Source organism: Schistocerca serialis, chromosome 8 (assembly GCF_023864345.2).
Source record: "Schistocerca serialis cubense isolate TAMUIC-IGC-003099 chromosome 8, iqSchSeri2.2, whole genome shotgun sequence".
Classification (NCBI taxonomy): domain Eukaryota; kingdom Metazoa; phylum Arthropoda; class Insecta; order Orthoptera; family Acrididae; genus Schistocerca; species Schistocerca serialis.
The window spans coordinates 299,895,977-300,040,155 of NC_064645.1; the positions used below are offsets into that span (position 1 = coordinate 299,895,977).

The window sequence follows — 144,179 nt, forward strand, 5'->3', positions numbered from 1 at the left end:
GCTATTAACGTCACAACACCTCTCGTCAGTAACAATAAAACTTTAATAGTGCTATCCTCTCAGAAAACCGTTCGTGACAAAATAAATCTCTTTTGTGACTACCTTCCAATAAAGTATGCACAAACAGAACCTCCATGTATGTAGTGTAGATGGTTGCTTCTCTTAAAGAATGTACCATGTCTTACTCCAAAACGAGCTGAAAAAAACGCTTCCTCATTAAGTGTGTGTGTTCAATGGTGAAATGGGTATCCAATCAGTTTCAAGGTGAAAGTGTAAGGGTGTAGATTGATTAAGTATTCACGTCAACCAGTTGTTAGTAGTCGAAGACTGATGGTGTATATAGTGAATCTCGTAGACTGAAAATACATCTCATTCACATCTGTACAAAAGTTAATATCAAATTTTAAGTGGGTGCTTTTGCTTTTGCTGTACTTACAGCACCCACTTAAAATTTGATATTAACTTTTGTACAGATGTGAATGAGATGTATTTTCAGTATACGAGATTCACTATATACACCATCAGTCTTCGACTACTAACAACTGGTTGACGTGAATACTTAATCAATCTACACCCTTACACTTTCACCTTGAAACTGATTGGATACCCATTTCACCATTGAACACACACACTTACTAGTAGCTAAGGCGATGCTTACACTGCACCCTTACACTCGTGTCGCGAGTATTTTTTATGATTGATGTTAGTTCATTGCTTTTGTTATTTGCTTATTTGTAGTTGTGTGGTTGGTCTTATTGCTGGTGTGGCATGTCGTGTCTAATCCACCTCTATTTCAGGTGACATCATTTTCGAAAGCAAAATATACATCTTAACTTGTAATGACTGTAAATACTGCAAATATTGTAAAGTTAAGTAAAGTTATACGAAAAATATTTCTGTGTGACCAACCATACTTGTGTGAAGACAAAAGATATATGTTTCTATGTTTATGTAAAGCCAATATATAACATGTTTTCATGTATTCGTACCTATGTAAAAAACCTAAATGTAACATGTTCCTATTTATGTAGCTGTACTCAGGTAAAGCTAAATGTGCTCACTTGTATATGTTATCTGTACTTGTTACGTTTGCCCACATGGGAAAAGGTATGAGACTTGCATAACCAGAAACTATTTGTGGACGTTTACTGTATGCTACGTATATATATGTGATGAACTATTTATGTTCGAAATTTGTTTACAAACTGTTAATGTAGAATTGTTTGCGTAAAGACTTGACGACGGACATTTGCTCTGTGTCATAACTACTTGTCAACGGATATCTTTATAGCGTTTGACAAACTGAGTACGTGAAAAAAAATGTCGGAGTGAAGTGCACCGACACTTTTGAGTGCATCGCAAATCGACATTTACTGCACTGCATCTCTGTAAATCTGCATCTCTGTTAAGTCTGAATAGCAAGAATTGGTTCCCTACTGCACCTACGGTCGCTTTGTTCCAAGAGGAGGAAGACCACTCGACGGGTGGACGAATGTTGGACGGGTCCTCAGGGAGCAATACGTTCTTGGATATGACGGACACTCTCACTCGATCTAACCGAGGATCGAAGTCAGCATCGTGCCGTCCGTGGTCCTGCTTCCATGTCTTCACGAGATTAAGCTGTGGAATAGGAATCCGCCAGTCTTCTATCAGGCGATGTACGACCTACGACAAAAACAGTGACATCACTCTACATAGTTTAACCAGTGCAAAAAATATAAACTGTGCAACGAGTGACCCCGCACACGTATCTTTGTGAAAACTGCGATTACGTCATCTAACTACCATAAAAAATGCTCACCTTTATAAAGCTATCGTTTTCGGTTCATGGAACTGTGATCGACGACACGTTGTGTAAAGACTTTATATCTGAAATAAAGACAATATGTGCGAAAGAGACTATCAGCAATAAGAATTTGTGATTTAATGTTAACGAGCGTTGTAACTTTAGGATTTTGTACCTCTTTTAAATGTTAATCCACATTTGCAAAATCTATTATGGTAAACCTTGTCTCTGCGACGTCTTGTGCACATGAACACTCGGACTGAGTGTAAACTATGTGTCGTGTGATGAACTCGTTTCGCAACGGCCGCGCTAGTATTGAACCTTACGCTACTGCGCATGCTCGGGTGGGCTCAACCAAAATAAAACTGTTATGGGTGCACACGCCACATTCAAACAAATTTCTTTTTGTATCCCGTGCATAACATTTATAGTAAATAATAAGAATCATTACTGGTTCTTGAACTTATCGAATAACATTTTATATTTTTCCCCAAGATTAATCAAGTGTCAACCAGGTTTCCTTTTAACTGTGAAGAATGATTATTTGTCAGTGTACGTTTGGTAAGATTTTAATATAAGTGTGTTTTATGATTTGTCTGTATCCGACATGTGTAAATGTATTCTTTGAATGCAGCTGTCTGCAAGGCTGTAGGCACACTTTATTAGGAATCTATGCTGTTCATTGCGTGCCAACGTCATTGTCACTCAAAATATTTGTAAAATGAACGACAAAGATCCCGATTTTGTATCTCTATCTGTCTCACAGGTTTTATCTGCCAGTGAGTTTCTTAACGGCGCACACTTCGTTGCAGAATGAAAATTCCGTAACACTGAGGTCACACTTTGAATTTACGCGAAGCTATGCACATGGGAACACCACAATTAGCTGCTTACATCTTACAACATGATAGTTGATTTGGGTAAATTCATGGAAACCCCTGGATTATGGTTTAGGAGCACAATGCTGAGAGGGCCGTTGCCATATGGACAGTCCTTGAGATACCCAAAGTATCGAAAAATTATTGAAATATCTGGTGGGATCCCAGAAGCTAACCCTCCACTGTTTCTGCCATTTATACAAATAGTACATCATCGTAAATGGTATGTGCTCCCACTACCGGTATTTGAAAGTGCCGTTGTCACCTGTGGCCTCAGGTAGCTGTTGATACCTGGTAAGATAGTTTGTCAACCTCCGTGATACCACCTGAACCTCAGAATATTACATGATAATTTTTGAAAGAAATAATCTTAGTAGCTTCTCATGACATATTTACACGTATGTACTGATACATAGTTACCGAAATATCGTTTTATAAAATAGGGTCCCCTTTTCTGGATAAAGTTTGTTACAAAGTCGATCATCTCTCTCAGACTTGATAATCGTTTTAAAAATTGTGAAAGTTGTCAATAGTGTTTGTATTTCACATGTTCGTAACTGATGATCCAACCACAAAATGCCGGACAGATAGGAGTTAGGGTAAGATAAAATGAACACTGCTCACAATTGATTACAGAAAAGTATTGTATCACATACATAAAAGAGTGAGTAAAATTCACAGTTATAAGTGATATGACATGGATCCTTGGAAACAATAGTCCTTACCCATCACATTACACATAGCTCATGACAGCCTCACAGATTCACATTAACAGCAACCCTATTTAAACTCACCACCATTCCTATTTACATCAACACCAACCACCCATATCCTATAATTCGTTCGGTGCCTCATCTTCCTGCAGTGATCGTCAGTGGGTACAATATAACTGTGGTGCATAACTTGCAGATAATCTCATATTCTGTAATATTTGCTATACATTCATGCCTGTGGAATCTGCACTTGTACCTGCTCTACTGCGTCTACTCTCATATACCTCCTATGCCCATTTCCACCTTTCACTGTATGCTAGTCATTCTTAAAGTGACTTTAATTAACAACGATGGCACGATTTTAATTATATTCTTATGGTCTCTCCATGGAATCTGAAATGTAATCAATTTGAAAATGCAGCGGTTAATGCTAACTATACCTCCAATAAATACATTCAAATCTTTGTGTGGTAATGGTTTGCTTTATCATGGATGTAGTTAACCTGCTGTTTCCTTCTGCTCTTATACGGATTTAATTTTTTTCCTGTACTTCTTTACTTCATATTTCAAATAATTCCTTCCAATGTGGTTCAACACAATCTGTATTGCTAAGGAAAAGGAATGGTTATCTGGTTATATGAATCTCTTTCTCAGTATTATCAACATTTATTGTTCTAAAACTCTATTGTCAATATGATATACATATATTCACACACACACACACACACACACAGACACACACACACACACACACACACACACACACACACACACACACACACACATATATATATATATATATATATATATATATATATATATTGTGGGTGTAGCAATCATGTTTTAGTTAATGACATGCCATAACAAGAAATGTAATATTCAAACATGAGCAAATGAACCTGTAAAAACTACAGGAAAGGAGGAGTGTACCTGGTTGGTATACTGACTTACTGGAACAGCTTGCGCTGCTGGAAAGTGAGCAATACGGAAATTGCTGAATGGCTTTCTATAACTGCTTTGGACTGCATATTGACGAATACATAAATTATATATAATCAGAACTCCACGGCAGCTGGTACCGTTTCAGTCAACAAGCTTGTCGGTTGGTTCAACAAATGATATCCGCCTCGAAATTTGAAATTTGATACAAATTAGTGAATTTAGAACTGATGAGCTATTATTCCACATGTAGGGATTGAAATAAACGGCTAACACGGACAGGAGGTAACGCAGACACAAAGGCAGGAGCACATGAGTTCCATTAACATTCAAAAATGCAACTAACCGAAAATTACCAAATAATTACCTAAAATTTGACTGAGGGCCATCAAAACCCTTATATCATAGTGTAAAACATCAAACAACATTTGAATTATTCTCTGTTTAGGCACCACATGAACTACTGCAACACACATGACCAGACGTCTATCACAAAGAATAAATTAAAAACGGATAGAATTAATCACAAACGATGTATCAAATTTCTTAGAATCACTTCTGGCAAACATTAAAGCACTCTAATTCACTTTTATATCGCATGTGGAATCAGGAAAGATTGCAGACACCAATGTGGCAAGCTGTGTAGTTCTAGTACAAAGAAACTGCCCAAATATATAAAATAAATGAATGAAAACACTCGGACCCAGCTGCTATTTTCTTTAGCATACCTTTCAGATAATTAACCCCGCAAAACTTCGAATTTCTAAATGTTAATCTTCGAATATATCCTCAAGACCATGTTACAAAGAAACTTGTCTAACACTCAACTTTATCCCACAAACCTTTGGTAATTACACAACAGGTCGACACGTTCTCTCAAGTAAACAAATTTTACCCACAATTATTCAACAGGTTGCAGAGCTGGCGGTCAACACTCATCACCAACGGTCACGACCACAATTCACCAGTCACTGTCTTGTCATACTCCCCTGACTATATCTAAACAAAAGTCGTATGCGGTAAGTGGGGAAAGGAAAGAAAAAGGAAAAGATTACTGGCGTCAGCTGCTTTGGGGCATTACATATAATGTACCACCATCATTATATATTTTACAGTCAAAACTCATTTTAGTTAGAACGCGTTCTTACTAGTTAAAACTAGTTTTTACTGAGCCACTTCGACAAAACGCGTTTTGCATAGTTAAAACTAGTTTTAACTGACTTTCACTTTTGACCAGCTGTAAATTCTAGTTGTAACTAAGGCTATCAGTATCAACTAGTTTGAACTGCTAAGAACGCGTTCTAACTAAACTAAACAGAACTAGTTTTCACTAAATTTATATAGGGGCAAATATTAAAATTAAGAGCAATTACGTATTGATTGAATTTTTGTATTGTGCAATGCAATATTTATTGAGAATATTGATCATACATCTAAGTCATTAATATTAACCACAGTAATACAAAAATAACCATACACTGGAGAAACATTTTAAGGAACATTACAGAGCCATACTAACAGTATTAGTTACGAAAGTGGAAACAAAATAATCAAGTATATTAATTACTCATCCATCTGACAAAAGTTGCTACAGTCTTAATTTAACAATTAAGTTTTGATCATTTGTTATTGCAAGGCGAACTGTCATGACATTTTAATTCAAAAACGTTTCCTTTTTTCCTAAAAAAGCACCTTTTTGAAATAAATGCCTTCTTACACACAGCAAACAAATCCTTGTCCTGATCCTAAGGCTGCCATCTAGGCAGCAGTTCTTAATGATACCTTTGTTTCTGGCACGTCTTCCAGCAGCAAGAATTTCTCTTTGGACACGTCGAATTCGGATCAGGAAGAAGACTTTTAATTACCTTGTTTGAAAGGCGATTGGGTAATTAATACATATTATAAAATATAATACAATGTTATAAGGATTAAAACTTAAAATATTATTTAATTATTTGGATAATTAGCAACATTTTCAGAGCATTAAATCAATGAAGCAATGAATATGTCTGACATTTTTCCTTAATTATTTAAATCAATTCAGAAATACATACCTGCAATGAAATTTGTCGAGTATCCCATATTTCATTCCAGTCTCGTGCAAGCCCTGTTTATCTTTCTGAAGAACAGCTCCAATAATATTGGGGAGATCTGCTTTTGCTCTTTTGATAACAGGAATCGGTATAATTATATTGTCACTGATTTCTGCAGTGGTGTCTATTTAATCTGGATCTATCTTCATTCATTTGACCTGTTTCGTCAGTTTTTCGTGAGCATGATCGGACTTATAGAAATTCTCTTTTACCTCCATGGCAATAGTTCTATCTCATCAGCATTCTACCTGAAAGTGACTGTCTGGTTATCAAACAATCTGTAGTTCACTATCATTACTAACCTGTAACTCTTCTCCATGTTTCAAAATAACGATCGTAAACATAATGAACACCTCCTTGGGCAATGTTCTTAAAGAAAAAGCAGTAAACCATAATATACTACTCAGTGGCCCAACAGTTATAATCTAACACATAAATCAAATAGAATGGTGCATGCAAGCATCCGTGACGATAGGCAAATTACATAAATTACAAATACAATAGCTCTATAATAACTAGTACTATTCCCCCATCATCGTCATTAACTCATTCTGCTTCTGCATTATTTGAATACATGGTGTCTGTTCCACACATGCATTGATATTATTGATTTACCTCTATGGGGAAAGATTCCACCACCTTCAGTGCCGAAGCACAATTACGTTCGACATCCTGCTGGAATCTCAGAACAGCGAGAATGGAGGACTGGACAGAGACTGCAGATAGGTAGTGCTAGGTCAAAATGTGGGTCAGCCAGGAGGAGTACTGAGGCAATCTGTGCAATTGCGATAAACACAGTGTCCCGGTTGTACAGTGGTTAAACGAAACTAGTTTGCGTGCAGGAGATCCCAGGTTGGTCCAATACACATTTTCGCTCGTCGCCGAGGATTCCACATAAAGTCCCGACACAGCTGACATCAACAGTTCCTTCCCTTTATTTTGCTTTCTACCCATCTACCTTCACCTTACGTTCTGCTTGTAATACATCACTCCATAGGCAACTCATTGGTGTTCAGTTCTAGCGCATTAGATCACATCCTTTTCAAGTACCTTAATCACTTCTCCCCTTTTACTTTCACCTTTTCCATTTCCCTATGGATTCCCATAGTTCTTTGTATAAACTTAGAATAGGCATGGCAGACACAGTATTAATAAAATTCAAATTGTTACAAGTAATCATAAACCTACCTGTCTTTTTAAAAAAAAATGCTTCATGCAACAGCGAAAAAGATCACCTACTTCATTCTTTCAGCTACTGAGGGAAAGTAATCGAGTCTTTACGACCGTCAAAACACACATAAATCTGAAGAAAACGGTCTGCTCTCAAAAAATTTACACACTTTTAATCTTCCTACACGTTCCTCATTCCGCTACAGTAATGTGGTATCACGAACTCTACTCACAAGTTCCACTGTCGTTCTATCAAACTCACGGTAGAAAATGGACAACTCGGAATTTACAAAAAATTGGAGACATGGTTTATGTGTCACATATAAGCTATTAGCATTTTCCTTGCTTCCTGTCCGTAATACCACTTGCCTGCATACTCCTCCGTATCAACCCAAAATTACACAACTCATGGGCTTGGTTCTATTTCATTTTAGGTACTGAAAAAATCATTCATTAATTCTCATCATAATAGAGTGGAAGAGCATTTGTAGAATGGGAAGGTGCACATGGAAACATTACATCATTTTAAGGATTCCTGCAAAAAGCGCGTTTCGTAAATTTGGCGAGAGTTTACTTCATTATTGCGTGGGTTTTTATATATCGAACAGTATGCATTGCACCTCTGGAGCAGATAATACGGCATCGTATTAGCTTTCACGGGAGGATAGGAAAAACAGGGTGAACTACACTCCAGTGTCACGTACCACGACTGTACACACTTAAGAACGGGAGATAGCGCTTAGCTAGGCATCCATTTTATCTCTCTCTCCCTTCCGGCAACTGCTGACGGCAATTTATGCATGTGAGACACGATGGCTTGGTATCGAAAGTGACTTAAAAAGCAGTAATTTAAAATTTTCGCGAAACGTGTACAGCTGATGTAATGCATGCAGCACAGAGATAGAGGGAGGTAAAAACACGTTTATTCGATTTCTTGATTATACATGTCTGTTTTCTGTTACTTTTGAATGTAGAGTTAGAATCACGTTTCAGATCTACGTGGGCTATTCAGAAACTAGGGAACGTTCTGGCATTAAAAAATACTAAGAACAAGAAATACATTTTATTATATACATCTGAAGGAGTGACTGACATATTACTTTTCCACGTGTTCACCAAACACATATAGGCACATATCATAGCGGCGGACAAGCTTTGAAAGACCGTCATCGTAAAACTCTGCCACCTGATACTTCAGCCAGTGAGTCATGCCTGCCTGGAGTTCAGCCTCGTCATCAAAGCGCTGCGTTGCAAGCCAGTTCTTCATCTTGGGATACAAATGGAAGTGGCTTGGTGCAAGATCAGAGCTGTAGGGCGGATGAGGGATAATTTCCCATTTGAATGAATTATGGAGTATTTAGTGCGGTTTGTCATGCGATGTGGGTGGTGTCGTGCATAAACAAAATTTTTGACGTCAGCTTTCCTCGACGTTTGTTTTGAACTGCTCTTCTAAGGCTGTGCAAAATTTGACAGTAACAGGCACAATTCATGGTTGCTCCACGTTCGAGAAAATCAATAAGAAGCACACCTTACCTATCCCAAAACACTGTCACCATTAACTTCTTTGCTTACAAGGTTTGCAAACATTTTCTTGGTTTTTTGGTGGACCTTGCGTGCCCCCTCTCCATGGACTGTAATTTTGTCTCGCAAATGACGTGTTTCATCCAAGCTTCGTCACCAGTTACGATTCGATCCAGTAATGAATCACCATGTTTGTGGTAGGCCTCCAGAAATGTCAACGTCGTCCCCATTCGCTTTTCTTTATTGTTCTCTGTAAGCATTTTGGGCACCCATCGTGCACAAAATTTGTGGTAGCATAGCTTCTGAGTGACAATTTCAAACAACAAAGTCCATGTACCTTGTGGAAAAGAAAGCGAAAGCTCTGTCATTGTGAAGCGACGGTTTTCATGAATCGTTTCATCAACTTCAGTGACAAGATTGTCGGTCACAAGACTCGGCCGTCCACTCTTCATCATGAACGTTGGTTCGGCCATTTTTAAATCGAATGGACCACTTCAGGACAGAACATTCACTCATTACGTTGTTTCCGTGCACGTCGCACAGTTCACGCCATATTTCTATAGGTTTTATAATTTTTACCGACAAAAACCGTATCACCGGCCGAACCTCACTACTAGCGGGATTTTCGATTGCAGCACACATTTCGTATTCAAATACCGAAAAAAAACATATGCGAAGAAACGTTCTTGTAGTCACGAATGGCTGCCGACTGAGCTGCCGAGCACGCACATAACAAAATACCGGGTGATCAAAACGTCAGTATAAATTTTAAAACTTAATAAACCACGGAATAATGTAGATAGAGAGGTAAAAATTGACACACATGCTTGGAATCACATGGGATCTTATTAGAACAAAAAAAAAAAAAAAAACAAAGTATTGGTAGATGGGTGAAAGATTTCTTGTACACGTCATTTGGCGATGATTGTGTCCTCAGCCACCACTTTTGTCATGCTTGGCCTCCTAGGTCCCCAGACCTCAGTCCATGCGATTACTGGCTTTGGGGTTACCTGAAGTCACAAGTGTATCGTGATCGACCGACATCTCTAGCGATGCTGAAAGACAACATCCGACGCCAGTTCCTCACCATAACTCCGGACATGCTTTACAGTGCTGTTCACGACATTATTCCTCGACTACAGCTATTCTTGAGGAATGATGGTGGACATATAGAGCATTTCCTGTAAAGAACATCATCATTGCTTTGACTTACTTTGTTAAGCTAATTATTACTATTCTGATCAGATGAAGCTCCATCTGTCAGACATTTTTTGAACGTTTGTATTTTTTTTTTGTTCTAATAAAACCCCATGTCATTCTAAGCATGTGTGTCAATTTATACCTCTCTATCTACATTATTCCGTGATTTATTCAGTTTTCAAATTTATACTGACTTTTTGATCACCCGGTATACGCGGTCGGTGCCTATATAAGAATGTTCGGTCCTATAAATAAAATATCACACAGTGGAATTATAAGACATATAAATAATTGCTTTCTAAAAGAAGACTGTTGCAGTTTCATGGTTCAAATGGCTCTGAGCACTTTGGCACTCAACTTCAGAGGTCATCAGTCCCCTAGAACTTACAACTACTTAAACCTAACTAACCTAAGGACATCACACATATCCATGCCCGTGGCAGGATTCGAGCCTGCGACCGTAGCGGTCGCGCGATTCCAGACTGTGGCGCCTAGAACCACTCGGCCACACCGTCCAGCTGCAATTTCATGTTTAAATTGCAAGAATGTTTAATTACCGCATACAAAGACATTATTTAGGGTTCAGATGTACACACTTAATTAGTAATAAATATGAAATTAACACATTTGCTTAAAATGGAGCACTTCAGGATTCTGTACACTTTGTTGCTTTAAATGTGTTTGTGTGTGAATGTATGTATCACATTAAACTGTTTCTGTTCCATATAACAAACTATTTGATTGTTACATTAAGGCTACATTACTCATATTGTAAACAGATTTTCCACAAAATGCAATGCAATGTCTTTTCGATGTTGTTAGGCGGAGACAGCTGGCAAAGCTTGGTGAGTAGCTAAACATGTGTCAAACATTTACTCAAACTGTAACAACCTGCTGTTTACAATACATGATACTGTAGAAAATGTTGAACGTAATGATTAATCTCATATTTTCCCATTGTGCGTAATAGCATAATATGACCAAGGGTCTGTGTTGCAAGTCAAAGTTAAATCTGATTTACTGTACGAAATGAAATCAGTTATTATAACAAAGTTTGTGTCTATAGTACTTTTGTTATCGGTGATGTTGTGTGCTCACATGTAAAATAAAATTTCGTAATGAGATAGTATCGTATTCACAGTGTTGGAACTTTTGCAGAGAGCGAGCGCGTGTGTTTGTGGGTTTGTGTATGTGTGTGTGTGTGTGTGTGTGAGTTCAATAAAAAGGAAATATAGCTTTCACTTTTTTTTGGATTCATCAGCCGTCTAACTGATTTGATGCGGCCCAACACGAATTCCACACCTGTGACAACCTTTTCATCACAGAGTAACGATTGCAACCTACAGTTTTTGCCGTTTGCAGTAACCAGTAGTGCAATAGAAGTTATTCCCTGATGTCTTAACAGACGTTCTGTCATCCTGTTCCTTCATCTTGTCAGTGTTTTCCATATGTTAATTGCCTCGCCGATTCTGCGGGTAACTTATTCATTTCTTACCTTATCAGTCCACCTAGTTTTCAACATTCTTCTGTTCCACCACGTCTCAAGTGCTTCGATTCTCTTCAGTTTCGTTTTTCCCTCAGTCCATTTTTCCCTACCATGCTATTCTGTTCTCCAAACGTGCAATCCGAGATATTAATTTCTGAAATTAAGGCCTGTGATTGATACTGTTAGACTTCTTCGTCAATCATAGGTATTTTGCTGCATAGGTAGCAGAATTTCCCAACTTCGTGTGCTTTGTAATCCCTAATTCTAATGTTCAGCTTCTCTCTGTTCTCAATTCTGCAACTTTCATTATCTTCGTTTTTCTGCGATCTTCTCGCAACCCTTATACTGTACTCGTAAGACTGTTCACTTCTTTCGGCAGATCCTGTAATTCTGGTTCAGTTTCACTAGGATAACATCGTCATGGGCGGCCGTGGTGACCGTGCGGTTCTAGGCGCTATAGTCTGGAACCGCAGGACCGCAGTATCTACAGCCTTAGAGAACTTCAAGCGTATCTGTTCATTCGTTAGTAATTCCTATCTCATTTCTTTGCCCATTATCCTTCCTGACTGCTCTCTTGAACATCAGTCTACTTTTCATAATTACTAAATTGAAATCTGGGTCTATATCTGCTCCCTGTTTCAGTATCTGACTTCAGAATCTCCGCGTGTCCAAGATGTAAAGTAACTGAACTCTCCCCTCCTCTTCCAAGCATATGTCCTCCTCTTGTGATTCTTGAATACTGTAGTCGCTATTACTAACAGATATTTATTGCAGAACTGAATTAGTCTTTCTCCATTCTCGTTCCTACTACCAAGAATGTATTCTTTCATAACATTTTCTTCTACTGCTTACCCTACGTCCGCTTTCTAATCCCCCATGACTATTAGATTTTCATCCCACTTTACGTACAGAACTACCCGGTCAATGTACACAAATGCTTTCTTTGTCTCTTCTCCCTCTGTTTACGAAGTCGGGTGTAAGCCTAAACGATTGTTGTTGCTGTTATTTTGCTGTCTATTCGGACGAGAAAACGCTATCACTTAACTGTTCACAGTAACTCACTTTCTGCCCTTCGTTCTTATTCATAACCAATACTAGTCCAGTTATAACATTTTTTGCTTCTGCTGGTATTACTTTATACGCGTCTGACCAGAAGCTATCGTTTTTTTTCCATTTCACTTCATTGACCCCCAATGCATCGAGATTAAGTACCTGAATTTCCCTTTCCAGATTTTCTAGCTTCCCTATACCTTTAAAACTTCTGACATTCCATGCCCGAGTCATAGAACATTACCTTTTCGTTGGTTATACAGTCTTTTTCTGATATTCACCTACCCCTTGACAATCTTCTGCAAATTCAGATAGGGGACTACTGCGGAATCTTTGCCAATGGAGAGACCATGATGACACATTCCTTCATTTACAGGCCACATGTCCCGAGGACACACAATACGTGTCTTAAATGATTTCCGCTGCCTTGTGCATCCTGTAGCCACTGATCATTGCTGATTCTTCCGTATTTTAGGGGCGGTTTATCACCCTAGGGGCTTTAGAGTGCCTCAAATTTTGTCCGTTCCTCCTCCATTTTTGACGAGACCGTTGTCGGAAGTCACTGACGACTACTGCAGATTATGTTTCTTGAAAATTTTAACAGTGGTGATGTTTGAATCCAGGTCTGAGGACGTTTCGAATGCTAGTAAAAGATGCTATCTCCTGACAACGAATACAAGTATATCTCTGGACCATGGGTGGAAAGATTGCATAAGACACATCAGAATACTCTGTAAGAGAGAGATAGATGACATGTGTAAGGAGTATAGTATCTGACAGATGACAGCTGAAAACAGAGAGAAATACAGATGTAAGCGTGTGCATGTGTACACTCCTGGAAATGGAAAAAAGAACACATTGACACCGGTGTGTCAGACCCACCATACTTGCTCCGGACACTGCGAGAGGGCTGTACAAGCAATGATCACACGCACGGCACAGCGGACTCACCAGGAACCGCGGTGTTGGCCGTCGAATGGCGCTAGCTGCGCAGCATTTGTGCACCGCCGCCGTCAGTGTCAGCCAGTTTGCCGTGGCATACGGAGCTCCATCGCAGTTACTGGTAGCATGCCGCGACAGCGTGGACGTGAACCGTATGTGCAGTTGACGGACTTTGAGCGAGGGCGTATAGTGGGCATGCGGGAGGCCGGGTGGACGTACCGCCGAATTGCTCAACACGTGGGGCGTGAGGTCTCCACAGTACATCGATGTTGTCGCCAGTGGTCGGCGGAAGGTGCACGTGCCCGTCGACCTGGGACCGGACCGCAGCGACGCACGGATGCACGCCAAGACCGTAGGATCCTACGCAGTGCCGTAGGGGACCTCACCGCCACTTCCCAGTAAATTAGGGACACTGTTGCTCCTGGGGTATCGGCGAGGACCATTCGCAACCGTCTCCATGAAGCTGGGCTACGGTCCCGCACACCGTTAGGCCGTCTTCCGCTCACGCCCCAACATCGTGCAGCCCGCCTCCAGTGGTGTCGCGACAGGCGTGAATGGAGGGACGAATGGAGACGTGTCGTCTTCAGCGATGAGAGTCGCTTCTGCCTTGGTGCCAATGATGGTCGTATGCGTGTTTGGCGCCGTGCAGGTGAGCGCCACAATCAGGACTGCATACGACCGAGGCACACAGGGCCAACACCCGGCATCGTGGTGTGGGGAGCCATCTCCTACACTGGCCGTACACCACTGGTGATCGTCGAGGGGACACTGAATAGTGCACGGTACATCCAAACCGTCATCGAACCCATCGTTCTACCATCCCTAGGCCGGCAAGGGAACTTGCTGTTCCAACAGGACAATGCACGTCCGCATGTATCCCGTGCCACCCAACGTGCTCTAGAAGGTGTAAGGCAACTACCCTGGCCAGCAAGATCTCCGGATCTGTCCCCCATTGAGTATGTTTGGGACTGGATGAAGCGTCGTCTCACGCGGTTTGCACGTCCAGCACGAACGCTGGTCCAACTGAGGCGCCAGGTGGAAATGGCATGGCAAGCCGTTCCACAGGACTACATCCAGCATCTCTACGATCGTCTCCATGGGAGAATAGCAGCCTGCATTGCTGCGAAAGGTGAATATACACTGTACTAGTGCCGACATTGTGCATGCTCTGTTGCCTGTGTCTATGTGCCTGTGGTTCTGTCAGTGTGATCATGTGATGTATCTGACCCCAGGAATGTGTCAATAAAGTTTCCCCTTCCTGGGACAATGAATTCACGGTGTTCTTATTTCAATTTCCAGGAGTGTATATGTATGTGTGTGTGTGTGTGTGTGTGTGTGTGTGTGAGAGAGAGAGAGAGAGAGAGAGAGAGAGAGAGGAAAATGGCCCACTTTACACAGTTCTGAGAAACACATCTCTGAAAATAAATCCAAGTCAGGTGAAGGCTACATTTTCTTCCGTCACTAATAAATTGTATATATTTGAACACGACATCATTTTGCACAACTGAGTTGCAAAATTCAAATGAAGCTTACTTAGTAACACAGCTAAGTGTAACTGGCTGCCTCATTTTTATACTGTGCAGAGATTGGTTGGAGTTTTCGATGGGGTTGGCATCAGTGGGAGGCAAGAGGGGAGAGGGAGGGGTTATAAAGCAAAACTGAACCAGTTTTGATATCTTACAGGGTTCAATATCCCACTATCGCCATCTCGAATTTTTGAATTTACTGCCATTAATTTCACAGCATTGGCATATTGGATTATTTTGGCGACTGAAGTGCCGACGGGTGTTGGAAAGTTGAACTCTGGATCAGAACACCAGAAGATATGCTACTTATCACGCTTTTTAAAAATGTCTAAGCAAGACATTCTGGGACTGACAGCACATATATTTAAGTTTCTTGAACTTTTAGAATATTCTGGAAAAGTTATCTGTTAGTCGAGTTCTCATAATAATGATTCCCTAAGTCGTTAATGCAATGAAATGAAATGCAATAAGCTAATTAGTTAATAATGGTGAGATCTGTTTGGACGGGGAGAGATAATATACAGACTTGACGTGTGAAAGGCGCCCGTCAGCAGCTACAAGCACAGGAACTTCGTCGCAAACCTCATACTAATTTTGACATCTAACAGCTAACGTCAGTGGCTTCTGTACACACGTCTCGAGATCTGATAACGTTGAACCATTCGATTTTTCAGCGTTATGTCAAATCAGAAAGCAGTTGCGTAAACAATCAGCGAAACTGATTAGCGTCAACTTTAAAGGCTTGCACGAGACTGGTGTAGGGACAACGCTTTTTGCAGGCATCCTGCTTCGGCTGAAAATCGAGACTGTGTATCGACAGTTCATCAATATGAATTCTTAAACTGCAGGCTGAAAGTAATTTACGGTTGTGACACAGTATGACTGTACGAAAAATATGTTTAACTATATTGATAGCAAGGTGTGAACTTAAACTAATGGGTTGCATTTGAATCTCCTTTTTAAATTCGACTAAGTAATAGATTTCGGGGAGGGAACAAATATCAGAGTAATGCTCTCGCTGACAACGGAGTCTCAAATAAAAAATTTACTGTACTTGTCTCCAAAGAACAACGGATAAAAAAGGGTAGAAACAGTTTTTAAAAATTTATTTGTTTGTTAATTATGGGGCAGAGAACTAAGAGAGTTTTTTTATGAATGCAGCAGAGCAATGGCGTGACTCTGGATTTTTCGGAGACCTCCATGAATGTGACAATAACAGTTACGTGAGCAACGATTGTGAGCCGACTTGGTTAAAAAATAATTAAATCACGAAGAGAATTCAAGCACTCTCACGCAGTGGAACTTTTAAATGGCTGTGCGCGACAAGGCACGAAGACGTGACTCAGTTGCAGCTGCGGCGGAATCTTCGATACAGATTGTACTCCGGAGCAAACGACGGTGGTAAGAATGTTACGCTTTTTAACATTTTGTATTGTATTTGCATTATTTGTAATTAAGAATGCCGGTCCAGGTGTCATAAATATGTTTTGTGAATATCAACGCAGAACATATGTTCCCTTTCTAATAGTTAGTGACTGCATTTTGCTCCAGTCAGCCCAGCCTGTAGGGTGGAATCATGAAGAAAATCTGCTTAATCTAAAATTTCAAGAATCTTCATCTCAGCATAACTACTACGAAAGACTCTGATTTAAATCTCTTGCTGTGATCACGTTTTGGTATCACTGTATAATCTTCACCATTCTTTCTACTTCCATGCTATTCCATGTATTCGATCTTTAAGGCGAGGTTCTCATTCGAAATGGTGGATAATTCGATTTTCGCTATCACATTTCTTGAAATGAAAATGTGTCTAGAACGTTGGGATGAAAAATCTTTTCAATTCGTGCGTTGCAAAAGTTTCCACAGCCCGTTGTTCGAAGCAGTGTCACAGCAGCCGTGAGACGCTCCCTTCTGGAGACACGCTGTTGTCTTGCGGTGACGCACGTTAACATCGTAATTTATAGTGCAGTGTGTATAGAAATATATTCGCAGAAAAAAACTGATGAACAATTTGTGCAGGCTGCAGAACGCAGCATATCCAGCTCAGTCAGGGCTTTCCTGACTAAGAAGGACAAGGAAATTGCTCTCCAGGAACAGTTCGAGTTAGACGTATGGCTAATATACGGTCCTGCAATTTCAGACTAAACGTAAGTAACGAAAACACTATTTTTGGTCAAATTTTGGTAGTAATTAGTTAAAACATAATTTCTGGTCCACCATATTGGGTTACCCATTTTGAATTTTCAAAATCTCACATTGGATTTGTCATCAGCAGCAGCAAAATATATAATAACATTTCTTTTTTACGCAAATTGACTAATAATTCACATAAAAGTTTTCCATAAACCTTAAACAGGTGCAGCTGTGTGCAGCATAAAGTAAAAATGATTTAAGTTATTAAGTTCTACCTTTGACCCCCAAAAATTAAAAATTTTTCTTGGGAACTTATTCCTATAATATATGAAATCTGTATCAACTATTTTTGTGAAGGCATAAGGAGTGAAGGAATCTCAAAAATAGAACGCAAATTTCGAGTAACCACAATACGGTTAAATTAAGGTTTTTTCATTGTGGTTGAGTATAAGCTCACAGAAATGTAATATTGTTATCCAATTTGTATTTCAGGTAATTCCTGAGGGGCTGCCCTGCACGATGTCTGCATACTTCAAAGTCGCGGGTCGTTGATCAAAAGATAATAATAGACGCCATTTTGTTTTTGTATTGAAAATCTAAAATAAAGCTCATGGTATGATTAATTATAATCCCAAAAAGATGCTTTGTATGTCTTTTCATATTGTCAAAAAAAAACCAATAGCGTTTCTTGTGCTAATTTGAATGACAACCTGGCCTTATGAATGTGACTTTCTCAAAATTGATTTTCACGTTATTGCTTGTCTGAAATTTAGACACTCACTACTCCTGCTATCATCAGTTGTGTTGCTGCCAAAATCTTAAAACCGATCTAAAACTTTGTGTCGCTACTCCTGCTGATCTAATTCCCTGGTCGTAGTCTGACTGAATCTTAAAACCGATCTACAACTTTGTCCCTCCACTCCTAATACTCTAATTCCCTCAGCATGGTCTGATGAAATCCGACAATACTCCATCACAAAATAGTTCTGTAACCCCTTTTTTAGGGCATGATCCGTTCCAATGAACTCGTATTCTAAGTTTCTTTCCGTATCAGATAGAATTGCATTGTCATTGGCATACCTCAAAGTCTTTACCTTCTTATCAATCAACAGTTAATTAACTTTCACAATGTAACGTAGGCCCTTTACCACTTGATCGATGTACAAATTCAATATCGTGGGATATAGGCTACAGGCAAACTTATCTCATTCCCTTCTGAACCACTGTTACTCTTTCTTTTCCTTCGACTCCCCTTATTGCACTCTGTTTCCTGTACAAGTAGTAGATCATGTTATGTTTTCTGTATTTTGTCACTGCTACCTGCACAGTATCAACAAGTGTATTCCTGTAGAATTTTTTTAAAATTTCGTCTAATTTAACAGACGGAATAAATGCAAGTTAGTCTCTCTTCAAGCAGTTTTCTAATATGGGTCGTAAAGTGAGTACTTCTTCGTGTGTTCCTCCATTTCCTCAGCACCCTATAAGACCTTCTCCGATACATATTGCAGCAATGAGATACTTAAATAGATGGTTCTGTAACATTCATACCTTTCAAAGAGCTACCATTGTAATTATAATTATTACTTTTTCCCGACGTATCAGTGTATTAAGTCTATATAAATATATTTTGTATAAGAAGTGGATAAATTTTGATTAGTGATGGTCTCCCAAGAATCTTAACAATTTTGAGGAAAGATTTTCTAATGGACGTGCCTTGTTTCAACATAAGTGTGTCAGAGCTCTATTATATTGTCCTTTTGTTTCCAATTACTTCCTATACTATTTCTATTATATTAGCTTCAGGTTGGTTTCCTTCGTGTTGCCCTTCTAAATATTTCTACTATCTTTCAGCATTCGCTTGTATCAACAACAACAAAATATTCATATTGCATCAGCATTATTGGGAACTCTATAATATTAGTCAAATGTATTTCCTTGGAAGCTTGATAAGAGTCATAAAGGAAATAATACAGTTACGTGCATATTTTCTGTGTGATAATGACGCAACACAGAGCCGCATGTGTGTTACTATGTATGCTTTAGGAAGGCATTTTCTGTAATAAGAGAGTTTCTACAACAAACCATGGAGGGTGTAAAATAATACCAAGTTTTATTTCTATCTGTATATCAGAAATATTTACTACCTGTTATTTCCTTGACTCTAAATTTATACTTCATTGATCACTGTGCGAGAACAGTCCCTCCTACCCATTTGCGGGTGGTATACAGGTTGGAAGATTCTTAGTACCTCACTGCACACCTTCGTACATCCATATTTCTTTTAATTATTTACTCAATCTCTTCTGTTTGTTCTGATAATCAAAATATTAACGCCTCGAAAATGGCAAAATTTGCTCATGGCTGTAGGAAATCTATGGCGACACTTCTCCACTTAAAGCCTGCTGCTCCTAAGACACGCACCTCAGTGTTTCTTAAATAGTAGTTCACCTTGGCTGATTGAAAGTAACGAAACTCTTTCTACTGTATTATTGCACTCGTTACCTACCTATGCCTCACCTAAGTTTCCCTTAAATATACGAAAGACGCTGCTTGTTCTCATTAATCACGTACATATTTTTAACTTAGGAAGTACACGACATTGCACATCTATATTCGCATGCAAGAAAATCCAGAAATTACAAAAGTAAAAAAAGAATAAAGAACATAATTGAAGTAAAATAAAAATCCCATCTACCAACCCTAAACTTTAATTATTGGCAGTCTGGCGATACACGTAACTCCAAAAAACATTGGCTCCGAAAACCAACACTCCTTTTCCAGGATTAGGAAGTGTGGCTTTCACATTATTATATTACTGGGCACAGCGCTATCGCTTCGTACATGTTACCTACTCTCTCTCGTTGCCCCGTTGGATCTGCAGAAGATCCCATTTGCGTAATGCTCTCATCCCCTTATGTCTGTCCCAGGATAATCACACAGTATCTTGGCAATAGTCACTCTTTGCTGGATTATCGATTTGCTTGTGTTGTTTGTTAATATGTGTTATCTGAAGTTACTTACTTCCCACGCACGCTGTCACACCACTGTTCAATATGCGAGTTCATTTGACCCTACTACAAGGTGTTGCATTACTTATCGCACAAAATAATCTGCACTAGTCTGTATCAGGTACAAAAGATACCAGCTCGAAAGGCTGTCATATTGGATTCCTAACAGTGAAGCGGCACCTGAATTGCCGTTATCTCATGATAGTTCTGGCCTCAGGCAAATTAAAGTATTATTTACCAGTTACTCAAACTCATGTTTATTCCTTCAAAATCTCTTCTCTCCACTGTAATACGTTTATACTGCAAGAGGGTCGAGCAGAGACACCCCCGTGTAAGGTCAGGATGGCTTCGACGCTAGTGAAACGTTACTTAAATTAATTTATTCACCGTGTTTAAAGTTCGTTGCTATCCCACACCACCCTCGGCTGATGCTTCGTTCATCTGTGTGTTCGGTCTTCTGGCTGACGTCTTTTTGGTCAAGTCAGCACACCCAGCACACCCAGGAGATGGTGTTAGCGTCCGGCACCGTAGCGGGTTGCCAGGCAGCGGCAGTGCCCTGAGCCGAAGGCTGGCCTCGCACTGGCTGTTGGTGTCCTCTGTCCTACTCAGTAACAATGTTCAATCAAGTAACTAAATTAGACGGGTAACACCGTCCTGCAAACGGTTTAAGTCAGAAGGAATAAATCAACATACAGCCAAGTTTACTTATACGTCCATCGGTGCCACCGCCCTTGTACTAAACATAAAACTGAATACGAGTTTTGCCACTCCTGTGGCAAACATGACTTGTCCCAAGACCCTTCTCTCAATATATTTCTGAGTCAGAAGGTTTTGCAGGCTGGCTTACCTATTATCTCCAACTGTTAAATCTAGAAATGATCCAATAGCCGACTGCCAAATCCTCAACTATTTCCAGCCCTCTCTCCTTCGCATTGAAATTATTACTTACATTAATGCTCACCTGGGACCTACGTTTCCCATAATTATGCTTCTGAATTTACTTTTTTTTTCTTTTCCTTTATCAAATTAAATTCTCATCGTGCTTATTACTCGTTATATTAAGAACTCGCGATTTTTCCCACCACGAGCTGTTACACGACTACGTGTGTTTGTTTGAAAAAATCTCCTGTCGAGGGTGACAGGTTGAACGAATGTCTCGCCGGTGCCGCATCGGACTTTTAACGACAGACATCGTGAGACTGCTCCCGTTTGACGCCCTGATGACTTTTTCCCACCCTCTCGGAGCCATGGTCGTTTGCTGCTGACAAGGCACAATCATATCTGCTATCTAGTTAGCTTACAGTCTGCTTTCCCAGAAAATTTAGCAGCACAAAATACGTGTGACATATGCTTTGTTATTTAATTAGGGTGTTTCATGTAAACAGAACACAATGTACTTTGTATCACTGTTAATGGAGAGGAGTCTTCGGGTGTAAAAGTAACTGTGGACTCACCCCGAGAAATGGTCAGAACTGTCCGCAATTTTTGTCATTGACCTAATAGATAACATCGGAATGTCCATTAGGGTGTTTGCGGATGATGCTGTTGTGTATTATGAAATAACAGTGCAATTAAATTGTAGCTAAATGACGGAAGACATGCCAAGCGTCGACACTTGGAGCTGCGAATGGATTTTCAACCTAAACAAAAGTGAATGCTATGTGCTACGCATAAATAAGTGGATAGACCCATTATGTATGATCACATCGACGCCGAACTGTCTCTGGAAGCAGTCATATTCATTAAATATCTGGAACAGCCGATTGATTTGTAGTGGAACAACCACAAAGAAATAGACATAAGAAAAACAGATGGCACGCTGTCAATTATTGGAATAATAATGAGGTAGTGTATTCCAGTGAGAAAGCAGGATGCCTTTGAGTAGTAATTCAATATTGTTCGTTAGTCGAGAACTTTTACTAGAGAGGAGTGACAGATGAATCATAGAAGGTCCAAAGAACAAGAGTGCGTTTCGTCTCTGGAGATGAACACCTAGCTGCAGCGAGAGACGCTACAAGAAAGGAATTGTGCATAAGAATTTGGTTTACTCTTGAAATTTCGAGTGTGTACGTTTCTAGAATTGTCAAGCAATATGCTGCTTTCTTCCATGAGAACTTCAAGTGTACAGTTCTCGCCTGGAACTGGAGAGGAGGGAGGAATGACATCATAATGGGCCTGCGGGGTGTATATGTAGATGCAGTTAAAGATCAGACATGGTAACAGGAACCTGCCTATGAAAATTTTGGGTCCTACTTTCGGATTGTTAATTACAATTGCCTCCAAATCTTGAAGAGTATATATATAAACCACATTCTTTTACTGGAATGACACTGTTATAAATAATGTCAGCTGTTTCATATTGTAGGATGTGGAAAAATGATAACTTCTAGCACATTTAAGTACTTTATCTCATTATCTTTCCCAGAGAGTAGAACGAAAATAAAGTTCTCGAGTTTCCAGCTGTTTACTTGGGAAGTATACTCCAACGATGAAGGAGATGGCTAACGAGATCCTTATTCGACTAGTACCACGATTCAGAACTGTTCGTCAGGCGCAGACTCTTACCAATTAGGTACAAAAGACGAAATACTGAAGATGCAAAGTAGAGCAGCTCTTTGCAGCTAAATATATAGTCGATTCAGTGTAAAGAGATCCCTGACAGCTAACAGGACTGTTGGCTGTTTAACTGCAGGCGAAAACAATAGTCATCTATATTGATGTGACAAACCTGAGGATTGCCATAGAGATGTTTTCATAATCGCGTTCAGTGCTTGGTTGAAGAAGGTGAGCGAAGCTGCGGCGCGTAGCTCACTGCAGCTGTCATGCCTCTACTTAGGCCCACGCTTAGTCGCCCAAATTAAGCGCGAAACAATCACAGAAATGCTTACCCAACTTCAGTGTCAGGCGCGAAAGAAAGACATTGTGCATCATGCTGAGGTTTACTCTTACAATTTCGAGTGCGTACGTTTCTAGAAGAGTCAACCGATATACTGTTCCTCTCATGTATATTTTGTGAAAAGGCAATGAAAGCAAAAACGGAAAGATTGGAGTACGCACAGAGGTTGGCCAGCAAGCGTTCTTCGAGGGCTCTAGTTACGCCAGCAAAAGAAATGGGTGGAGGGAGGGTCGATAACTTCTTTGGGTGACTTGCGGTGTGTAGAAGAAGATTTAGGTGTAGGTTCTCCTCAAGTTCGCATTTGGCAGTAAGAGGCAGGTTATGAATGTTGTGATTCCCACTTTCAGAATGTCCTTTGCAATTGTCTCTATAGCTTGAAAAATCGGTATGGAAATCATTTCCTTTTACTGCAACGCCGTTGCTGTAAATAACGTCAGCTGATTCGCATTGGAGGACGCAGAAATAATGAAATTATATATATATATATATATATATATATATATATATATATATATATATATATATATATATATAATACGATCTCATCATCTTTACAATACTATTTGGAAGGTGTCTGATCATTGGAAACTTTTATTTTTACCTGCTATATTTTGCTTTTAGTATATTCCGAGACCTACCTTTGAAATACTTCGCGCATTTCTATTATATTCAGCTTCGAAGGATCGAAATAAGTTCTTTAGCAACTTTGTTGGCAGCGCACTGAGACTATTTCAGTTCAGTGGGGGAACGAGCTGCCTATGAGCCTATGGGATGTGTTCGTGATTTGGAAGCTACTAGATCTCCTAGCTTGAACAGGATTTCGTCATTCTGTTCTTTTCTCTTCCTACTTCCTGCTGACATCGGTCCGGCAACATTCTACGTTTTGCGTTCGCTTTGGGAGGAAGATTGGCTTTGGTGTCGACCTGACCATGTTTGGTGGTTCTGCAATAGTGAAAGCACTTAGTAAGATCATTTCAGTTACTTGTCGTAATGAGTTTGAGGCAAACTGGTTAGCTTACTTCAGAAATGCCTGATACATTGCTACATAATTTGCTGGCGATTACTTCTCGTTCGTTCTTGCCGCCAGTACTTCCTGACATAATAGAAATTTAGAGAGTGCTTGATTTTGATCAATGGAAGTTGATTATAGCGAAGAAATTTACCTTTTCAATACGTCGTGCTATGGATTCAAAGTCATCATCCTCTTCTGAACTATAAAAGAGTTGCCGTCTTTATTGTAATTCTCTAACGAGAACGTAATGTAGCGACTGCTCAGTATGAAATTCATACATGGGTGTATTGCTTTCGCTACCGGTGTGGGCTTGTAAGTAAACCACGTCCTTCCGGTAACAATTTATCTGTGTATTATTTCTGTCTATACAAAGGCATTTCTTTCCTGCTTGTACATGATACGGTGCCATTCTGACACACAGTCATATTTCTGCAATTGTTTGGCTGTGATCGCGGCCCACGAATTTTATGATGCATCGGTGGCGTCTCACTGCATTAAACTTACAGCAGTGAATTAGAACTAATGTAATTAGAACCAGTTTTCTCTCCTAACAAAAGTTATTTTTCAAATGCAGGAAGATAAGTTGACGACAGCAGTTTCTGCGATCGCTGCTTACTAAACGTGCTGCGGAGTGATCTGGTACCTTACGAATATATTAGATGGAAATTTATTCATAAATCATATCTTTATTTTTAATTGTTCAACATTTCTTTCATACCGGAAATCAGTGACTATGTGCTTAATGGGACATGATCATGAGGACTGCTGCATGCTGTAAGCAGAATGTAACCACTTCTTTCATTACTGGTCGGCTTCTTGATGCATCCATTACCTCCTGCTCAACTTCGAACGATCGATGTTGTTACGTCGGTGCCTTATGTTACTTTATATACACTCCTGGAAATGGAAAAAAGAACACATTGACACCGGTGTGTCAGACCCACCATACTTGCTCCGGACACTGCGAGAGGGCTGTACAAGCAATGATCACACGCACGGCACAGCAGACACACCAGGAACCGCGGTGTTGGCCGTCGAATGGCGCTAGCTGCGCAGCATTTGTGCACCGCCGCCGTCAGTGTCAGCCAGTTTGCCGTGGCATACAGAGCTCCATCGCAGTCTTTAACACTGGTAGCATGCCGCGACAGTGTGGACGTGACCCGTATGTGCAGTTGACGGACTTCGAGCAAGGGCGTATAGTGGGCATGCGGGAGGCCGGGTGGACGTACCGCCGAATTGCTCAACACGTGGGGCGTGAGGTCTCCACAGTACATCGATGTTGTCGCCAGTGGTCGGCGGAAGGTGCACGTGCCCGTCGACCTGGGACCGGACCGCAGCGGCGCACGGATGCATGCCAAGACCGTAGGATCCTACGCAGTGCCGTAGGGGACCGCACCGCCACTTCCCAGCAAATTAGGGACACTGTTGCTCCTGGGGTATCGGAGAGGACCATTCGCAACCGTCTCCATGAAGCTGGGCTACGGTCCCGCACACCGTTAGGCCGTCTTCCGCTCACGCCCCAACATCGTGCAGCCCGCCTCCAGTGGTGTCGCGACAGGCGTGAATGGAGGGACGAATGGAGACGTGTCGTCTTCAGCGATGAGAGTCACTTCTGCCTTGGTGCCAATGATGGTCGTATGCGTGTTTGGCGCCGTGCAGGTGAGCGCCACAATCAGGACTGCATACGACCGAGGCACACAGGGCCAACACCCGGCATCATGGTGTGGGGAGCGATCTCCTACACTGGCCGTACACCACTGGTGATCGTCGAGGGGACACTGAATAGTGCACGGTACATCCAAACCGTCATCGAACCCAACGTTCTACCATTCCTAGACCGGCAAGGGAACTTGCTGTTCCAACAGGACAATGCACGTCCGCATGTATCCCGTGCCACCCAACGTGCTCTAGAAGGTGTAAGTCAACTACCCTGGCCAGCAAGATCTCCGGATCTGTCCCCCATTGAGCATGTTTGGGACTGGATGAAGCGTCGTCTCACGCGGTCTGCACGTCCAGCACGAACGCTGGTCCAGCTGAGGCGCCAGGTGGAAATGGCATGGCAAGCCGTTCCACAGGACTACAACCAGCATCTCTACGATCGTCTCCATGGGAGAATAGCAGCCTGCATTGCTGCGAAAGGTGGATATACACTGTACTAGTGCCGACATTGTGCATGCTCTGTTGCCTGTGTCTATGTGCCTGTGGTTCTGTCAGTGTGATCATGTGATGTATCTGACCCCAGGAATGTGTCAATAAAGTTTCCCCTTCCTGGGACAATGAATTCACGGTGTTCTTATTTCAATTTCCAGGAGTGTACAAGAGAAATTACACATATATTTTACATATTTTTATTTTTAATTTATCAGCATGAATTTTTCTTTTGTTAGTGCATGATTCTTTCTCTCAGGGATATTGTCTTTTCTTGTCACTTTTACTTACGTGCATAAGTAAATATGAGACGGGTTCTTGAAGGGCTGCTGTTATTCATGTACCAACTTTAGATTTTGAACGTGTGGTGACTAAAATATAGTTGCCGTTAACTGAATTGAATGTAATTTTGTTAATTTCTATTTATTGACTGCAAAGCAAGGCTCGAGAGAATTTCGATTGTTGCCGTGGAGCGGCCAAGATAAAACTTCTTGAACTCATGGAATCTGTATAATTTAAAAAATGAACTATAACGTAAATTGATTATCTGTTGCAATTTAAAAAAGTTCTTACAACGAAATCTCTCGCATTTACAGTTACTGTTAACACTGAAAAATAAATTAATACTTCGGCGCGTAATGGCCGACCAGAGGCTGCATCGGAAGATGAGCTTCCCGCAGGGAAAATTACTGAAAAAATGATTATTAAAAATAATTAGCCAGTGCGAGCATTTGAGGTGACAACTATTACAAGGAAATTCATTTTGTGTTAACAATAACAAGATTATTTTAGTATAATACAGAATAACTTATATAAAATATATGTAGCCGCTCAATGGCTGCCTTCCGTATCGCGAAACAAAACAGTGTGTGACCCATAAAATACGTCCTTCCTCCTCGGCCGTACTATCGCGTCTCTTTCGATCCTTTTTTATTTTCATAGACATTAAATAAAGATGCCACTTTTAAATTATCACTGTACATCAGTTGTTTCAAGAACATTAAGTGTATCTTTCATACTAAGTATGTTCATAAAATATGTAAACTACGGTTTACAACCGATAAAAAATGCTCAACTTTGGACGATGGATATACAGAGGACAGTTTCAGAAGTGATCAAATTATTCTTATTTTAGTCTTAGGTTTATCACTACGGATCACAATGCGATCCCAATTACTTTATTGAGCTTCAAGGTACACAATTAATTAAGAGCTTAAAGGTTCAGGTTTTTCTATTCACTGCTCATGAGAGTACCTATCTTTTTTATAACACACACGCACACTTTACAAGATGACGTTATTCAAAGTTCTCGAGTTTACAGCTGAAAGGGTTCGTCAAAACGTCACTCCTTTTCGAACAACACAGCCAGCTAAATCAAGAGAACTTTGTGAAACGGTACCTTCAGACACAATTCATTTTGCACAGGGGAAAACATTGACGTCGTGATGTTGTTGGCTTCATTGCGGCGGCCTCTAGCTGCAGCTGCAGAAGATGTCAGCGACCTGGACTACGTTCTGAAGATTCTGCACTGGTCGGGCACGATGCGCAACCCGCACGCTGGTCCCTGGGCCAGTCGAGTCTACTACCTGATCAACGCGTTGTCGATGGTGGCGCTGCTGCTGTTCAACTGCTCCCAGGCTGTCCTGCTTTGGCGCGACGGAGCGACAGACCTCGAGAGGTTCACCCTTACGCTGTCCGTCTTCAACACGACAGCCTTCTTCACGATCCGCCTCGGGCACATTGCGCTACGGGAGCCCAAGTTCCACAGGCTTGCTCTGCAGGTTAGTAAAGAGGCGTAGTTTTCATTAGTCAGCCGCTCCCCAGTGTTGCTGATGCACGGAAACATATGGAGACGACTACACTATGTACAGTACTGGCCATTGAAATTGCTACACCACGAAGATGACGTGCTACAGATGGGAAATTTAACTGACAGGAAGAAGATGCTGTGATATGCAAATGATAATCTTTTCAAAGCATTCACAAGAGGTTGGCGCCGGTGGCGACACCTACAACGTGCTGACATGAGCAAAGTTTCCAACCCATTTCTCATACACAAACAGCAGTTGAACGGCGTTGCCTGGTGAAACGTTGCTGTGATGCCTCGTGTAAGAAGGAGAAATGAGTACCATCAGGTTTCCGACTTTGATAAAGGACGAATTGTAGCCTATCGCGATTGCGGTTTATCGCGACATTTCTGCTCGCGTTGGTCGATATCCAATGACTGTTAGCAGAATATGGAATCGGTGGGTTCAGGAGGGTAATACGGAACGCCGTGCTGGATCCCAACGGCTTCGTATCACTAGCAGTCGAGATGACAGGCATCTTATCCACATGGCTGTAACGGATCGTGCAGCCACGTCTCGATCCCTGAGTCAACAGATGGGGACGTTTGCAAGACAACAACCATCTGCACGAAAAGTTCGACGACGTTTGCAGCAGCATGGACTATCAACTCGGAGACCATGGCTGCGGTTACCCTTGACGCTGCATCACAGACAGGAGCACCTGCGTTGGTGTACTCAACGACGAACCTGGGTGCACGAATCGCAAAACGTAATTTTTTTTGGATGAATCCAGGTTCTGTTTACAGCATCATGATGGTCGCATCCGTGTTTGGCGACATCGGAGTGAACGCACGTTGGAAGCGTATATTCGTCATCACCATACTGACGTATCGCCCAGCGTGATGGCATGGGGTGCCATTGGTTACACGCTTCGGCCACCTTTTGTTCGCATTGACGGCACTTTGAACAGTGGACGTTACATTTCAGATTTGTTAGGACCCGTGGCTCTATCCTTCATACGATCCCTGCGTAGCCCTACATTGTAGCAGGATATTGCAGGACTGCATGTTGCAGGTCCTGTACGGGCCTTTCTGGATGCAGAAAATGTTCGACTGCTGCCCTGGCTACCACATTCTCCAGATCTCTCACCAATTGAAAGAAAACGTGTGGTCAATTGTGGCCTAGCAACTGGCTCGTCACAATACGCCAGTCACTACTCTTGATGAACTGTGGTATCATGTTGAAGCTGCATGGGCAGCTGTACCTGTACACGCCATCCAAGCTCTGTTTGACTCAATGCCCAGGTGTATCATGACCGTTATTACGGCTAGAGGTGTTTGTTCTGGGTACTGATTTCTCAGAATCTATGCATCCGAATTGCGTGAAAATGTAATCACATGTCATTTCTAGTATAATATATTTGGCCAGTAGTGTATCATTCCTGTGCTGTTATCGGCGCGACATTCCTCGAACACCTGTACCACCTTCTTTCAGGTCGCTACCAAACATTCGACAGCACACGAGGCCTACGAAAGACGATGTAGGCCTCAGAACGCCAAAATTATATAAATTACCGTGTGCGTACAGTCAGTTTTATGTCGAACAGACTGGGCGTACTATTGAACAGCGCTATGTAGAACAAGAGATGGTTTCGCCTTCACTAGCGGCGCTTGCTCTAGGAAATGGACAACGTATTGCATTCGAAGAGACATTTGTTATTACAGAGGCTAGTAGTTTCTGGGATAGCTCAATTAAAGAAGCTGCTAAGAAACGAATTTGTGACAACATCATAAATAAATTAGACGGCCTGCATCTAAGCAATGGCCAATGGCCACCCGGCCGGTGGATTTTGAACCACTTGACGTGGCTGGAAGCTCGATAGAATTTAATCACTAAACGAACGTAAGTTGTTCCATCCTTCTCACCCTTTGCAGCAGAGCCCAGCAAAACCATTGCGCAAGATGACTCAAGGAAGAGATTTCGGTCTTGCAACACGGCACAAAGCGTTTAGGAAAACATTGAAATTGTTCCCAGAATGAGATTTTCACTGTGCAGTGGAGTGTGCGCTGATATGAAACTTCCTGGCAGATTAAATTTGTGTGCAGGGCCGAGACTCGAAGTCGGTAACATTACCTTTCGCGGGCAAATGTTCTACCATCTGAGCTACCCAAGCACAGCTTCATTTCTGCCAGTACCTCGTCTCCTAACATCCAAACTTTACAGAAGCTCTCCAGTGAACCTCGCAGAACTAGCACTCCTGAAAGAAAGGATAAGGCGGAGACATGGCTCCTTTCTTTCCGGAGTGCTACTTCTCAAAGGTTCGCAGGAGAGCTTAGAGCTTCTGTAAAGTTTGGAAGGTAAGAGACGAGGTACCGGCAGAAGTGAAGCTATGAGGACGGGGCGTGAGTCATGCTTGGGTAGCTCAGATGTTAGAGCACTTTCCCGCGAAAGGCAAAGGTCCCGATTTCGAGTCTTGGTCTGGCACACAGTTTTAATCTGCCAGGAAGTTTCATTGAAACGGTTCCAACATAAAGTGACAGCAGTGAATGAACTGAAAGAAGTTGTTATTCTAGTGGTCTTGTCCGAGGATTGGTTTGATGCAGCTCTTAATACTACTCTATCCTACACAAGCCTCTTCTTTTCCGAAGAACTACTGCAACCTGCATGATTTTAAAACTGCAGTTGTATTTATCTCTTCATCTCCCCGCACTTCCCTCTAATACGAACTCGTGAAGCCTCTATGAATCAGAACGTGTCCTATCAACCGATCACTTCTATTAATCAAGACGTACCACAAATTTCTTTTCTCCCGAATTCTGTTCGGTACCTTCTCATTAGCTACATGCTCTACCACAGTAATATTCAGCATTCTTCTGTATCTCCACATTCCAAGACTTCTGTTCTCTTCTCTCTGAACTGCTTATCGTCCATGTTTCGCATTCGCACAGGGCTATAATCCAAAAAAATGCCTTGAAAACATAATTTATAACGCTTAAATTTACAACAGATGCTAACAAACTTCTTCTACATCTACATTTACATGCTTACTTTTCAATTTACACTTAAGTGCGTGGCAGAGGTATCATCGAACCATTTTCATATTTCTTCTCTGTCATTCCACTCTCGAATGGCGCGTGGGGAAAAGGAACACCTAAATCTTTCCGTTCAAGTCCTGATTTCTCTTATTTTATTATGATGATCATTTCTCCCTACGTAGGTGTGTGTCAACAAAATATTTTTGCATTCGGAAGAGAAAGTTGGTGATTTAAATTTCGTATATATATCTCGCCGCAAAGAAGACCATGAGTGACACTCTCACCCCTACTGCGCGATAACACGAAACGGGCTGCCCATCTTTGCCTTTTTCGATGTCCTCCGTCCATCCTACCTGATAAGGATCCAACACCGCGCAGTAATATTCCAGCAGAGGACGGACAAGTGTAATGTAGGCTGTCTCTTTAGTGGGTTTATCGCATCTTCTAAGTGTCCTGCCAACAAAGCGCAGTCTTTGTTTCGCCTTCCCCGGAATGTTATCTATGTGGTCTTTCCAATTTGAGTTGCTCGTAATTTTAATTGCTAGATATTTAGTCGAATTGACAGCCCTAAGATGTATGCGATTTATCGTATACCCAAAATTTATCAGATTTCCTTTAGTACCCATGTGGATGACATCGCATGACGGTAAATTACAACGTCATCTGCATACAATCTAAGGGGGCTGTTCAGATTATCACCTAGATCATTTATGTAAATTAGGAAGAGCAGAGGGCCTATGACACTACCTTCCGGAAAGCCAGGTATCGCTTCTGTTCTACTCTATGTATACGAAGATGGTATCTGTCCTTTCGTACAGGCGTGGCAGAGATAAGTCCTTGCAGTAGCACTATCCTCTGTGTCCTCGGTGGCTCAGATGGAGAGAACGCAAGCAGGAGATCCCGTGTTTGAGTCCTGGTCGGGGCACATATTATCAACTGTCCCCGTTGGCTTATATCAACGCTTGTATGCAGCTAAGGGTATTCATTTCATTGTAATGTCTGTTATACTCGATGATTTACCGTCTATCATATTCTGAGAGGAAATCACCAATGCAGTCACACAACTGAAACGATACCCCACATACACGCAATTTGATTAATAGTCGCTTGTGATGAACGGTATCAGAAGCCTCCTGGAAACAGAGGAATATGGAATCGACCTGAGATCCCTTGTCGACATCACTTCATGGGAATGAAGAGTTAGCTGCGTTGCACAAGAACGATATTTTTTTAATCCGTGTAGGTTATGTACCAATAAGTCATTTTCTTCAAGGTGATTCATAATGTTCGAGTACAGTATATGCTCCAAAATCCTACGGCAAATTGAGGTCAGTGATATGGGCTTGTAATTCAATGGGTTACTCCTATTTCCTTTCTTGAATGTTGGTGTGACCTGTGCTACTTTCCAGTCTTTAGGAAAAGATCTTTCGTCAATTGAGCGGTAGTATATGGGTGTTGAGTTTTCTAAGATTTTTTGAGACAATTTTTCACTGTGGAAACACTTTTCTTGCCATTATCAGTCTACATTTTATATTCTCTCCACTTTGGCAAGCATAAGTTATTTTACTGCATAAATAACCAAAGCCATCAACTACATAATTGTCTCGTTCCCTAATCTAGTTCCCTCAGAGTCACCAGTCCATTCCGTTCAACTACACTTCGATGCCCTTTGCTGTCTCTGAGAATTACAAAAACATCGTCAATCTTCGAAGTTTATATTTCTTCTCCATAAGCTTCCTGCGTCAAATATTTCTTTGGTTTCCATTGTTGCCTGCTCGCCATAGGGACGGGTATAATGAAACCTGAATCAGTTACTGCAAATGGTTTACAATTTTTATTGAGAAGAATACCATTCACACACTTTATGTCACCTTCCATGCAAACTAGACCTGGTGCCATATCTCATATCATGTCAACACACAAAACACGAGATTATGGTCAACGAAGAATCTTCGTTCGGTGCTGGAAACACCATGGCTTGACCACAAAATTGGAGTATGGGTACCAATGTCCATACGGCGCAGTAATGGACATTTATTTTTTGAAGAAATCTTGAACAGAAAACTCCATTTTTTAATGACTCACGATTTCATTGGCCAGCTAAACGAATGTGAAATCAACTATTCGTGGTTTCAACGAGATGGCGTTAATATGCATCCAGGTAACAACTTTTGTTTTCTGCGAGAGAATGTGTCATCTTAAAAACCAGTTGTCCCCTCACTCGCTAGACCTTACTCCGTAAGAACTTTTCTTTGAAGAGCAGCGAAAATTCTGGTGTATCGCAATCACCCACACACGCTTTATGACTTAAAAAGTGAAATAACTGTGTTTGTGACAAACATTTGTCAATCACTTTTGCAGAAAGTGTCACCCAATAAAATTAAGTCTGTTCAGATTTGTGTAGCATCCAAAGGACGTCATGTGAATATATGTGGCACTTTACGTTCATTAAGTACTCAATTAAACTTAGATTTTCCCATTGATATTATTTTCTTATCACGCACACAATGAAACTTGAGTTAATAAGCATGGAGAAAGAAAAATTTTTTCTGTTAAATTCCAAATTATAGTATTGCTATAATTCCAACATTATCACCAGAGATGTGAATTATGTGCAATAAATGTATTGGAAATGCAAACACATTCTGCAAAACACTTATATTTTTACTTTGCATCTGAAATACTTTTATCGGAAAGCATTTTATATTTTATTTGGTATACTTAAAATGTAGATATTATATATTTGTAAAATGAAAAATGCTTTCTCGGATTTATTTTTCATTCTCTCACAGTTTTCATTCATTTAGCCATCCATTTGCTTAAATAAAAATAGTTCAACGATAGATACAGATACCGCAAGTACTGATCTCATAAAGAAGTGAAGGAAGGAGGGAGCGAGGACAATGTTACTTTTATTTTTTATAATGAGTTTAGTCACAGGGAACACTAACAGAGTTTACTCAGTGTCACACTGGCAGTTATACGTTTGTGGACTGTCTGCATCTATGGAGTAGTGTACACGAAAAACTGCTCTTCCTTTTCATCGGTTAGATTGTAATCGATAGTTCTTCCGCCCATCGATAATTTCCAGTATTGTTGTAATAACGATGTTTATAGAAGCACTATGCTGCAAGCGTAGATAACGATTTGATTGTGGTGATTGTTTCTTTCCTAAGTGATACCATGTCACTTGTATCAGTTGCAGATGATGAACTCCTTAAGACTCTTACTAAAGGTAAGCAACTGTTATCTGTCCCACCAAAAATTATATGCTGGAAAAAATGTGATAAGAAATTGCTGTACAATACACAGAATACGTAGAGAATGCTAAAAGAGCGTCAAAAACGATCGATTTGAATGCACCACTGCTGATATGCAATTATCGTCCAATATACACTATCGAGGTATAAAGGCTCACGAGACTGATTGTAAAACATTTGAATGTAAAAGTTTAGCTCTGGCTTGCAGGAAGTTTAATGGAACACGCAGGTACGATAAAGTAGCTGAGCTGATTGTAACACTTATTTTGAATTTGATTGTAGGCAGGCAAAAATCGTGAAAACTATTACATAATGTGAAAACAATATGGTGAAATATTTTAAAATATGACGAAAAATTAAGATACAGAAACAAATGAGGGACGTTCAGCTCATATTTAATATATTGAAGTTGTACATGATAATTTTGTTTTTGTTCATGATGATAATGATAATGATTCTGTGTTAAGACTGGGGCTTTTGGAGACATCTGAAGATTCTGAAGACTGCCTAATTAGGAGACGTGCGCCACACGCATTACATTTAACATCATATATAGACATGGATAAGGCCAGATCTCACAGTAATTCACATAAAAATCTTTGACACAGCCATGTCACAGTGTCAGCCATTTTGGAATCTGCGTTGAATGTCCCCTAAAGCCCATAAAGCCCATTTAGAATCAACTGATCCATGTCCAACTGGATAGAATCTATACTGTACTTCTGTTAAAGACCTGCTTACAGTCAAATGAAATTGTAAGGAATCTCAGATTAACATCTTTTTAAAGAAGTAGATATACAATGTATTAATGAATACGTAATCTCTTTCTAACTTACTTCTGATGTCGTTAGAGGTTTAAATGGGGACAAAGATACCTAAACCTACCGTGAATGTCTTCTGCCAGAACTAATGAGAATGCAAACAGTAGTAAGCACCTTGCAAAAAATGGATAACCCTATGGACTGCATTCTGCTGACAGAAGTTATTAAGGAAGTCTTAATAAGCGTTTTTGCAGTCTATAAATTGCAGAAATCTCTATCAAATAATGGCGTATTAGCATCCATATCTTATCCGCTATTAAAAATAAAATGAGTAGCGAAGGCTATCGGAGAATATCCAACTACAAAATACTTGTTTACCGTATTCTGCTCCTGTCGAACGAATATTTTCCTTTTGTTGAATGATAGTGAGGCACATACGTGGAAATTGAAATATGAGAGATCTGAACAATTATTGGTGTTAAAACAATGAAATAAATGGCATGTAAAACGTTTAATAACTGGTGTCATTTTATTTGAATAAAGGTATTTTGAAACTACGTATTTCACATTTTGTACTTAAAAATTTTTATTTAAAACAATTTTGCATTTACATCTGAAATAGAAAAGAAAGCCATGTACTAGCTTTTTTAATTTAAATACTTACAACTATTTTACAGATCTTTGATTATCACAGCAAACACTTAACTGGCACATACAAAGAATAATTTCTCATGTTCCCATATGTATGCTGTAACTACATAGCAAACAATCTCTTTTTCGTTTCATCACGCGCAATAATACTGTAGTGAAAGATATATTAAGTTACCCATGTCTAAGAAACAAAAATAGAGATTTTCAATGACCAGAAGATTATCAACGTATACCACTCTTTCCTTTCATCAGAGCTACAGAAAATAAAATGGGCATCTTGTGGGCAGACATAATATTCAAATAATTTTTGGACCACCCAAGAGAATTAAAGATCAGTTGGGTCCAGTAAAAGACAGCCCTAATCCTGGGATTTGCAAAATTCTCTGCGATTTTGATAGCAGTTATACCCATTACTCAATACGAACCATATCAGAACGCTCCTCAGAACACTGACTGTGCATTAAATATATCGATTGAGACACACTTAGTACTGCCAAATACAGCCTCTTTAACAAACATACGATAATTTGGGATTTGTAAAATTCTCTGCGATTTTGGTAGTAGTTATACCCATTACACAACACGAACCGTTTCAGAACGCTCCTCAGAACACTGACTGTGCACTAAATATCACGATTTAGACACACTCACTATTGCCAAATACAGTCTCTTTAACAAACATACGATTACGGTTGATGAGACGTAAATATCTCATGCATCAACCTACGAAGATTCTATCATCAGAGAAGGCGTTAAAATCAAAACGTGTAAAATACTGGGATTCTATCATCAGACTAGGTGGTGATATGAAAATGTGCAACAGCTAATTCGACTAGGTCAGTGGCTATACACTGTGGTAAATGGAAACCGTGCGCTTGATGTTGAAAGCCAACAAGGGATGAGTTTAGCCATTTACAATGTAATGAAATCAACATGGCTACCAATGTTACTTCATCACAGACATCGACATAGCTTCTGGTAGGACATGGAAATTCCATGATTTCGTGAAGTCTCATTGACACAGTTCGCCCCGCTAAATAATGCAAAAGCCTGTAGATTGCTCATGACAATGACGACGGAAGAAGTCTCTGAAAGCTTAAGTCTGAATAAAACTCTGACGCGAAAAGAACACCATGAAGCATTTATTCAACATACCTACATTCTAAAACCGAACAATGTAAGGTCTATTTCTTCACTAGAGGGATCAGTAGAATAGGTTGTAGGAACAGTAGTACCTGGAGGGTAGTCCACCTAGGAACACATGACGTTTCCAAGTTGGTGTTTCAATGCAGTGACAGATTTTAGCATTATAAGAAGAAAAGTGCGCTAGTGACTATCATAAGCTGTATCCGGCATTGTTAGTTACTTTTGTTATTGGAGATATTGGTTCTTGCTCTACAGGGAACGGTACCAATGCATTCCAAAGAGCCACGCGCGAAAATGCGATTATTTTCGAGGTCATATATCGACTATTATCATAGAGATTAGGGATCAAGTGACTTCGATATCCCTTGGGCTATCGATCTTTTACATACCTCTAGAACTAACGGGCTTACCTAAGCTATCCCACAGTACAGGGCCAAAATTCAAACATTATACACTTCCTCCAGCCTAGGAAATTTTAGCAAATTGGTTGGTTCTTTTTATAGTATCTCTTCTCCGGTCCTGAGTTAATCATTAAGAATATTAAATAACGGAAATGATGAGAGCAGCAATGTGATAAGGCAAGACGAGACGTTCTAACAACGAAAATACAGTGAACATAAATTTTACATTTTAATATCGGCGTAGCTGGTTTTCGTGGTCATACTTTAAAAGGGTGATCCTAGACCGTATAACGGTAATAAAGATTTGAATCGCCTATGCTGGAAAGCAAAAATTACGTACAACAAACTGTAATCGGACTTGGTAAACCATGAAAAGACAATGAAAGCAGAGTCTGTGATCGATCACTGCATAAGACTTCCACATGGCCTCCTCTCAAACGGATACTGAAGCAGATAAATACAGGTTAGGACAAAGTAGATACAACGACTTATTTTAAATAAGAACATTCCAGAGAGTAACTGATGTGCAGACATCATGTCAAAGCGCGCGTCTACATAGGAAGCTAAGACAGAACAGAGTGAGGGAGACGAGATCCCTCGCTAAAGAAACTAAAATCATTTACTTCAACATATTAGTTCACATTTCAGGAGGTACAGATTACGTTTTCATAACTATACGTCGCATCGTTCTATCTTGTGGAGCGAAAGGATGCCCAATAAATTTAGAAAAGGAAGTATTACATTTTGCATTGATCGAGGGCGGACTTAGGTGGCTTATAAAAGCCATTATTTGATGGGCTGTTCCCGAGAAAACCCAGAAAAACCATGGTTTTGGGTACGAAACGTACCAGTTGAAGGACAGCCGCTTCTATAATTTATATTCATGGCAGATCGTGGAAATTTTTCCCGTTTATTTCTGAGATGATATTCTCTAGGAACTTCGAGACTTTGTTCAAGATCACCATCCTTTAGCAGGATCCAGAGATTCAACGTTGCCGAAATATTGCGCGTAAAATATACAAGTAAAATCCCGTTTGAAGCGTAGATATGGTTTCCACTGTAGTACTTAACAAATGGCAACGATTCTAGGATACTCGCAAGGGTTTTGAGGTTACCAAATAATGTTTTTAGTCAGCATTTTTTAACCAGTAAAGCTTTACGACGCATTGTCTCTGTATAACGGACTTCACACCTACAAAATGAGCCCAAAGTGGTACTGCAGTTACAAAAAGTGGGCTAAGAGGCTCTTAACATGCCTGAAAAGAACATAAGAGACGAAAAAAAGTTATGTAAAACTGTGAAGGCTGAAATTCAGTGAAATATATCTAATAACGTTTTTACTCTTTTACACAAATAATACGCCGGGCATTTTCGATGAATTGTGAACGATGATCTGAGTATCCCAAAAATATATAAAGCAAACGATTTCGTGTTAAACTTACACTATGTGTACTTACTTTCTGTTTATAGTGTCAATATACATAAATGTGTCGAAGTATATAAATAAATGGCAAAACATTCACTGACTTATAGAAATCTTTTATACTGGTGAACATCAATAAAACCGACAACCTGCAGGGGCAGTTTCCTGACTGGAAATGGAGGAAAAAAGGTCCTATGACATCTGTCCGGAAATGACTCGTAGCCACGGTAGATGGCTCTGACGATCGAAAGTTCCTCTGATCACGTACGGTATCTGTAACCCACAGGATCACTATTACGCAGATTGATGATTCCAGTTCTGGCTAAGCTTGCTTCGTCGGTGAAAAGGACTCATGACAGATACTCCATAATCGAGATCGTATGGTGCAAAACCCATCGACAAAATCCATCCCGTATGTGGAAGGACTTTGCTGATCATCCGTAGTCTTGTTCGTAGATTCACATAATCGTACTTTGGCTTACATCACATCAGCAGCGCACTAGCCTGGAGCTTGTACTAGGGTTCGTCTAAATATCCTGTCTTGATATCCTCCAAATCTGGTGTAATCACAGGCCGCCTTGTCCCTGCACCTTCGTTTGTCTGAAAGGAACGATGATCACTCAAACGCCCAATAAGGGCTTCAAATATTGTGTCATGTGTTTGGTGTCTATAAGGGTAACTGTTTTGTTAAAACTGTGCTGCCCCTCGACAAGTTTCAATCTGCTTGGCCGTACACAAACACCATCTCGGCATGAATACCGGATCATTCTGCTGTTTCCAGTACGCTCCGTCAGTCACGCAGTCTGCCACACAAATAGAACACGCAGCACGAGGTCAGAGGAACTGTCGTTTGTCAGCGCGATCTGTATTAGCAACGATGCATTTCCAGATAAATTTTCACAACACTTTTTTTCCTCTATTTCCAGTCAAGGTTTCGTCCCTGCAGTTTGCGGTTTTATTAATGTTAACCCTATATAAGCAACAGACCCTGCTGTAGCAGAAAAAGGAAGGGAAACAGTGGGAAGGTGAATACGTTTCTCCTTTAAAAAATTGACTTGAAAGGAGGGAAACGGCTACCTGAATTCTCATTTCACCGTCTTCACCAAATATTTTGGCATGGAAATACATTGTCGATTTTATGTACTGAAAGAGAGTAGAAGAGAGACATTGACGGTGGAAGTGAGGGAGGAGATGGAAGAGAGGGAGGAGACAGTGTCAGTGGAAGAGAAAGAGAGAGGAGAGAGCGACGGTGGGATAGAGAAAGCGGCAGTGAAAGAGAAATAGATTGATGTGGAGAATAGCCAAGGGGGCTAAAGAGAGAGGAAATACTAATGATCACTGAGACAGTGGCAGTAAAACAGAAAGAGAGAAGGATGGAGATAGAAACAGCGGGAACAAAAGACAGAGGAGACAGTGGAAATGAAAAATAGAGTGGAGGCCTGGCTTGAGAGGTCTGGATACTCTCAAATCGGCTAACTTCAAGTTCCTTCGGTATAGTCTTGTTAAGCATGTTAAAAAAATATTCACACTCGTCACACCGCATACAATGGAGTCTATTAGATTACAAAAACCGTATTCCTGCTCTCAGTGACGAACTATAATTAAGTTGCCTGGCCTCGCTCCATCTGCGCAAAAAGGGAGGCAAGACAATGCACAGAGAGTAATGAAAATTTTTGCCCTACTTTTTATAAGTGGCAAATCTGTTTAATATTCATATGTCGATATGCCATGTTGCTTCGTTGCAGGCAGAATAGAAGAACAGAAACGCAACAATCTTACTCTCAATTTGTAGTATGTTTTCCGATATTGTTTATCTGTATTGTAACATCTTCGATGAAGATAGCGAAAGTCTGGTGATGGACTTTTAAGCAAAAGCCAGATAACGAAATAAATTAATACCGTGGAACATCCTCAAGTTTGTGCCTTAAAACTTTTATTACGAAGTTGTTCTTTAAAGAAGCGAGAGAAGAAACAAAAACATGCATTCTAATGTCTCTGGGCACTATACGACTTAACTTCTGAGGTCATCAGTCGCCAAGAACTTAGAACTAATTGAACCTAACTAACCTAATGACATGAGACATATCCATGCCCGAGGCAGGATTCGAACCTGCGACCGTAGCGGTCGTTCGGTTCCAGACTGTATCGCCTAGAACCGCACGGCCACTCCGGCTGGCGACAGAAGAAACAATTACAATACCATGACAAGAACCTATTTCAGTTAAACGTTCAAATGTTATGTGTTAGTACAATCATAATAGTTAAAAATGTTATGTAAATTGGCCACTTTCGGCAGCATCATTATTTTTCTGTGTTATTTGCTCTTGTTAGCTCCTAATACGCCACATTTTCTTAGTTCAGTGGACAAAATGTGTACGTAACGGTGCGTTAGTTGTAAGCATGTCGGGAAACGGTGACTAACCACTGACAGTTCTTTTTTTCTTTCTTTCACTGGTGCCATGTCCCGCACTGACGCAGGGTCGGCATTGTTAGGAACGGATTTGGCAAGGTTACTGGAAAGGGGTGGCTGGATGCCCTTCCTGCCGCCACCTCGTACCCCCCGGGACTGAATTAGTGTACCCCTACTGTCTGCGTCGAATGTAAGTAATGGAATAGCGCTAGCGTGTTCAGATGTCTGCGAGTCCTGTAACTGAGGCGGAACGTGGGCACCAGTCCGGTATTTACCTAGCGGGCTGTAGAAAACCGCCTATAAACCACATCCAGGCTGGCCGGCTCACCGGCACTTGTCGTTAATCCGCCGGGCGGATTCGATCCGGGGCCGGCGCGCCTACCCGAGTCCAGAAAGCAGCGCGTTAGCGCTCTCGGCTACCCTGGCTGGATACTGTAACCACTGACAGTATTTACATTTAGATTCCTGTCATCTATGCGATCAGATACTTCAACATAACTTTGAACAATCGACTAACACACTTTTTAATCCTTCTTCTGTTACTAGACAGTGGCACAGGTTACCAAAAACTGGTACGTACAGCACATCCATGCCTCATTACTTGACATAAATCGATCTTTTGTTGATTGCTTAACCCTCCTTTCCGAGTGGAAATAAATGAAATATTCTGTGATTGTTTACGGTAACTTGTAGTTTCAAAGGAAATAGTATTTGGTTTTATAACTTGCTGTTTCAACATTCTGAGAAATACCGTGTACGTGTGGTGACGGCGCCTGACTGTTCCAAGGTGCGGCGCGACTTTGACCAGTTCCTGAGCGCGGACGACTTGCGGCTGCTTCGCCTCAGGAACCGCTCCATGCGCCGCGTGCTGTCGGCTTACCAGTGGTCGCTGGTGGTCACCGCCTTCGTGTACTCCACAGTCCCCGTCAACGCCAACGGTCTGCCGTTCGTCATGGCGCTGCCGTACGACGTCACACAGCCGCTCGCCTTCGCTGCCACTTGGCTGTTCGGCGTCTACATCGTCTTCTGCGTGCACATAGGGACCATGGCTGCCGACTCCTTCAGCGTCACCCTAATCCTTCAGCTGCACAACCAGCTGGATGTGCTAGGCAGAAACCTTCGCAGCCTAAACGTCAGCCTCTCACAGTCGAAATTTTCTTCGTCTCAGACTTATTCTATGAAAAATAAGCAGCATTTAGAACATGTAAACCACGACATTCACTGTCGACTCCAACAGAGCGTCCTTCGTCATCAAGCTATCATAAGGTATGAATTGATAAATATGTACTACAAGTAGCAACCCAAAACAAATAAAAGCATTTAGAACATGTAAACCACGACATTCACTGTCGACTCCAACAGAGCGTCCTTCGTCATCAAGCTATCATAAGGTATGAATTGATAAATATGTACTACAAGTAGCAACCCAAAACAAATAAATTTAGTTTTGGACAAACAGAATTTGTGCATTTTCTGCTTATGGCGGTGGAAGTTTTATTCTACTGTTAAAATTTCGGCACTACGTCAATGTCAAGAGCAAATATTCCATGCACTGTCAAGACGCAGATATAACTTAGAAGAAATGATACTGTTATTGGGTTGTGTCCAACACTATAGCTGGACTGGCTCAAATTTAGACATTTTTTTACTTGTGTTTGTGACAGAGTTCTTTGTTTCCATTGAATAGTAGTACCTTCAGTCAAAAGAATGTTATGCGGCTAAAACAGAAATTAATGAATTTCTTGGCTGCTTACATGTCTTCGGAGTTTGATTTATTGCATCTAAGCTCCAGCTATATCCAGATCTCCATATACTAAACATAATTATGAACTACTAATCAGCATCCTGTTTCTTTAGGCAAATATCGAGGAGTTGTCTCATACGTTAATCAAAGTGACAAGTTCAAATACTTGCTTAGATCAACAACATGTAGTCTGGGGTTGTGATTTTCTAACAGCATAAATCTCATTTACAACAGTGTATAGAGCCTCACAGATCAGTTTAAAATATTTCTAGAAGAAAATTAAGCCATCAGCCTAGAAGATAAATGAAAGAAATTAGTAGGTTGATGGAGATTTTGATATAAATTTTGCGAAATACTGAGATAAAAGAAACATTTTGGTAATCGTACCTATAACCAGATTTCTGTCGTTTATTTTCCCACAGGAATACAAAAGTTAAATGGATCTGAGCGCTATGGGACTTAACATCTGAGGTCATCGAACCCCTAGAACTTAGAACTTCTTAAACCTAAATAACCTAATCACATCACACACATCCATGCCCGAGGCAGGATTCCAACCTGCAACCGTAGCGGTCGAGCGGTTCCAGACTGAAGCGCCTAGAACCGCTCGGCCACAACGGCCGCCAATCGCACAGGAAAACTGAAGACTAATACACAATGTATGTGTATATACATACTTAATCAAGAGTTTAAATGTTTACCCAGTCGTGAAAGGCCTCTCTGATTATGATTCACAACTACCCATCTGTAGTAACATGTTAACCACAATGAAGTAGTATAATCGGAAATAGAGGTGTTAACTAACAGTCAACCGAAAGTTTCAAGTAAGCCCTCAGTAAACTGTAATGTGGTAGGTGTCAACGCCAAACTATTGTATTTCCAGACGTATTTATATCAACGTTTAGAAACTCCTCTCCCACAAGAAAAAAGTTGTGGTCGTGGACAGCAAAACGAATAAACATATTATGTGCAAGGACGAGAAAAGTGTGTGAAACAGATGAGACAGGCAGAGAGGTAGGTTTTATTTCAAACTGCGTGGATTATTTTGATGTCTTAAGAAAGTCAAGTGTACGAAACCTGTTCTTAAATAATTCAGTTAACAATACTTGACTCTATATGGGCAATATTAAACAGAAAACAAGAACTAGAAGTTTAGTCAAGCAATATGAGTAGATAGTTGTTAACGAGAAAAACCAAATTGTAAGAAATGGCAGCCAGGAGCTGCTGTGGACAGTCCGAGACCTAAACTAACAGGACACGCGAAGGATTAAGAGCCAATGTTTCATACCTACACTAAATAAAACTACTGCATTTTCGGTTTTCAAATAACACAATGTATTGAGTCATAAAAACTGTGTGTCACTGACATAGGATTTATTTCCAGACAAGATGAAATACAGTTTCCTCAGATATATTTACAAGAAAAGTAGTTAGGCAAACACTAATAGTTACTAGACTTCACTCTTACCTCCTCCACGAAGATACAGGGAAAAATTATGTACAGAACAACAGTAACACTCTTGCCAGAAAATAAAACTCTCAGTCAGTCTTAATTTTGAATTAGAAAGGGTATCGCCATAGAAGGTCCGGTTTTTCATATCAAAATCACATTATAGAAAAAAGAAACATAAAATATTGACGATTAGTATTTTTTGTGACTTGTCAAAAGCATTTGATTGCGAAGTTACCATTATTCTCCTAGAAAATTTCAAATATTGTTGTATCAGACATTTTGCTGGTTACTAGTTCCGCATCATAACAAGTGATCCTCGATACCACCCATGAAATAGGTTAATGCATTGACGAAAAATGATCGCAGAAGGAGCTGTGCACCGTAAAAGAAAGTTTATAAGCGTATTTGTATATCTGAATTCAAATTTCGCACCAGTCGCGTAAGAGAGGCGCCAATGGCACGACTATAGGGATGAAAACCATGTTCGCTTTGAATTCACGCCGTAACGATCGTGAAATTCAATACTGGACATAGTCACTAGATGTTAGCCAAGAATGCCTTTGATGTGACAAAGACGCCATAATCAACACTTCACTGTGTTTGAACGAGGTCATGTAATAGGGCTCCAGGAACTGGATGTCCCTTCTGCGAGACTGCAGAAAGACCTGGCAGGAATGCAACTACTGTACATGATTGCTCGCAGCGGTCGTCACGAGAATGTACGGTCGTAAGACACAAGAACTGCGGACGGCCGCGTGGCACTACCGAAACCTTATTTATGTCATTTCATTGTAGCCATTTTTGTTACTGTTTTTGTGGAATAAACAAAAAGACGGAGTTCATCGTGTTCGGCGCATGGATATGGCGCATCGTACTATCTGTGGTCTGGTGTTTCGACTTGTCCTGTAGCCACTCATGAACAACGTTTCAGGGTGTGTTTATCAACACGACAATGTTCCCTCACACATCACTGTTGCAATCCAGCATGCTGTACAGAATGTCGTAATGTGGCCTTGTCTTGCTCGATCACCAGTCTGTCTCCAACAAATCACATAGGAAACCTGCGCTACTCCAGCATCATGCACAAACAGCATTAACCGTCCCTGTATTGAGCAACGTAGTGCAGCAGAGAGGGAACTCCATCCCACAAGCTGACATCCGGCGCCTATGCCACATAATGCATTCACGTTTGTGTGCTTGTATTCGACATTCCCTCGGTTTCACCTGTAATTCGTGTACCAGCTTTTCACATTTGCAATGACTCACCTGGCGCGTACATTAACCAGTGATCTTACAATATTAATCACTTAAATATGTTACATAGACAAAAGTACTAACAAAATTTCATTCAATCTTTCTTTCTTTCGCTTACGCCATGGTTCCGCAGCGATGGCAGGGTCGGCGAGGTTACAACGGATTTGGCAATGTTAGGTTTAGGGGTGGCCGGATGCCCTTGCTGCCGCCACCCCGTACCCCCCCCAGCATGGAATCAGTGTAACCCAACTGTCTGCTTCTAGTGTAAATTGTGAAATAGTGAGGACGTATTTCAAACGTCTGCGGCGCGTGTAACTGAGGCGGAACTTGGGGATCAGCCCGGTATTCACCTAGCGGGATGTGGAAAACCGTTTAAAAACCACATCAAGGCAGGCCGGCACACTGGCCCTCGTCGTTAATCCGCCGGGCGGAGTCCAGGAAGCAGCGCGTTAGCGCTCTCGTCTACCATGGCGGGTCTATTAACGAAATTTCATTATTCTACGCTAATTATTTTTTGGTGTTACGATTTCTTTCCGTCAGTGTAACTAATTAGCTAACTGATGCATGACCTCAGCATCGGACCCTTGTAGCTGCGATTTAATTCGGATCGAAATACTCAACGAGAATTCCTCACCCGTGTCTCCCGGGAATTAATGAATACCTTACTCCACCTTTATAAACAGACACACACACACGCAGACACAATCACACCCACGAACAGTCGTGCGTACAAACAGGTCTAACGTATCCGCTGCAATACATTCTGGTGCCATATTAGGTGCTTGCCGGTCACCTAGCTATTCATCTCTTGTCCTGAGTTTGAGGTTCTTGTGAGCGACTAGAGCTCTGTCGCTGTAGATGGCACTCTCTTGCAGGCTGCAATGTTCATAAATTGGTACTGTGGCTAATTTTAGCCCAAGAGATATTGACAAGATGTCGGTGAACTGTAGATTTAGACTTTCAAAATCTTTTCTTGAATAATTTACTATATTCACTAGCAGTTCATCAAGAACATTAACACACTAGATGAGCGTGGAAGTAGTTGCCAAAGAGTAACTGATAGAAACAAATTAAATTCTTTAAGAAAAGATTTTGAAAGTCTAAACTACGGTTCATTAATGGTAGCAGAGCGTGGTTTCGATCCACGGACCTCTGGGTTATGGGCCCAGCACGCTTCCACTTTTTTTTTGTTTAATGAACGACAGACAGACATTAAACGCCTCTCCAACGCGGACGAGAGACAGACCCAGACTAACTTGGCTGACCAACTGACCAGACTCGCCCAGCACTGACAGCCTGCCCCCAGACTAACTCCGACTGACAGACTCAGATTGACTGACTGACACCTGACGAGCTCTTAGCGCCCCTTAAATGCACGTGAACAGGAAACTTTTCCGCTTTCCCACCAGAGGGAGACACCAAAGCTGCGATTGCCACAGCGGCGCCACCGCCAGCAACGGAGGGCGACTGCTTCACACTACGCGCTGCGGCGCGATTTTCAAAACAGCAATTTTTACCACGGCTCTGTCGGCATTTGTATATCGGGTCGCTCATCGGCCTCATGTTCTCAGTCCGGTCAGCGTGTTTCATCGTCTTAGTGTAGACAGCCGCGTCTATCTTTGCTCTACAAAAACATAAAACGGAGACAGTTGTCCGTATTCGCATGGCTGTTGACTAATGTATTTATGTATGGCACCCATTCGTTGTGATCTCGTCCTAAGCATTTGGTTTTCTCATTATAGATGATATTTTTTGTAGAGAAAGCCGGTTTCATCAGAGTTTGACCATTCAGCTTGAATGGTTATGTAATTAAGTTTTTTAGTCAGTTTTCTGTTAAATGGTAATTTTATATGTTTTCTTGTTTAGCCTTCATTAATGAGAGCTTGTTTCTAAAGTACATTGTTGTTCTTGACATATTGACAGGAACGTCGAGCTTCTGGAAGAGTGTTTAGGCGGGATGTTACTGGGACAGAGCCTCTCCATTGGGACGTCTTTCTGCATGCAGTTGTTTCAGGCCGCAAAGGTAAATTTCGCGCCTAGCAGTTGTGACGACAAGTAATACCTTCGTCTACAATCAGACATTCCTGGTAAGGTTCTGAACGACATCTGTTATGTCCACCGGTACTACTTGGAACCGTACAAGAAACAGTGAGCCTAAGCATCCTTCCTCACAATCGGCTTCTACTGTTCTTTAATGTCCGCCTTGTTCTACTGTCCAGATGTGGACGCAGAAACAGAATTCCTTATTTTAGTGCAACTGTGTTGTGTGCAGTTATATTTAGGGGAAGCTCAACTTGAGAGTCATCTTCCACTTTTATGATCCCATAATTGTTTTCGCGTGGTATTTCTAATCAAGAAGTGGAATAAATCTTTTCATTTCCACGTAAGGCCATTAAAACGGCAAGAAAACGAATCCGGGAGACGTAGAATAGGACACCAAAGAGCCCTACTCTCTCCGTTTGCCTGTCCTGCGCCCTCGGGAGGAGAGAATGGAAGGTGCAAAAAAGAGAAGGTAAAAACTCAGGCAGATCTGTTGCTGAAATAAAATTTTAATTCTGTTAACTTAATATTAAATTTCATCCACTCTCTTTTCAATCGCACGTTTCACTTATTTCGGAACTCAAGTCGCATGAAAGGTTATGGAAAGGACGTCATTGTGATGTAAATACGCAGGAAATGCGTCTCTGTGGGAAAATGTAGTACATTCTTAGATGACATTTGGGAAATTGGTGGAATAATGTACACGGACGTTTCAAACTCTTATAATTGAACTAAGAATTTTGCTGGTTTGTATTTTGTTTCCCAAAGCAATGAAGTAACTTTGAAATGTTGTTTACACTTGAATATTCATTTCAAAGACGACACTACGAGTTTCAAAGAAAAATGCGAAATAAGTGGATAAAAATTTTTAATCGTGTGTGAAACATTCCTTATGCTGTTGATACATGGGTTACGTGCAAACACTGGTGCTAGCCTGCATTACTTTCTTCCGCTGTAAGTTTTACTAACAATCACGGTGCACTAATCTCCCTTTCTACATAGGTGATTGTTAGCAAATTTTTGTTTGAGTACCTATAAGTTTCAGAATAGCTGTGTGAATGACACCTGTCTCATATCCAAAATTGGTTCTAGATTCATACACTAAACAATTCATTTTATCAGAGTACCTATTTCAAGACACGTTGGCTTCTCGCAAAACTAGCTCTGTGTTAAGTATAAACCCATTTCGTACGATATGTGATCTATATCGAACATAAAATTCCTATTCCGCCAATACTGTAAACCAAGACACAGAAGAATTAAAGACGTTACCTGCAAGTGGACATTGATTTATATCAACTGGGCAGGCTGGAAATCTGTGGTGGACTATGATTCGAACCCAGGACTCCTACTTACTAGGCAGATGTGCTGACCCATACATTATTTGGACACAGTAGTCACCGCAACCGCACGGACAACCCTAGCAAGCGTCCCGTCGCACCATAATTCTCAACTTGTAACACACACTACTGATGTAGTTCCCTTGCTCATTACTCGCAACAACTTGCCGACTCCTGTGAGTGTTCGAGCTTGGTGTGCTTCTACACAGAAGGGATCACTGGCCGTCGTCACCTTAATTATATATTGTTATAATACTTAATACATCTTCACTTCATTTGTGTCTTGATTCATAGTGGCTGCAGGATGGAGTTGGTTCTTTGGGATATGTAAATGAAAAATTAGTTACAAAACATTCTAAATTTGTAACAGTAGATGCACATCTTTTTTTTTTTTCAAAGTGTCTGTGATATCCAGTACACTGACTCCAGTAGATACTGCACACTCTTCTTCTAATTTACAATTACTTACACTTAAGCCATCATTTTTCCGCATTTAGTTAACACTGTAAAATAAAGTTGAAGTGAAATAGTGGCTCGAGACACAGTTCACCTGCAATTATATTCATTCAGTTCTTTTGTTTATGGTGCATTAAATTACGAAACCAAAACCGCTACAGAGTGAGTAAATGAGTATTCATTTATACTTTCTCACGCGTAATTATTATAAGAATAAAAATCATGAGACCTTAAATCTCATTTTCGTTTCACTGTAGGACATCAATATTTTCCATTGTTGTCGATCCCATGTTTAGAAACCAACACTGGGGAATAACTGCAGGAATCCTACCTTTAAAGGTGCTGGGATCTGTAATGATGTGTCAAAAGTGTATATGACATGTGGATAACTGATTAATGCCTGTGCAGTGTAGATATATCTCTGTGCTGTTATGGACGAAGAGTATTGACAGAGTAATAATGACCTTGCACTTCTTTCAGCGGGCTAAGGGCGTGCAAGAACTTAGTAAGACCTGCAGCTACCTGCTCACAGCATTTTCAATGCTCTTTGTGTACTGCTGGTTTGGGGACGATCTCATTTCGGAGGTATGTACGAGATATGATCCATGATAAAGACAGAAACAGAGTAATACAGCAGAAATCCTGTTTAGTATTATATTTACTTTTCCTGTTGATTACATTCTGTGACAAGTTGTTCAGTTGACGTCACTGTTGATGCTTGCGTCAGATGCGTGACAGTATGGTATAAGCGCTTGTCTAGTGTACTATTCACGCACTGTGTTGTTGATTACTATTACTAATCTGTGTTAGAATTAGCAGTAGTATGAAAATTAAAACTATTTCTAGATTCATGAATAAATATTTGTTCTGTCCTATAAATAATACATTGCTTGTCTCTGGAATAACGACTCCCAGTTTTCAAAATCGTTAAAAAACTAGATTTTGTTCCCTGAACTGCTTGATTGACTTCTTTTTAGAGCGGTGGGTATAATATCTTGACTTGTATATCTGTTGATAAACTATATAACACAACTTAAATTAAGTTAAAATTAACACATCAGTAGTTAATGATGATTCGACAGCGTTATTGTAGCTGCAGGTCCGAGGATCGGTACTCATCACCTGTTGGCCTGTAGATGGAGGAGTTTTGTGACTTATCAGGAGACGAAGTTTATACATTATGGACAGTTACTGTCAATCTAAGCATTATTCCGAAATGTTTCCAATGTGTCGTGCCATCATCCTTCCTAGCGGATTTCACAAGCGGACCATTCTCTCTGTGTGACACCGATGTATGGTCCGGAGTAATCATAAGACAATCAATAATCAATGCAACTTTCCTGTTTTCTGTTAAAACCAGTCGTGAGGAAGGACAAATAACCAAATATTGTTGTGTATCAAACTTTTGTTTAAAATAATATATAATGAGAAAAAGTTTGTAAGGAAGAAACAATTGTCCTCTGGTTTAAAGGCTGTGTTTATTTTAAACTTACTCACAGAAATGGAACCAAGCTACACATTTTCACAGTATTGCGTTATCTCTCTAACACAGTCGGTTTTTACAGAAATCCTGTAAACTGTCGTTTAAAAAAATATATAGTCTACATCTAACTGAATGTTTACTAAGAGCTTCATATAAAAATTTGTAGAAAGACGGTCAATAACGTTCCGACATTTTTGCTAACCACTTCAACCCTTCCAGCCCCCCCCCCCCCCCACTCCTTTTACAATACTGCTGACATTTCGGTGACACTTCAGGATTTCCCTAGAGACATCGCGGGCTAGTAACCTTACAAAATTTGAGGAGTGCGACCACAGTTTCTGCTCTTATAGAGTTTGGAAGCATCTGCGACCATTCAAAACAATTCCACGAAAATTTAACGTGATCCAAAGGAGCAAAGAGTTCATACACTTTTCCAATGTTCCTGTTTAAGGTCCTCCACTGACATGATCATGGCGGTGTGACATTGACATGTGTGTGAATAAAATGGCCTATCCATCATTTTGATTTGTAGCTCCTTGTATTGGCCGTGTTTGCAGTTAAAGTTGTTGCATGAGAGGTCCGTCAGTTTTGCAAAACACCGTTTTTCTCAGTACCAAGAAATGTTTCGGCACGACTGTGCCATCATCAGTGGGTTTTCATTTTTTATTTATTCTGCAATGTGAATATTATTGTTGCATTTTTAGTTCAAACAATAGATCATTTCTTTTTGTAAATACCTTTACATTTGTTGTGCATGAACTTTCTGGATCACTTGTGTGTTAATTACTGCAGGTAGCTTGTCCTCTGCAACCAAACGATGTTGATGAGAAAGTTTTTTGCTGGGAGTTAACCTATCTTCCCGAATGTTATTTAGTTTTTCCCGATGTTTTCGCGCCTATATTCGTTTCTGCTTACGTTTTCGTATGGCAAGCACTTCCATTCTCCGAATCATGCTGAGGTGTTGTGATGCACACGTAACTATAACAAGTATTTTCCACAAATAAAGTAGTAAAACTCTTTCACTTCACCAGGACACAGTGTGATTCGGGTTTGTTATGTGTCCCAGCCCTGTCAGCCTTCATTTGTTCACCAGAGAGTTCGGCCCCCAATTAGAATTTTGTTGCATTTTATCTTTGTGTGTGTGTGCATTTGTGCGTGTACGCTTGTGTGTGAGTAGATTTTCTATGTTTTTGCTGTTTTAGGAGGTTCCTTTAATGTGTTAAATAGCGTGCCCTTGCAGAGTGTAGTGTATTCGTTTAAGACCTGTTTTCCTTCTGCTACTGCCTTCTGTATATGGAAGTTTTCCTCAGTGGTCAGTTTGCTGTATAGACTGTGGCTGGGTTTTAGTATTCTTAAGTCTGTTTCTATAGTGGTTGGGTGGTGACTGTTGGCTACAAGGTGGTCAGGAAATGTGCTATGGGAGCTGTTTCTTTTTAAAGTTGTGAAATATTCTAAATATCTTGTTTTGAAGTTTCTGCATGTTTATCCTATGTACATTGACTGGCAAGTGTTGCATGTGGCTGGGTGGGGGGTGGGGAGGGGGCGGGTGGTGCGGGGTCATGTATTTGTCCTTACAATACGGAAAGTGAGTTTTACTGAAAATCAACAGAAGTGGCATGGAAATAACAGAACTCACTAGGCAAAGCAATGAGCCGATGAATTGAAAATAAGGACAGGTCCTGGGCAACGCTTGGTTAACAGCAATGGAAGGAGGAGACTATGATACACCACTACTGTGGAAAAAAACTGAGAGGCACGATGTGAAGCATTTCAGTGTGTGCTAGAGAGACGCTCAAGACTATGATCGTAAGAATATAGTATGAGACAGCTGTTCAACTAAGGGTTGCACAAGTCCTACACCACCACAGCGAAGCAATATTCGCCGTTTAAAGGCCATTTGGAAACCATAAGTCAACAAGTCCGCACACATTCAACACCTCCACACACAGCCAGCCTCTTCGTAATAAAATGTACTGATGCTTTGGAGTAAAAGTCGTTCTGTCATATGTCTCAACATAACGATTACCAGGAAACTGTCGCTGAAATATTGTTAATAAAATGAGGAGTTTGTTCTTTCCGTATTATGCTTAGTGTTTGATAATAGCATTACAGCAGTTTCTGAGTAAACATGCAACAATTAATTTTGTAAGGCGTAACTATCACAAATTACCCTTTACTGTCAAAATATCTTATGGAATAAAAGGCATTTTTTCAATTATATTCATGCAGCTATCACACAGATCTCTTTATATCTGCTTTCTTGTTCTCCATTTCTTACTATTTATAAACGTAATTACGAACAATTAGATTATAAAATAGAATAACCAAACTCCATCGCCTCCTAATATGGGATTAGCATTAAAGGCTCGAAGAAGAAGGATAGCTATAATAAAATTCGCTAATGACGTTACTAACCTCTGCGAAACTGTGGAAGAGCTTAGGATCTGTTTGATGGAGTGAACAGCATTAGGAGCACGGAGTATGAATTGAGAGTAAACAAAAGAAAGGTATACGTAATGACGAACAGCAGAAACGACTTAGCGAAAAATGTGATATCTAATTTTGCAGAGCATGTTGAACACGAAGACATTCTGGTTCACGTGAAGCAAATCAACGCATGATTGAAGATTTTAGGAAGATGTAAGTGCCAGACAAACACAGGCAAAGAGATCACTGCTCGCCAAAAGTAATCTGTTTGTGCTAAACACAGCACGTACTTTTCAGAAAGAGATTTCTGAGAAAATACGTCTGGATAACAGTAGGAAAGGTAAAGTCACAAGAGAGGCAGTAAATGTTTTGAGCTTTAAAGTGGAAGCTAGGCAGTCAATCTGATCTTCTTGTTTTCTTGTGACAGATCCTCTTATTCACCTCGCGAAAATCGACATTATTGAGACTACAAATGGAAAATAATCCGGGTACTATCAATCTTGAAATATGGCAGAAATTTTAACTATTTGTTTTTCTCGAATACTAGATTCAGTTATTGATACGGTAGAATAGAACGGTGTGTTGATGATGGTGCCTTAAACCTCTAACGAGTTGCCAGCAGGACTGTGGATATCTTAGGGTTCTCGCATCAGCTGCGGGAACAAGTCAACGAAATTTAGTAGCACAAGTCCCACCACTGTGTTCTGTGTATCAGTTACAACGGTCGTGTGCCCCTGCGGGTAAATGTCTGCGCTTCCTAAGAAAGTTTAATCAAACGATAGTGATAGGGAAATATTAATGGCTTGTACATTACTTCCAGTTGGTATGCTTGATGCTAGAAGTGTCTAAAAATAGGTAACTGTATGGTAATGCACAAAGTAATAAGTGATTAAGATATTAGCTTATTACAAAGTAAATGATAAATCTCTGAAGCCTGTCGTATCACTACATTGTGTAAGAACAGTACCATAATCCGCTACGAAAGAGAAAGTACGAGTGAAGTCAGTAACAGAGAAGACGACAGAAAAGATTTGTTTGAAATAGCTTGGGTGGTTCTTTATAGCAAACTGCATCCAGCACACTAGAACGACCAATTCTACGAGACAGCTCAAGCATTTGAAACGCCTACTCAGTCGTAAGGACAACAGATGTCGAGTGAATTCACAGACGCAATAATGGGATTCTCACAGGTCATGGCAAGGTATTCCAATGTTACAGGGACTAATCAACAAAAGTGATAATCTCTAAAAAATTAAAGATGACCATTTTCTCGTGAAGTCCTGCTGTGTAAATTTAGAGAACCTGTAGTCGATACTGAATGTGTGAACATTCAGCTAGCACCACAGTATATTGTGTGAGAATATGGAACGTGAGCTTAGGAGGTATACCGACATACGGAAACACTCATTTATCCTTTGCTCCCTACGTGACTGTAATAGGACATAAGATTTCGAATGATGGTACGAAGTTCTTTGCGCAGTCCACTATAAAGTACTGAAATAATTACAGCTTCCCGTCTTACAGTATTTAGGATTAAGCGTAGTATAGCAGAATAGCTACGTTCCTGTTATAATATTGTACAGCTTCTGCAGTGCAAGCTTTACTGCGTATTATACATTTCCGTACATTCAGCCTTCCTATACTATAGGAGCGTATAAGCTCCTATCTCCAAACATACACCTAAGAAGACGACATTAGTCCCTTCCAGAGGCGTTTCCTCCCTGTCAGCGTCGTAGACGTATGGCTAAAAGTAATGCCATTCTGAAACTAAACAACAGATTAACTGTATTTGAATGAAAATATTAAACTGACCTTAGCGAAGCTTTTCATATTCATTTGTAATTTATCTTGTCTTTTACCCCAGAAATAGATCTTTGATTAAAATCGTAATATGCCATAGCTATTACTGTAGGAATTATTTATTTGTTGGTGACGCTGGTCATTCGTTCCAGAGCGAAAAGCTGGCGCTTTCGGCATACGACGCGGCGACTTCCCTACAGGAATGCCCGACGTCCACCAAACGATCGCTGATGCTTCTGATGCTCAGAGCCCAGCGGCCGTTACGCATTACTGCTGGTGGCTTCTTCGCTCTCTCCAGAGAGTCCTTCGTGGCGGTAAGCGTTTCTTCAGGCGCAGCCATAAGATGTTACATCCATAGGTCCGGGTGTGAACAACTTTACAGCACTGAATTGACAACATAGCTCAGAACAACCTGGTCTATGTACACTTCTCTATTTCTACTTTTCATTATTTATTTATTTTATAATCGAGACATGATATCAGGTGAGACATAAAAAATTTGAACTATGTCGTTTACTGCACTACTGACCGATCCGGTACTGATTCCCACTTTGCTACTAATGAGCGAAACATAAGAAGAAATTTATTTCATGCTGACAATACGACTTTGGTCTACCCTTCGCTGCTGTCCCAAGCGTCATTCTTCTGCACTGCTTGGGTTCGTTTAGGTAGTTTTCGTCGTGTAACTTCCTTTATCTTGTCTTCCTCACGCGAAGGGGTTGAGTTAGCACCGGTCAGAAACCGGTGTTACCCCCCTACAGTTTAATGGATATTTCTCGGAGTAAAACACGCTAGGGAATACGTCGTAATCGACTGACTGTGTAAAATTACCATTTAATTAGCAAACGTTTAATTCCCAATAAAAACTGTTGTTGCCTCATCAAGTCACACATGAATTGACAACATAGCTCAGAACAACCTGGTCTATGTACACTTCTCTATTTCTACTTTTCATTATTTATTTATTTTATAATCGAGACATGATATCAGGTGAGACATAAAAAATTTGAACTATGTCGTAGTGGACTATCACTCCTTTTGGAACTGGAGCTAATTGTTCATATAAGGATAGAGCCTGGCCTATGCGCTGAAATATATCCACAGGCACTATCAATATCGATGAAGCAATATGACTACCATACGAAATTTCTCAGGTTGCAAAACTGTCGTAAAGTGAAACAGTAACAGTTGGCCGGGGGATGGTGAGTGAGAGGCGAATTGGACTCGGAAGTAATACAGACGAAATGTAAAGTAGAAATTGACTGCCCATATATCGCACTTCACTACTTCAAGTGTAAGAAGGTGATACTTATAGACTGAACTTCCGCAGAAGAAATTTCTCTGCCATCTGTGACCTACAACGCCTTAACAACCCTTGAATGTACGAGCTGGCACGGTGGAAGAAACAAATTCCACCGGTGCCGTGACTGCCGCTGTGTGTCTCAAGGTGCTGCATTTACATCGTCTTATGTGTAGTACTGCAAAGTTCTTAAGGAAGAATTGCAAGTGTGGCACATTCATGCTTCAATATTCTTCTATTAATTGCAAGGGAAGTGACTGATGCTCGTTTTTATGACGAAAGTTTTACGTGCTTAAGTTTTTATACATATGAGAAACTTTGTGGAACTGGTGCACTAAAGAAAAGGGCGCAAGGTGTTAAGTTTGCGAAGACCAAAAGTCAGAAAAATGCAATATTATTTTTGAATATAGCAACCGGCATAGGGTCATTCGACATGGCCAAATACAAATATTTGGTCAGAACGTTGTTCATGCCCAATGGGCAGCACATCGGAAAGAAACTAAAATTAAGGCTACAAGCCCCTGAAACTAGATCTTGTGAATGAAAGAAACTGTAAGACACCTTCCTTACATACAGTTAACTAAGCAATGGATACCGATCGCCATGTTTTGTCATATCAAAAGCCAAAATAATGACATAACGTTTCTCACGGGAGTTTCGAGTGCAAAACGCATACACAAGGTTCTGCATAGTCTTAAAGCTCGAGTGAATTCCAACCATACACATGCAACACAAATACTCATTATTTACTGTAATCTCAGCGTACTGCTGAAACACTTGATTTCGTCCATCTCTGAAACACAAGGCAAGTGTCTAACGTCCATTATGTGCTGCCAGGTACCATGTGCTGCTTGCCAAAGCTACTAGAAGTTTTCCTACCGAAATATACGCTCCCTATGGTCTGATAGGCCAGCGCTGGTCAAAGCTTCCATGTGCCCCTTAAAGATACCTGCCGATTCCTTAAGAAAGATCCACCACCGTAGCAGAAAGAGTGGGTTCGGATCGGATTGTCTTTGAGTTGAAAAGTGACTTATGCATAGTGCGTGAGTGCACGATTCGATAGAAGTTCGCGAAAAAGCCTCCTTCTTCCAAGCGCTGTCAATACTGACTTGAGCTGTGTTCTCTATACATTTGGCTGTTTCGGTTCTACAGACTAAGATTCGTGAAGCGAAGTCAGTAAGTGAAAAGAGATTCACAACACAGCAGTTTCTGTATCGTAACACCCACATGGAGACATACTCTCTGCTTAACAATACATACTCACCTCTTAGACGAAATAGGGATTCCTGATCCTTTAGTGGGTGCGAAATTTGCTTATCGAGCCGGAAGCAGTCGAAGGAGTTTAAAAAAAGGTCTGCTCAATAGATGTTGCATTAAAGTCCAGGTGAAATCACCACTCTCACTGTGGTTTTACAGCAGAATGGTAGGAATACGACGATAAGTCGACAAAGGGTTTAGTCCTTTCTCTTCTTTTCATTCATATCCATACAAACATGACCTCACTCTGAGTAAAGGCTGGTCGAACTCGTCCACTCTGTTGCACATTTGGTAAACTGTGTGTGCTAAGGAAATAAGAAGGACCTAGCAGCCAGTGATTCTAACAAACTATATTAAGATCCGATGTAATGACTACGGTCACATAACTCTTATCTGACATTCGCCAGAAGGTTTCACATGACTGACAATAATTAATCTAAGTTGATAACGCCACATAACGCCTGTTCTTTGGTTTACAACAGACATCAGCGCCTTTTGAAGCACTTAAGTAAGTGGATAGCGTTGAGTTTTGTGATCGTGGGATTGTGTTCAATATGCCAATGGAAGGTAAGAATAGAATCTTTTGACGAAAAGCATCCCTTTCGTGAAGCAGTTGAAGGTCTGTGATATGCTTTCTATCGAAGATTACAGTTTAACTGCTCCATAAAGCGAAGGGAAGTGCAGTTACAATTTTTTGAATTCAGGATTGGGTAAGATGATTCTACAGATTGCTGACAAATTTCACCTCAACAGAGCACTCATAGTACTACCTCATTATCACATTTTGCTACATATCTGAGGGATGAAACAACTGAAATGTCTGACGCAGATAACAGCTCTTCTCTTAATCTTACTCATCCTCGGTCGTATTCTGTTTCCATCTAAACAGAGAATAAGTGTTCATAGAAAGCGTACACTCGTGCAACAGGTTAAAAGTAAACTTACGTAGTCGTTTGGATTAGCCACATGTCCGCTTGTTGACAGAATAGCAGTGTATATCCACCTGTTTGATATGGATACGGATTTAATTAGATTTACGAAAAATGGCTTTGCTGTTTTGTACAGTTATCTATAATTGAAATAAGTTACCATAATGTAAATGTGAAAACTAATTAACTGTTCCCCTTAAACCTAAAGTGCATACACAGTATATACTTTTATTTATCTCTTTTCTGACAGAAAAATGAATTTTTCCTGACATTATGTATTAATGGCAGCTGAAGAGTAGTGGATTAATGGCAGTTGCACCATTGCTATAAGACTCCACCAAGCAGTGGAAAACCAATAAATTGCTATTGAAGTGAAATTTATTCAGCAACGCATGCGCTTTGGTGGGTATTGCTAATTCCACCGTGTCTTTTACCTCAACAGTCGCAGTTTACTTCCCTTCCTGTTTCGTTTTATGTCTGTATTGTCTTGAAGGTTATAATAAAAACAGTTCCAATCGTAATGTCACGCTGTTCAGTGGATGGCTGCAGTGGTATCTGCCTGTAAGTGACGTATATTTCAAAAATGTTGCTTTGCTAAAGTGTAACTCTCTCAAACTCCTAAACTGCTCTACCACGATCATAACCTCCACTGGATAGTACGCAGCCATTATCCAAAATGTACTTCAACTGTAAGCTGCAACTTAACTCTACACCGGATTGCCTAGACTTGTTTGTTCTGATCGTGACGTGAGGACTTAGGGAACCTCATTTTCGTTCATCGTTTAATCCCAATAGTATTGTCGGGTGTACCAACGGCGTCCAGGAATATGGTAATTTCAGCAATCCTGTCAATGAGGAAATGGCACTGCTCTCTAAAAGATGATAATTAGCACATTACTGCTCCCATTTGCCTGCATAGGATGTTACGAGGACCTGGGGAATACTAAGGCCTAAAAAATGAAAAAAAAATTATTCAATAAAATTTCATAACTCTTCGTGATTCTAAAACTATACATTTTGTATAGTACCTCATCATTTTCGTACTGAAATGCCTTTTTAAAGCAGATGAGGCACTTGATTGCCTAGCTGTCACACTGCTGTCAAACACAAAACCTTCTTTACAATACCTCATTATTTAATTTTGACGCCGCTATTTCCATAGCATCTCGTTTGTGTAATATCCCTGGAGAATATGTCGACTGTGCTATGAACAGGGATTTATTGCAATTGATCTTTCTGTCCAGACAAATGGATACCGTGAGTTTACTTATGTTGTCCATGTGAGTTTACTTTGTAAACTTGTTGTGACTGCGATTTTGTGTACTATTCTTGTCAGACACTTGGATGCATTAGCTGTTAACCTGATGCTGCGGTAATGGCCGCACTTCTCGGCCCTTGCAATTTTCGAAATCGTGTGGATGATATATTTCTGAAAGTGTTTTCATATGTCGCCAGTCTCAGAAATTTTGCCCACCAACGACAATAGTCGTTTTGTTGTCACTTCCCCCCAATGTCATTCCCATGGAATGCTATTTATCCCTTCTGTCTTATTTAATCCTAGGTCATCCAAAGCTCTTCTAAACTATAATACAGGATCCGTTATCTCTTCCCTATCGTTTCCCTATTGTTTCTTCTTCTATCACGTCGTTAGAAAAGGCTTTACTATCATACTGACTTTCAATGTGCACTTTCCACCTATTCTCACCCTCCTCTGCATGTAGCAGTAGAATTCGCATTTCATACCAGACGCGTTTCGCCTGTGTTTACTGGTTTTCCTGCTTCATGTTTACATCCTTCGACCACTGCTTTCCCTCTCTTCAAAATGGTTCAGATGGCTCTGAGTACTATGGGACTTAACATATGAGGTCATCAGTCCCCAGTTCTCTAGAACTTAGAACTACTTAAACCTAACTAACCTAAGGACAGCACACACATCCATGCCCGAGGCAGGATTTGTACCTGCGACCGTAGCAGTCGCGCGGTTACAGACTGAAGCGCCTAAAACCGCTCGGTGACATCGGCCGGCTTCCCTCTCTTCATTAGCGGAGGTTGACGCCTAAAGACGACGTCTTTGTACAGAAATAGCCTGCAGTCTTTTTTCCGTTTTCAGCTTTTTTCGCTGCATTGGCACTGTACCTCACCTCACTTACGGGCCTCAAGTTCCATAAGTGAGGTGAGCTACAGTGCCAATGCAGCATAAAAAAAGCCGAAAACTTAAAAAAAATGCCGGATGTGTGTATACAAAGACATCGTCTTTAATGTCAACCTCCGCTGATGAAGAGACGAAAAGCACTGGTGTGCAAAGGATGTAAATATGAAGCAGAAACACCATTGACCATAGAAGACGCTTTGTAAATATAAGTGAAACGCATCTAGTGTGAAATTCTTCTTCATTAATTGCAGCAAGATTAAGACGGCATATGTAACAATAACTAATTGTTGCACCGGCCGTGGAAGATGACCATGGAAACAAATGTGACGTTTGTTTATATCAGCAATGTACCACTATGCTTGTTTTAATTCTATGCTTAACGTGTGTACACTTCTGGCCATTAAAATTGGCGTGCTACAGATGCGAAATTTAACCGACAGGAAGAAGATGCTGTGATATGCAAATGATTAGCTTTTCAGAGCATTCACACAAGGATGGCGCCGGTAGCGACACCTACAACGTGCTGACATCAGGAAGGTTTACAACCGATTTCTCATACACAAACAGCGGTTGACCGGCGTTGCCTGGTAAAACGTTGTTGTGATGCCTCACGTAAGGAGGAGAAATGCGTATCATCACGTTTCCGACTTTGATAAAGGTCGGACTGTAGCTTATTACGATTGCGGTTTATCGTATCGTGACATTGCTGCTCGCGTTGGTCGAGATCCAATGACTGTTAGCAGAATATGGGATCAGTGGGCTCAGGAGTGTAATACGAAACGCCGTGCTGGATCCCAACGCCCTCTTATCACTAGCAGCCGAGATGACGGGCATCTTATCCGCATGGCTGAAACGGATCGTGCAGACACGTCTCGATACCTGAGTCAACAGATGGGGACGTTTGCAAGACAACAGCCATCTGCACGAGCAGTTCGACGACGTTTGCAGCGGCAGGGACTATCAGCTCGGAGACCATGGCTGCGGTTACCCTTGACGCTGCATCACAGACAAGAGTGCCCGCGATGGTGTACTCAACGACGAACCTGGGTGCACGAATGGCAAAACGTCACTTTTTCGGACGAATCCAGGTTCTGTTTACAGCATCATGATGGTCTCATCCGTGTTTGGCGACATCGCGGCGAACGCACTTTGGAAGCGTGTATTCGTCATCGCCATACTAGCGTATCACCCGGCGTGATGGTATGGGGTGCCATTGGTTACACGTCTCGGTCACCTCTTGTTCGCATTGACGGCACTTTGAACACGGACGTTACATTTCAGATGTGTTACGATCCGTGGATCTACCCTTCATTCGATCCCTGCGAAACCCTACATTTCAGCAGGATAATGCACAACCGCATGTTGCAGGTTCTGTACGGGCCTTTCTGGATACAGAAAATGTTTGTCAGCTGCCCTGGCCAACACATTCTCCAGATCTATCACCAATTGAAAACATCTGGTCAATGGTGGCCGAGCAACTGTCTCGTCACAATACCCCAATCACTATTCTTGATGAACTGTGGTATCGTGTTGAAGCTGCATGGGCAGCTGTAGCTGTATACGCCATCCAAGCTCTATTTGACTCAAAGCCTAGGCGTATCAAAGCTATTAATACGTCCTGAGGTGGTTGTTCTGGGTACTGATTGCTCAGGATCTATGCACCCAAATTGCGTGAAAATGTAACCACAGGTCAGTTCTAGTATAATATATTTGTCCAATGAATACCCGTTTATCATCTGCATTTCTTCTTGCTGTAGCAATTTTAATGGCTAGTAGTGTAACAAATTTAATGGAATCTGAAGATGCATTTCGTGTTTTTGTAGAGTACAGTAACACTTCTGTAAAATGGCTTCGATGTCAGAAATCCTAAGTGTTGGAGTATCTTTTATGCCTTCTGAATACATTTTCCATCATTTTTGATCTGAACTTTGGACCGGCACTGGCGAAGCTAAAAATTTATTTTTGTTTTTATTTTGTTTTGTATAAAATTTTTGTATTTTTATATGTTTCATTTTCTTCGCTTCTGAGTGAATATAGACGGTTGATACTTTTGTGTATTGTGATTGGCCTCAAAACATGGCACTACAGATAGTGTTATGTTGCCTACTCTACATTCGTATCTCGTTTTTCGGCGCACTTTCTGCTTCGTGCGTACTGCGCACCGACGCATTTGCGTAGGTTTCTTCGACTTTTCCATCTCAATGACCTTAGGGAATAGCCTCCTAGTAAATCTTAGAGGATTCTCGTCTCCAGAGCGCGTTCCTCTGCCAGTTTCCCTGCGGTCTTTTACGTAAGCTTCAACAAGCTCTCTTATCAGACACAAATGAAATTCCGCTAGTTGCATTTCTCGTCCTGTTACTACTCCGTGGAGAGCATGGGTATTTAAAATGCGCAGATCCAGTACGTGGAAAATGAAATTTTTGTACGACTTGACAGTCTTTCGTACTGATTACACTGAACTCAGCAGCATGTCAAAGCAGTCAACAGCACCCATACTCTTGTTGTAATCTGCAACACATTGTGGTTTCCTTAATCTTTCACCTGTCTTTCTGTTTGTCTTCTCCATCTCAACCATATCTGCACCATTACAGGTGGTCAGCCTCCACACTTCTCTTTTGTCACATTTCATCGCAAGGATTGTTTCAGTGGACATAAACTGTATTTGTCCTCGTTTTAGTTTGTTCTGTAATTTTGGCATGTTGCTTCTGTTTTTGCGAACAGTACCACATGCGTTTATTCCATGGTTATGAAGTCACAGAAACGGGTCTGGGCTTGAATACCAATTATCGACATAGAGCGTATGTCCCCTTCTTAAAAATGGTTTCATCAAAGTTGCTACTACGTCACCAATTTTCCCCAGATTGTGGAAGTCAATTTCAATATCTGTGCCCGTGTAAACAATAAAATCCACGATACAACCCGTCTGGCAGTCACATTGAACAAATGTTTCTATTCCAAACCTACTGCTTTTGGAGTGAATGTACGGTCTGAACGATAATTAAATGGTTCAAATGGCTCTGAGCACTATGGGACTCAACATCTTAGGTCATAAGTCGCCTAGAACTTAGAACTACTTAAACCTAACTAACCTAAGGACATCACACACACCCATGCCCGAGGCAGGATTCGAACCTGCGACCGTAGCAGTCCCGCGGTTCCGGACTGCAGCGCCAGAACCGCTAGACCACCGCGGCCGGCTGAACGATAATCGCCCTTTGAACAACAAGAGGCTTCCGTCAATGCAGAGCTTTTGGTATGGACGAAATGTGCTGAAAATGTTGCGCGAATTTTATCAACAATATACCTAATTTTAAATAACCTGTCTCCTTCATTGCTGACAGAGTTACCACTGAAGTGAAGTATTCTTAAAATTATCCGAAGACAGTCCCTGGACATAATTTCGACGAAAACAGTAGTGTTCAAGAGTATGTCTGTGGACAAATAGTCACTGATTTTCAGCTTTTTCATACGATCCATTAGCATAGAAACAGCGATGAAGGAATACAGTTCCTCGAAACCAGTTTCGTTCGATCTGGACAAACGACAATGCTCTGATTCTGGCGTATTTTCTTTCTCATATAAAAAAATCTGATGGTTTCATCTGTTACAAATTTCATCAGTTCTTCCGTTAAAAATATCAGGAAGTGTTACAAAACACTTGAATCTGGCTCTAAACCACAGTTGTGTCAAGAAGATGAAGCATCGAACGCATGTATAAATGGACGAAAATCACTTTTCTTCCAGTTAAACGTGTCGCTAAAGCGAGCTCTTTCCACTGGCACTTCACTATCACTCTCAGACCCATCAGATTCTGAATGAGATCCCTCCCTTGTTGACAGATGCGTTGTTCCATCTGAAATACACGGCACAGGACTGTTACTTCGAGATTCAGTAAAAGAATAATCAATAGCATCGCTGTCGAAAATTTCATCCTCACTGTCGCTTCTAGTGAGAATTTCGACGATTTCTTCGTCTGTACAACCACGACAACCGCTCACGAGACTTCAACTGAGGCGGCGGAATGCTAAACAGCTACTGCCGGCCGGAGTGGCCGTGCGGTTCTAGGAGCTACAGTCTGGAACCGCGTGACCGCTACGGTCGCACGTTCGAATCCTGCTGCGGGCATGGATGTGTGTGATGTCCTTAGGTTAGTTAGGTTTAATTAGTTCTAAGTTACTACGAGCTCGGTACGAATATACGGCTGGGCGCGTTAACCAGGCCAGAAGCCACAGTGGAAGAGCGGCAGCGCGTCTCCACACGTCAGGACGACACAGGTGCCACTGAAGGCGGCGCTCGTAGACACGTTCAGAGTACCATGTAGAAGGACCGGTGGCTCGGGTAAACACGTTAAGGGAAAACAGGGACAGGTACAAAGGGGCGCGTCAACACCTCCAGAGCTGTTAAAGGGTTAAGAAAAATTTTATGGTGGTAATTTACAAATAATGAGATTCCAAGTAACAAGTATCGAGAAATGTTCCATGTTAAGAAGATTACGTTTCTGTTTCCTGTAACTGTGTAGAATTTGAGATTTAAATATGCAGTAGAGCAGATCACTATTTCATAATTAATTAAAATTACACAATCCATTGTTTCTAATACATCTTTACTTTCTTACAGGTTTTGAACGCGTCATATTCATTCTTCGCCATTCTTCGTAATTTCAAGGATGATTAGAAGTGCCTAACTTCTGTCTGGATTGCACCTTCCGACTGCGTGAAATACCGGCTTTGCTGTAGGAGTACAACTTAATGCATTAGGAATCAGACTGGCCAATAAAATGATATGGCAAATGCTTCAGTGTAGTATGCTAAATGAATCAGTTCCCTATCGACAAACGAGCATGCGCTTACTTACACGCGCATTCACACACACACACACACACACACACACACACACACACACACACACACACACACACCAATTTTTTAAGTTTATCGTTTAAGGCCAGGTTGTAAGGGACACCTTATACATGCTTGAAAATAACCGAATGATAGATTTCGTTCCGATCATATATCTTGGAACCAGACGAAACGGAACACTGCTTTAGGATAGTCATGCACTGATTATCGATTGAGCTACAGAAATCTCCTTAGCAGCAAAAAAATTGCTGAACTGAAGGCAGCTAATCTCATTTCTTGGAAAATAATTGTGGAGAATCCGTGTGCAGATATGAGCCTCGACAATATCTTTCACATATTGCGTAGGACGATGATGAAAGGTTGACTAAATTTCCATCGAGAGATCATCGAAGAATTGAAACACAATTTGGGAATAGTGAGAGATCGTCGAAGAACTGAAGTACAATCTGGGGCGGCAGTGTTTAGCGGACTGGCTAGGCGCTCAGCAGGCAGTGCGGTACTATGTTTTCGATTTGTTTCAAACTGTTGCATCCTTGAGCCCCCAATTACCAGATGTACATCTATTATATTACTTTGCACTACAATTATTAATGAAGTGTGATCCTTGACCCCTGTAACCGGGGGCGTCACCCGAGAACCGCTAGATGAACATCTGGTAATCGGGGGCTCAAGGATCGCTTCATCCCCACGACGGCGTCAGCCCCTCCGAAAAGCTCCTTGGACGGCAGCACTCTCACTCGTCCTTCTTATGAGAACATCTCACCATCCTCAATCGGAAAACTAATTCTAATGGACATCGATCACAGCCACCTGTGGTCGCCCACGAAGAGGCGCCCGGTTTCTTGTAAATCGATGTGTGTCCCACCCTCTCGTCTTTCAATGCAGGTGGGGAGGGGGGAGAAATGATTCTATAGACGTCTTTTACATCCTCTATACACCGGCAACCCTTCTCACAGCAGTGGTGTACTTTTAGCCTAAGATCGAAGGTGTTATGTCGACTAACATCGGAATTATAATCATGGATGTTGCCCAGGCGCACAGCCATTAGAGCGTGCACCACCAGCAGTTGCTGGCCACACGTGACTGTTTGCCTTCACGGGCCACATGATCAAGAATAGTTTCTCTAGGAGCTCCACGTGGGCTGGTTATTTAGAGCGGTACCAATCCGCTTCAAGACACCAGTGACATTCATTTTAGAAAATCTGGATGGTCAGCACTCTGTTTTTGACAGAATAAGCATAATCCAGAAAACCTAGGGTGTCTGGATGCTTCGAGACAGTACATTTTGTCACTTAACTGCACATTCAGCCAGCCTCAGCAATTGAAAAACCCTGGACATATATCGTTTGGCGTTCCCAATCTCTTCTCCTTACATTTTAAGGGGGAAATTTAAATGCAGGACAATACTTTCCAGTGAGTAACATAACCTGAAGAAAGGTTAGCATTTGCGCTAAGATTCTTGTCTTAAGGAGACATGTGTATTGGTAACTGTTACATATTTCAATAGGCGATAAATCTCAAACATTCAAGATGTCTTAATTGCATATGTGAACTACTTAATGTTTTCTGAAATACGTATAAGAAACAGAGTGTCACTGAAGTACAATTAATGTAATGTAAAATATATTTAAGGTACGTCAACAGGCCACTTGATACAATCTTCTCTACAGTTTATTGGCGTGGAGATAGCGAGACAGAGGGAAAAGCCACTTTTATTTACAATATTAGAACTTCCTAAATGTGGAGTGTATCTCTGATGTTATTGCATCTGCATCAAATTTTAGCGACCACGCAGTTTAAATTTCACATTAAATACTTTTTTAGTATGTTTATTCCATGCGTTGGTGACTCCAATAGAATCATTAATGATTTTGATATTACCATGTCATTGTCAGATAATATTCTGAAGAAGGGAAAAAAGTGAAACCCAAAGAAAACATGTCACAAAGAAAAATAATTTGTATCCTGTAAGGGCCGCGTAAGCAGTGAGCAACACCGTTCACCCCACAGCTCTCAGTAGACCCAGTCCTACGTCGTCTGATGGTCGCTGGCAGCGGATGAAAGATTAGGCTATGAGAGCAATGATCTCATACACGTATATATATATCTGTAAGAGTAAGGACATTTTCAATCAACTGGAATATGGCAAGTACAATCGGTCACGTCACCATCCTTCATGACCTCACACCCCACCACCACTCGTCATAAACCACAGCCCTTATAATACTCAACTGGACATTCTTCAATATGTTCCGTAATAGCTCGATAATTGTACAGCATTGAAGAGTTGCTGACGTTGTGAATGTATCTGCACTCTCATTCTTAGAACTCAAGACAACAATTAATTAAGTTATAGTATAAAGCTGGTAATACTTAAATAACAAACATGATATTAAATAAATACACATTATAAAACTGATAGACAAATTTTATTCAGCTTGAAAACAAGGTTACACCAAACTTCTATGACATCAGAGATAAGAATTGCCTCGAGTAAAATGGAATACCATTTTCTGCCGCCCTGGAGGGATCTTAAATCGTCGAACTAGGATGAGAGCAGACAGCACCGTAGCTTATCTCATCTGAATACTCGTTGGCTCATAGAACGGTCTAGAACTTAAAAAGTAATGGAATTTGCCACAAGAAATATAAATGAAATATAGTGTAACGCGCCTGTCGGTGTATTATAATTTAGTAGTATTTGATTATGCAAAAATGTGACCGTGGGCATTGGATTACAAAATGCTGTGCTCTAACTACCTTTAAAGTACCCGGAAAAATACTGATTCATGTGAGTGTACTGACACTCGCTGAAATCAGTAATAAACAAAACTTCAACAGTATTGGAGTGTTTGCGAAAGTCTCGAAACGATATTGCTTGTGTCGCTTTGGATTGCACAGTAACTTATTGTCATGGTACACACTATCATCACTCCTCACGCTGTCACACATAAAAGTATACTACTAATTATGAGTTAAGCAAGAACAATATTTGTACAAGGATTACACTGAAGTTTTAGATCCTATCAGTTAACTACAATGGCAAAACAGTTCCTTCTGTTTGATTCAATGCTAAATATTTTACGAAAGTGGGTTAGAAAAATACTTAGATAATACATGGACCCCTTTTACTGATTTTAATGAACGTCAGTGTCTACATCAACAATAAAAAAACGTTATTGTTTGGGAAACTGCGCTTTACAAACGACTGGCCACTCACTTGGGCCGTTGTCGTATATTTTGTGACATTAACTTCATGTCCTACATCGTTCATTTTTTGCCAATGCCACATCACTGATTCCACAGTGACCTTCCTCTTCTTCTAATATTCCAGTGTACTGCTATGTTGTAGGTAAATATCCCTTGTGCATTTTATCATTACAAAGACGTGCTGCTGCTATATTCTGAGCACACTGTACAACAACCAACTGCCTCAGGCCGTAACTATACTGAAAGCTACTAGAAAAATACGGTCCCTGCAAAAATATAAGGTCCCTGCCTAGCGAGAGCAACTCCCGTACAGCTTCGTTAATACGTGTGTATTATACAAGCTCCATTTGCTTTCACTACATATTTTATGCTTTCTGCATTATCTATCTCATGACGAATTATTCACGAAAATTGCAGCAACGTTTATGAATTCCTTCATACAGAAAAATGACATTTGTACATATAGTTCCTTACAATTTTAAAAGATTCCGTTACTTATTACATTCACAGAATACAGGCGCCTAGTTTCAAATATTTCAAACTCTGCTACAAAATGAAATTGACTGAGACACGAATGAAATTTATGCTGTGTCCCCATGCTATAAAAGTGGGTACATTTAAATGTGTGTTTTTGTTTCTATCTAATTGTGTCATTACCCATGCTCGTCAAGTAATGCACGGATTTTCAACAGAAACCACTGGTTAAACTTCTTCAGACATTGCATGAGAGTTACGAAGATGTTATAGAAGAAAAAAGAAATTTCTATCTACTTTTGTTGTACGGCAAATTGTAATTTAGTTGTAGTGTAGTGAAACAAATAGAGAAAAATACAGAGCAAATGCTATATTTAGAATCAACATAGGAAGAATAATTACCTCTCAAACCGAATAGAAATTGTAGAACTACTTAAATGATGATTTATTTGTGTTTGTAGTAGTATTCAAAACAGGTAATCTAGATACTGCAATGAAACATCATTACACGGCTTTACAAATAATTGGAATCAGAAACCCATTAATTACTTTTACCTCAAATTATTTGACTAATCGCAGTTATTTCATAAAGAAGAATTCTTATATAAATCTGGTTGAAATCACTTAATACTAACCCATATGAAAATTCTTACATCCATGTAATTATGTATTAGAAACGAATGTCTTTTAATTACAAAACATTAATATCCTGCTCAGGTCTCAGTTGAATATAGTACACTTTGAAAAACATTAACCAAAAGCAAAGTCTTGTGTTAGTGTCTATATTATGAACAAGAAGGATGTTCTTTACATAGGTCCTTCATAAGATGTACTATTCTTGAGGATTAAACAGAAAATTATATTTGTAGCTATCTGAAAGAGAAAATGTTTATTCGTTATTTTCACCTGTTAGTACTTACTCGCAGAAGCTTGCTCTTTCCCTCTGTCAAATCTCATTACAACCTCTTCACTGATCTGTCAATGAAATTGTCTTCCATATTTCCACTTCACTGTCTTTTTAATTACTAGTTTATCATTCGACAATTGACACAGGCTCAGCACATGCTTCTTGATGCCTCCTTGCTATGGAACATGCTTCATGCACATGGCTTCTCTGAGCCCTTCCTTTCAAATCTTGTGTGCCACTTCTTTCTTTATGGTAAATATTCTTTGTATGTCTTTCATTCCAGTTGATATATCGTTTGATCAAAGACAAATTGTTATCAGTCCTTGTTCTACAGAAGTCCAATTACACTTCTCTGCAACTTACGTTGGATATTTACTTACTTTCTTTACATCATTTTACGTTGATCAGCCATTGCTTTTATTAGTACTCTTTTAAATAATATTGTATAATGGTTGTTGCTCTACAATGTTACAGGCGATTCAATTAATACTGTTTCTCACTCTTACTAATATCCACTCTTCCTCTTACTATTTACATGAAAAATTTAATCTCGTGTCAAATAATGAATTACAATTACTAATACTCATTGGGAAAACCATATTCAGAATTTCATTTCTAATCTGTCTCTATGGCCTTAATGTTTTATATTCTTCACGAGCTGCTTACATTTGCAATTCCTTACAAGAAGCTAAACATTTCCAGGTGTAATCAAAATGCATATTCACATGTACTATTGTAAAATAACATTCGAAATTACCAGTTCTTAACTTAATATCTGTGATTGAGAAGAATGTGAAAAAGTTGTCCCTTTCTTACTTATTATTTAAGAAATATTTCATTATGATTTTTTATATGTTAGGGGTACTCATCCCTTGGAGAAGCAGGAGTTGACAGTTTAGTCATATATATATCTGCGGCTAAAATTTAATAAGTCGTATTTTCATTTTAAAACCTCTTACAATCAGTGATATTCGCTGATTGTTGTATTTTATTTGATTCTGTCATGTGCATCGTAAATAAATGTGAACGTTCAAATGACAAATGATGCAAGAATTTTGTTCTTACCCTTCCATGTGATCCATTCCCTATACCAACAGTTATCATCAGATTTCACATTACATGTTGGTAACACAATGACAATATATCATTAGCTTTGTTAATCATATATTACATCATCATCAGACAAGTTTGTAAGACAGATAGCATTGACAGTGAAAGATAAAGTTTCACAGACTAATAGGATAATAGAAGGAAAATGCAGCACAGGAAAAATGAAAATGAATAATAGCATTGCAAGACACATAGCCCTGTGCTGGCCAAGCATATGATTCACACAAAATGTATGAATCCTTTTGAGTTATTTTCCCTTAGTCAACCATCTGGTTGTACAATTTTATATGCACAATAGTTCTTACACCAAACTTCTTCACCAACTTACGAAAGACTGGATAGTAGGCATTTGTATGTGGAATGTCTGCTATCACAAATGGTATATATATATATATATATATATATATATATATATATATATATATATATATATATATATATATGTGTGTGTGTGTGTGTGTGTGTGTGTGTGTGTGTGTGTGTGTGTGTGTGAGTGAGTGAGTGAGAGAGAGAGAGAGAGAGAGAGGTACTACAATATTTATTTGTACTTCTTACGGGTACAATCACAACATCATTGACCTTGATGGCATGTCTCTTTTTTTCTAGCCATTATCTGCCTTTCCGCACATTGCCTTACAATTTTTCACCTTCGTACAATGCTCATAACCTGTTAATGTGGAAAGTTAATGACCTCTTCAACTAAAGTTGTTTTCTGTTACCCCCATCATCAGTTCCTCTGGAGGGAACCTCCTATTCTCATTGTTTAAACAGCTTATTATACTTTCAAAATCTTTAACATAATTTCGGCATTAACTGTATTATTGCTTATAATATGTTATACAATGCCTCCATAATTTCTCGTAATATTCTGCTGGATTACTGCCTAGATGAGAAGCTGCTATACACATTACTTGCACACATTATTTGAACTCCCAAATCCAATATTACATTTTTCCTAACCTTAGGCGCAAACTGAGATCCATTATCTCACAAGATGGCTTTAGGTTGTACCACCTGCCCAAAGTAATCTTTATTTTTAGCTCATAGTGTTTTGCCAGCGGCTTGTACTAAAGGATAGTACTTCACATGTTTGAGAAAAATTTACTGCCAGCAAAATTATCAAGAGGTTTATGGTAAAGTGGCAAAAAAATTGTTGTTGTTGTTGTTGTGGTCGTCAGTCCTGAGACTGGTTTGATGCAGCTCTTCATGCTACTCTATCATGGGCAAGCTGCTTCGTCTCCCAGTACGTACTGCAGCCTACATCCTTCTGAATCTGCTTAATGTATTCATGTCTTGGTCTCCTTCTAAGATTTTTACCCTCCACACTGCCCTCCAGTACTAGATTGGTGAACCCTTAATGCATCATAACATTTCCTACCAACCGACCCCTTCTTCTTGTCAAGTTATGGCACAAACTCCTCTTCTTCCCAGTTCTATGCAATACCTCCTCATTAGTTAAGTGTTCTACCCAACTAATCTTCAACATTATTCTGTAGCACCACATTCGAAAGCTTCTATTCTCTTCTCGTCCAAACTATTTACCGTACATGTTTCACTTCCATACATGGCTACACTCGATACAAATACTTTCAGAAACGACTTCCTGATACTTTGATCTATATTCGATGTTAACATATATCTCTTCTTCAGAAACGCTTTCCCTGCCTTTCCCAGTCTACATTTTATATCCTCTCTACTTCGACCATCATCAGCTATTTTGCTCCCCAAATAGCAAAACTCCGTTACTACTTCGTCTTATTTCCTAATCTAACTCCCTCAGCATCACACAAGTTAATTTGACTACTTTCCATTATCGTCGTTTTGATTTTGTTGATGTTCATCTTGTATCCTCCTTTCAAGACACTGTCCATTCTGTTCAACTGCTCTTCCAAGTGCTTTGCTGTCTCTGTCAGAATTACAATGTCATCGGCAAACCTTAAAGTTTTTATTTCTTCTCCATGTATTTCAATACCTAGTCCGAATTTTTCTTTTGTTTCCTTTACTGCTTCCTCAATATACAGACTGAATAACATCAGTCTCACTCCCTTCCTAACCACTGCTTCCCCTTCATGTCCCTCGACTCTTATAACTGCCTTCTGGTTTCTGTACAAATTGTAAATAGCCTTTCGCTCCCAGTATTTTTGCCCTGCCACCTTCAGACCGTTAATGAGAGTACTCGAGTCAATATTTTCAAAAGCTCTCTCTAAGTCTACAAATGCTATTAACATAGGTTTGCCTTTTCTTAATCTAGCTTCTAAGACAAGCCATAGGGTCAGTATTGCCTGACGTGTTCCAACATCTCTACGGAATCCAAACTGATCTTCCCCGAGGGCAGCTAAGTCTGACACTACATTATTTATAATTCGTTGCAATGGGCCTGGTTTATCAAATTTGTAACGTCTTCCTTCTTGTATTTGTCACATGTCCTTTTATATTCCTGCGCCCTTTTAGTCATATTATTGAACAGACTCATCTCCAATAATTTTACCCAACTTTTTTAGCTCCACAATGTTCGTATATTAAATGTAGACTGCCAATAACTACTTGTACATGTTTTTTTCTGAGTAACGCGCCTTCCAACCAACAGAATATATCTCTCTAGGCCTAATCAATATCCCTGTAAATATGCATTAGTATTTAGGTAACTGGCCTGCCGAAGTGGCGGTTCTAGGCGCTGCAGCCTGGAACCGCGAGACCGCTACAGTCGCAGGTTCGTATCTTGCCTGGGGCATGGATGTGTGTGATGTCCTTATGTTATTTAGGTTTAACTAGTTCTAAGTTCTAGGGGACTAATGACCTCAGAAGTTGAGTCCCATAGTGCTCAGAGCCATTTGAACCATTTTTTATTTAGGTAACTGTTTCCTGTCTCCCTCAATTCTCTTTTCCAAAATTTCAAACATTCATCCCTATTTTGTTCCCTATGCTAGTCCTTACATGTACTCTGTACTTCTTTTTGTCCAAGTACCTTCCTTAAATGAAACATCCTTTTGTTTATTCTTTAATTGAAACCATATCATTTTCTTACATTCCTAGAGGTAGACTAGACAATGTGTCTGATACTGTATTTTCTTTTCCTTGTATGTAACTAATTTCGAAAGTATGTAGCGGTAAATAATTGCCCAATCTCTCAGTCTCCTGTGCAACAAATTACATTTGATAATAAAAGCCAAAACCTTATTATGTTGTGTCTCCAAAAAAATTTTAAATCTTTGGAACCCCCAGCTCATCGGAAGTGACTCCCTTTCTGATATATGATAATTTGCCTCACATTTACTTTGGCTGGCAAACACTATGTTCTATGAAATGTTGTCTGGCAAGGGCCTCCTGTCAGTTGCACTGGTCCGCTGGTGCAAGTCTTTTGGTGAGTTGATGCCACTTTGGTGACTTGCATGTCGGTGGGGATGAGATAATGATGAAGACAACACCCAGTTCCTGAGCAGAGGAACTCTCCGACCCAGTCGGGAATCAAACCCAGGCCGCATTGCATGGCATTCTGCCACACTGACCACTCAGCTATTGAGGCGGACTATGGTTCTATGTTCTTGACCCATGTCAGGTTTTGCTAATTGGGAAATATGACATCCAATCCCATACTAACTGCTTCCTGTGCTCAATACTGGCTCAAGTGGGGGTGGCTTAGAATCTTATCCTCTAAGTGGCCTTCAAGTTTTTAAAACAATCTTGGTTTCTGTTCAAACATAAGACCTTTTGTTACCCAGTAATTCATTTAGGAAGGGATCATTAAATTATGGGTCTCAGATGAAGTTCCTTTAAAAGCCACGCAGTCTCAGAAACGCTTTCAAACTCGTTTTCACTCTTCAGAGCTGGAAATTTCTTAGTAACCTTTTACTTATCATAATCACTTTCAGTTCCTTTTGGTTGTAATACTATATCCTAGAAAGTTTAATTCTGTTATAACAAATTCTGATTTCTTCAACTTCAAGATCATTCCACATTTCTTCTAAGCCTGAAATAATTGCTCCAAAATTTTACAATGATTCACCCAGTCTTTAGTCGCGACTAAAATATCGTCCATATAGACAGTAAAGCTTGAGTTCAATTCATTCCCCAAGACTGAACCAATGCTCAAATGGAAACTGAAACAGAAATGTTAAGACCTAATTGAACAACTCAGTATTAGTAGCTTTTCCCTGCAAACAAGAAAGCCATATATTTATATGATTGTTCAGCTAATACGAGCAGCCTGTTGTTATATCGTTGTCTCTCATAAATGTAGCACCATCAAACTCTTTTATTATATCTTCTATACTGTCTGGTTTATCTCACTCTCTCTGCACTTCAGTGTTCACCATCCTAGCATCTAGTACTATTCAGACACCTCCATCTTTCTTATCCACAATCGCTAAAGAATTACTACAGTCATTATTGATTCTTTCTCTAAACTTCGCTTCTCCATATGAGCCAGCTTTTTGGCCACACCCTCCCTTTTAGCCAAAGGTATCTGACTAGATTTTTCAAAAGCGGAGAATGTGATTTTAGCTTCATATGACATTCAATGTTTTTCACCATTCCTGTTTCACAAGAAACTGTTTTTGCATTGTTAACCAGCATGTTATATAACAACTGCCTTTGATCTTCACACTTATCTTAGGTTTCATCTACCTTCCTCCTGAACAATTCCATCTTGTTGTCAATTGATAGTCTTCATAATTTTGCAACATATATTCGACATAATGCGTACCCATTGCCTTAACAGTCATCCTAATACACCCTTCTTAATCATCCTCTTGTGTTACTTGTTCACTGAACCCTTCTGGCACTTCAGCACCATTGTGCAAAAACTTAACCATCCTATACCAACAATGAATTCGGCATATTCACAAGGTCAAATTGCAAAATTACATGTAAACATAAAACGTGCTGTGACTAAGAAAACATGTTTTACTTCACATTCATCAATCTCAAATGACAGATAAACTTGTTCCTTTATTGCTTTACTTAACCTTCGTTTGGCCACAACCACCCTTACTCTCGATACAGGCATCTCTAAAATCTTACATTTCTCTTTAAAAGTCCTCATAATGCATCTGACAGAGTTATGGTTTCACTCCCAGTGGCAAGGAAAACTCTCTCCTTTAAACCATGAGTATTGAATATTATTAAGGATTGTCGCCTTTGAGACAGCTCCCATTTATATTCCTCTCTCAAAAGATCCTTTTCAGTTGCCTGTGATGATCAGTCAGATTTCATTGAACGATTCATTTGCACAGTAGCATTTACACCCTACAGTAAACTGTGTCATCTTCCCCTAGCCTTGGTTCATCTCCTTATACTTTGTGCACTCTTTGAACAAAACTGGATACTGGGAAGAGTCAGTCACGCATCATAATGTACTCAGTATTTTAAAAGCAAATTTTTCATGTTATACTAGAGAGAAACATGACTGTACATGTTCTGGAAACTATTCTAGAATATTACGAATATTACACATCAGTGCTAGATTCTGCTGACCCGATACACGAGGACTTGAAGATGTGTATTGGAAATGACAATCACCAGTTGAATCAGTTACGCTGTCATCACAGTGGGAACAATCAGAACAATGATTTACATTAACTGTATGCCATAGCCAGATTGAAGATATGAAAAATAACTGTACACAAGATCGTCTCACTTCTCCATAGTTTGTGAAAGAAGTTGTGGTTATAATGGCTACAATCATGGATACTGCTTCAAAAATAGGCAGAATCATATGAATACATGGGACAACAATAATCATAATAGATGGAATCAGATATAGTCAAACGTCACGACCTAATAGGAATTTGGGCCATCAAAGCTACCACCAGATGCAACCTGACATGGCAAAGTCACGTTAACACAATCAGAATCAAGTGGAAAGGGAAATCAAAGTACTTCAGGATGTCCAGTCGGCAGTGGCAGGTAAAATTAGCTAATGGTGACCCAAATTAGCCGCGAATTTTAGTTGTGGCATGGGAAGAGGGCGATACTGTGCATGTATAGACCTTAGAGGGGATCTTGGTACATGCGAGGAGCTGTGTGAAAAGTTGGTGTAATTTGTAATAAAAGCAGTAGTCGTAAATATCCGCACTAGTGTTTTTTTAGACATTGAAACCTTGGTCAATAAGCTTATTCACGAGAGTAAATGAGATCTTTAAGCTACTGACCACACTTATCCAAAATTGTTACTAAGTTGCAAGGCATTCACATATGAGCACAAGTTATTATAAATATGGGAAATGAAGCTATGAGATGCACATTCATGGTAATAACAACTACAACTGCGAATTCCATTCTAGAGATACTTTTTGTGACAGTGGACAGCAAAAACTACCTTTTTAATTGCAGATGCTACTTGTGTACTAAAGTGAAGGAAAATGTAGTGAACTTAATGAGGAAAAAAAGGCAAGAATGGCAAACTTTTAGAAATGCAAGGTCAAAGTTATTGGAATTAAAGTGCTGCAAAATAGCTGCCAGTCATCACATTTGATACAATGAAATCAATAACTTCAGTTTAGTGAAATGCAATCAAAGAAAATTCAGATTAAAAAAGAAAAAAAGGTTTCTAAATCACATTGTGTAAAAGTGACACAGCAAGCAGAACTAGTTTATTTGATAACCATGCATATAAATGTATTTGCTAAACAAGCTGGCAATATTATAGGCTGTGAATACCACATGGAGGTAATCACTCACGAAACATATTGCCACATCATTTAACCAATCCCACAGTTCAAAAGAGAAGCACTCAAGGAAGGAACTCATAAAATGTTATAATGGAACATAATAGAACCATTCTTATCGCCATGCAGCAGCCCAATACTAGCAGTAGCCATTCCTGTAGGAAATATTCATCTAGGGATCGATGCCCAGACAGTAAATCAAATCATAGTCTCTGTGTGCACAAGGCCAGAAAACCTGAATGATTAAACAGAAATATTTCACGATGTCAATTTTTTGACTAGAATTGATTTGAATCATTCTTACTGACAGATTCAAAACAGAAACTTTTAATAAAATTCGCTGCTAGAAGTTTTCGATTTCGAGTATTACCTGTCGGATTAAATGTAAATGTAGCTGCTTTTTTATCGCTTTTCATACAATTTGACGACTTGAACTTCTGGAACAAGTTCATACATACGTGGATAATACCTGATAGCTAATAGCTCATAACAGTTTCCTCATGTGAGGATCATCTTAGTTTTGTAGAGAAAGTATTGAAACACATTTTTGGGGCAGGTGTAATGGCTAACCTCATGATATATGAGCTTGTCAGGGGCCAAATTAAGTTTCTAGCCCACATAATGTCACCAAATGGGATTCTGCCACATCTGGAGACAATCGGTGCCATAATGAATTTTCCTGCAGCATGTGCAAAAGAACAGATTAAAGTACTTTGGAACTGCCATGATTTTTAGGCATTTTGTGCTGGATAAGTTGATAATAGTGAAGTACAATTAAAGCTGTTAAGAAAGAATGTACCATTGTATCGTCTGAGTAGTTCTTTTGATGTTATTAAACATACATCAGTCAACTCAAAGATTCTCTACTACCTTAATATTACGAAGGATTCCTGGATTGTAACTGACGTGTTATACTCAGAACTGGTCTCTTATCTATTTCAGACCCATGAATCAGATGCCGAATCTAGTAATCACGTAACAAGATTTGATAGCCAAATTTTGTTGGAATGTGAGGGGGCTGCTGTTCCATCAGAAACCTCTAATGGTTGTAAGGACTTTTCAAATGATCCATTATTATGTATATGGAAATCATGTTGAAGTGTATTGTAGTCAGCTGGTGTAAAAACGTCCTACCCAGCCTTAAATTACTGCACTAACGCCTTGCCCAAAGGCGTCTGTCATTTCTGGAGTGTACGTTCAAGATAACTCACATTAATGCGGAAAAAGACACAATATAATTCTCGATGCATTACCGCAAATTCCTCAAGGATTACCTGAATTTTCAGAGTTGGTAGAACGGATATCAGATTTTAAGGTTATATTGATAAAGTAACACATTCACAGACAATAGTATTTAGGCATGTGCAAGGATAAGGAAAATTCACACGATGCCGTACAAGGGTGGCATAAGTATCAGCGCACACTACGCTGCTGAGTGAAAATCTCATTCAGAAAACATTCTCCAGGCTGTGGCTAAGCCTTGTCTCCGCAATATCCTTTCCTATAGGACTGCTAGTTCTGAAAGTTTCACAGCAGAGCTTCTGTGAAGCTAGGAAGGTTGGAGACGAGGTACTGGTAGAAGTAAAGCTGTGAGGATGGAGCGCGAGTCGTGCTTTGGTAGCTCAGATGGTAGAGCACTTGCCTGAGAAAGGCAAAGAGATCGAATTCAAGTCTCGGTCCGGCACGCAGTTTTAATCTGTCCGGTAGTTTCATATCGGCGCACACTCCACTGCAGAGTAAAAATCTCATTCTGGAAAGATGGCACAAGGTTTAAGAGAGGTTGCTTGAAAACCCTACTGACAAGATGTTACAGCATTACAAGCAACATAACGGTGTATTGTTTTACAATCTTGGCCTACAGTCTGACTTACGGTACCAGTCGTCATCAGTCTGTGTTGATATTGTTAAGATTTTGTTCCAACATGAAAGTTCGGGTTCCCGCGTTCTGATTGGGATTCAGTGTAGTTCCGAGGGGTCACGAGATGAGCTTGTAGTAGTAGTAATAGTAGTAGTAGTAGTAGTAGTAGTAGCTTAATTCGTCTGTAGATATCTCTTTACAAGTATATAGGAAATGTCAAAATATTTTCAAGTTTAGACCAATTTAAAATAAGCTAATTAGTGTCCACATATATTTACAGACTTCTAGTAAGAAACAATCATTAGATTTACTCCTGGTATACAATACGTTTTCTCCAAATAACTCGTTAAATAATGCAATGCAACACTGTTTACTCATATCTCCTATCAGTCACTGCACACACTATACACACATTGTTTCATAACATTTCACTCACTACACACAAACATAAACACACACACACACACACACACACACACACACACACACAAACTGGTGATCTCTGTGCCATATTCAGTACCGCAACTTCCCATCTGCTATCCAGAAAAACTGAGTCAGCATCCCTCCATAATGAGCGATATGTTATGGTCAGAAAATGGAAGAGGTGTTAGTTTTGCGCCATGCATAGCTTGGGGGTAAGTATTTCTAGAAAAGAAAAAAAAACATAAAGTGAAGTTATTATGTGAAATGTTGGATGTTTTATAATCATTATTATTATTATTTATTTGTATAATATTTTTTATGAAACCCCTGCTCTGTATTATATAAGTAATCCTTCAGTGTATAAAATGTATTGCATTACAGGTACATTTTAGAAGCCCTTTTAAATAAGTGTATTTTTGCAATTTCTTTAATTTCGTTTGGTAATTTATTGTACAGTTTTACTCCTTGGTAGAAAATGGTGTTTTGAGTTTTGTGTTCATTTTTTCTCGGTGGTTATAAGTTGAGTCTACGTGTTGTTGCATAGACAAGGACAGAGTTATCTGTGCGGTAATTACCAATGTTATTTTTGGTGTGTAGAACTGACTGGTAAATGTATTCACATGGAGCAGTTAAAGTCCCCAATGATTTGAACAGATCTTTACAGTGGGCTCAACTAGTATTTTTCGTTATTATTCTTACCGGATTTTTTCTGGAGTTTGAAAATTGTGTTCATATTTTGTGTGTTTGTTCCCCAAAAAGAATGGTATAGATAAGAATTGAGTGTACATATGAATAATATGCATCTATAAGACATTTCATGTTACATACTGATGATAGAATTCGAAGAGCATAACATGCTGATGACATTCTGTTTGTAAGTACCTTTATGTGTTCACACCACTTCAGCTGAGAATCAATAGTCATTCTTAGAAATTTTGCATTTGTTACACAGTCTATAGAGGTACCATCTACATTCAATTTAACATTGTCATTTTTCCTCTTCACACTGAAATTCATGGCACTAGTTTTCTTTATGCTCAATGTCATTTTATTGCTTATTGACCAATCATAAATATGAAGAGTTTCATTTGCTTTCTTGGCAAGGAGTTCTCTTGTTTTCTTAGTTATTATAATATTGCTGTCATCAGCGAAGAGATTTTTTTCAATATGGGTATCACTACTGGGAAAGTCATTGATGGATATCAGGAATAGTATTGGTCCTAATATGCTACCTTGTGGAGCACCTACGTTAATGGATTTTGGTTCTGGTAAGTGTTTTACTAAATGTTTCGATCTATGTGAAGTATGTGTTATCTATACTCTTTGTACCCTATAGGCTAGGTATGATCGAAACCAGTCATTAACTACCCCTCTTGTTCCTAATGCTTCTAATTTGATTAACAGAATCTTGTGGTCGACTGTATCCAACGCCTTAGAAAGATCCATGCCTGTGACACACTCACCTTTATCAAGTGCATCAAGTACAATATTTGTTAGTTCTATTATGGCTGATTCCATATTTTTGCCACTTCAAAAACCACACTGTGATTTGCTTAAAAGATTGTATTTATTCAGGTAATTCATTAATCTGTCTTTCGTAATTGCTTTTACTATTTTTGAGAATGCTGACAGCAGGCAAACATGCTGGTAGTTTCTATGTCTTCTGCATTACCTTACAAATCTTACCTGTTTTAACTGCCCTGTAAATGTCCCTGATGTGAAGGATTCATTTATTATATTTGTTAAGGCGCCTTGTATAATCCCCATGCACTGTTTCAGTACACACATGGTTCTTTGTCTAAGACCAACTGACATTTTATTTTTTAGTTTTTGAACAGTTTTATTGACTTCATTCTCTACCGTTGGAAGCAGCGTTATTGTATTTCGTGCAACATTATTCACAGGTGTTATTTTGGGGAATTTTTGCTGTAACTTCTCTGCAATAATTGATAAATGCTCATTTTCACTGTTTGCTAAGTGTTGTTTATCATTTATTACCTTGTCCCCCTCCCTTAGCAGTATGTTATTCTGCATTTGTTTACCCTTCCCCGTTTACTTTTTCTTATAACATACCAGATTGCTTTGCTTTTATTGTCTGCAGTATGTACTATTTTGTCATTAAATGACTTTATGCAGCAATCAGTAGCTTCCTATTTTGTATCTATGATAGAAATTTTAAGAATTCTGAATCATTGGGAATCTTTTTCCTGAACTGAGGTGTTTAAGGATTTGGGAGGACTTCTTAATACCTGCTGTTATCCATCTGTTTTTGTGAGATGTTGATACAGACATGCATAGTTTTGGAACTGCCTTTTCGAAGTACAGTTTAAACAATGTGGAGAATTTAGAGAACTTCATATTCGCATTGGTCGCCTGATACACTTCATCTCAGCCTGGTATCTCCAGTTGTTTTGAAAAATCTTTCATTTTGATTTCTGATGTATGTCGTTTGTAGGCTTGTAGTTTAGGGAATGATTCGATGCCTGATTTTACTGTTGTTATTTGACAGAGATGGTCTGATACATCACATTTTTCCCTGCCAATATTCGTGGCCACATGGTCAATTACTGATGCAGTCACTGTAGTAACCCTTGTTGCACTATTGACCAATACGGAGATGCCAGAAACTTTGAAGGATGTTTATGAAGGTGCTGCTGGACTCATTTATGATATTAGTGTTGATTTTAATGTCCCCACACAGAATTACGTTGACTTTTGTACTTGAGACATTATCTAGAAGTTCTGTTAATTGATTGAAAAAAGTGTCCACACTACCACTGCGAGATCTATAAACACGAAAAATGATTAATTTCTTGCTTATATCAAGTGCTGATAATTCAATAGCAGATATTTCAAAGTTTTTGTCTTCACTTACAGTACTGAGGTCATGTCTTGATTTGAATTGTGTTCCTTTTCTGATATAAATGCATGATCCTCCACCCCTTGAAGTAGTTCTGCAAGTAAGATATCTACATCTACATGGATACTCTGCAAATCACATTTAAGTGCCTTGCAGAGGGTTCACCGAACCGCCTTCACAATTATCAATTATTCAAATCTAGTACAGCGCGCCAAAGGAATGAACACCTCTACCTTTCCATACGAGCTCTGATCTCCCTTATTTTATCTTGGTGATCGTGGCGCCCTATGTAGGTCGGTGTCAACAAATTATTTTCGTATTCGGAGGAGAAAGTTGGTGATCGGAATTTCGTGAGAAGATTCTGTCGCAACGAAAACCGCCTTGCTTTTAATGATTTCAAGCCCAAATTCTGTATAATTTCTGTGACACTCTCTCCCATATTTCGCGATAATACAAAACGTGCTGCCTTTCTTTGAACTTTTTCGATGTACTGCGTCAGCCCTACCTGTTAGGGATCCCACACCACGCAGCAGTATTCTAAAAGGGCCGGACAAGCGTAGTGTAGGCAATCTCCTTAGTAGGTCTGTTACATTTTCTAAGTGCCCTGCAAAAAAACGCAGCATTTGGTTAGCCGTTCCCACAACATTTTCTTTGTGTTCTTTCCAATTTAAGTTGTCCGTAATTGGAACACGTAGGTGTTTACTTGAATTTACGGCTAGTAGATTAGACTGATTTATTGTGTAACCGAAGTTTAACGAGTTTCTTTTAGTTCTCATGTGGATGACCTCACACTTTTCGTTATTGAGAGTCAACTGCCACTTTCGCACCATTCAAAATCGTTTAACAATATCATAGAATGATAATACTACATGTTGGATTTCTTTCGAGTCGTTTATCTTTCTTTGTTACACCTGGTAAGTGTGATATTTCAAATGTTAAAATCTATCTTGTGAGTGACTGTTTCAGTATTTTTTAAACTGCTGGAGATACTCTTTAGGCACGGAAACCAGTTGTCTGGATTTATGCTAAAAAAGACCTACTTTTCCTCCCTGTGGCAACATGTATTTGACCATGTGTGGCCTGAGTTCCACCCCCTATACTTTCACGAATCAGCTGTACTAAACATCCCTTCCCAGTCCGGTTTAGGTGTAGGCAATGCCTAGTGAAACCTTATCTCCTGATAGTTCCGATGGGCACCAGAGAAGCATGAGCAAAGTTGGCTACCCTCAGAGCCATTCCTAACCCCACACTGGTTCACCTCACAAACCCATCAAGGTGCGTTCGATCATGACGCGGGAACAGCTCAACAAAGTGTACGTCGGTGCCATGAGTCAGGGAAGCTATCTTGTCCAGATCACCATCTATGTCATCTGCCCCATCCTGTCCTAACTGTTCCCCACCCCACTGTAGAGTCCTCTTTTGTAAAGTCCTTACATAAAGACCCTAAGTCCTCTATCACAAAACTTAGCCCTCCATTTGACTTGAAGATACTAGTGGCCTGATACGCTGCCCCTAAAAGTTCCTGTAAGTGAGGGCCTACACCTCGCCCAGGGCTACTACCTAGCAGCAGCACTTTCTTCTTCCTAACATTTTGTATATTCCTAGGCTTCTTGTTCTCGGTTGAAGTGTGCTGCACATTTCCTGCTCCTCGTTCTACGTGAAGCTCTTCTCCACTTTGTCTGGCAGTGGTAGATAGCTGGTTTTGGTGTTGATGATAAAAGTATCAGGTCGCGTTCTCTTTCTTCCTATCCCCCTACCAGCTGCCAGTTCCTAACCACCCTCCGCCCTCTAGCTCCCTTGATCCTTATGTGTTCCTTCCTTGCTTCCTCCAACTGTGCCTGAAAGGCACAGATTTTCCTTTCCTGGTCACCTATCAAAACGTTCCTACTGCATACTCTGCAGTTCCAGGTGAGAGCCTGTTTTGTTCTCCCAAAATTCTCCCTACTGCATCCCCTCCCCCTCCCCAGTGAAACAGTGAAAATATTTCCAACACGATTGGCAACAAATCCCTCTACTCACTACACTATAACAGCTTCCACATTTCTCACTCATCGTCTGTTTCGAAAGATTAATTAACTTTAAAGAATGTTTTAAATTTGTCAAGGACGTTAGATGGGCTGTGTGTAAACAAGAAACGACACAAGTCATATGTGCGGTGGTTTTTGTTTTTGTAATGATTTAGAGATCAATGACAGAAGAATGAATTAGAGAATTAACGTTATCAGGCGTGTTCGGTCAGGTTTTTAAACATTTATAACTCGGAAAATTTAGGCCTAGATCGCGTCTATGTAACTAGTAGACAATATGAAAAGTGATAGTTAAATACCATTTCCAAACGTTTCATTACGCTTTTACTGCGACAATAGACGCTGTCTTTTTGCACACAAAATCTCTGTTTAAGTCGCAGATTATCGGGACTTCAGCTAAAGAGCAAGTTTTTTTGAAGAACAAGCTGTGCTGCGACGCTAGTATTCAGTTGCGTGACATGAACGGACACTACAGCAAGTATACATAACAAAAGAAAATTTAAATTTGACACTGTTTCCTCTTAAATGAGTCTTTTAGCGAACGAAGAAAATACCTGTGATCTCACTCGGCGGCCATCTTGGACAAAAAATGTTTTTATGATTAGATTGAAGGGTTCCTAGTAAACAGCATTTTACCCTTAGCAGTGGGTTCCAATGTAATTGTTCTCGGTATTACATTTGCTGTTTTCATAGCAATGTTGTCGGGAGAATAGTCGTAATCTTCGTTGGTTCGTGTATAAATCTGGCACGATGGTTCAGTGATTTGTTAGTTTCTTCAATTGTTACTTTACGAAGTGTTATACTACGGTTGATGAAGGAACTGTTTTCGGGTTCGTCGCATTTCCTGTCATTATCTCTAATTGTGATAAATATTAACAAGGTGTTATATCTCGGTGCATTTGCCAAATATTACCATTGCCCTACATACTCAACACTCCCAAATAACTATAAAGAGGTATAGGACGTCTGGACATCTTAGAGATTGACACAAACTATCATGTACACTGCTGGCCACCGCAAATGCAACACCCTGAAGGAAGCATCAGAATCAAGTGAAATTTACACCATGGGTTTGCAGCGATGAGATATGCAACTGATTAGAATTTCAGCGCAGACGCACATCACGCGCGCCTGTGGCGCCACCTCATAGCGCCATTTAAGGCTAGGCGATTTCGACGAGTGTACGTTCGGCACGTGTGTTTACCTTTATGGTTGTTTCACAAGACGATCAGTTATGCCTCGTAGACAACAGCGAACATCGTTTGATCAAGTATCCGAGTTCGACAGAGGAAGGATAGTGGCTTACCGAGATTGTGGATTATCATACAGAGAAATCGCTAGTCGTGTTGGACGAAACCAAACAACTGTAATGCGGATATGTGACCGTTGGATGCAGGAGTGTACGACGGACCGACGTGGTCGACCGCATTCACCTCGGTGCACCACTGCACGTGCTGATAGGCAAATTGTGCGCATGGCAGTGACGGATCGCTCAGTGACATCCCGAACAATAGCACAGCACATTGCGTCTGTAACGCATCATCCAGTGTCTGCGCGTACCATTCGACGCCGTTTACAGCAGAGTGGTCTGTCCGCAAGACGTCCATTGCTTCGTCTACCATTGACGCAGAACCACAGACGTCTCCGTCGCCAATGGTGTGATGACAGACGGATGTGGACGGCAGAATGGAGTGACGTTGTCTTTACTGACGAGGCACGCTTCTGTCTGCAGCACCACGATGGTCGGATTCGAGTGTGGAGACACCGTGAAGAGAGGATGCTGGACAGCTGCATTATGCACCGCCACACTGGTCTTGCACCGAGTATTATGGTATGGGGCGGTATTGGATATTACTCTCGCACGCCTCTAGTACGCATTGCCGGTACTTTAAATAGCCGGCGCTACATATCCGAGGTGCTGGAGCCAGTTGTCCTTCCTTACCTTCAGGGCTCGGCCACAGCCATATTTCAACAGGATAATGCGCGACCACACGTGGCACGCATTGTCCAAAGGTTCTTCGTCAATAACCAGATTGAAGTGCTTCCCTGGCTAGCTCGCTCTCCGGATCTTTCGCCGATAGAAAACATGTGGTCCATGGTTGCTCAACGAGTCACCCAGATTACATCCCCAGCTGCGACACCAGATGATCTTTGGCAACGTGTGGAAGCTGCTTGGGCTGCTGTACCCCAGGAACACATCCAACGTCTCTTTGACTCAATGCCGAGACGTGTGGCAGCGGTGATCTCCAACAATGGCGGCTACTCTGGCTACTGATTCCGGTAGGAACCACATGTCACAGACGTCTGTAAACGTAATCATTTGATACTTGGTCAACATGTTATCTACAAAATAAATTTTGTTGTGCTACCTCTTGTCTTTCTTGGTGTTGCATTTACGGTGGCCAGCAGCGTATATGAGCATTGCATGCTGATTGGCCACTTGGCTGTTGGAGTTCCTGTGCCTGTATAAAATAGATCTCTGCTGCAGTTTAGATGCATGACATAGCTGCGTCATTTTACCTTAGGCTTCTGGCTGGACTCTCAAGTTCTAGCACTCATATCCCGACCATCAGATGGAAGTAGTGCTCTGTAGTAAAAATGAAGCCACCTTGAGGTCCTCAGTTGAAATGTCCAACAGGGGCTACCTCCAAGAGATAAATACATTGTCACAATACTGTTGTTGGTGAATGGAGGCTGGCTGGTTCAAATGTTCAAATGGCTCTGAGCACTATGGGACTTAACATCTATGGTCATCAGTCCCCTAGGATGTAGAACTACTTAAACCTAACTAACCTAAGGACATCACACAACACCCAGTCATCACGAGGCAGAGAAAATCCCTGACCCCGCCGGGAATCGAACCCGGGAACCCGGGCGCGGGAAGCGAGAACGCTACCACACGACCACGAGCTGCGGACGAATGGAGGCGGAGAAGGGAACAAAGAGCATCAAAGGCAGTCCCAGTGTTAGTATGCGGCCTGTAACAGTCTCGATGAGATCACACAGTGCGGTGTGGTCTATGGCGGTGGTGGTGGTGGCCTAGTGCTGCTTGCACACCACCCAACTGACGATGGTACAGCGGTGCTTGTGGCCCATGGTAATTTTTGCAGGGTATGCTGAAGAGACTCTCCCATGTGTAGCGTTTGTTTTAATAAAGACACAAGTGAATACTTCTACAAATCCTTCTACTCCACAACACACCACAGTGAGGAGTGTGTGACAACCTTATACGCTGCATCAATGAATTATACAGATATCAAGGTAGGGTCCCAACAGCTGTCACTCTATAGTTCTGGTAGCCTGTGTGCTTCCCATCATTTTAAACTTAGGCTGAAGAGACTTTAGACTTCTTGCCATGATTAAACGTAGGGGAAGAAGAAAATGTGAATTTTCCAAGTCTTTTTAACCTTAAGAGAAGTAGGTCTTTGCGTTTGAAACTTAAGATAGTTGATGGGGGGTTAAATTATTTAACCTGTGATGTCAGAGAGCTGCGAAATGGAACCGATTAAACCTTAGTGTCAGTAAGCGATGCTGTATGGCATCTGTATTGACCATTTTCAGATTTTCACCAGCTTTGGGTGACACCTGTTTAATTGATGACATTTGAGGTAAACACCCTGTAACACTGTAAGTGACATAACTACTATAAATAACCATAGACATAAGAGTGAACAACAGCTTAGGGAAAACATTAGGCCAACACACTGGTTACTTGCCTTTATCCTAGCATCTAGGATTCTTACATCAAAGGAACTATATTAGTATGATTCTGTAATTAACACACCAGGTCTTCTTCCACAATGATGTCAGGGGAAATGCCAGTGACCATCTTGAGTTCTACATTTAGCGCAAGTGTACTAATTCCACCAGCAAGAGAATGCACTATTTGTATTTTTGAATTTCCCCTTGGTCAGGACAACAGCCATATCTTCAATGAGGTATCATGGATGTGGGGGAAACCCTGTCCTCCAAACTTAGAATCCCTTCCTCTCCTACAAGGGGTAATTGTCCTTCTTCAGATGAAGGAAGAAGGAGGAGTGCAGACAACCGATGAATCATCGATAATATCACTGATTGCACCATTGGTGATGTATGTTGGTGCCAGCACCACCCAGTTTAGTTCCTGATGCCATATGAGATGCCTGACTAAATTACTGGACGTGTACTGAGGAGGACAAGGTTCAAATTCAGTTCTATAAATGCTGTAAGGTTCTTCAAAGAGGTGTCAACATATTACTTCCCCTAATATTCAGAGTATTGCTAAAATAGTCCCTCTCCCATGGTCTATAAGTTCCAGAGTGGCTAAGCAGCATTCAGTGTTCTACTATTAATAGTCAGTTAGATCTCATGTGTCATTGAAATATGAAATGGAGTTGCATCTAATTGTATTACAGCGTTTCCGAATGTCGCTGAACTTTCCAGGTGCATTTACATTAATCTATTAAAGGAAAAAAGTAGGCATCTATCTCTAACAGTTATACCTCAAGAGATATATCTGGTGGCTGTAAATATTATACTGTCAGGTAACCGCTATCCATAAATGCACCATAGCTAAGATGACTAAATTTATATTTCTTGGATAAATTTTATTTATATATTTTTCAACATGACATATGTTAACAGCAGAAGGGTTCATTAAGAGGTAGTTGTTATATTTTTTGATCAAATAATATTTCATTACTTAAAATTTGAGACTTACATATTTAATATAATATGTAAATATTTCTTAATTAATATTGATTAATTAATACATTGTTTATAACGAATTCTAATTTTTTTACAGATTTTGAATGCATCATATTCATACTTCGGCATTCTTCGTAATTTCAAGGACGATTAGAAGTGCCTGGCATTTGTTTACATTGATACTTCCGACTGACATAACTATTTACTAGCAGCTGTATTAGGAATCACACTGATCAATAAAGTACTATCGGAAAAAATGATTCATGATACTCAATGAAATGAATGCCTATCGATAAATGAACGTGCACATCCAATCTTCTCCACACACACACACACACACACACACACACACACACTCACACACACACATACACATACCACTGTAAATGAAATACTTTGAATTAAAAAAACACAGCAGAATTTTAAATTTACTGCGTTAAGGGCAAGTTGTAAGGGATACCCAATAAACAGTTGAAAATAACCAACTGAGAGCTTTCTTTCCTCTCCTGTAACTTGGAGGCGAAGAAGAGTGCCTTAAGATGCATATGCAGAAATTATTAATTGAATTAGAGAAATCCTCGTAGTTGAACCAAAAATTGTAAGTCGTTCTGATGGTAGCCAGCCGCAGTTCTTGGAAACTGTTCAGAGAAGAATCGTTGGACGAAATGAATCTCGACTGATTCCTTCACATACTTCAAGGGATCAAACTCAGAGCCTGGGTGCTGTGTCCATAGAAACTCCAGCAAATAAACAAACCACGCTTTGCTTAGGGTCAGGTACCACCGAACAAGTGAAATACAGTCTGGGAACAGTATTTTGTACCGTGTTCTGCTGAAATTCAGAAATCATGTGGAATGTTGCAAACTGAGAAACGCAAGCACATTCTAACGACCCTAATTTCTCTCTCCCATTAACGAATGCTGAAATACCTAGGCGTGTAACAGATACTCATTTGGAACACCGTCTAATGTCGTCCTATCTGACTAACGACATGTCTATAAGCCTCGCCTATTTCTTAACTAGCTGAACTTTGCAAAAACAATAGGTACACAGAATCAACAAGCAGTTAATACCATGTAATAAACTGGTTTGATTAATTAGCTTCATATGGTTAATTAACAGGTGTAACAGTTTTTTATGAATTTCTTTGGGTAAGCATACGACAGTCTTAATTCAGTAACCAATCTGCAGCTCATTGAAACAGTTCCAGTGTGTCTGAATCGTGACCTAATCTAGCATTAAGGCAATCTGTGTCCGAAAGCACAAAGACACATTGTACTATGGCTGTTACTAATCAACAACCCTTCCTACATGGTTATTCTTCTCCAACATCTGCACAGTGTGGAGCGCTACAGTACACAGAGGTAAGACGGAAGCGAGTACTTATAATTAGATAAGCCAGCTGAAAGTTTATAAGTTTGGACTCACTATGGATCATATGAATTGAAAACTGTCTTGATCAGAAATTTAAATTAGTTCCTATACATTAACCAAAGCTTCAGACCTGTTCCATTCACTGACAAAGTTTGGGAATTGATGAAGCAGTCCAAAGTTGTTACTCATGCAGCTATCATCGAAACACGCATTTATTTCACAAGCTGCGGCGTGGTCGCAAATAAAAGAGTGACCCGAATGCAAAATATATGTCCTTTACTTTACGTCTATGGTCACAAATTTTTTGTGTCAGACTACCAGTTTGATTCAATATTTACCATCTTCAGCTCTGTTTTATAAAAACATGTCCTGGCATACTTGAACCATAGTTGCATTGTCAAATGTTAAACACCAAATCGGCACCAACAACGTTAATTGCTGGTGCTGATTTAGTGTTCAACATTTGACAGTGCAACTATGGCTCAAGTATTTCAGCACATGTTTTTATAAAAGAGATCTGAAGATAGTCATTTTAAACCGAAACCGGTAGTCTGACGACAAAAAATACGTGGCCATCGACGAAAAGTAAAGGAAATATACGCATTTATACTGAATGTAATGTTTATAAGTCATGAATTGTGAAATTCGTCTTGCGTTCGGTTTGGTTCAGCTGCAGAGATATGTCCCTTTCAGAGCTATCTTCTTTACATTAGCTTTCAGATAGCAAATTTATGACATTTCCGGTTACTATTAAATCTAAGGATGTGTGCGCTTAAAAATTTTCATAGTCTTTGAAAGGAAGTCAAACTACCACATTTTCTATAAAGCTGAAAATATGTACACTAAAATACAGGTTCCTTTAAACAGTATTCAACAAACCTTAATATACAGTAATTGCAGTCGGAATATACTGTTATTGCGTAGAAACAGATATTTACTACTCTAGTGACTTTAAGCAAAATGTTGATATACTGTACGTTTAACATGTATACCCCTATAATCAGAAAGTTTGAAGCTAACCACTTTAATGGTGCACACTTGCGTTCGTAATGGTGATGCAACAAAAATTCCAAATACTCCACTCACTCGCACAACATTACTCAGTGGATAGTAATCTTTAACCGTTAAGGTACACTGAATCTCTATTTATGGCAAAACTTAATTATAACATGAATTGAATATATACAATGTTTATATCTTTCCTTTGATGGTGGATGATGATCTTTTTTACGTTCATTTTAAAGCTACTCATAAATACGATTTCGTAGTGTACTAATAACCTGCTGATTGCACGTTCTTCTTTTCCGCTTATACCATTATGCGCAATTATGGTTCCATCGTCCTATCGAGGCTAGAATTTGTCATTTGGAGCAGAATACATTCATCTTCAATCTGGTCTAATATTTTCCTCGCCTCACGGCACCGAATAATCGGATCCTTAAGGAGAGAGCTTGGCACTGTCTACTCGGCTATACTTTCCACATGACTTCCCTGAAATGCTGTAAGTTCAGGAAGATAACTGCATGTACTAGCTATTTTTCTATATCTTATCCCGTGAGCGAATTGTAATATATGTGGTTGGGGCATGTTTTATGAAGCAAATCTCTGTACAGAAGTGAGAGACACGTAGTTGAATTCGTGCGCGAAGGAAGAAGTGCAAGATACCAAGCTCACGAAGACCAAATGCATGGAAAATAAATTTTCGAAAAGGAAACATAAGAAAGGTTATTCGTCATGGAGATATACAAACATCAGGTTTAGTTGTTTAACATCACCACAAGACATCACATCACCACAATATTCAGTACAAGCTTCTTCTGAATGAGTGAATCTGTTTGTAAGTCACTTGAATTTAAGGCTGGTTAACTCACAAACGGATACCTAACACCACATACCCTGATTAAATTAAATGCGAGAACAAAGACATAACGCCTCCCAAAGCTAGTTCGAATACGAGAGGCAATGTGGAATATATACAGTTGTACATAATCTTGATTAGATTAGTACTTGTTCCATAGATCATGAATACGACACTTTGTAATGATGTGGAACGTGTCAGATTGATAAAAGGTGTCTATACAAGATATTACATTGCTCAAAATAATACATGACTCTTACTATTTTTTTGTGGGGGTTGGGGAAATTACCCACTTACTATATCCAAAATTTCATCTAATGGGTAGAAGGAGTTACCATTAATAAATTCTTTCAATTTCCCTTTAAATGCTCTATGGCTATCTGTCAGACTTTTGATGCTATTAGGTAAGTGACCAAAGACTTTAGTGGCAGCATAATTTACCCCCTTCTGAGCTGAAGTTAGATTTAACCTTGAGTAGTGGAGATCATCCTTTCTCCTAGTGTTGTAGCCATGTACACTGCTATTACTTTTGAATTCGTTCAGATTGTTAATAACAAATTTCACAAGTGAATATATATATTGTGAGGCTACAGTGAAGATCTCTAGCTCTTTAAATAAGTGTTTGCAAGATGATCTTGGATGAGCTCCAGCAATTATTCTGATTGTGCACTTTTGTGCAATGAACACTCTTTTACTCAATGATGAGTTACCCCAGAATATGATGCCATACGAAAGCAGAGAATGAAAATAGGGGTGGTAAGCTAATCTACTGAGATGTATATCGCCAAAATTTGCAATGACCCTAATAGCGTAAGTAGCTGAACTCAAATGTTTCAGCAGATCCTCTGTGTGTTATTTCCAGTTCAACCCCTCATCAATGCACACACCTAGAAATTTTGAATATTCTACCTTAGCTACCGATTTCTGATCAAAGTCTATATTTATCAATGGTGTCATTCCATTTACTGTGTGGAACTGTATATACTGTGTTTTGTCAAAGTTTAATGAGAGCCCATTTGCAGAGAACCACTTAATGATTTTCTGAAAAACATCCTTAAAATTTCACAGGTTAATTCTTGTCTGTTGGGTGTGATGACCCTAATAGCGTAAGTAGCTGAACTCAAATGTTTCAGCAGATCCTCTGTGTGTTATTTCCAGTTCAACCCCTCATCAATGCACACACCTAGAAATTTTGAATATTCTACCTTAGCTACCGATTTCTGATCAAAGTCTATATTTATCAATGGTGTCATTCCATTTACTGTGTGGAACTGTATATACTGTGTTTTGTCAAAGTTTAATGAGAGCCCATTTGCAGAGAACCACTTAATGATTTTCTGAAAAACATCCTTAAAATTTCACAGGTTAATTCTTGTCTGTTGGGTGTGATAGCTATACTTGTATCATTGGCAAAGAGTACCAGCTTTGCACCTTCGTGAATATAGAATAGCAAGTCATTAATATATATTAAGAACAGCAGAGGACACAAGACTGAACCTTGTGGCACCCCATTCTTGATTGTTCCCCAGTTTGAGAAGTCACCAGTTTTTTGCATATTATGTGAACTGTTTATTTCTACTTTCTGCACTCTTCCAGTTAGGTATGATTTAAACCATTTGAGCACTGTCCCATTCATACCACAGTACATGAGCTTATCTAGAAGTATTGTATGATTTACACAATCAAAAGCATTTGATAGATCACAAAAAATCCCAACAGGTTACTTCCGGTTACTCAGAGCATTTAATATTTCATTAGTGAAAATATATATAGCATTTTCCGTTGAAAAACCCTTCTGGAAACCAAACTGAAATTTTGTTAAAACTTTATTTTTACAAAGGTGTGAAGATACTCTACAATACATTACTTTTTCAAAAATTTTGGATAAGGTAGTCAGAAGAGAGATTGGGCGCTAGTTGTTGACATCAGATGTATCCCCATTTCTATGCAGTGGTTTAGCAATGGCATACTTCAGTCAATCTGGGAAAATACCCTGCTTTGGAGAGCTGTTTTGAAGTGGCTAAGAATCCCACTTATTTCTGGGGATCAAACTTTTATTATCCTGCTGGAAATACCAGCAATTCCATGTGAGCTTTTATTCTTGAGAGAGTTTATTATCTTCCTAATTTTAGAAGGAGAGATGGGTGGAATTTCAATTGCATCAAATGGTATGGGTAAGCCCTCTTCCATTAACTGCCTGGCGTCTTGTAATGAACATTTAGATCTTGTTTTCTCTACAACATTTAAAAAATGATTATCCAAAATGTTTTCGACTTCCGGCTTGTTGTTTATTAAGTTTCCATTCGCTTTGATGGTGATGCCATCATCCTGTACTCTTGGTTGCCCTGTCTCCCTTGTAATAATATTCCAAATTGTTGACTTTGTTACCAGAGGTATTAATTTCAGACATGATGCACATGCTTCTGGGCTTTTTAATAACCTTTCTTAATGTAGCACAGCAGTTTTTATAATATTTGGCTATTTCTGGGTCATTATTCTTTCTTGTTGTTAGATACAGTTCCCTTTTGTGGTTAAAAGATATTTTTATTCCTTTAGTAAGCCATGGTTTTTGCATGGTTTCTTATAATTAGATTTAACTACTTTCTTGGGGAAACTGTTTTCAAATTGTCTTACACATGTATCATGAAATATGTTATATTTTAAATTAGCATCGGTTTCCTTGTACACCTCATCCCAGTCTAATTGCTGAAGATTTTCTCTGTAATTTCTAATTGTTGAGTCATTAATTGAACACACAACGTTGGAGGGTAGTTTTGAATTACTGAATGGAGCTATGTCATATAAGGTAACTAGCTGAGCATCATGATCAGAAAAGCCATTCACAACACGGCATGAAATTATGTTTTTAAACCTATCTTGGTCTATAAAAGTGTTATCTGTCAATGTGCTGCTGTCCCTTACTACCCGAGTAGGAAAATTAATGACAGATGTCAAATTGAATTACCGAGCAAGACTTCCAGGTCATTCTTCCTATTATATTCTTTCAGTGAATCAACATTGAATTCCCCACAAATAATAATGTGCTTTCCCCTATCTGACAGATAGCACAACAAGGCATCCAAGTTTTCCAGGAATAAATGAAAGTTTCCTGAAGGGGACCTATATGCTGTTACAATTATAAATGAGCCCTCATTCAGTTTAAGTTGACAGGCACATGCTTCTGTATGTTGCTCTAGACAAAGCTTTTTGGTATCTAAGCTTTCTACACAGTGATAACTTTTGACATACATGGCAACTCCTCCTCCCACCTTATTCTCTCTACTCATATGTGCAGCTAGTTTATAACCACTGATATTTACCTTTTCCATATCAGACACAATGTGATGCTCAGACAGGCATAGTATATCTATTACATTATCAGACTAAATGTCATCTAAACAAACCAGTAGCTCATCTACTTTATTCTTCAATCCCGGAATATTTTGGTGAAAAAGGTAACATTATTTTTTACTTTACTTTTATGAGAATCTACTTTTTTCTTTAATCCACCAATATTTTGGTTAAATATGGTAACATTATTATTTACCTTCCTGTTGTGAGAATTTTGTGAGTTTTGGACCTCTTTAGCACCTGCCTGTCTGAACTTCTCATTGGACACTGATATTAGCCTAAAAAAGAGGTACATCCATGAGTACTAGTGTCCCCCTTTATGGATTTCGCTAACAACCTTGCCAGTTTACCCTTCCCTTTTCTATCGAGGTGTAGGACATGCCTTGTGAAATGTCCCCCTATCAATAGCCTCGACAGGAACCAATCCAATGTCTGACAGTGTGGCCACCCAACGCAACTGATCCAACTCCATATTTACCCTTCTGACAGAGCGGTTCAACTGGGGCTGATCATGCTGCACGAAAGCAGGCACCAGCCCAACATTGGTATGGGTCGTTGCTGAGGCTATTTTCACCAGGTCAAACTTGATACTGTAGCCCTGATTCCTATCAATACTGTTTCCCACTCCACCCACTATCATCACATGATCCTCCTTTGGGAGACCCTTGTACAAGGAACCTATATCCTCTACCACCTGGCTAAGACTTGCACTTGGCTTGAAAAAGTTTGTGACCTGGTACCTGCCACCAAATTTTTCCTGCAAAATCTGGCCTACACCTCCACCATGGCTGCTACCTAGCAACAGAACTTTCCTCTATTTTTGAAACAGCTGGTTTCCTAGTGAGAAGCACATAAGTAGGAAATCAAAGCACTCTAAGTCTCTGTTATACATATCCCGTATGAACTGTGGCAGGTGGAGGGGAGGGCAGAACTGCTGTGTAGGCAGTGGCAGCAACACCCTTTGTCAGCATTGGCAGAAGCCATTTTAGATTCATAAGCGCACACACAACACAAAACACACACACACATATTTTTCCCGATCGCAGCTCAGTATGTTATCCCAGTGAATAGTGAAAAAGACAATCAGTATGTTCTAAAGCCATAATCTTGCTCTGCTAGTACGAACGCTGGACTTCACTGAACCATACTGTTCTTGTTAGTTTGTTCTATGTACCTCTTGCTCTGCCAGTTCCCTGACCCCCTGCTCCACCATATTTGTTCTTGTAGTTCAATCTCTGATCCTCTGCTACGCTATCATTGTTTTCGTAATTCGATCGTATGTATCCAATTAATTGACACTGTATAAACTGGTTAGCAGCTATTGTCTAGCTTTCGCGGCTAACACGAGCTCTCATTCCCACCAATACCAAGTTATATACCAATATAACGGAAAATGTACGTAGCTTGGAACGAATTACACATTCAACTGCGACTTATAAACTTCATTTAATAACTAGTTAACGTGCCGAATGGCGCATAATTGTCCTCGGAATTTTCTAAACTCACCCATAACTGGTTTTAGTTGGTCCGAAACTAATACACCACCTCGTAATGTGTGACGATGGGGGCACAACATATGCAGAGATCAAATGTGTGATGATCGGGGTACAACATACTCGGAGATCAGAGCCTCCCTTCCCCGCTACTGGAACCCGCACAGTGCCTGACGTAGTTCTTGATTGGTAAATTCAACATTCATCTGCGAGAGTCTAATGATCAGGTCGAGTGTATTTTCCAATGCAGAGCCTTAATCTTTGTTAAATTTTCTGGTTTCGATATGACAGTATGTATCTAAAAATTGGCGTGTTAACCATGCAATTCTCATAAGAAGATGGTAGCTTTATTTCATATTTAAAAGTCTTGCGAGGAGAAAAAAATGAAATTTCGTCCTTTTCCGCCGTGAAATAAATAACCTGTTTTCCTTTTGTCTTATTTAGAAGTATTTGTGAACGAAATGTAATTCGGTTTGCTTCTTAGGGTGTAGTATAGTTTTGCTCTTTTCAAAGTAAAACCGACTGAAATAAAACGCTACTTTTGTTTGTCAAGGGGGGCAGGCATTTCCTTTTATTGCAAATAATGTTCAACGAATGCCAGATCCAACGAAGGAACTTTCATTACCTGTCATATTTTAGGAATTTTCCAGTAATGGTTCACTTCCCTAAACATCATTAAAGTTCCACATCAAGTAATACAGGTTGGGAGGGGGGGGGGGGGGGGCAAGGCCTGTGTCGAATAATCTAGATAGCTCGTAATACTGTCCCATATGTACACCAGCATGTGGGTGCAACGCGAGGAACAGCACTCATCAGTCATCCAAAAACTGAACTGAAACTGACGTCATGATACTACTGGAGAACATGGTCTTGTTACTAACATCAGTAACGTAAATTACACCGAAAATAGTACAGTCCCTAGCAAAACAAATTAAAATATGCGGACATTTATTAAAGAACCGTTTTGTACAACATTATGCTGGCTAAAATCTGTGATCAAGTGGACTGCCAAGAACATTTAGAACTGGGGCTTGCCTATAATGTCTGTAATGTTATAGGAGGAAATGTCTGAAGGGAATTTTTGGAGGAATTAACGGCTACCTAAGAGGTAAATCTCCCAAGTTTACCTCTGCAAGACACGATATCAAGGCGCAAGCATAATTTCTCCTGAACCTGTGGCTGCCTTGAGCAGAACGTGATCATTCGTGGCTTTTCGGCACAAGACACCAAATTCATCTTAAGTTTAAAAACAATTTAATAACAATAGTTACTTTTTTAATAATTGTTGATGCAACACGGGCTAATCGATTTTGCACCTTATCCTTGCAACAGAATCAGTGGAAGGATGAACTTGCTCTTTCATTATCAAATCTTCAAATATCGGCTCAAGAAGGGAAATTGCGAATAGCATCTCCTTTCCCATATTCATTCGCGATCAATACATGGTGTAAGAAAAATGTGCAGCACAAACTGTAGGGCACATTTCTCACACGCAGACGATGAAATTATGTTATAAGAACATTTTTTTATGTTACAATTCATTTTCTCAAACTCATTAATCATGGGGAACACTCAGTCGGTATATGTCAGAGTAAGATGGCGGCTCTGGGCCACATACAACGAACTACAACAAAAATATAATTGAGTATTTTCACTCTGCAGTGGAGTGTGCGCTGATATGAAACTTCTTGGCAGATTAGAACTGTGTGCCGGACCGAGATTCAAACTCGGGACCATTGCCTTTCGCGGACAAGTGAAAGTTGTGGTCGAATTACTGCAGCAAGAACTGGGAAAACCCAAAACACTCGCATTCGATTATTCGAAGCAGGGAAGAGTTTGATAACGGATAATCGTAGAAGCAGATTCAAACACTTTGAAAAATAGATGTACGCTATAACGGAATATGGTTAATAAGCAGTATGCAATGCACGCAGTGGAGCAATAAGAACTAAAATGAAAAATAAAGTCGTATGGCATTGTAATCCCCTCACCCTGCGAATAGGTGAGGGTTTGTCTTATGTGTAGCAGTTAAAGTGGGTGGGTGTAGTAATTGTGTGCATAGTGTGGTGTTATATCTTTGTTGTATGATGATGATGAAAGAAGGGAGAAGACACACCACTTTCTTCACTGAGTAGCACAGAGATTACCTCCTCTCTTATGTCCCCGTCCTATGGAAGGATCACCATGAAAAAATGTCACATGCCCTCCATTCATGAGAAACTGTGGAGGGTTGTAGAATTTAAGCCAGGATACTGGTACAAAGTCTGGTGATCAGGAACACCTCTGCTATACTTGCTAGCCAAATGCTGGCGGTGAAAGTTTCATCCACCATCAGAATTCGAACCAGCTTGCCTCCGAGTTGAGGGCCATTGCACAGGCATACGTTAGCGTGTGCGGAAGGTCGCAATAAGAATGCAAGACCGAGACTAAAGAGCTCGGAATAAAAAGGAAATACGGCAGGAACAAATTATTTCTCTCGTGCTGTTCGACAGAGATACCGAAGAACCTTCAAAAGGAGAGGAATAAAAATTCAGGGTGAAAGGATATCAGTAACGAGATTCACTTATAACAGCAGTATCCTTCGTCACGGAGAGACGAAATTACCGGATAAGTCGAATAAAATGAACAATCCACTGAGCACAGGATGTGATTTGAGAGAAAAAATTATTGAGGAGGAGTAAACTTGCGATTAGCGATAAACTTAACTTAAAAAACTGGAGTTTTGTAGCGTAAGAGGTAAAGATATTCAGATAACTTGAAACCAAGGCAACGAATGATGAACGAAGCAAAGAGGACATATGGAGCATTCCAGCACCGTCATTGAATGCTTTCCTCGGCAAAGGAAGTATACTGGTATCTAGTATAAGCTTTAACTTGAAGTATGAATAGCTGAGAATATATGTCTGTAATACGAAAGCATATAGAACTGAATCGTGAACTTCGGGGAAACCAGAAATAAAGATAATCGAATCGTTAGAATATTTTGTAGCTGAAACTGATCAATTAGAAAAGAAATGAGGAGACGTTTCACCAAATCAGTGAGTAAAAGGAGTATCCGGATGACAGGATGTGTGTTATGATATCATGGAACACTTCTCGTGCCGATAAATGGAGCCATAGAGAGCAAAATCTGTAGGGGAAGACATCAGAACACCTCCAACACTAACTGAGAGCGTTCGACTTAAATACGGTTCCACAATGGAGACGCGTGAAGAAATTTAGACGGGTCTCTATTAAATCGTCAGAAGGCTGCTGTCCTTCCAAAAACTTGTCATTAATGTTACCCATTTTAGATATGCATAACATGAAGCGGAACTTGGACTTCAATTTGCTTGCGCCCTACTTAAACTGACATCTCCATAGACAGTTACACTCAGTTGAAAATGTGCCGGATTTCATGACTTCACCTCAGTCGTACACACTGTAAAAGTTATTACGTATTGGGCAAATCGTATATACAGATAATACGACTACTAGGAGGTAATTGCGCGCCCCTCATATTCCTATCATATTTGTTGAGCCATAGACTATTTGACTCAATTAGGTGCAAAGAATTTTAACCGTATAACAATAATGAAGGGGTTTCACTTTAACGATTAATAAAGATTGGGATAAAACAACAACTACCTAATCCACCATCTAAAAAATCTATAAAAGAGCCTAATTGAAGCTTTAATTATGTTTCGCATCACATGAATAAATATTTAGGGACTTCACAGGCAGGAGTTTACAGTGCCGCAACCTGTTTCGCCTGCACAAGACGTCGGCTCAAGTTTCGGTGATCGTCCTATGCACACTATGCACAACACGCCTCGCCTTTTGCGAAGATCAATCTTCTTTCGGCTAGATAAGCTCTAGCAGAAAATAGTCTCACTTAACGTAACAACAGGCTGCATAAAGCGTTTTCTAGTACCAATTCCCGGTGGCCACTAACTGAGATTAATCATCAAATGAAAATTCACATATACGAGGATTGTCACTCTTTGGGCACAATTTCACTAACAAGTCCAAATTACTTTGGAGGTGAAGCCACTTTTATACGTAATCACAACTACTCTCTACAGTCAGCTTACGGCATACACATTAACTTGTTACCGGAAAAGTATGTGGACACAATGCTCGCTCAATGTTCTACAAACTGTGCATGCTCGCTCTTCAGATTGACTGAGACCCATTATAGCCAATCAGTTAGCACATGTAAGCCTCGTGATGCTGCGTCTTTTACTTTACACCAATTACATCATCAGTATACATCTAGACCAATTTATTAAATAAAGAATTTGGTGACCCCAATAGTAACAAATTAATCTCTTCTTTACATTACTGAATTGCTGGAATATTTCGCGTTTCCTCAGTATTATAAACTGCTGAATTATATACCACAAATTTCTGCGATGTAGATCTGTAAGACTCGCACAACCGATTCAGATACATATTCCAACGGTACCATATACTCACTTAAAACCAACACAAATATTGACATATCACGTTCGTCATGTATCCCTTCATTCACTATAACATCAAACACATGAAATTGGCACTATTTAACGGAAAATATAACATCAGTAGACGATAAATATTTACGAAAAATTAAGTGTTTACATAAAACTGTCTTTCGATTGCTAGTGATAAGCTAAGTATAAACTATGTTTCTTAACGGATGCTTATCTAACACTTATTTACTCAACAAGAATTTACTGGTTCATTTCAAATCTAAAGTCTTCGTTTCTTAGTGATCTTTCGTATCTACAAAAGAGGGGTATATATTAGACTGATATTTACACTTCTGATAGTTATTGGTGTATGACAACATAGCATAAAGTTAGGTTTCATTTCTTCTCTGGTCAAATGTAGCAATTAATTATAAAGTAGTAAGCTCCGAACTTCTTTTACTGCACAAGATGGTATCTCTCGGCCAGAGCCCCCACTAGCAACAAAAGACTGCATTATGCAAACAAACATGTGTCAGGATGTAGTTGTGCCTCACCACCTGGATGAAACTGCTGCCCATCGTCAGATTTCTGTACGATGGATATATGACGCTGAGTCATACACCTCTAGATTGTGGACTAATGATTAATTTATCTGCAGTACAGTGTAAAGAGTTAATGTCTTTAATATAATATCATGTTAATGTGTATTAGATGCAACCTAAGACGCTGGGTTTAAGAATCCCTGGGAAAATTTTCTTCAGTGGTAAAAAGGATATTGCAAACTTGAAATTCTTCTATTCATTTTCTGACTTCGTTCTTATTATCAGCATTATATTCAACATGCTTTTGTATACATTTATGACATTTAAATATTCGTAGAGACTGGCTTACTATTCGTATTATACTGAAGTGCCAAAGAAACTGGTATAGGCATGCGTTTTCAAATACATAAGGTTGGCAGAATACGGCACTGGGGTCAGCATCGCGTAAATAAGACACCAAGTGTATTGGGCAGTTGTTAGATCGGTTACTGCTGTTCCAATGGCAGGTTATCAAGATTTGAGTATGAACACAAGCGGTGGGACACAGAATCTCCGTGGTAGCCATGAAGTAGAGATTTTCTCGTACGACAATTTCATGAGTGTACTGTGAGTATCAGGAATCGGGTGAAACATCAAATCTCCGACTTCGCTGAGGCCGGAAAAAGATTCTGCAAGAACGGGACCAACGAGGACTGAAGAGAATCGTTCAGCGTGGTAGAAATGCAACCCTTCAGCAAATTTCTGCAGATTTCAATTCTATGCCATCAACAAGCGCCAGCGTACAAACCATTGAACGAAACACCATCGATATAGGCTTTCGGAGCTGAAGGCCCACTCGCGAACTCTTAATGGACACACAGTTTTACGCCTCGCCTGGGCCCGTCAACACCGACATTGGACTGTTGATGACGAACCATGTTTCCTGGTCCGACGAGTCTCGTCTCAAATTGTATCGAGCAGATGGACGTGACCGGGTATGGAGACAACCTCATGAATCCACGAACCTGAATGTCAGCAGAGGACTGTTGAAACTGGTGGAGGCTCTCTAACGGTGGGGTGGCGTGTGCAGCTGGAGTGATATGTGACTCCCGATGCGTCTAGATAAGACTTTGACGGGTGACACGTGCGTAAGCATCCTGTGTGATCACCCGCATCCATTCATGTCCATTGTACATTACGACTGACTTTGGCAATTCCAGCAGGACAGTGCGATACCCTCAAGTCCAGAATTGCTACGCAGTGGCTCCAGGAACAGTCTTCTGAGTTTAAACACCTCCACTGGCCCCCTGACTCGCCAGATAAGAACATTATTGAGCATATCTGGGATGTTTTGCAACGTGCTATTCAGAAGAGATTTCCACCCCCTCGTAGTCTTTCGGGCTGGACAGCCATGCAGGATTCATGGTGTCATTTCCCTCCAGCACTACTTCAGACATTAGACGGATCCATGCTATATCGTGTTGCGGGGCCCTGCACCATATTAGGAAGCCATACCAGTTTCTGTGGCGTATAAAGCTTCTTAAAGACATTTTATCAGAAGGATCTAGACTTGACATCAAGTATCTTATTCTTTCAGCATCGTATTCCAGTATTCCGAAAATGGCATATGTTGGTCGTTTCCTCCCCCCACCCCCACCCCTACCCCCACCCCCACCCACCTTAAAGAAGCTTCGCCAAATTTTTAAAGAACGAAATTAAGTGCAATAAAATAATCCGTTACATATATGGAACTCTTTTGGAACGGGAAGAGCTAATGCACAGACGTGACATGAGGATGACAAACATCTGCCATTAACAGAAAGGCAAGTGATCATAGTCACGGGCCATAAGCTTGCCTTATGATCTAGCAGCTAGCGTCAATGGCTACCGAAAGGGATGTCCTGATAAGCTAGTTGCGTAAACAGTCACCAAACAGACTCTCAAGCCTCAGAAGTGGTGACCAGTTAAAGCTTTCCACAAATCTGAGATGTGAATGACACTTTGTTCAGGCGCTCTACTCCGGCTATAAATCGAGGGTGGAGGTGACGGCGTCATGTTCGTTAACACGAGTCCTTAAGCTTCATCCTGCATGTACATCACGTTCCTGATGCAGCAAGACAATGGCAGATATATTCGACCTTTTCAATGTCACCTTGTTACTGATAGTAAGAAGAACGAAATGTAACGTAAAGGGACAGCCTTCGACTTTGGTTGTTAAGCTCTATTAAGTAAAAGCTATAGGACAGGGAACAAGCACCGCAGTAAATCTTCTCCTCTCAGTTCAGATAAGAAAAAGTTGTTATAATTGTCTCCACCGAGCACTGGACAAAGCAAAGACGGAGACTATTCTTAAAATTTGATTCGTGTGTTAATTATGGGACAGAGAACTGAGTGAGTGGTCTTTAATAATGAAGAGGAACACAGGCGTGGCTCTGGATTTTCGGAGATCGCCAGGAAACGGTCCTCGTTGTAACGTAGAAATGATAGTTGAGTGAGCAGCATTTGTGAGCCAATTTTATAAAAAAATGATTCAATCACGCAAGGGAATCAAGCACTCTCACGCACCGGAGCTCTTAAATAGCCGTACTCGAGGAAGCACTAAGACGTGGCACAGTTGCACCTGCAGCGAAATCCTCGACATTCCCTGTCATCCGGCACACCGGTCGGGTAAGAACTTCCGCGTTTTATATTTCGTAATGTATTTGCACCATTTATAATAAAAATGTTGCTTGATGTATTTTAATTAGTAGATCATTAGAAAATATGTTTGTTACTCTTTTTCTTAATATCTACATTATTCGTCCGCTAAGCACATGTTTCTTTGTGCTGTTGCTGTGGTCTTCATTCTGAACATTTAACTTCAATAACGAGAACTTTCTCGCTTGCCGAAAAGACATGTACATCAAGTAATAAATTTTTGAAAATTTCCATCGCTAGACTTCAAAATTTGTATGGTAAATAAAATCTATAATGGAAACGTTATCAAAATTCTCGAAAAGTTCGTGAACGATTTGAATCTATAGATCTTCTAAATTTTATAAAATCCTTCTTTGAGTAATACGTGTCTTTGCAACCATGACTCATCAAACTGATGGTTCGCTTCTATTCACATTAGTCAACATTTGCTAGATTGAAATTAGGGATATTACATTCTTCAATACGTCTTAGGGTATATCGCTTGTTCACATACAATGTACAGCTGGCAGTATAATTTTGTTATGGCTGTCTTCACGTTTACTACTCTTTTATAGTCCTTCTGAATATCCCTTTCACCTTTCAGCTTTATCATCGTTTCTTAATAGTAACTGTCATTCTAGCTCTTGACTTCCATCAGCGGATTCGCTGTTATTTCGTTGTTATGCGAAAATACGCTATGCTGTTCATTTTTGGAACACAACCTACCACCAGCTTATAGACAGAAGTGATGACACTTTCTGCAGGACCTGGTCATCATTTTGCGGGACAATGCTCAAGCACATACAGTGCAAGCTGTTACTGATTTGCTTGACTGATGATGTTGCTAAATGATACCACCTACTGCACTCCCCTGACTTAAGCCCTCGTGAGTTCAACTCGATTTCTTAACTGAAGGAAACACTTCACGGCATTCTCTTCAGAACTGCTACAAATTCGTCGGGCAATAGACCGCGCCAATCGAACTGTCAACATGACTGACACTGCTAAGAGTACCCTATGACTTCCACATCGCTGGCAACGGATTATACACAACGATGGTGACTACTTTGAAGGTCAGTAAAACTTTGAAACACGTATGTATTTTGTACGAGCTGTAAATAAATAGTTGCCACTATTAAAGTTCCAACACCTGTACTTGTCCTGTAACCGTTTCTGCTTGGCCATTTAGCACACTCTGTTTAATTTTGTAAACGTTTCTATTCCCTTTCGCTTGCTTTATTCGCTACTTTTCGCCAGTTAAATTCTGTAGGCCTATGTCGTTTGTTGTCGGTAAATTTCCACTGTGATTGTTTTGCTTATATCGTCTTCTGATTCCTTCACTACTTTATTTCTCAGAGCTATCAAATCCTCTTCTACCGTTCCCTAATTTTCCCCACGAAGCTCTCAACAACGTCTGACTCTTTCCTTTTATCAAGTCCCATCTCCGTAATTCTCTACTTTTCTGCAACGTGTTCAGCTTTTGATTACTAGGGAATTACGATCAGAGTCCATACCTATGCATGTCTCACCTGCTCATCTGAAACCTTACGGAGTCTTCAGATCTCTTCGACTTATAAAAACTTCGTTAGCCTAAGACTAATTTCTTCAGCCATTTAACTATTCCCTGGGCAATATTCTACCCGACAGCTTCCCCTTCCATTCCTTTAGCGCGGTCCATATCTTCTTACCAGTTTTCCTTCACCACCTACTATCTAGTTCCAGTCACCAGCACACTTTTTTTCTTAATCTGAACTATTTCATTTAACTAGCCTTTTTGTGTTTCAATCTCTTTATCATCTTCGGAACAGTTGGCACACCAGTACTGCTGTGGTAAGTTTTGTCGTCATTATTAATGTGGCAATGTTAATGCGTTCATCATTTGCTTCACTGCTGCGTAATTACATTCCCAGTTTTTTAATCATTCTTAAACCTACACCTATTTAATTCTGTGTTGGTCAACTTCCACTCACTTGATCATAAGTCCTTTTCTTCCTGTCACCAAAACTTCACTATATCCTGCTATACCTAACTTCAGTATATTCATTTCCCTTTTTAAGTTTCCTAATCCACTTGTCAAGTTGAAGGATGTAACATTCCACTTTTGATTTCCTTGATGACGATAATTCCATGAGTAGACCCCGCCCAGAAATCCGAATGGGGGACTATTCCCCCTTCCCTTCCCCCTCCCTCAAGAGGTTGCAGTCATGATGCCATAAAGTAGAGCAGCTTAACCTCCAGAAAAATATAGGCTGTAGTTTATTCATTGCTTCCAACCACTAGCAGTACCAACATGGGAAAGCCATATTAGGTAAATGTACAAGGTAAAGTTCAGTCAATCACCCAAACGGTTGTCTCTGCAACTACTGAAGTCCTGCTGGTAATCTCCTGTAATAATAAGTTTGAGCCGCACGGGATTAGCCGAGAGGTCTCAGGCGCTGCAATCATGGACTGTGTGGCTGGTCCCGGTGGAGGTTCGAGTCCTCCCTCGAGCATGGGTGTGTGTGTTTGTCCATAGGCTAATTTAGGTTGAGTAGTGTGAAAGCGTAGGTACTGATGACCTCAGCAGTTAAGTCCCATAAGATTTCACACATATTGGAACAATAAGTTTGATTGACCTCCACATGGATAGCCCTTCGCTGAGATTGCCCCCAACGTATGGCCTGCATCACTCAATAACGTAAGGCAAGAACCGTGGTCCATGGTGGAGAACATGTTTTATGACTGCAAATGATGTAAGCCCATGTACGAACTGATCAAAAATCCATAATCGTCTGACACAATACCACAGAGTCATACATAGTTGGAAGTCAACGCCCACGATTGAAAAGTAGAATTACAGTATGAGCTAACGAAGTTTTCTCTGACCGTATACGAAATCCCCGTCCACCAGCCGGATAGGATATTTCTTTCCTATAAATGGCTAAAATACATTCTATTGTGACCTGCTTTTATGCGACACCTTTGGTCGCAACAGGTGATAGTGGAACTATGTAACGTACAAGGAATAAAGTACCTGTGCTCTCTGTTTCCAAATCACTGGACGTGATGGTATATTAGTGCAAGATCGCTTTATCTCCCTGAACGAATACACTCTTCAGTCGAGAGGCTGAACTCCAAAGTTACTTCATCTCCAATCATTCGCAACTGAACTTGAGACATTACTTTCACCACCACGTAGATGAGTGAGGAAATGTTCACTGCGGCTACCAAGGAATTGCTGCACTTCCCTCATCACGGCGGTCGCCTTGTAAAATGCGTGAAACTCAGTTCGTTCCTCATTTCAGGAATGAGGACATGGCCACTGCATATCAGACAAAGTGGAAAAAGGAGAATATAATAACATTTAACGTCTGAAATCTCGGTCTGCTGTATTTCACAGTAAAATAGTAAGGACGTGTTGGAATAAGATCTTGTTAGAGACCGATCGAGGCCTCCTTTAAGGGGGCGCATCTGCCAGCTACGCAACGGTGACTTAACCGAAATACAAATAAGTTAGGAGCTCATTTCATCACACTATGTGAGGAGGAAACCAGGAATCACTGATTCAGCAGTTTGACAACAGTGCGGAACAGACAGAACGTTCCAATGCAGTGAAGCTAATGCTAGTAACTTCTGCCGCGCGGTGTAGCCGCGCGGTCTGGGCGTCTTGTCATGGTCCGCGCGGCTCGTCCAGTCGGAGGTCCCAGTCCTCCCGTGTGCATTGGTGTATGTGTTGTTCCATAGCATAAGTTAGTTTAAGTTAGATTAAGTAGTGTGTAAGCCTAGGGACCGATGACCTAAGCAGTTTGGTCCCATAAGATCTTACTACAAGTTTACAAATTTTCTAGTAACTTCACCCAGATATATAAGAACACCTTTGCAAAAGCAAAACTTCAGGTAAAGGAACACCCTCAAACCCATACCTTAAATATTAGAGAATAAGAGAGTGCTCACAGACACAGTTAATGAGAGCACATTCGGTCACTAATGTGGGATGCGGGGGAGATCAAGTCGTCACCTGCTATAAAGCAGAACTCCTCGTCAAGCTCATTCTCAGAGTGAGGCCATTCCATCTGCATCACAGACACTAATGAAATACCAGTCCCGTTAAGTTGCAGGATGCTCTGATGAATTCAATAAACGTCTACAGGCTGCCTCCAACTTGGAATACACTTCTTCAACAAATCCACAGCCATCAGGCCACCGATGGGACTTCTATTCTGCAGGCCACAGTCCTGCCTCTCTCACACTGGTGACTAACTGATGATGAAGGTTCCGCTGATCTTCTATGGATTAAGAACCAATCTGCCTTCTACAAGCTGTTAAACTTAGGTGCTAGGCACTTGCGTAGCCATTACTGGAGCAGGCTAAGTACCACCTTACGTGCTGCATGCTGGGACTACCACTCGAGCAATTCTTCGTGTAGCTGTTCGGTTTTTAGCCTCCAATCCCTCTTAGCAAGTGACTGCAGATTTCTGCAGTATTCATCTAGATTGCTGAGGTTCCAACAGAAGTTCGCAGTCACAATGGGTTACCAAGACGCACGGCCGCTGCATCATCTTACGAGCCGAGGCACTGACTGCAAACAACGGCAGGACTTTCGATAACAGGTTCCTCGATGTGCGCTAACGTGCCACTTCGAGCATTCAAGCAGCACAGAATAAGCGCGGTCGCTTCTTGGCAGCGCCGGGAAGAAGACTGATCGTAAAACTTTCAGATGATTGTTGATTAAATGGTTATTAGCGACCTGGGGCTACACAAGGTCACTCACCCCTGCTCTTAGTTTGAATTCCTGATTACAAAACAACTGTAGCTGGGGTTGTAACAGCTGGGAAGGAATTGCTACCATTTTTTCGTGCAGCTAATAAACATTCTTGGACAATTTCCTACAGTGCCTTTCCTTCGAAGTCTTCTGGTAGGCCTTTAAGAGATAATAGTAGTCTACCATTTCCCACTATTGGCCGCACTCACAAGGGCAACAGAACGTTTCCAAATTTGCATCGTATGCTGTTATCATTGAATGTGATGATGTGAAGTGTTTCAATGGATTTCAGTATATCGACTTTGGGGCTGTAGTAATGAATGTGACATTCGTCCTTGAAGCACAGGCAGCCATAAATTTATTTTAGAACAATGATTTAAAATTTGCTGTGAAATTTTTGTTCAGTCCCAGAAAGATCCATAGTCACGGAACCGAGATCTTTAACAAAATGTGAATAATGCCTGGCACATGAGGTACGCACACGGTATGCATGATTAACTCGAGAGAAATGCGACGGGTGGTGAGCGCCAGTGCCTTAGCTTGCAGGCGATTTCCGGGTGGGCAGCCACTAGTTGGCTCACCTGTGAGGCCTTCATTTCACAGTGATGTGTATGTTCCACTCAACCATACCGTTATCAATTTCTGCGTTCCCTCCAAATGCAGCAGCCATGTCAATCTAAATTTTCTTGGTCATTCTTTTCCTTTTCAAACACAATAAATGACCCTCCACTGGAGTGTCAGTTTCCTAACGAGACTATGCCGTTCTGTATTTTCAATTCTTTGTGCCTCCGTCAAAGACCGGTGGACTTGATTTAGTCTAATACCACTGCATATACTCTGAAATTACGCAAAATCTGAACGTGAAGCTATGGTTCCTCGTTGTGCCGGAGAAAACGGTCATGACTGTTGATAGATGACAGTATGTTCACAATCTACCATCACTCTCAACACTTCACGTAAATTTATTGTGGTTTAGAGGTGAAGCAGGTCATTCTCTCATACTCGTCTCTGAAAAGTTGACAAGACTTTGGGGTCTGTATTCAGACACGCTATCCGCTTATGCCTTGCCTTTAAGCTGGAGGTGCAGTCAACTTCTGTTGACGGCAACTTAGATAAACACTTGTGTGAAATTAACACCACGCCAATAGTCTTTTACGCATTGGAGCTGGTAGCAAAAACTTTCGTCCTTGTTATGCGAACCTATAACGAGCGATCCATAACGTGAAATAGTACGAGATACTGGAAAATCTGATGATGAGTATTTTAGTGAAATGACGCAAGATATTCGTTATTCTGGTAATGGGTATTTTGCAGTTTATAGGAACCAAGTGGGAACAATAAGAAGGGAACACAATGAACAAAGAGCTCTTATTAAAATAGGGATGCAGCTTTTCGTCCCCACTGTTCAACCTGTACTTCGAAGATGCAATGACGGAAACGAAGGAAAGGCCCAACAGCGGGATTAAAATTCAGGGTGACACGATATCAGTGAAAAAAGACACTGACATCATGGCTACCCTCAGTGGATTCAAAGAGTCGTTAAAAGATGTGTTGAATGGAATGAACAGTCTGATAAGTACAGAAGACAAAATTGCAAGTAAACCGAAGAGAAAGGGAAGTAATGAGGTGTAGCTGAAATGAACAATAGCATCAACATTGGTGACCACGAAGTGGATGATTTTAAGAAATTGTGCTACTGTGGATGTGAAACAGAGTATGACGAATGAAGGAAAGTGCACGTCTAAAGCACACTAACATAGACAAATAGGGTATTGCTGGCCAATGGAGTGTACTAGTAACAGATATGGGCTTTAATTCGATGAGGAGCTATCTAAGTGTGTACGACTCGAGTTAAGCATTGCATGATGACAGTTAACTACTGACTGTAGGGAAAGAGGAAAAGAAGAGAATCGAAGCGTTTGTGATGCAGTGATGCAGAGAATCGTTAAGATGAGGTGGAATGATAAGGTGAGAAATGAGGAGGTTCCCCACAGAATCACCGAAGAAAGGAGCATTTGAAAATAGTAACGGCAGGGCAGGCAGAGTGATAACGCCTGTGTTAACACATCAGGGAATAATTGGCACGGTACTAAACGGAATTGTAGGGAATGAAATCAGGATCGCAGTTTGGTGGAAAGGTGACGTGTGCTCAGAATCAACCAGCGGTCACGGACTCTGCACTTCTATCTTAGTATCTTGAACGATCGATAGACCTTTTCATTTCTCTCTTTCCTTTCAGTAAAACCTTTTCTCGATCACTTCAATATAATCTTATATATGCTTTTGTTTTTAGGTTCTTATAGTAACTCCATTTGCTGAATTACTGTATCTCAAAAATACAGGTCAAGACTCTGTAAGCATTCAGGCAGTGGCCATGTTATTTTAATAATTTAAATAAGTGTAGTACATCCACTTTCCTTGCTTTCAATAACATGATCATTTAAAGAAGTTTGTTAAGAGTTTCTGTAACGCAGGTAAATAATTTTCTAGATTTTACCTCAACAGTTCTTAACCTCACAAACACACGCGTTTGTAGTATCGGACGCTGTACATGAAATAACTAGCAATATAAATCCTCTTTCTTCCCGTAAAAGTTCTTTTCCGAACGTGGAAACCATTTCCAGACTAGAGCACCAACGATTACTGGGGAGAAATATATGGGTGAAATATAATGAGCGTTGGTGGATACTGAGAGATTCGAGACTGTAGTGTAACTGAATGCTGTTATCAACTGTACCGGACTGTGAGGCTCGTCTAGCTAACTGACTCAAGGAGGTGCAGCCTGCTTTCTATTTTAATGAAGCTCGCCTGAGTTAATATTAAATCATGTGAATTAAACAGTAACGAGCCAAAACATTATTACCGCCTTCTTATTGGCGTGTTGGTCTACCTTTGGAACTCAGTACAGTGGCGATTCTGCGTGGCATAGATTTGACAAGGTCCTTTATGCAAGCTCAGTTATGCGATGCGATGGCAGTCATTTAAGTTTTCCGTGGAACGGTCCAATGCCGTTATGTCGCACCAAAAAAATGCGAACAGTTTGCTGTTTTATATTTCTAAAGTTTCTCACCGAACGGTATAGCAACAGAGACTGATTAACCGGTTTATTCGTGGAGAATGCGAGTAATTACACACGAAATCACACACAGATTGGTGTCGCCAATATTAGTAGCATCCGTAGGCGGGCCCTATTATTATTTTAACAGTTAGAAATCTTCTGACAATGTTGAGTTAAATATTCCCTTTGACATTGTGAAGGAAGCAGAAATGCTATTTACAACTCGTACAGAAACTAGGATGTAGTTGTAAGAGTTAAGAAGCATAATATGGATGCAGTGGCTGAGAATGGAGTGAGACAGGGTTGTAGACTGTCCCCGATGTTATTATCTGTATACTCAGCTGGAAGTAAGGAAAACGAAAGAAAAATTTGGAGCAGGGTTGAAAGTTTACGGTGAAGAAATAATGACTTTGAAATTTTCCAATGACATTGTAATTCTGTCAGACACAGCACATAGTCTTGAAAAGAGGATATAAGAAGAACATCGATAAAAGCTAACCAAGGATAATGAAGTAATCGAATTAAATCAGATGAAAATGAGGCAGTTAGATCAGGAAACGAGGCAGTAAAATTATAAGATGAGTTTTCTATTTTGACAGCAAAATGATTGGTCGTGGGCAAAGTAGAGAGGATATCAATTTGGAGACAGACAATGTCAAGTAAATCGTTTCTGAAGAAATGAAATTTGTTAACATAAAACAATGATATAAGTATTAGGAACTCTTCTCTGAAGGTGTTTTTCTGGAGTATAGCCATGTATGTGGTGCTAAAAAACAATGCTTAAGGTTATATGGGTAGATCACATAACTAATGGGGATCGGTCCATGTGACACATTCTCATACATCATGGGACCACCACTTTAGTGTTGTGGGGAAATGTGAAGGGTGTGGGTGAAACTGGTGGAGGGAGACCGGTAGATGAATGCAGTAAGCAGATTACGAAGGGTATAGGTTGCAGCAGTTATTCGGTGATAAAAAGGCTTTCACAGGGTAGGGTAGCATCGAGAGCTGCACAAAACCGTTCTTCGAACTGAATATAACAACAGCAGCAACAACAATGACAGTGATTACGGATGCTATGAATTGTCATAGAGAGTATTTTAATATGGAATAGCAATACTGCAATGGCTAAAGTCAGAGCGAAGCTGGAACGAAATTTGACTGGCTACATCTACAGCTACGTGATTACTGTGGTATTCACAAGGAAGTGCCTGGCAGAGGGTTCAACGAACCACCTTCAAACTGTCTCTCTACCGTTCCGCTCTCGAACGGCACGCAGGGACAACGAGCAGTTAAATTTCTCTGTGCGAGCCCTGATTTCTCTTCTTTTATCGTGATAATCATTTCCCCTATGTAGGTGGGTGCCAACAGAATGTTCTCGCAATCGGAGGAGAAAACTAGTGATTGAAATTTCATGAGAAGATCCCGTCGCAACGAAAAAGCCTTTGTTTTAATGATTGCCTTTTCAATTCACGTATCCTGTCTGTGACACCATCTCCCCTATTTCGAGACAGTACAAAACGAGCTGCCCTACTTTTTCCCTGTCATTCGTCAGTCCCACCTGATGCAGATCCCACACCGCACAGCAATACTCCAGAATATGGCGGACAAGCGTGGTGTAAGCAGTCTCTTTAGTAGACCTATTGCACCTTCTAAGTGTTTTGCCAATGAATCGCAGTCTTTGATTTGCTCTATCCACAATATTACCTATGTGATCGTCCCAATTTAGGTTATTTGTAATTGTAATCCCTAAGTATTTAGTTGACTTTACAGCCTTCAGACTTGTGTGACATCTCGTAATCGAAATTTAGCTGATTTCTCTTAGTACTCATGTGAATAACTTCACACTTTTCCTTATTGAGGGTCAATTGTCACTTTTCGCACCATACAGATATCTTATCTAAATCATTTTGCAAGTCGGTTTGATCATCTGAAGACTTTACAAGACTGTAAATGACTGCAAACAATCTAAGACGGCTTCTCAGATTGTCTCCTGTGTCGTTAATATGGATCAGGAACAATAGAGGGACTATAACACTTCCTTGGGGAACGCCGGCTATTACTTCTGTTTTACTCGATGACTTTCCGTCTATTACTACGAACTGTGACCTTTCTGACAGGAAATCACGGATCCAGTCGCACAACTGAGGCGATACTCCGTAGGGACACAGTTTGGTTAGAAGACGCTTGGTTAGCTCTAAAAACTGTTAGGAACATGGTAAACAACGAACTTAGTAAATAAAATAGATGGTATTTAAAGTCAATCTTACACATAGTCCTCAGCTCTCACAGTGCCTTCCATTACTACCACAAGACCCACTGAATTTCAGACGACTAACTCCATAGCGTAATACTGCCCCCATCCGGCGGTGTCCAAAGTTACGTGCATGTTTCCAACACTGGTAGTAGTGTACCTACATAGATTTAAGGACAATTCCAATTTCAAGGTTATTAATTGATAATGAAACGCATCATACACCTATTGTATGGAAACATGACGTCACAAATCACACGAACACATCATTTCATCAAGACAGCGGATGGCAGAATATTTAAGAAATTCGGTCGCGGGTTCGACTCCTGCCTCGGGCATGGATGTTTGTGATGTCCTTAGGTTGGTTAGGTTTAAGTAGTTCTACGTTCTGGGGGACTGATGACCACAGCAGTTAAGTCCCATAATGCTCAGAGCCATTTGAACCATTTTTTACTTAAGAAATTCAAGGCAGCAAATTAAAAAAAGCAAGATGGTGCTGAAAGGAAATTAAAAATACTGCAACAAAATGTAACAATCACCCCATACACTATCCATTTGTACACTGAAGCGCCCAAGGAACTGTATAAGCATCCGTATTCAAATACAGAGATATGTAAACAGACAGAATACGGTGCTGCGGTCGGCAACGCCTGTATAAGACAACAACTATCTAGCGCAGAGTTAGATCAGTTAATGCTGCCACAATTTCAGGTTGTCAAGAATTACGTGAGTTTGAATGTGGTGTTATAGTCGCCGAGGTAGCGGTGAAGTGATGATTCTCCCGCACGACAATTTCAGAAGTGTACCGTGAATATCCGGTAAAACATCAAACCTCCGACATCGCTGCGGTCGGAAAAAGATACTGCAAGAACGGGACTAAAGACGACTGAAGAGAATCGTTCAACGTGACAGAAGTGCAACCCTGCAGCAAATTGCTGCAGACTTCAATGCTGGGCCATCGACAAGTGTCAGCGTGCGAACCATTCAACGAAACATCATCGATATGTGCTTTCGCAGCCGAAGGCTTTATGGCTCGCATGGGCCCGTGAGCACCGGAACTGGACAGTTCATGACTGGAACATGTTGCTTTGTCGGACGAGTCTCAACAGCAGAGGACTGTTCAAGCTCGCAGAGGCTCTGGAATGGTATGGGGCTTGTGCAGTCAGAGTGATATGGGACCCCTGATATGTCTAGATACGACTCTGACAGGTGACATGTATGTAAGCATCCTGTTTGATCACCTGCATCTATCCACGTCCTTTGTGCATTCCGACCGACGTGGGCAATTCCAGCAGGAGAATGCGACACCCCACACATCCAGAATTGCTAGAGTGACTCCAGAAAATCTCTTCTGGGCTCAAACACTGGAGCTGGCCACCAAACTCCTCAGATATGAACGTTATTGAACACATCTGCCTTGCAAGGTGCTGTTCAGAAGAGATCTCCACCTGTCGTACTCTCACAGATTTACGGACGGACTTTATGTACAGCCCTGCAGGATTCACGATGTCAGTTGCTCCAGCACTACTTCAGACATTACTCGAGTCCATGCCACGTCGTGTTGCGGCACTTCTGTGTGCTCGCACGGGCCCTACACGGTATTAGGCAAGTGTAACAGTTCCTTTGCATTTTCTATGTATATTTGGTTACAGATAAGCATAAAATGAAATGGTAACAACCTTTCCTTTAAGTAACAGCGAAGTTCTAACAAACAGCCCTCCATGTAACAGTGATACTGTAATAAATCCTTATCCACATTACTGTGAACTTATAGCACACTGTCCATGGTACAGCAAAACTGTAACAAATACCCTCAAATTTGCTGCTATGTATTAAAAAATTACCACCATTGTTACAGCAAAATTGTAGGAAATTGTTCAAGTAACAGCAAAAATGATAAAAACTTGTCCCCAACAAGTTTACTCATGTTACAATAAAACTGTAAAAAATTAACCTCCAGGGCGCATCAATACTGTAACTAATTGTCCAAAGCAATATCAAAATTGTAAGAAATGGCCCTCCGTGTTTCAGCAGTAGCGAAACAAATTACCCTTCATTTTACAGAAAAAATGGAACAAATAGCTTCAATACAACGCGATGTTACACCAAAATTATAACAATTTTCCTCATAAATAGTCACGTTGCACAACACTGTTAATGTCAACTTTTATTTGATAGAGAAAATATATTGTATATAAACTGCATAAAAGCCATTATTTGTGAGAATGACATTCTGAACTGTTACAGCATGCGTGTGATACATCATAGAAGAGTGAATAACACTGACACAGTCGATTCAAAAATATTGTTGCGTCATTCTCTGTGCTGTAATAGAAATAAACTGTGTCTGTAAAAATATCAGTTGCTGTCCACAAACTATGATGTATTGCTGGAAAAAAGATATTAATGTTAGATCTCGAAAAGAAGATTGTTGTGGCTGCTTTTCTAATTTGTAAATGAGTTCTCACATATAAAGATACTGATGATCTAAATGCTTCTTCAGGAGCGAATGCAAAGACAGTACACCTGCTAAGAGAGAGTGTTTTACAGATTCTGAGGGTTTCTTGTTGATGAAGTCTACTGCACGTATCAATATATCTGTTGCACTGAAACACACACGTCACAGTAAAGGAAGCGGAAAGAGTTACATCAGCGCACAATGTACCCATCTTTAGCTGCAGCGCAGGTGTTTGAAACTCGCATGTTAACGATCATAAAGGTGCCACAAAATGGCATCCTGCGACAGAGTCCGAAGCATCTCGTACCTTTTATGCCAAATTAGCAATGGTTGTTGCAGGCTCTGGGAATGTCAGTTCCTGCTTATCACGTCCTGTACGTGTTCATTTGGAGAGAGAGCGGGTGATCTTGCTGGCCAGGGCAGTTGTTGTACATCGTGAAGAGCACTGCATCTCAGCAGCCCTGTGTGAATGTACATTGTCCTATTGAAAAAGTGCATCCACTTCCTGTCGCAGAAATGGCCGTAGCACCTGTGCAACGTAGCGAGCAGTGGTTACTTTATCCTGCTTACTTTGCAGAAACACCAACTGCGACCTCATATCGTAACTGAGGGCCTTAAACACTACTAAACCTCTGATGGGACCTGTGTGTTGTGGGTGAATGCGTTACAGAATAGATCACTATTCAGTTTTATGCGTGGTGTCTGACCATCACTAGCATGTATGCAGAACGAATTATCATTGCTGAGGATATCTTAACGCTATCCTACTATCTACTACACACTTCACGAGACCAATGTAGCTGTGTTTGGCAGTGACGTTATGTTAGTGTTGTCCAAGCCAGAGGCACATGTGATGTTAGCCCTGCTACAAGTAGACGGTTTCAAATGATCCTCAGTAACACATAAGGTGCAACATGTGTCAAGACCTCTTCTCGGGACTAATGTCTGTCGGCCGTGTGGCTGTGAGAACGCTGCAGAGACTACAGCTAAAACCAGCGACACACAGCTGACGCATTGTGTTATACGTAATCGTCTGCAGTGCATGGTTGTACCCTAGAACGAACGTTGAAAACACTGTTCACCTTTAATCTCAGCACAGTTACTGATCACATAGTCAAAAGAGAGGTCACACAGACAAGCTTCCTGAGCACCGTCTGATTGCCAAAGTCCCTAACAACCCCGTACGATAAGCACATGTTATACCCTTGGGCCACTGAATCCAGACCTTGGCAATGCTGCACTTTTTCCCGCTGTGTGATTGAACTAAATTTGTTTCACACTACTTTGGAAATTTGAAACAGCGAATTTAAGGGTTATAGGCCATTTCACGTGTGTCTAAATTAGCGGAGTGTGTAATCTGCTGGTTCTTTTCTGTGTAAGGGTGCCCAAAGTAAAAAATACTACGCTGAAGAGTAGGTAGCGCTTGTAGTGAATAAGGCAAAGAAGCCGCAATTTTAGAGGTGAAACCCGAAGTTTATGGTGGTTCAAAAGGTTATGTGCTTTGTTGCAAAGCAACATGTGGCCGAGAGAGGTGGAGCAAAGGCTAGCACACTGGACGTCCACTCGACAGGACGAAGGTTCATATCAACGACCAGACATGATGGTTAAAATTTTACGTCATGTGCTTAAATCACTCGAGGCAAATGTTGGGACGGGTCCTTGGATAGGACACGGCTGGTTACCTTCCCCACCCTTCACACATTCAGAGCTTAAGCTCGGTCTTAAATGACGTTAAACATAAATCATGATTCCTTCTTTAAAAATGTAGGAGATTTATTCTTTCTCCATTTAGTCTAATTTCTTGCAGTAAATCCAATTCTTTGTCGTTAATCAGAGCGGTAGCAAGTGACATTATCTCTGATCTGGGTTGAATGCCCCGGAACTACTAGGGTCCCTGCTATTTAAGGACCTTCAAACACCGCAGCGCGTCAGCAATCGTTGGTTAATATACTAAAAAACTAAAAACCCTCCTCGATTGCGAAAAAAGCCCCTAGTGTTAAGTGTTAACCCCGGTTTCGGCGTAGATAACTACATACTTCTTCAAAAAAATGGTTCAAATGGCTCTGAGCACTATGGGACTCAACTGCTGTGGTCATAAGTCCCCTAGAACTTAGAACTACTTAAACCTAACTAACCTAAGGACATCACACACATCCATGCCCGAGGCAGGATTCGAACCTGCGACCGTAGCGGTCGTGCGGTTCCAGACTGTAGCGCCTTTAACCGCTCGGCCACTCCGGCCGGCCTACATACTTCTTCAGAACAACAATAACACCAAGAAGTGCCTAAGAAGACCTTTGTCAATTATTACAAGAACACCATAGCTATACATCTATAAACGAAAAAGAAAAGGAAAACACGAACAGTACATATGTACAAAGTCAAAACCACTACTTAACTTAATGGTGTACGTTCCACCTCACACTGGCCTATGTTTGATGGGCCATGACCCGCCATAAACTGCAGCTACAAACGGTCGCTCACTTACAAACCTCACCGAACATAGGCCAGTGTGAGGTGGAGCGTACACCATTAAGTTAAAAAGTGGTTTTGACTTTGTACGTATGTACTGTTTGTGTTTTCCTTTTCTTTTTCGTTTATAAATGTATAGCTATGGTGTTCTTGTAATCATTGACAAAGGGTTTCTTAGGCACTTGTGCGTTTTATTGTTGTTCTGAAGAAGGTGTAGTTATCTACGCCGAAACCTGGGTTAACACTTAAACTAGATGCTTTTTTCGCAGTAGAGGCGGGTTTTTAGTTTTTTTAATGTATCCATGCTATTTATTTCCATATTTAGAAAAAAGTTTATGTACACAAAGCATTACAAGGGACAAAATGTGATGTCCAGTTTCTAGTAGGAAATTTTCATTAGATCATGCCACAAAAAAATTTATTCCACATACCTTTCAGTATCTCTGACTTTTCCAGAAATTTTCTTTGTCATGTTCTCCTGTTACATATGGGGAGAGTATTACCTTCCGCACGCTAGACGTCTAATTGTTGACCATTCACCTTGGCAGATCGTTCAGTATTAACATTCCACGAAAACCCGTGACTCCGTTGCTGTGTGCAGGAAGTACCACACTCCGGTGGGCATGGCACCGCCTCACTCGGCTGCAGCGGCAGCAGAGTCTGCCAGCGACCTCAACTACCTGCTGAGGCCACTGCACTGGACGGCCATCTTGCGTCACCCACACAGCGCCGCCAGATCGCCACTTCTCTTCCGGCTGAGTACCATCACCGTAGTGTCCATCATCGTATCTTTCATCAGCTCCGAGATTGCCGTACTGTGGCGAGAAGGCATTGCAGACCTGGACGTCTTCATACTGATGATTAGTATCGCAGACACAGGCTTCATCTGGCTCTTCCGTATAGCACACACTGCTGTATGTGAGCACCACTTCCATAAACTCGCTCTACAGGTTAGTGGTGGAAAGATATTTAAAGTGGATGATACAAGTCGCGGCGCGTCATTTTAAATACACATGATGATCAGAAACAGTCTGAAAAGCTTGTAAGAGTATTGCAGTATAGGTTACGCTGAGAAATAATTCTTAAGAAAAAAATCGATACGTTGCACCTTTTCCCTGTTAATTAGCATCGAAATTAGCGAACCAGACCACTGTTAGTGCAAATTCAAGTTACCTGCCAGATACAGCTAGTGTCAGTTGCTGTCATGGTATAGGTGATAGTGCACGAGACTGCCCCGATTTTTCTAGGGTTCACTGCTTACTGTCGTTCCCATATCCAGTTTTTGTATCGCTCGCATCTTCGATTTTACGAAACCATTCCAAGAATACATTTGGCGACACGGTCTCTGGCGGGCAGCTTGAATTTCCCACGCAATGGCCTGAGTGGCTGACTTAGATGCTGATTGACTAGGAAACGCGCAAAGTATTGATTTTCTTCTTAATAATCGTTGCCCGTCACAACATATCCGCGGCACTCTTACAAGCTTTTGAGACTGTTTCTGACCACCATGTATACAGGGAGATGTTGAAATGATGTTAAAGCCTTTCAGGGATAGTGGAGAAGGGTAAATATATAAGTTAGATATAAGGGACACAGGCCCAAAGATGACCGAATCGATAGTTGTAAGTGAAAATCGTTCTGATACCTCTGACAGTCTCCGTCCCAAGCGCCACACACATATTTTCCTGTTTCGAGGTATGAAAAATCCATAGTCTCTGAATGGTTATCTAGCTTCCTCACCAGCTTCCTCTATACCTTCGTCACTACCTCATCAACCCGACCATGTTCCAGGTAACACGGTTTGCCATGAAAAGTCTCTGTTCCTTAGCTCCCAAAAGAATATGGTATGGCACCTCATCCGATACAGAACCCAAATCACAAAGCAGACAGGGTCCAATCAGTGAATTCTATCCACTTCATAAACCCCTATGTCAAGCCATTCTTTCTTCCTGTCTCATACTGACCAAACATTTATTAACACGAGGAACTTGACCTTTTTAAATTAAAGATCATCTTCATGAACTCAGTGTCACTGAAATTCTACCACGCAAAATTATCTTACAAGAACCTGACATCCGAACTACCGTGTTATACAGCATATGACCATGCATCCCCATACCATTCACCCGCACATCCGTCTATCAACGCAGCCACCTTGCCACCCACTAACTCTTCCCAGTATAATCAAGAGGATCTTTACTTTTATTCTCCATGTCTATATATTTGCAACCCTCTGACGCTAGAAGGCTCGGAACTGTAACTTGTAACACGCTCGTGTGTAAAGTAACCATGTCGGCACATGAGAAACAGTGTACTGTAATCGAGCTTAGAATTCGAAGAGTTCGTCCACACGTGGAGCTTCCTCCCGATCGGCATTAAAATGCCAGACCACACACGAGCGCAGCGACAGCTTCAAAAACCAACGCCTTGCGTTCACTGTCATTGATCGTCTTCCGTACAGTGCCCACTTGCACTTTCTAGGACCTCACTTTCATAGCGATGAAGTGGTGCAAGCACAGACTAGATTGGGCACTATCGACAGAGTGAAATATTCTGCAGTAACGGTATGAACAAATGGGCCTCTTGTGACCATATTGAGAAATAAATAAGCCAACATGAAAAATAAAGACGTAAGATATTAAGAACGTTTGTTTCGTTAAATAAGCTTTACGAATATTCACATAAAAAGATCAGTGGAATTACTTTTCAGCACATCCTCGTAACTCAAAATCTTGATGCATAAAGCTATGTGCGTCGACAATAGCTCTGACATTCCTTTTTCGTGCATTTTCAGAAATACTATAAACAATTATTTATCTAGTTACCTGACATTCTCATTTACTTACACAGGTATTACTTACGTCATTTCTAATTACTGACTTGAGCATACTGCTGCCAAACATTCGTTATATATAAAGAAGACCTAAACTCAAGAATGTAAACACCTCACACCCGTTTCCATTGTAAATCCAATCACCTCCTAAAACAGTACCCTAAACTGGAATCCTAACTCAAATGTAGTACGCGTAACTTTACCTACCTGAACTCCTCCTACGATGTCAAGGTAAAGCTCCTTCCAAAAGCCCTGAAACCACTGTCCCCATATCCTTCGAGCCCTCTCTCCCACCAGTGGAGGTATGACAATCTCGTGAGGACACGTTGAACCTTAACTCACTTGTAATCAAACGAAATACTGTAGATACTCGTAGAGCACATATACGGCCTGCATGAAGGGTAGTTTCAGACTCAGTTAGACGTAGGCTTTTTATTCCCAGCTTACACATGCCAGGGACACATTCGTGAGTGTTCCACTACGTCCGCCTAACATTCGTAATATTACATTGATTATTTTCTTAACACTTACAGATCGATTTTTCATAACTGAATTTTTAGTAACATAGACATGAGTGTTAGTAGTGTGTCAAGCATTGTCAAATTTGTTTCTAAATCATTAAACATTGAATGTTAATATTAGAAGCAATGGTCCTTCGTAACAAATCTGATACGGTATTCTCTGCTGTATGTCATTGCTTAGCGAACACTCTTGACTGTCCTCAACACTTTCCTTCACTCGCAGTCCGTACGGAATGATCATCTCTTACTTGTGGAGTGGATAACCTGTCAGCTCTCATAGCTACATCGACGTAAGCAGTTCGATACGACATAATAAAATCATGGCCTGCAGCGTGGCATAAATCTCAAAAACAGGGTTGCCTGTATTTGCTCGCAGCGTTGGTGCTAGTCGCTGTGGCCGATGAGCTGCTTCTGCAAGATCTGCTGCACTGCTTCAGCAGCACTGTCTGCTGTTGCTTCGTGGATCGAAATCTGTTACTTCATGATGGGAAAAAGCCACTGTTTTCATGTACCTGTTTGCCAGTTCATCGTCTAATTCAATAACTGTAAGATTAATTTCTTTGTCAAAACCAACAGCAATTTGGTTACAGTCTAATTCACTATGAAAATCAGTGTAGACTCACGGCGAATGAAATCAGATCTCGAACACTATGAAAATCAGATGCTGAGAGTGAAGCGAAATTCATTGCCTGACAGAATTAATGAAAACAAATGGCAGTGCCGAACGTAGGAAGAAACATCGTCAGTCAGAAATAGATATTTGCAGTTTTAAAATTTTCGTTATTTTATTGCACATTTCGTCCGTCCCAACACCTCCCACCATCTCCATGAGATCTAGTTCTTAATGGGGGTGGCTGCCAACCACATAGCTGCACTTCGGGCTAGTGATACTCCTTTTAGTAGCATCGCTGTACTATTGCACCTCGAAGAAGCAAAGACGGAACTGAAAGAAAGGTTCAAAAGTCAGATTAAAATTCAAGGCAAAAGGTTACTAATCGCAAGATGCGCTGATGATACTGCTATCCTCAGTCAAAATGAAGAATCTATTGAATGGACTAATGAATACGGAATATGGATTGAGCCAAAAACAATGAAGAGTGAAAGAAATGAGAATAGAGAGAAACTTAACAGCAAAATTAGTGAGCATGAAGTAGACGAATTTAAGGAATTATTGCCTGGGAAGCAAAGTAACTCAAGTTGGGTGAAGCAAGGAGGACATAAATAGCAAACTGGCACGTGGAAATAGCGAATTCCTGACAGAGAAAAACCTACTGGTTCAAATACAGGTCTTAATTTCAGGAAGAAATTTCTGAGAGTGCATGCTGCGAGCAGAGAGTTGTAATGAGGCATGGACTGTGGGAAAACCAGAACAGAAGAGAAACAAAACATGTGAGATGTTGTGTTACGGTAGAATGTTGAAAATCACGTGAACTTAAAAATCAAGTTTTCAAGTCGTCCTCCACAGAATCGGCGAAGAAGAGGACGTATGGAAAACACTGAGGAGAAGGCCGGACAGGATGATATAGCATGTTTACGGCATCAGGTAGTAACTTCTGTGGTACTATAAGTAACTATTATAGATGGTAAAATCTGTAGATGAAGTCAGAGAGTGGAATACATAGGGCAAATAAACATGAGGCCGTACGATTTGCTTTGAGGTGATGAGTTTCCGCAGAGGAGAAACTGGTGGCGAGCCGCACCAAATACGTCAGGAGCCTGATAACCCCCTTCCCCCCCCCCCCCCCCCAAAAAAAAATAGCTATTGAATCACAGATTCTTGTGTGTCCAGGGCTACAGTGGAGGAAAATATACTGGTAATGGCAAATTCATAGAAGTCAGACGCCAATGGTTTAAGAGAAGGAAGGGTAAGTGAATGATGCCGCAGGGCTTGAAAGTGAAATCGGCAAGGACAGGACTAAGGTTGTAGTGGACAGGAGATGGGCATCGGAGCCTTGATCTGGGGATGTGGGGATTATAGCAACAAATGACAGCATAAGTACAAATTCATGGTGTACAGTTGAGTAAGAACGAGGGAGTCTGCTAAAGTTTCCTTTAGATAAAAACGTGGGTGATGTGGTGGATGAGAAAGGAGGGATATTTTGATATCATTTTGGGTGTAGGTGTAGCAGCAGTACACGATTCGGGAGTGTTGAGGAGATAATGGAGCTTAAACCAACCCTACAGGGTACATAGATTTGTGAAGACAGTTGAGAAATTTGAGAAGAGGGGGAAGTGATTAGATTATAGGTGACGTGTGCAGGAATGAAAACAAGTTAAAATTATGTGTGTTCAGAGATGTTCGTGAAGGTAAGGTTGAGTTGGATATGGCTTTTGAAAATTTAGAGGATAATGGAGTTTTATAATCCCAATGTAGAGCCTGTTAGTAGTTTTAGTAAAATTAGACTAGAGTGGGTCCTTTGTTAGATGGTTTGCAGATATCACCTGCAGACTAGGGTTAGTCCAATGTTCAAATGTGTGTGAATTCGTAAGGGACCAAACTGCTGAGGTCATCGGTCCCTAGACTTACACACTACTTAAACTAACTTAAATTAACTTGTGCTAAGAACAACACACACACCCATGACGAAGGGAGGACTCGAACCTCCGGCCGGAAGGGCCGCGGAATCCGTGACATGGCGACTCAAACCACACGGCCACTCCGCGCGGCTCACGGTTAGTCCAAAGTATTTATCTTTCTTAGTAATATGTATTCATGAGACTGTTATGGATGACGAAGTGAAAACCAGACAGATTTCATCATTGTTTAGAATTTTAAGGGCTTGTCTCAGGAACACCAGGGGCAACGACATGGAATGACGGAAGTTCTGTTAAAAACTTCCAGGGTTACATGGAACGGGATGCGGCAGCCGTTGGCATGATCGAACATACGGATGGGATTACGTGGCTTGGGACTGTCGGCTGTTTATAACCAATTCCCGTTAGAAATACTAGACCTGCGTTTCTCTCTTCACGTTGTCCATACTCAACGCAGTCACTAATCCCGTTCTGATAGTAGCGAAAACTGAAAATTGATGTGCTGGTGTATATAATGCACGAGCCATTTTTTAGCGCTAAGCCTGACAATTACGTTACAGTCAAAGAACTAAGTACAAAGCCCAGCATAACCCATGTGGATGATGAATGAAGGCCAACTGAGACAGTCTACATCAAGGAATATCGACCCTTTAAGCCATAAATAAAATTATCTATATATCAAGAAGTTTTCCTCTTGACTCAAGTATATAGTACTTTGTTTGTAACTTTGTCCAGTACTGTCTCGTATAAAAATATGAGATACCTTTGTCTGGTCCCCTGTAATGACCTGATCCATTGTGGCTAAGGCTTGCCGGAAGCAGAATGATGTTTTAAGGTGAAGATGACTAACGTAGTTATGACCAGATAATATATTGCGTTTTCAGGAGAAGATTAGTTTAATATTTTGTGCCGTAAATTGGTGTATTTAATTTAGTATGTGGCTTTGTGTGTGACGTGTCTGAAGCTGTACACTGGTGCACCTAGGGAACCATGGGATGGTCTAGGTTTAGATCGCTTAAGGGGGGTAGGACGTCAAACGAGCCGACTTGGAGCAGGAGAGGCATCTCAGGACATTTTAATTTCCAGTGTCTATACTTTTACAAATAAATTCATAAAACTTTTTCAGCATCACCAGGAAGGATTCAGCATTCATACCCATTGCAGTGGAAGCTCGAAAAAATAACAAAGTAAATTTTTTTACGTGCGAAATTTCATCATTTTTTCACTTACTAATGGCTGCATTTGTTGCTATAGGGCCGGCCGTTGTGGCCCAGCGGTTCTAGGCGCTTTAGTCTGGAACCGCGTCACCGCTACGGTCGCCGGTTCGAATCCTGCCTCGGGCATGGATGTGTGTGAGTCCTTGGGTTAGTTAGGTTTACGTAGTTCTAAGTTCTAGGGAACTGATGACCTCAGATATTAAGTATCATAGTGCTCAGAGCCATTTGAACCAATTTTTATTGCTGTAGGTACACTTTTCTTCATATGCTCGACAGATTCTTCGATGAATTTTGCACAGCTAATATGCCATACTCACAAGTGTATAAAACTCTAGAATTTATTGAATTTATGAAAAAACGAATGAACTGTTGTATTTTAAACTTCATGTTTAGAAAAAACACAAATTTTATAGTTAATTACCTCAATTTTTACCACAGTTTTTAATAGATTTGGAAAATTCTAGAGTCGCATACATCATTAGGTATCGTTTGTATGCTGTGCAAAATTCATCGAAGAATCTCTCTTACTTATGAAGAAAAGTGTACCTATAGCAACAAATTCTGCCATTAGTAAGTGAAAAAATGATGAAATTTCACACGTAAAAAAAATTAGTTAGTTATGTTTTAGAACTTCCACTGCTATGAATGTGAATTCGGAATCCTTCTTGGTCATGATGACAAAGTATTATGAATTTATTTGTAAAAATATAGACACTGGAAATTGAAATGTCCTGTGGTGCCTCTCCTGCCACATGTCGGCCCGCTTGACGTCCTACCCCACTTAAAACAATGTGTACATCTTCAAGGCGTAATGCAAAGAGACTGGAGCTACTTTGGTTGCTTTATATCCTTGGCCAGTGAGTTTTGCATTACGTAACTAATAATATATGAATAACACTTTCAATCTCATGTTACTTTAGATATCATTTACAGGACATGATGATTACTGTACCAAACCACCTTAACAATGTGCTGTATACAAAAATTAGATTGTAATATTCAGGAAAGTTAATCATTTTTGAGGATTCGTTTCAGGAATTTATATTATTTTTAATGTGTCTGGTAGTTATTGACTGCCACAAAACTGAAGATAAGATCTTGCTGGATTTGTTTTGGTAAGGTGGTGGAATACTTCGCGCATTTTGTTGACCACATAGGCTACGTGGTTTTATATTATGTAGATGTCAGTCGCAAATCAAGGTGTTTCTATGTTTGAGACTCGATTTTTGTGCTACTGCCGATGGGTTTTGCTGGGACGTAGGTTGCGTTTACATTTCGGCATAGAAGTAATAGTAGGAGGCATTCCAGTAGCATTGTTTTTTTTTTTCTTTTTTTTTGGGGGGGGGGCAAGGGGGAGGGGGGGGCCGGCAATGAAAATGCTCAATGTCCTTCGACCTCACTGTCCATGTACACTGAGGTAACAAGTCCATGTACACTGAGGTAACAAAAACTACCGAATAGCACCTAATATCGTGTGGCATCCACTCAACAAGTCATTTTAAACTCACGCGGAAATACTGAGCCATGCTGTCTCTACAGCCGTCAGTAAATGCGAAAGTGTTGCTGGTGCCGGATTTTGCGGAGGAACTCACCTCTAGATTATGTCCCATGGTTGTTCCATAGGATTCATGTCTGGTGATCTGGGTGTCCAAATTATTTGCTCGAATTGTCCAGAATATTCTTCAAACCAGTCGCGTTGGCTTCCACAGAAATTCCACCATTGTTTGGGTACGTGAAATCCATTAACGGCTGCAAATCGTCTCCAAGCAGCCCAATATAACCACTTCCAGTAAATGTACGGTTCAGTAGCAGCGGAGAACAAAGTCAATTCCATGTAAACAGAGTTCAAACCATTATGCATCCATCACCAGCTTCGTAGGGTTTGAGCTACACTCGAACCCTAATGTCGGCTCCTACCATCCGAAATCGAGACTCATCTGACAAGGACACAGTTTTACAGTCGTCTAGGGTCTCACCCATATTGTTACGAGCCCACCAAAGGCATTACAGGCGATGTCGTGCTGTTAACAAAGGCATGCACGTCCCTTGCCTGCTGGCATAGCTCCGGAAAATCGAATCTCGTCATACTATCTTAACGGAAGCGTTCGTCGTACGTCCCACATTGATTTCTGAGACTATTTTTGCTGCGTTACTTGTCTGATAGCACTGACAGCTCTACGCAAACTCCTCGGTAGTTAAGTGAAGCACGTCGGCCACTGTGTTGTCTTTGGTCACAGATAATACCCAAATTTTGTAATCTCTCCACACTCTTGACGCTGTGGACCTCGGAATATTAAATTTCCTAACGATTTTCGAAATGGAATGTCCCATGCGTCTACCTGCAACTATCATTCCGCATTCAAAGTCTATTAATTGCCGTCGTGTTGCCATAATTACGTAGGAAACTTTTCGCTTGAATGACCTGAGTTCGAAACACAGCTTCGCCAGTGCGTTACCCTTTTTTTTAACCTTGTGTCCGCGATACTAGAGCCATCTGTATATGTGCGTGTTGCTATCCCACGACTTTTGTCACTTCGCTGTTGAGTCTAGACGTAGCCTTCTCGTCTTTCCTTCCATCACTGTTTTCAGGGCCATATTCATTGTGAAGTAACAATTAGTACTTTTAGCTAAGAAGCCTTATAATGTCATTTAAGGCACATGAAGGCATTTAGAGTGTTGACCATATACCGATTTTCTGCCAACAGGTGGGACATGACTTCGCTGAGTTCGTGACCTGGGATGACGTTCCTGTGCTACGTGCACAAGGGCGTAGGGTGCGTCGTTTCTTGCTGACGTACATCTGGTTCGGCATAACCGCCTGCACCTACTATCTGTTCTCACCAGTCAGCGCTGAGGGCCTGCCCTTTATTCTGGCCCTACCATTTGATGCGTCGCAACCCATAGGCTATGCCATCGCGTGGCTTTACTGTTTGATAGTAACGATGCACGCCGTGGTGATGACAATGGTGCTCGACTCCTTCAACGTGAGCATCATCGCTCAGCTACGTATGCAGATCATGCTACTGAACCGGAACATTGTGAGTCTCGCCAGAGACATGTCTGAGAAACTCGAATACTGTTCAGAAACGTCTGCCTACAGTGACCTCCGCAGCCGTCTGGAAAAGTGCGTTCTTCACCACCAAGCAATCATCAAGTAAGACCACTAGAAACTAGATAGAATCGCAGTGCTTCCTAATGGTTTAAGAAGTTTGTTTGCGGTCTAGTGCGTGAGGGTGAAGTGTTCAGTTGTGTAGGAAAATTGCCTGTAAGTTACGGTTGGGAGGCTATAGTCGACTATGATTTGCATGTTCCCAGTAATTAATCTCGAGTGAAATAATTAAGACAATAACCTGAACACATTAATTGATGACATGTCTCTGAGTAACGCCTGGAGTTTCATAATACGCAAAACTAGATTCTGACACTGCAAAGTCATTGACAGACATCACATTTTACACTTGTACGCAATTTGGTGTGTCGGAACTGCAAATTAGCATCTCTAAAGTAGAAAAAAATGATTGAGATCTTCTTAAGTTTTTGATGCACGCTTTTTTTAAATTCTGTCTCAATCATATCATGGCCTAGGTGCTAATTTTTACAATTTTTTCCGTTTTTGGGGAAAGTTATGTGCGTAGTTGATTTCACATTTTAGATGAGATTAGAGGATGTGTATCTGTGAATATCACACTCTTCTGAAATTATTTAACCACATATTTTGTATTACTTTACTGAACATGTGAAACTCCCGCACGAAAGTGAACTTCAATGTTACATCATAAAATTGTAAACTTGATGTACATTTTGTGTCACTCCTTATTATAGAGAGCTATTTTGGCAAACGACTACGAAATCTCTGCCAGCTTTCTCGTCGGGAGTGTGCATTTCCCCCCAAGCTTAATACTTTAAATGTTAAAAAGTATAAAACTAGCAAGTAGTGATAATCTAAAGTCACTGTATTTTTCTAATGTTTAAAATTGTATTTTCGTGGGGATTCGATGTTAAAACAGCCAAATATTCCACTTTGATTGTAGTAGTATTCTGTCTTTGTTATATCTTTGTTATACTCGATGTGAAACCAGTCTTGAAAAAATAATCCTATGTTTAACTACGTTCAGTCATTTCCTTGAATAAATCATTAGACAACATAGAAATGATGCTAATGCACTCCACAATATCTCCTTTCAGTGATACAATAATCTGAACAAGTTTTCTACCAGGAAATGGGCTTACAACTCAAACCTAGGTCGTACAGTAATAATATGGTTATTGAAGTAGTGCTAAAAAGGTGTTTCGTTTAGTTAACATTGTATACAGTGTTTCACGGAAAACTCTCAGTTGAATCATTTAAAAGGAGAAACTACGTATTTCAGATTTATATTTTAATAGGAAAATATCCATGTAGTCATTTAATGATTTCTTAACATTCAAAATAACTTGAGACTTCAATAAGAACTGCATCGTTAACTCATTATGAAGATGATTTTCAGAATATCTTCTGCATGTATTAAGTTTCATAACCCCTACTGAATTAACCAACATCTGAAATACGTATTTTAAATGTAAATTGAAAAGGACAAACGCGAAATTCTCCCAAGTGTTATGCACCAACAGACTAACGTTGGGAATACCTTCAGGATATAGCCCCTCTTTTGGATTTGTAATAATTCGCTCACCTATAATTTAATTCATATGATTGAAGTTAACATAGCAAACAGTACACTCCGTTTATAGATATTGCATTCCCTTGCAAAAATATTTGAACTGTTGCACTCTGGCCACGTACTCCCGTTGCCCTCTACACAAGCCGGGTGACATTACATACTCAATGGACAATATTTTCCACAAATGTACAGGATGAATTAGCGTGAAGACTAAAATTTAACAAAGCTTTCGTAGTATAAAATTGCCGGAGCATAAAAAGTAAGTCAACAGTAAAACAAATATTACACTGACAATATTATATTGCTTACTGCTACATCTTTATGACACTAACATCATAAGAGAGAGCTGGAGTGAGCACCGTATCATGAAATCAAAGAGCCCGCACTTGATTTTCCTCACTTATCTAGATTAGCCGGTCCCATAATGTTGTCACCACGTCGTTCCAGAGCCTGAAAAAGGCACAACATACGTAATTCAAAAGGGTAGCGCTTGTTAATAATAAACATGCTGTGTCAAGCTTCTGTATTGTAAACTCTTACCAGTCGCAAGCTGCATCGTTGCAATACTTAACAACATGAAGTATGTAGTTAGCCACTGTACGATGATCAGGCCCTCCAATGAAGTAGGAAACCTGCTACATAGTTCTGTAACGTCAATGTGTCCACTCTGCGCTGTATCGTTGTGTAAGTTCTTTGTATCACCGTTTCCTTGCTGTTATAGGCTACGTGTACGTCAGATACGTAATTTCACCGTTTTATTGTATCTTGTCTGGTCTGGTCTGTCGGTAAACCAATGAGACTGCGAAGCTATGATGTTCTGCTGCCTATAACGTTTCCCTATCAGACGGGAAGTTACAGTCACCTGCTGATCTGCTGTCCGTGGACGATAAAGGGATCGCACTCCTTTTCCCGGCAGGAGTTTCGTAGCCCAATCGAAAACTTCGTTTAGTAACATTGGAACAGTGAAACAGTTACAGAACAAGATTTGCTGAAATGAGATAATTTAGGCATATATTTTTCGGTAAGACACACGAATGGGAAATAGCCCTGTTACATGTCATCTACCATGTACGCTCTAATGTGAGAGATGTGGTACGAAACTACCTTGCTGCAGGACAAGAAATAATACATGAAATCGAATTAAAAGAGCACCTTTTGGTAAATGATAGTACGTCCACGACCTAGAAAGAGTGACAAGTGGTTGAACGAGAGAATGACACGATGCTAGCCATGAGCTCCGAATTACGGAAACGGTTACCTCATTACATTTTGTGGGGTCGCGATTCCGGTGTAATGACACGGTACCAACCAACGTGACTGCTACAAGTTTCCGGCCACGAACTATCCTAACCCATACGGACGACCATATTACAAGGCAGCTGACAAGGTAATAAGAGACATAACTTGTGTCACAAAATGGCGGCAACTTCCGCAATACCACTGTCCACGATATTAAGGCCTGTGAGGTCAACAACAGAAAGACCCCGGAGCGCGGCTATCAGACCTCTTTCTAAATTCGTGCACTGAACCGTAGTGTGCGTCCACAGGGAACAAGTAGGAGCCGCCACCAGCGTGACGGAAGGTGGGGACGCACCGTGGTGCACCCTCGCCCAGACGAGCGGCAGTGTCTCTCGGACTGGGACACCTCTTTGGGAGCCAATTCTCCGAATTAAGAACAAATGATAGTTCTACGCCACCGTGTAGCTTCAGCGAACGGCCAGGAAATGTAAACTAAATCCACCATTCTGAACATTTTTCATATCAAACAAATTGAAAATGTGAAAATTACCCTTCTCCATTTGATAGTCGTCCGTGTAGGCATTCCCTCGGTGATACTATCTGGGCAAAATTAATCTAACGGCATAAAATTATTGACTTACTTTGATGAATTTTATATTAATATCCGACCGGTGTAAGATTATACAAATGAATTAGGAAATTTGTATCCACCTCGAATTTAACTTAATATTTTTATCTTACTTTGTGATATGGACTAGGTGGCTAAACCGTTGTTTAGCCTCATTACGGGTCCACAAAATGTCTCTGTGTTACACTGGCAGTTTTATCTTTATGCATTATCCGGCAGAGTTATATATGTTTTCATGTAATTATTCGTCTTCCACTTTAAATAAAGAACCTGGCGTCTTAAATACGCGCTTTTTTGTTGTTGAAAGAACATTAATAATCCTACAATTCATGCAAAGCTTGATTACTCAGATTGATTGTCCTAAGACTCAACAAACACTTCCATCTGCCGGACATTAGGTCTCTAACTCACGTATAGAGTCGTCAGTCGATCGCTGTGCAGTACTGCACGTTTGCTCAGTTTCCTTCCCACGTAAACAGCGTCTACACTTCGTTGCTACTAAAGAGAGCACATCAAGTGTTTAATAAGGTGTTTATACCGTTAATGATGGACGTCACTCCATTCCAGTAACTACTGTTTTCAAATTCGGCTCTTTTTCCAATGTGCTCTCGCTACCGAAACGATAATGTAATTTATTTATAATCGAATTCATTTATGATCGTGGTTAAATCTACCGTAGTGGAGACAGCGAACTATCGAATGAGTAAGCACACCTGCTGTTTGTGTAATGATACTTGTGAATGAAAGCGTGTAGTCCATCTGGCTGAGCATGAACACAGCTGGGGGCAGCAGAATTCTGACACCACATTTGTTGAGAATGTACTGAGTTGCTCATCTTTTTGCTTTATACGTTGCATCAGCATCACACAAAGTGTCATTTACTGTGCACTTGTAATTCAATCGGTATGTGTAATTACTTTTCCAATGTCGTTTACAAAAACTGTAGCTTCTTTGGCGACAATCGACTGTAAATATCTAATGATGGCGTTGTAAGCAGAAAACAATAAATTAATACCGTAGAACGAAAGAAAACTAGCGCTTTTCATTTATTATAATGCTGTTCTACCAAGAACTGCCGGAAGATTCAGTTAACATGATGAAATGTCCCACCAAAACACAATTATATGTTATTTACACTGGACTACTGAGAGAAAACGCAGAGCCAACACAAATTATTTCGTTTAACAATTAGTGTTTACAGTGCAAAATTACGCCAAACTAGGTCACCGTAAAGTGAAGAGGATCATCTGCCACTACAAATAAAGCCATTGTGGTTGCACGTTACACGTGGATAAAGAAGTAAATGAAGAAATGATACCGTGTTCGTGACGACGTGTGCAAGCCCCTAAAAGAGGTACATATGGCTATCACATCGAAGTTACACCCACATAAGATTGATGTTTATGATCGTCAAAATGTGTGCTCGTATTCGTGATATACAGAACAGGAAATTAGCTATGATTAGTAATGTGAGTGCAACTATAATCCCAAACTGCAAACAAAAGCTTTCCCAACCTGTAAATAACCTGTCGAAGTTGGTTCTGGCGCGTATATATCACCAACAAAAGTCGATAGACAGTGGGCCGATGAAAAGATCGAACGGAACCTGAGATCTGCCGAACCGTGACTTAAATTGCTCGAATAGTTCGAGTCGTGCTCAAACACAGCCCTACTTGAAACAGGAAAACTGAGGTGAAACAACAGAATACGAATTCTCCAAAAACATAACGAGTTACTCATTGCAAAATGTAAGAACAGACGGCCCACTAATCATGTTCTCATACGTGTGAATATGTAATCATTTGTCGCATTATGTTGGTACCCACCGCTTCAGATATGCCCTTCGATTTAAAGCGACTGCAGTCTTTTACGCTGCTTGTATTCACTGTGAGTGTCAACAAAGCACAGGATGAGTCGCCTCGTGGGGCAGATATTAAACATCCTAGGCAACGCCGGGTACTGCAGCTAGCGATTAATGTGTCACCTACGCGTGATGTATGGGTGGGTCAATCCCCTTTCGCTCATTGATAAGGTGCTGTTCCAATATTGTAGAACCTCGGCAATACTGATACGAGTTTAGAAAGGAATAGGAATGGGCTGAGACGTGAGTTGGAATTTCTATAAGGCAAGGAAATATACTAGGGTAGTTCGCGCAACTCTGATAGTTGCAGTGGCAGTGAGGCGTTATGGCTAGAGCATCTGCCTAGTTAGCAGGAGACCCGGGTTCGAAACCTCACTCTGATACAAATATTAATTCATAGAATAGCTTACACTCATCACACATTTGCTTATGTTGATTGTTACCTGCGCCAACCGTCGATCTCGTGAAGTTCTTCCTGCGTTTTGCCATTCGTGGTCTGTTTTGAAGAGGACTCAGTGAAACAATTTCATTAAAAGAAATCTATTATTCCGGCCTCCTCACTGTCAGCCACCGTCTCAGTGCCATTTTGGTCACAGAGTGTATAGACAGACAGATTTAGCAAAAGGCCAAAACTTTTATGATATCCTGTCTTATTGTTACACATAAGTTTATTTTCTGATTAGTTGAACATTTGACATATAGCTGTCCTTACGAGTGGCTTCATTCAGCTGGTGTTTGTTGTGAGCTTTTGGCTCCATTTAAATCGGCAGCGAAGCTCACTATCATGGCTTTAGGACTACGGCAGGCCATTCCCATCCCTCAAACTTTGTTCGGATCACACCGGTCTAAGGTGCACTGTAGAATACTTCCGCCCTCTGGACATGGTTTCGCCACAGTACTCTTCGAACACCTTGCAAATCGTGCCGTTTTTGAAATGCCTCCTGCCGATCCTCTAGGCCATGACAATCTACTCTCGGTCAGACTAAAATAGATCGTTCGGCTTTCCAACTCTGCACACGGAGAGGACGCTCAGTGATACTACTTGCATCGTCCGTGTGTCTGCAGTCATTCCTCGCCAGGCGACGTTGCTGTCACCTCGGAGGGTCCGTATTGATAGTAGATCGGTGGTTATGATGTCCCGGCTGATCAGAGTATATTGACATCTTCTCTCTGCAAGTACCATGATGAATTCTATTCATTTTAATGAATGGAGCTGGTATTCTTTTCTATTTGACCTTAATGTTTCTTCAGAATATTAAAAAAAGCAGGTTTTTGATGTGATATGGTACACTGATGTTGTTTACAAATTTTTTGTTGTTACTTAAACGGCAGTATGGTACACTAATCTGAGTCTATCGCTTTTTTTAATTGTTTCTTAAAAGGCAATATCAACTAGGTAGTCGGATTCTATGACCATATTCAGCTGTCTGTTACGGCCATTTCTATATGTAAAAATAAATGATAAATCATCCTCTAATTTTAATGACTTTTAGCTTTAGTTTGAACGTTGCACTCTAGTAGGTTTAAGAAGACTTTTTCTTCTCATATTTAGTTCTGAATAATTTTTGAGTGGATGTATGAAATAATTAATAGTGTGTGGGTAGGACGCGATTGTTCTACCTCTTCCTATCTGTGTGTTTGTTAGTCCTCTTCTAATAAACTTCATTCGAACAGGCCTTGGAATGACCAACGGTACCGACCGGCCACCGTGTCATCCTCAACCCAAAGGAATAACTGGATGAGAGTATGGATGGTTTAAATGGTTCAAATGTCTCTGAGCGCTATGGGACTTAACATCTGAGGTCATCAGTCCTCTAGAACTTAGAACTACTTAAACCTAACTAACCTAAGGACATCACACACATCCATGCCCGAGGCACGATTCGAACCTGCGACCGTAGTGTGCTAGTATGGAGGGGCACGTGATCAGCACATCGCTCTGACGGCCGTATGTCAGTTTACGAGACCAGAGCCGCTACTTCTCAATCAAATAGCTCCTCAGTTTGCCTCACAAGGGCTGAGTGCACCCTGCTTGCCAACAGCGCTCAACACACCGGATGGTCACCCATCCAAGTGCTAGCCCAGTCCGACAACACTTAATTACGGTGACCTGACGGGAACCGGTATTACCAGTGCGGCAAGGCCATTGACTCTTCGTCTAATGGCAGCCATCCAATCTCTTGCTAACTGTTCGTTTCATTCCTTCCACTTTCCACTCTACTGTTCTTTGCCTTTAGGTAATTCATAAGCAGTACATGTCACTATCATGGTTTTTTCCTCTTTCTGATCACTTCCAATAATCTTCTTTCTACCCTTATTTTCTTCCTTATTTCTTAATTTTTAAGTCTATTTGTACTCTTCACCTTAAGCGTTCTTGTACACGGCCACATTTCAAAAAATTCTAAATGTCTTTCTTCTTTCTGTCCATTATTCAATGCTCTTTAACACTACACCGAAGACATATCTTTCACCAAATCTTGTCCTCCGCTCTATTAGATTTATCTCGGTTTTAGTAACTGCTTCACGCTTCCAGATGCTTTCCGACAGATATTTTCCTTATAATTTCTTCCGTACACCTTCAGTTCCATATCATTAAACTTCTCAGGTCCAGAAAGGATGCCACTTGGTCTCAGGGCCAGGAACAGCGTGCCAAATTCCGTGCTGGCAGCGTGTGCTGGCCACGTGTGTGACAAGGCCCGGCCTCTCACTCTGCTTTGTTCGGTCCTTCTCGGAAGCCACTGAAACACCGCGACATTCGATTTAGCATCGTGGTGCGGCATTTCTCGGTCGGCTCAGCTCTGAGTTGGGCAGAATCATGACGTCGGCTCTGTTTGCCCTTCGCTGTTTCTTCATCGTATGCAGGATATTTGGAAGTCCAGTGGCTTTTTGCACAAAAGAGGCAGCTAGCGATGTATCGTCACAATCCTTTAAAATGAATAGAAATAACAGAACACAGGGTACTGCACGTTTGCTGTGAAACGGCATCACAATATCATGTAGAATGAATTTATGGACTTAATCGACAGTGAAAATGCAAATGATTACAACGATCGAGAAACGGAACTCATTGTTCTCTACATCAGGAAGAACTATGTGCTAAATTTTCAGGCATGGAGCACGTGAAGAAACTGGTGGTATGAATAGTAAAATTCCTGAAATCGTAGGCATGATTCCATTGTCAGTTGCAATAGCTTCCAATTGAACTGAGCATAGTGTGGAGACCTCGTATCTTACTGAAAAGTACAATGCTTAAGTCATGGGGCATGCCTGAAAGGATATTACTATTTAAAAATCACTATTGTTGAGTTTATGAAGTGCAAAGGAGTGCAGGAAGGAAAATTATAACATCAAGAATGGACTTCAGGCTTCGCATTTTAAGTAGACTTGACTTCACACTGCTCACAGTAAGACATTACAAGGTAACTTGTTTCTTATGGGATGGGGATGCTATTAAAAATAAAATCACACTGTGGGAAGCAAAATAGCCCAGTTCCCTAAGTTCACTGGCGGCAAAGGGAACGTGAGGGTCGATGAATTTATTGTGGCCTTCAAGTAATTATGAGGATAGTTTCATAAAGCATTTGAGGGCACTATCGAGACTGTTTGACATTTCAGTTGAAAAGCCCCTACGAATGTGCAAATGTAACTGATTGACTTACAAGGTACCTCCAGTTTTACTGACACAGTTTTTTGCGTTAAAAGTGTCACGAACGTCTACATTGCTTTTCTCATGTGAATTTTGGGTCCCTCCAAAATCATGTTGCTAAAATGTTGCGGCATTTCGAGTGACATAATTCTGTGAAAGACCGCTTTTCGATTATGAAACCAAATAAGACATGATTACCTGGCAATTTGAATGTGAAACACACTGAAATTATCTGCGCCTGCCAGTATTCTGACAGTTTATACCAGAGAAACGTTACGTCTTCAGCGAGCCAAAAATAATTAAGTAATATTGAAAATTAGTTTTACTTGTGATATATGTTGTTGGGAAATGTGAAATAAGAAACCAAGTCGTATGCAGTGTGGCTGCTCTGCCATTTAAATGAGGCGTGCTCGCCCTCTTTGTGGTCTGATAGTGTGGTATGCTGGTGGGGAACGTATGCAGTAAGGCTGACCACTTTGGCACTTGTGACTGCGCACGGTTCACAAATCAAAACCTTGGCCATTCTTATTTTGTCTTTTTGTCGTCGAAGCGGATATTAACCAGAGATTCCGTTTTGCTTATTCTCATTAGTTTTGTCTTTCCTATAACATATAAACTGAGATTATTATTGTAATCACGAATTTTACATCTGCCAGTGTTACTTCACACTTTAATATATATTTTTATTGTATTATCAGGAATTACATTAGCAACGCTCTATGTGTGTTGTCCAATCGATGTTGAGTTTTCTTTGCGGAGCTGTCTCATAACTACAGTTGGTGTCACCTCTCGATTCCTGAACTTTAATTGATGCACCTATATTGCTCATGTAATCTAATGATAAAATTGTTGTTCGATGTGCTATTTCTTATATTTTTCCAAGATATTGGCATAATAGTTTAATGAACTATTGAAAACTCTTAATAACTTTTAGTGAAGCTGGTTTGCATGTGTTTCCAAGTAGAAATAAAGGTGTAATTGGTGCTCAGTAGGAAAAGGGGGATAGCTGCTTCCTGGTACGTGAAGTAGAGAATGAAAAGGAATACACAAAATTTTCCTACTCTCTTAATCGCAAAAAGATATTGTTCAGAGGCTGCTGATCAAGCATTAAAGTTATTACTTTTCCCTAAATTATTGATGGTGTCGTATTAACTTCAGTAACGTAGTCTTGAAACAGTTCAGCAGAAAGTTTTTGAGACATTGTGACGAGAAAATATATTCGTTCAAAGTTCTTACTATTTTGTGAAGACTCTTTGTATTACCGAGCGAGGTGGCGCAGTGGTTAGACACTGGACTCGCATTCGGGAGGACGACGGTTCAATCCCGCGTCCGGCCATCCTGATTTAGGTTTTCCGTGATTTCCCTAAATCACTCCAGGCAAATGCCGGGATGGTTCCTCTGAAAGGGCACGGCGGACTTCCTTCCCCATCCTTCCCTAATTCGATGAGACCGATGACCACGCTGTCTGGTCTCCTTCCCCAACCAACCAACCAACCAACTCTTTGTATTCCCTGGAAACTTACGGTGATGCATATAAATAATCTGAAATACGTAATGATCTTGTTTCATGATTAGTGTTAATTATTCATTGTAGTCCTTCATATATTTGATTCTTCTTCCTGCAGGATCATTTACTACTTGCACCTTCCATTAAATATGTGGGCATAGAGCGTTGAAAAAATCTTCACTGCCATGCCACTTTCTTAAGGAACTCATCGTTCCAGCCAAATTTGATAAAAAAGAACTTATGTTTAATTAAGAAAGAACTACTGGAAAAACTTCTAATGTTTTCGTTTCAGGGTTTTACCTCACTATTTAAAGACTTCAGTATTTTTTTATTTTTTTATTCAGAAGACAAATTAGGATCGAAGATGGTAAACGTGACTCAATAACACACAGTTATCGTAAAATATACTTTACTTTTAGTGAATGCCCACTACATATATCACCATTGAGAAATTAATGTTAGTTAAGACCTGAAAGAATTCTAAAACCCAAGTCCGGCGGTCTGGCTGCAGAAGGGGCACATAATCATGCTCCTGTCAACAGAGGGAGAAGAAATATGTTAATCTTCTTATTGTGATAATTTAAAATGGTCACAGAATTTCTGTTTATCAAGCAAAACCTTTGGACATCCTCCATGTACAATGGAACACCGGAAGGTATATTGGTAATTGGTACTACGACCAGATAAAGCACCGTTAATTATAAAAATTTAATGCAGTGCTGTGTAGGCTATTGATCAACTAATTTCAGGGAAACTTGTGACTTCGGGACAAATTTTCTTGATCGCAGTGTTTATTGGCTGTTCATTGAGGATTTCAGATTTTAAGTTTGCCATTTATTGCACACCGAGTGTTTTCAGCTTTTTTCCGTGTTGTTATTGTCGTAATTGTGTTTCTGTTTCGCATAACTGACACCTGCACGGTAAATGCGAGAATTTTATCTCAGACTTTTCATTCAAAACCCACCCACGAACTTCTACAAGTTCAGATAGTTGGAACTGTTTTGTCTCAAGATAATGCTTTCATGTTGGACTCCAAACCCTATTGAACGAGGGTTTCAGCTATAACATTCGCCATCTGCTTTTAATAGTAGTTAAAAGGTCGAGATCGTAAAATTACTAGAATTGAATAGATGATTGATTTACATTTAATTTTCAAACAGATTTACATACACTCCTGGAAATTGAAATAAGAACACCGTGAATTCATTGTCCCAGGAAGGGGAAACTTTATTGACACATTCCTGGGGTCAGATACATCACATGATCACACTGACAGAACCACAGGCACATAGACACAGGCAACAGAGCATGCACAATGTCGGCACTAGTACAGTGTATATCCACCTTTCGCAGCAATGCAGGCTGCTATTCTCCCATGGAGACGATCGTAGAGATGCTGGATGTAGTCCTGTGGAACGGCTTGCCATGCCATTTCCACCTGGCGCCTCAGTTGGACCAGCGTTCGTGCTGGACGTGCAGACCGCGTGAGACGACGCTTCATCCAGTCCCAAACATGCTCAATGGGGGACAGATCCGGAGATCTTTCTGGCCAGGGTAGTTGACTTACACCTTCTAGAGCACGTTGGGTGGCACGGGATACATGCGGACGTGCATTGTCCTGTTGGAACAGCAAGTTCCCTTGCCGGTCTAGGAATGGTAGAACGATGGGTTCGATGACGGTTTGGATGTACCGTGCACTATTCAGTGTCCCCTCGACGATCACCAGTGGTGTACGGCCAGTGTAGGAGATCGCTCCCCACACCATGATGCGGGGTGTTGGCCCTGTGTGCCTCGGTCGTATGCAGTCCTGATTGTGGCGCTCACCTGCACGGCGCCAAACACGCATACGACCATCATTGGCACCAAGGCAGAAGCGACTCTCATCGCTGAAGACGACACGTCTCCATTCGTCCCTCCATTCACGCCTGTCGCAACACCACTGGAGGCGGGCTGCACGATGTTGGGGCGTGAGCGGAAGACGGCCTAACGGTGTGCGGGACCGTAGCCCAGCTTCATGGAGACGGTTGCGAATGGTCCTCGCCGATACCCCAGGAGCAACAGTGTCCATAATTTGCTGGGAAGTGGCGGTGCGGTCCCCTACGGCACTGCGTAGGATCCTACAGTCTTGGCGTGCATCCGTGCGTCGCTGCGGTCCGGTCCCAGGTCGACGGGCACGTGCACCTTCCGCCGACCACTGGCGACAACATCGATGTACTGTGGAGACCTCACGCCCCACGTGTTGAGCAATTCGGCGGTACGTCCACCCGGCCTCCCGCATGCCCACTATACGCCCTCGTTCAAAGTCCGTCAACTGCACATACGGTTCACGTCCACGCTGTCGCGGCATGCTACCAGTGTTAAAGACTGCGATGGAGCTCCGTATGCCACGGCAAACTGGCTGACACTGACGGCGGCGGTGCACAAATGCTGCGCAGCTAGCGCCATTCGACGGCCAACACCGCGGTTCCTGGTGAGTCCGCTGTGCCGTGCGTGTGATCATTGCTTGTACAGCCCTCTCGCAGTGTCCGGAGCAAGTATGGTGGGTCTGACACACCGGTGTCAATGTGTTCTTTTTTCCATTTCCAGGAGTGTATAAAATTTCATTATAAGTCGTTAATTATGACTTACTGATTTGTTCAATTTTATATTTACTTCGTTCTGCTTCTTTACATCTGTATCTGCTCACTGAGAAGCTCAGTTTCTCACAAATTGGTGATCGATTCCATGTATGACCCTCGACGATCTATTAAAAC

General features: G+C 40.6%; 1 protein-coding gene across 1 annotated transcript; it reads left to right on the forward strand.

Moving 5' to 3' along the window:
- Positions 1-27,946: 27,946 nt before the first annotated feature.
- LOC126416979 (odorant receptor Or2-like) lies at positions 27,947-90,243 on the forward strand. The gene is made up of 6 exons (XM_050084864.1): positions 27,947-28,282; positions 42,121-42,641; positions 47,750-47,849; positions 50,143-50,247; positions 55,525-55,686; positions 90,187-90,243. Exons 1-6 carry the CDS (start codon positions 27,947-27,949, stop codon positions 90,241-90,243), a joined length of 1,281 nt encoding a protein of 426 aa, XP_049940821.1.
- Positions 90,244-144,179: the final 53,936 nt, after the last annotated feature.

Excerpts from the sequence above, each read along its gene's own strand:
- LOC126416979 (XM_050084864.1), top strand. The coding sequence starts at position 27,947 with ATGTTGTTGGCTTCATTGCGGCGGCCTCTAGCTGCAGCTGCAGAAGAT. Across the intron at positions 42,642-47,749 it reads CGTCATCAAGCTATCATAAG|GAACGTCGAGCTTCTGGAAG; the intron begins GTATGAATTGAT and ends ACATATTGACAG. Across the intron at positions 55,687-90,186 it reads CCAGAGAGTCCTTCGTGGCG|ATTTTGAATGCATCATATTC; the intron begins GTAAGCGTTTCT and ends ATTTTTTTACAG.